This window comes from Melozone crissalis, unplaced genomic scaffold (assembly GCF_028551555.1).
Source record: "Melozone crissalis strain CALT ecotype California unplaced genomic scaffold, PUWL_Pcris_2 ptg000004l_1, whole genome shotgun sequence".
Lineage (NCBI taxonomy): Eukaryota > Metazoa > Chordata > Aves > Passeriformes > Passerellidae > Melozone > Melozone crissalis.
Window position 1 is genome coordinate 26,952,992 of NW_026535782.1, and position 144,179 is coordinate 27,097,170.

The 144,179-nt window shown below is 39.4% G+C and overlaps 2 protein-coding genes across 4 annotated transcripts; both read left to right on the plus strand.

Moving 5' to 3' along the window:
- Window positions 1-6,240: 6,240 nt before the first annotated feature.
- Window positions 6,241-39,064, plus strand: RAB3IP (RAB3A interacting protein). Of its 3 annotated transcripts, none has more exons than XM_054277138.1 (11): window positions 6,241-6,293; window positions 14,449-14,721; window positions 14,923-15,184; window positions 21,954-22,049; window positions 24,517-24,594; window positions 24,967-25,170; window positions 29,931-30,059; window positions 32,250-32,362; window positions 35,745-35,844; window positions 35,949-36,018; window positions 38,697-39,064. In XM_054277138.1, exons 2-11 carry the CDS (start codon window positions 14,474-14,476, stop codon window positions 38,777-38,779), a joined length of 1,383 nt encoding a protein of 460 aa, XP_054133113.1. In that variant the 5' UTR covers window positions 6,241-6,293; window positions 14,449-14,473; the 3' UTR covers window positions 38,780-39,064. The 3 variants fall into 3 exon arrangements, with proteins under 3 accessions (XP_054133113.1, XP_054133129.1, XP_054133121.1); XM_054277146.1 differs by lacking the exon at window positions 6,241-6,293 and adding an exon at window positions 12,430-12,493; XM_054277154.1 differs by lacking the exon at window positions 21,954-22,049.
- Window positions 39,065-41,349: 2,285 nt separating this feature from the next.
- MYRFL (myelin regulatory factor like) lies at window positions 41,350-80,525 on the plus strand. The gene is made up of 25 exons (XM_054276420.1): window positions 41,350-41,616; window positions 48,203-48,293; window positions 51,259-51,326; window positions 51,417-51,675; window positions 52,490-52,581; window positions 54,422-54,569; window positions 57,718-57,913; window positions 58,380-58,456; window positions 58,966-59,076; window positions 59,647-59,737; window positions 62,531-62,731; window positions 63,717-63,825; window positions 64,280-64,389; window positions 67,786-67,949; window positions 68,551-68,614; window positions 69,337-69,422; window positions 70,207-70,278; window positions 70,401-70,447; window positions 70,565-70,729; window positions 75,032-75,106; window positions 76,634-76,721; window positions 76,985-77,059; window positions 78,020-78,128; window positions 80,168-80,242; window positions 80,336-80,525. The coding sequence occupies exons 1-25, from the start codon at window positions 41,571-41,573 to the stop codon at window positions 80,420-80,422; spliced, it is 2,706 nt and encodes a 901-aa protein (XP_054132395.1). The 5' UTR covers window positions 41,350-41,570; the 3' UTR covers window positions 80,423-80,525.
- Window positions 80,526-144,179: the final 63,654 nt, after the last annotated feature.

The window sequence follows — 144,179 nt, forward strand, 5'->3', positions numbered from 1 at the left end:
GCTCTCTGCACCTTTTCACTTAGAAAAACTGCCTGAACAGCACCTAAAGCCTCGTTGTTTCCCCAGACATGAGGTTCAATCAGTTTGCTAAGAGCAGATGAAACAAACCCTCTGCTTGCTGTGCTGCTGCTGAGCCAGTGCCTGGCCCAGAACATGCACAGGCATGGAATGGTGCTAGCTGGGGAATTTATCCTTCACTCTCCTCTGGGTAAATCCATGCTTTGACTATTTTAATGAGGTGACAGAAAATGTTTCCTACCACGGTGAGTGTGAGAGAACATTTCCAATCAAGGTAACAGAGATGTATATGATACTGGAGACTAAACTCCCGGGAGGCCTAGCACTTTTAAGGTCACTTTGGGAAGTGTAACAGTAATCCCTTTATTTTGTGCAACTGAAACTGCTCTAGTTTCAATACTACTTAAGCATTTTTTACCATCTACTGAGTAAAGAACTCAGATTACTTTTCAGAAATGCCTCTCTCCTGCACTGAACTTGCAGAGCCTTGGCATCATGAGTGTGATGTTCTTGAGAAGAGAGAAGACAAGGAGAAGAAAAGGCCACTCTAAGCTGGGACACATTCCTATGCCCAGTGGAGCGATGCCCATACCAACTAGGTAACTCTAAACAGAAGGTGAATAAAATGGTACTTCTATCACACAGGTAAATGGTTGGTACCTGTAGAAACTTCTCCATAAGATCAGCTTCACCTCATAGCGCTCATAGAGCACAACTCAGCAATAACTGTCAGGCTTGACTGAAGCCTGATTTTGAATCTCTGTGTTGTTGAGCAAAATAAAGAAAAACCAGCTCATTAAAGCCACATATTCCATTTTCACAGTAACTTCAGTATGAAAGAATGAAGACCTTTGAAAAAGTATTTAAAATTTATCACGTACGTGTTATGGGGAAGGAGGAAGAAGTTTCATGAATTTCATTTGAAGATGGAAAAAATAAAGCACAGGGAAGGTACCAAGGTCCAAAGCAGGCTTGTGAAGAAAACACAGGATTCCTGAGTTCTTCCCTGGTGCCTTTCACTGCTTCTATTTTCAGTATTTGTGGAGCTGTTTTTGGAGTCTCATCAAGTAAAAGAATTCTTGAGTTTTAACAACAGGTTTGTTGGGGCTAAAAGTTTGTTTGGATTTTTGGAAAGGTAACTTTCATGTGAAAATCTATTTTGTATTTTTATTTTCTGATTTCTGAGTTCAGGTTTGGTATCTCTGCTGTCTTCCAGCTAGGGATGAACACGTTGTACTATTTTTAATCACACTTTGAATCCGTCCCTGGCTTGCTTCTAAAGATAAACGAAGCCACATGTCAGTTCTTACATAAGATGGTAAGCCCATTTCAGTTGTTATGTTTCTTCTATTTAGTATTGCTAAGTTTATAAGCATCTTCAAAAAAATGTAGAGGCATTATTATTTCATATTCAACAGTAGAATCTGTCTAGTTTGGCAGCTTGTTTGCAGAATCAGTCTTACAGTCAAAGTGGGCAATTGTAATCTAACGTGCCTGAAGGAGAAATTTCTTTTTAATCCTTGCCATTTTAATAGTTAATGAAGAATGAATATTTTTATTAATTTCTACATTCCTTGGTTAGGCTGTTTTCTGTGTATTCCCTTAACATTGTTTGTTTTTTTTTTTTTAATCAGTAAAGAATGTGCCATTGTTTTATTATTCTGCCAGTTGTGTATAGATATATGGTGTGTATAAAAGAATTTATTTGCCAAGTTAATATTTTTTAGTATTCAAGCCTTGACTTTCAATTAATGAATACAGAGCTTTAATGAGTATTTCCTTTTTATGTGTAATTTTAAGTTCTTGTTTCTACATTAATTTAGTGCATGGACAACAGAGGTGATAACATTGGTAACAGGGGTGAAGACTATAAACAGTTTGAGGTTTTGATGCTGCAACATATTTCTTGCATGATTTGAGCACATCATTTGAAGACAAATAGGAAAGAATCAATATATGTGATACAGACAGAGTTTGCTAAGGCTTTTGAAATTCCCTCCTGTGACATCTCATAAGAAAGGGAGAGGCATGCTGTCCAGCATAAACTACTGTAAAAAAATTACAAGATGGGTATGAAAACCCTGCTCAAACCATGTTTTTAGAAGGTCAATTTTTCAAGAGGAGCATCTCAGCTCAGAGGATCATTCTGGAGCTGATAACATGCAGTATTTTATTTAATGACTTGGCTGATGGAATAGACAGTGCACTTATCATCAAATCTGCAAGACGTGAAAGATCTTAAACTTTTTTCAGAACAAGATTAGAATTCAGTAAGAATCAATGGACATAGAAGAAAATTCACTAGTGAGGTTATACACAAGCTGGAGAAGACCTGGTTAAGCAGTGTTCTCCTGCCAGAAGAGAAAAAACAAAGGATCTTTGGTGGGATGTATAAGCAGATGTGTGATATCTTGAAGTCAGTGCTCATCAGACCCCAGCGGGAGTGCTGTGCCTGGAATTGAGCACTGTTCTGATAAAGACCCACAGGAAGATACCCAGCAAGAACAATAAAAATAATTGGAGGTCTAAAAAACATCACCTTCGAGGAAAGATTAAAATAATTGTTTATTCTTTGGTGAAACTGAGGATATAAGTGATACTATCAAATGCCCTGAATTCTGCTTCCTGTATTCACTGAGATAAGCTCGTTACATCCTCTATACTGCAGCACAGGAGATGAGGTTAGACTTTGGAAGATACTTGTAACTCCAAGGTTAGTTGTGCACTGGAATGTACTGCTTAGGGAGGCTGTTCTGTCTTTCACCATTGGAAGTTTTGGGAAAGAGCTTCAGGAGCAGTTAATATCAATCCTGCTTGTTTTCTGTTATTCTGGGCCTTTTTTTAGTGGGTAGATTTGTAAAATAACACAGATCTCACCAGTTTTAACGTTTTGTTAGTTGGACAGGAAGGGCAGCATAAAGAGAAGTTTTAGAGCTCCAATAAGCTGAAACCTTATTTATGCTAATGTACCATTTGGATTTGCTTTCAAAATGGTTAGCTAAACACTGAAGAAGTATGCCTGAGTGGGGAACTACAGTTTCCAGCACGGCTAGCACTGGTTCAGCTGAGCTAGTAGAAATGGGGGGAGAATTTCTAAAATAGGTTAGACTTACAGTCTCTGTACCTTTTTTTGTATATAGTGGACCATTCTTTGGGTTTTTTTTTCATTGTACTATGGGGTTTCAATGCATGTGTGACTGCTATTAATACATTTATCCTTTGCCTTTCTTGAGTTTATTGTTTTGTAACATCTTGACAAAAAATAAGTACAGTTAATAAGTACAGTTCATTCAATATTAAAAAAGTAATAAAATAAACAAGTAAGAAGTACTATAGGCAAGTAGAAAGTGAAATTTCAAATTTTATTTGTTTTATTTATCCATGACATTGCTGGGACATCCTCCCCTACTAAACACTTAAACATCTTCTACAAAGAGAACAACTATCTCTTTCTTTAACTCATCCCAACTTGTAGGGGGAAAAATTACATTAGCTGGCATTTGTGCTTCTGTGTGGAGATGAGAAACTTTAACTAAATTCAGATCAAAGAAAAACTACACACTTGTTTTTTCTGAACTCCTGCAGCAATCCTGGCCTTCAACAGAGAGCCCTGTCTCTTCTGTTTTCTCCTCCCTGAAACAGATTTCTTAGGATGAGTGGACTGTAACTATTAGTAAAGGAAACAACCACATTTGAAGATAGAGTCTCCCAGATGGTTCAAATGTGACAGAAGACATTGACAGACAGAGCTGCAGCTCAGGAGGACTCTGTGCAGTGCAGGAACTGTTTGCAGTGATTTTTATCACACCTTCCATTAGTACGACTGGAGAGAATCTACACAAGACTCAGTCAAGACTCAGTTTTTAGTATATACATTGCTCCAGCCGTTCTATCTAGCTGGAGAATGGGAATTTCTGATCTGGGGCATTTGACCACAATATGGAGCTCAAAACAAACAGCCAAACCATACTGTCTTGTGTGAGTCTTAGATGATTCTTCCTTGGATGAGCCTCGGACCTACACTACAGGTGGAGGTCTGCACACAGGTCACACATGTCTGCAGTACTGCCTCCTGCTTTTCCTGACAAGACTTCCTGAATGCGTCCTGGGCTTGATTTGACATCTCACCTTGGGTGATGGTCACTGGCGTATGGCAAAGCCACCTGGCTCTGCCCTTGGCTGTGCCCTCATTGGTGACCTTGGCTCTCAGTTCATGATGCCTGGAGGAGCAGCTCTGCCCTGACACTGATGTGCAGCTCAGGAAGGAGCAAAGGGCTGCATAAAAATACTCTTTTAAAATATCTTTTTCTCTTCCCCCAGCCCCACACAAAAGACTCCTTCTCTTATTTATGACTCTGGATTTAATTCAATTTATTTATTCAATTTATTTTAGCTTTTAATTTTAACCATGTAAATTATGTTTTCTGTGGTTTGTTGCTGCCTGACTCTTTAAAGTATTACAGCAAAATTCAGGAGTACTTTGACAAAATAAATGTGTTGGTGATTAATTTTAGCAGTTAAATGTCTTTGGAACTGTATTGCTTTTATTTCTTGAAATGCAAGATGTCTAATCTGGTTAAGACAGCAGACTGTCATGCCAAGCACAGTCATTGTACAGGATTAAGAACTATAGGATTACAGATCCTAATTATAGACTCTTGTTGGTTTATTATGTCTTAATATGTTGTTTTCAACTTATGATTCCACTTGTCTCTCTTTTGCAATAGTGTTTTTAATAAATTTCTGATGAGTCTTCTAATTTGTCAAACCTGTATTCTGACAGCACTGCCTGGATTCTACCTCATGTCAATATTTGCAAATTAAATAATTTAAAGTTCAAGGTCCTTATACTGAACAGCTCTGCTCTTCTGGGGTTTTATAACAAACTTTAAGTTATACTGCTGTTTGAATATTCCACTTCTGGCACTTTGGTTTCTTGGTTTTCAGATTACTTCCAGAAAAGGTATAGATGAAGACTTTCTGTAGCCATTTTTGTGCCTGAGCCCCATTGTAGTCCATGTAGATTTACATACTGGAAAATAATTTAGAAGATATGAGTATTTATAGGTGCTGTATTTTTACTTTATGAGGAATGGCATTGATACATTTGCCTTTGGACATCACCTTTGTCATAATCTTTTGTTCTCAATGAACTTTTTTCTTGGTGGATGCCATGAGGAATGTGCCACAGAGAACATTATTTGTCTGTGGCTATATCCTGCAGGACTGGTCAAGCAGGATTCTTTCACATTCAGTGGAAAGCTGTCAAGATAATTAAAGTTTCAATTATTGACCGGAATGCGGCCTAGATTCCTTAACTGAAGAATGGGACAAGGTCTTGTTTACCTTAGTTTTTGCTCAAGTTCCTCACCATGCAGCGCACAATTCAGTTCAGCTGCACTAAAAGCAAGGAAAGTACATGGTCCAGCTAATACTGCTGTCATTTTTGGCACTGTAATCAGACAGTGAAATGGAGTCTTATTTATAGCAGCTTTATAACATTTGTCTATCACCTCTAAGACACAGGACAAACAGAACAGTACAGACCAGGACTTTAAGTGCGCTAAGTACCATGCTTGTGTCAGGGTGGCAATGGGGACAGCTTGAGGCGAGCCCAGGTGAGGCATAGCAGTAATTGCTCTTAATCAAACTGCTGGGGCTGGAAAAACACCTCTCCCTAGCAAGTGAGGCCTTTTATAGCTCTATACATGGCCTAATTTCAGAAATTTTGTGTGTACAGTTCAGTCTTTAATTATGGAATTATAAATACATTAGAGAGGCTTGGAAACGGATTTGGAGCAGAGCATGCCCCATGAATGAAAATTGCTGGATAACCACCTGGCATATTTTTCATTTTCTCATTTTCAGTTGTGTAATCCCGTGCCTTTGTTGCTGCATACCATCAAACACAGAATTATTAACTTCCTTGTGTTTTTCGGGGCAACAGAACACTCAGAGTCTGACAGTCGTGTGCTCGCCTGTCCCTGAGGAGCAGCGATGTTCCAGTGTTTAACTCTGGGGCGCGGTGAGGAGCGGAGGCCCCGCGGCCCGGGCCCTTCGCTCTCTGCCCCCGCCCCGCTCCCCTCACGGAGCTCACCCCCGTTCCGTCACCCCCGCCCCGCCGCTAGGGGGCGGCAGCGGGGCCGCGCACACCTGCCCCCCCCCCCGCCCCGCTGCGGGCGCTGCGCCGCGCCGCGCATGCGCGGCCCGGCCCCGCAGGTCGGCTGGGGGGACGCGGCGGCGGCGGCGGTCGCTCCTCTCTCGAGGCTCGGCAGGTACGTGCGGCGGGGGCTGCGCGGCCCCGGCCCCAGCCCCGGCTCCGGCTCCGCCAGTGGGAGCGTGGGGTGGCTGCCCGGGCTGTGGCTCCCCGCTCGTAGTGCTGCACCTGCCCGCCGACGCGTCTCCGGGAGCCTGTGGCCAGGCGGGCGGAGCAGGCGCCGCCGGGAGCGCTGCTCCTAGCCGGGGCGCCGTGCCCGGGCGCGGGCTGGCTGTGGCGGCTGTGGGACTCTGCCCGGAAGAACGTGGGGACGGGTGACGGCCCGGGCCATGCCGCTGCGCCCGTCTGCGGCGGGAGGGCGTCCCCGGATCCGTCGGGGCTTGCGTGGGCGCGGAAGGGGCTGTCGGTGGCAGGGATGCGCTTGTCCCCGAGTCCAGCCGCGGTCGAAGGCAAAACTGGGCAAAAGTACTTCCCAGGGATCTCCCCGGGAAGTGCCGGGAGCACCTGCTCCTGGGGTGGCAGCGGCGGCGGACAAAGAGCCGTGGCGTACCCGGGGCCGGCGGGTCGGAGCAGCTGCCGGGCTCCCCGGGTCGCGCCTGTGCGGGGCCCGAGGGGAAGGGCGGCCCGGCGGCGGTGACCGAGGCGAGCGCAGGAGGGATGCGGGGAGAAGCTGAGCTGGTGCCGAACGCTGAACGCTTCGCCTCCGCCGCCACAGCTCTCGGCCGGCGGGGCGGCAGGTGCGGATCGGGGAGAGCGCCGAAAGGGGCAGAGAGAGAAGCGGGGCAGGGCCGGGCAGGGCCCCTTTTGCGGTTCGCAGGTTTCGCCCCCCTCGAGGGGTGCCAGAGCAGCCTGGGCAGGGAGCGGAGCGGCGTTCTGCGCTGTGGGGCAGGGGGGCTGCGCTCGCCTGTAGCTTTTGTTGTTTTCTTTATGGTTTGTCGAGCGATTTTGAGGGCCGTACTTAAGTCGCCGATAACTGGTCTTGTAAGCTGAAGTAGTTAGGTAGCATGTTTGACTTTGCCTTAATTTCTAATGTAGTTGAGTTGGATAGTAAGGCTCAGAAAGTAAATTTTGGTCCAAGTTGACTTCAAGCGATGAGCTGTGCAGAAATTTGTGCTGCCAGAGTGCTGATGCTCCAGTAATTCCCCGAGGGTCGCAGGGCTTTGGAAGTAAGAGAACACAGTGACCAAGCTTTAGTGATACTGTCAGAGTTTGTCTTGCTGACAAAAAGCTACAGTGTTTTCATGAGTTTGAAAGTGTGGTCTGTTTTGTTTGCAGATAATATACTAAGTGTTATGTTGGTTGCTTTGTTTGCTGCATTCCTTTTTAAGCATGTTCTTAGGAAGTCTCAAAAATAGTTGTCTAAATAGATAAAATAATTATTCTTGTATAGACTTGCTATAACTGAAATTATCAGCTTCTCTTTTGAAGCAGATGTAAGGTTATTCAGACTAGAAGTCTGTATTGGCAGCTACCATCTGTTCAAATATTTGTATTCCTCACTGTAGGGCAAAACCTGAAATCTAGTTGCTTTAATATTTTTATTGTTGTTTCTATTATAGATCTGTTAAATGAGTTTTTGGAAGGGTTAAAGTTTGGCCTTCTGTATTTGTCTCTTGGCAGTCATTCATCCGTTGTGCTTGGTTAGTGTTACCTAGTGAGCAAAGAAGGATAAATAATTTACTGTTCTCATTATGCTTTTAATAAATAACAAATGGGAGTGCACCTCACAGCTGCGACTGGAATATCCATTTTGTTATGCTATATTTAAAAGGACAATTTTTTTTCCATAGGAGAACAGAACAGTCACAAGAAGCATTTTGATTATAGACTGCAGCTTTCTTCATAGCTGTTATTGATTTGGTTTAAAAATTCATGTAAAATACCAAATGAGATGGTCACTCACTGTTCCACTTAGGTTTATGGATTTTCTCAGAAAGGAGATGTGTACTTTGGATTTTTATTTTTAAGACCCTTTTTAATATGCCATGTAAAATATTGTCTTACTGTAACCTGTCAAGACTTGTATTAGAGACTTTATTAGCACTAATCCACTAAACATTTTTTAATAAATTAAGAAAATATTTCTTTAAATGCATTTGCAGGTACAATGTCAGGAAATTCATGGTAATTTTGCTGAAGTTCAAGTTTACTTACTGAATATTTTCAGTGTTAACTGAAAACGAGAGGATCTTTAGGTCCAAGTCTTGGCAAGAATGACACTACAGTCATTGTGATCAGGTTTAAACCTGAGATGGGCTTGTGAAATTGTTTCCAAGATAAGGCAGAACAAGGCTCAGCTTTAAAAAGAACAGGAACTGCAAAGAGAATGATATTTTCATTTTAATTAACTTGGTTTGAGACTCTCTGTTAACAGAACAACATTCTTTGAATGTTTGTTTACAATGAAAGTTCGTGGTATTCTTTGCCTTTGCAAAGCACTGGCTTTTCACTCTAGTAAGAGGTGTACTATCTCCCAGCCTCTCAACCATGTTTATTTATAAGTTTCACAAGCACTTCATAAATATAGGTCATTGAATCTTGTGTGCTGCTGGTTTCTGTAAGAGAGACACTTGCTGTCTGTACCTCTAATTTTCTAGTTGAAGATACACCTAAAAAAAAGTTTTTGAATGAGATTTTTTTAATCATCAGTTCATCACAACAAAAATCCTTGTAACTTCATAAAATCCTGCTATCAAGTAGAGTGTGTTTCTTTTAAAACAGTGCAAAATAGTGTTTTCAATGCATAAAGTGAGACCCACATAGTATTCTATGGCAACAGTAGAGGGAATGCAGTAGAAAAATATTCTCACATTAAACCAAGTGTGTTTCTGCTAGCTGTTACATTCTGTAAACTTGCTGAACTTACACCTTACCTTCCATTTACTGTCTTGCCTATTTTATCATTTGTTGGTAAATGCATAGTGTGGGGTCACTTGAAAATAAAATAAAAGTAGAATATGTAAAGACTGGAATAGTCCAGTGCTTTCTTTTCTCTCATATCTTACCAGCTCAAAAAAACCAAATAAAAGAAAAAGCTTTGTTTTGGGTTCCTGGAGAAGAAATTTCTGTCACAATTGCAAGATTTTAGGACTGGGAATTTATTTTTTGCAAACCTTAAAGGAATTCCTATGCCAAATCTTGAATTGTGTTCATGCAACCAACTGGCATTGATAATGGTATTTAAACTTACTTGAAATCTCTGGCTAAGCTTAAATACAAAACAGTTTAGGAAGAAAATCTCCCACACTTTTTCCTGTGTCCAACTCTCTGGAATTTCTTATACCGGATAGATGTAATTGAATTAGTTTTGAACTTGAAATTATTGCCCGTAGATGTCTTACAGCAATTTAAATTTGAAACCACCTATTTGCATCTGATAGATTTGAAGTAGCAGTACTTAACTGAACTGTTTCTTTAAAAGGTGTTCATTAATCCACTGTTTTTAATTCCCTACTGAGTTCTTTAGAGTTTAAAACATATTACATTCCAGGCTTGGTAATGCTACATATTTCAAAATTTTTCCCCCTAAACTGACTGAGAAGAATGCAGGCTCAGTGGTGGGCTAATGGCAGTTGTTTTGAGGAAAAATCCACTTTCCAGACCCCTCTCAGATCAGCTGAAGCAGGTGTTGGAGTGTAATAAATGAAGTCTTTGAGACTCAGTTCCATACTAAAGGCCTGCTGCGGGGAGGTTAAACCACACTGGCTAATGGGCACATTCTTTTGATGAATACTAACTAGAATTTGCTCTTGGTGTAAATGTTTAGAGGTGTTAACTTTTTCCTTTAGGGTTTTTTTTTTTCTTCCTACTCGAGCAGGTAGCCATTCTGTTATGATTGTACTCTTTTACTGTTAAAGCTGAAAATGAGATTACTGATGTGTGAAATGTTTGGTGTTGGCATTGCTTTTAAATGCACTATAGCGGTCAGGAGATTGTTCAGAGTTGTTATCTTCGAAGTGTCTGGTATTCAAAAGCAATCTATGAAAGACAAACTCCAGAGTTTGTGGTAGGTGATTTTCAACAATTTTTTTTCAAAAGGAAACAAACCTTAATAAATTACTGCCTTTCAGGAGGCTTTTTAGTATTTAGTTATTGAGTGCTTTGGTTCAGACAAGAAGTTAAACCTCTCTTAGAGTTAAAACAGAAAAAATTAAGTATTATGATTTGACTGCTGTTAAAAATGTTTGTGTTTCTCAATTTCTGTTAGAAGCTTTAGGAAGTGTTAAACCAACTGTTGTTGAACTGGTTTCTTTGTAGTACATTTTAGTTACTATTAGACAAACTAACAGATATGAGCATAGTTTCCTCATGAAGCTGTGGTTCGTCAGCAGTGCAGGTGTGGCAGTGAAGAGGTAATAAAAAGTGACATTTGTCAGCTCCCTCCAAATTTGCATTATTTCCAGATGAAAGCATAAGGAAATGAATTATTTTGTTGTTTCATCCTGATTTATTACAGTACTTGACATTTTTATGTGATGCTAATTGCATAGTATCACCTTAGAAAAAAATAATCATATTTGGTAGGCACTAATGTGATTCCAAGCCTTCACCTTATATTAATGTAGTAGAAGAATTACTAAGAAAATTAATTATTTTATTTAACATGTGTCCTGCCCTGAAATGTCAGAATATCAGCTTTTGTTCACAGTAGCAGAATTACTACTAAGGAGTGCTGTGTCAACAGTGTGTGGTTTTTTTGCACACAGTCAGCTTGGCTCCTAGTGAAGCTCTCAGCTTACCATTTGCTTCGTGTTCCTTCACAGCAAGGCTGTAGTCAATAACATGAATCCTTCCTGCAAGCCTCTAGGAAGCCTCTGATCTTTAATGACACTGAAATTTAATGTACATTTTTAATTCTTCTCCTTTTGGTTACCACTGCTTTGAAAAGTTCTTTCCCAAGAGAGAGCTTTTAGTTTTACAACCACATTCAAAGAATGCTGTTCTGTTAACAAAGACTCTCAAACCAAGTTAATTAAAATGAAAATATGATTCTTTTTGCATCTATGTTTGGTTTCATGAATGTGTAACGTGTCTTCATTATGGCGTTGGTGAGTCTTGAAACTGAGATACTTAATTGGGGCTCCTTTCTCTTGTCTGGGTGGTGTACCCAGCTTCTGCCTAGTGAGAAGTAATCATAGGAAAGAAAAAAGTTGTGACTGGAAAGTGTTTTACACAGATGGTTTGCTTATGAATGCCCATTTGACAGGCTATGGGAAAAATATAGCTGAAGGACTTTATTTTCAGCTCTTCCAGGAATAACTTATATAACTTTTAAAACTTCCTGTATCAGAAAGAGCTTGTTTTTGGATGGCTGAGAAGTTATGCATGGATTTATTTACTGCTTAGGCTGAGGTCAATATTTAATGTATAAGCTAAGTGATAGTCTTGTAAATATCCTAATCTTTTAGGTTTGGGCTCTTTTTTTTTTTTTTTTACTGTTAAAAATACTGCAGGATACAGACAGATGAGGTGGAAAAGCCGTAAAAAAAGAACTGAGTGGAACATTTCTCAGAGGAGTGGGACCATGTAGGTAGGATAGATTCCTCCCATCCATCCCCTGAGTTTATTTTGTCAGGGTAAATTGATGTGATGGTCCAGAGGGACAGTTAGAAGTGCATTTGAATATTTGAAAGATAATAAGTAGGCTTTCAATTGTTTTTTTCTTTATGTGAGCCAGCATGTCCTTCTGTGCTTCAGAATACAGACAAATTTGTGTCAGTTATCCCAGGTATATGGAATGGTGCGTCTTTTAACCTGTTGCTTATTCTGTGTAAAGTATTTGCTCCAAACAGACAGCCTTAATATTTGTACAGAAACAGTAAAATAAATGAAAAAACAATAAATAAGCTTTTCTTGAGCCTTTTTTTATTCTTTGAAAAGGCTAAGTGGTATTTTTAAAAAAAAAGGTTTTTGAAAAAAGCCTTGCATAGCAAAGTTCAGCCAGTGGTGATATGAAGTTCCATGATATCTCTACTGAATATCAAGGCAGACTGTGAGTTTTAAGAATAACTAGCAATGACTAACATCTTTCAAACTTGAAATAGAAACTAGTCAACAGCAGGGAGTATGTGGCAAAAGTGTGTTGCTGTTTTAGTCTCAGGTGGGTCTCAGTTTCTGCTTCTGTTTTGTGGATTTGGGTGCACTTTCCTAGGTGCTGTGGAAAAGACAAGGCATCCAGACAGCCCTTCCACATCCATGTTCAGAGCCTGTGTCTTTTGTGAAGACTGGAATCAAAAAATTGAGAATTTTAAGTGGCAGGTTGGTATTGTTGCCAGTATAGTGGTGCTGGGTGTGGCTGGCTTGGTTAAAGAAGAGGACAGTGGTGGGAACATCTCAAAGTCAGGGTCGCATCTGCTGATGTTTGTGTAGATGTGACCCTGACTTTGAGATCTGCGACTTGGATATTTTTCAGCTGGTGTGATGAACTATAAAGTATTTTAGTTTATTAAATGTAAACAATTATGTAATAATTGCATTGTAGAGCTGAAAACATTCTTGAAATTAAACTTTGAAGAAATGTCCTGTAGCTGTGTCAGTTGCTTCATTTTAATTTGTCTTCTTAACAGGCTTTATCATCATATAGAGCATAGCTTCTAATAGTTAAGAACTGTAGGGGAAACAAACAGCAATATTTGCCAAAGTTACTCAAAAATATGCTTTTAATGTCTGTTATAGGAAAGCTTCAAAGCACAAAGTGTTTTTCTGCGTAAATCATATTTGTGCAACTGCTCTTGATAGTTCAAAATAAAAAAAATTTCTGCATAAAGTTTTCTGCAGAAAAGGAGCCCGAAACAAAACCATTCCTTTTTGTTCATGTAGGGTCCTTTTTGTCTCTTAAGTTTCTTAGAGGGGGGTGAATTTTTTCTTTTATTTTTTACCTTTCCTTTTTTTTGAGCAATTAACATATTCTTGCTGTCTGAATGGTTGAATTTCTCCCACATGTACCTGCTGATGTGGCAAAGCTCTGTGTTTCACACTGGTGTATACACACCACAATCCTTGAGATGCAGAACAGTTTTGAGTGGTGTTCTTTGTGTTTATGGTGACCAGAAAGTCTTAATTTAACTAAAACTTTACTTCATATGTAATTTTGGGGTTCTGTTCTTGATGTCTTCCTGTGTGTGTTGTGAAGTAGCTAAGGAAGTGGATGTACATGTAAGGTGACGGCATCCTCTCTTCATGGTTATGACCATTGTCTTTCTTCTTCCAGCCTTGTCTTTTCAAGTGTAGGATCCAGGCAACTTTCTCTGTAAAATATGTATTATTTTGTTTAGATTTTTTTTGCACATTAGATAACTTTTTGAGCACTTTCTGTCTTCTGTATTTATGCAACGTGGAAAGGGTGGAGTTTTTTTGCAGTGAATAATCAGTGCTAAGTAATTCCTTCACAAATTTCTTCATACTCCTTCCAACATACAGTTTTGAATTATGCAAAGATTTTTGTAATCTCTGAGAAATTTCTGGGAAGAAGGACTTGTAAAAATCATGTGTTGTACATGTTTTATGTTGATTTTATGAAAACCATAGTAATTAAAAAATAAATTGAAAGATTGTCAGTGGAATTGCCAATTCATAGTACTTTTAACCTATAATATATTTTTGGTATACTTGTTCACAATTGTCTGTTCACTTAATCATGGGATGTATGAAATATATACCATCATACTTCATGAGAAATCTTATCAGCAAAGTCTGTCATTTCAGTTAACTGTTCAAAGATCAGATGTGTAATTGAGCCAAAACCACTATGGACTGTAATTTATTTAAAGGTTCACTGATTTCTGTCCTAGATTATTTGCTTCATTGAGATGAAAATTGGAAGTTTTACATTTAAAATTTTTTCTTTTCTTCACTGATTCCCAGATCTGCCCCTCTTTCATGAACGAAATATATTTGTTTTGATATGAAACAGCTCTAGATTATATTAAGAATGACATTGTTTTATGATGTAGAGTATGTTCTTGATTTCATCATCCCATTTAGATGGGATAACAGAGTCTGCTGTTAGATCTTATGGACTTAGCAGTACAATGGGTGGGAAAAAACATTTTTGGTGGTTGAGGTTTGTACTTTTGCTGGAGTAGTTCACAGTTTCTATTCTATCACAAAGCATTCTGAACCTATTTGAGTGAACGTATTTAAAATTCAAATAGCTGTCAGATATATTTAAGTATTTCCTGTTTGCTTTCTGATAATGTGATTATTTCATTTAGGGATTCATATAATGAGGCTTTTATTATGGCCAGTGATCCCTTGGAAGGCTTTCATGAAGTGAACCTCGCTTCGCCTACTACACCAGATCTTCTTGGCGTAAATGAGCCAGGGACTCAGGAACAAACTACCTCACCCAGTGTAATCTACCGACCACATCCTTCTGTTGTGTCCACACCAATCCAGCCCAATGCATTGAATGTTTCTGACCTTCCTACACAACCTGTTTATTCATCTCCCAGACAACTGAATTGTGGAGAAGTATCAGGTGTCAGGTAAATGCCAAGTGTCCTTTTCTTTAAATTGTTGATGTCTGTTGCATATAAACTATTTGCATCATTAAAGATAGTTTTAATATTATTTACAATGTTGCAATATTGTGTCCATAATTATATATTCAACAGCACTACTGCCACTTCTAAAATACTTACTCTTAATGTATTATATAAATAAAAATGATATTGCTCTCTTTACAGCATCAATGTTCCCGACGCAGTACTTTGTTCTACCTCTGGACCCCAGAGTGGGTCATTCAATCACAGTAATGCCAGGAAGGAGAGCAATAACGTGGAGAGAGAGCTATTGCAGGGTACTACAGTAGCAGATGTTGCTGAAGGAAATGAAGATATTTTTGGGTTGAGTACAGACAGTTTATCTCACTTACGGAGCCCATCTGTACTGGAAGTAAGAGAAAAGGGCTATGAGCGATTGAAAGAAGAACTTGCAAAAGCTCAGAGGGTAAGGTTCGTTGTCTTGTTTCCTCCCTCTTTTTCTCTCTTCAAAGTGGTTCTAATATTGCAGAACGATAGATAGGCCAGAAGGTGCATTTGAAGTCTGCTTATTTCTTCTAGATTTATTGTGATGTAGTTATTTTATGTAAAATTTTCTAACTACTTTTCTAAGACAGTACTGATGTCTTAGAATTATTCTTTGATAATGTTTTTTTTTCTAGTGCTGCTGCTGCTACTTAACCACGGAAGCTTTTGCTGCAATATCTGGTTAAACACACCCTCTTTTTGAAATGTAGGCTTTCCTTCATTCTGACATTTGAGAATAGGAGTGGTTTTCTGTCATTCTGTTGTTACTGAATAAGTGTTTATAGACACTGATTATATACCTTTTGAGTCTTCTTTCCTCTAGAGTTTAAAAGTGTAGCATGTGTCATGGAATTTATAAATGCTTTAGAAACAGAAGTGTTTCATAGGGGAATGCTTGCATAGGAAAGAAGCAGTAAAAATGCCTCTGATGTTCTTTAGAGTTCTGTTACACTACACTTCAAATTGAATATGGATGCCTTTGAAGACACTGTGTCTCAATTCATTAATATTTGTAAAGCGCTTTGTCTTGTTTGGATGGATGGTGCTATATAAATGCAAAACCATTATTTATCATTTTAACATTTCTCTGTGCTTAAGTTTTTGAGTAGATGTTGTGCTATTTGTATCTGTGCCCTTTCTCCTTCTCCAGGTGACTCCATTCTTGTTTAGGTTTAAGCTCATCTTGTGTTTGAACTTGCTACCCTCTGTTTGTTACCTTATCTTGTTGGATGCAGTCATCATTACTGTCATAGCGAACCTTAACTATGGATTCAGACATTGCCTTTTCTGTTGTTGTATTGCTGAGTAGTGGCTTCCTTTGCTAATGTGTGTGTTTGCTTAGCTTTTGGCCACTGAAAGAAAACATTTACCTGAGCTAAACTTGAGGATCTTGCATGTGAATATATAATCCTAGCAGTTAAACTTGGAACCCTCGAAAATAAGAACAAATTAACATCCAGACTTTAGAAAAGCTCTTCTTTACAGTGCATGAAATTACAGCTCATGTACTTGAGAACCACAACTTGGATCTGCTGCTGATAGCTTGGAATGATCTAAAAATCTTATTCCAATGTATACCACTTTGTCTCTTAAAGATGGAAATGTTTCCTATTTCACTGTAAGATTTGTTAAGGCTGTTCTTAAGGAAGTGGCATGAAGGCTGCTAGGACATACTTAACTGCATGTTATATGTTTTCAAGCTCTTTGTGTGGTCTTAACAGAAGCAATTCAGCACTAACTTGCGACTGTTGATGTCAGAGTTCTTGCTAATTCTCAATTCTTCATGTGATTCTTACCAGTGTTATACTGGAGAGGTAACTTGCTTTGCTTGTCTTTCTAAACTTGCACTGTTTCAGAATTGCTTAGTCGTGGCAGGGGTCTGTACAGACTCTACAACCATAAACCTCTTCCTTCCATTATACCCACTTTCTTCCTCTTCCTGCATGAGGACTACTTTTTCCCATCCCTAACTCATCTCTGGTATCTTTCCTCCAAAACTCATGGCTGTTCACATAGTGCTGTATCCTCTCTGTGATATTCATGTGTCATGCAATCTTTAAACTTCTGTTTCCAAGCACACTCACTTCTGTTGATGAGAGCTCAGTTCAAGCCCTCTAGGGATGTAATGAATAGGTAGTATCTTTGTATAACTGGTTGTCTTTTGTGTAATGGCTTTAAATTCTCTGTAATTCTCTGAGCTGTTTACTAGTGAGAAAAAAGAGAATTACAATTTGCACTTGAAGCTTGTTGAGCCTGGAAGCTTTACAGGCTACAGAGAACAAAGTAAATGCAAATTTGCTGTTTTGCATTTTTCATTTGTTCCAAATTTCCTGCTCAAACTGTGTGCTATTGTACTGGACATTAAAGATTGTTTTGAATTTGTTGCAGTTGTGATCAGAAAGGGAACTAGAAAGGAAAATGAAACTTTAAAGTTTAGGGATCCACTAATTTTTTCCCTTTGCTTGGAATGCAACTTCTTTCTTAAAGTGCTGTCAGTTTTTTTAATATTAGATAATGCATGTATGCTATGTATTTGTTAGGCATTTCAATATGGTTCCTGAATAAATTATTCAGTAATAGTAATACAATAAGTATTATTTTTTTCCTGCTTTGTGTGTGCCTTGGATTTCTTAAGACTATAGACTTCTTAAAATGAAAGATGTTGCTGGCAAGATTGTTAAAAAAAGTCTTTCAAAAGTTTGTGTCTTGATGAGAGAAAAATATACTTTCTACTTCAATCTAGATTAGTTGCAGCATCAGATCATGTCATAAGATTGGGAGCGAAGGCTGGGTCAGAGGTTAACAGCAGTGCTGAATTCTGTACTAATGGGGCATTTATGATTTTATGTTTGCTTTAAAATGCTCTCTTAATTAAAATGACAGATTTTTTTCAATCTCTAAAACTATTCAGATAATTTTTTGCTTATTTTTTCATGAAGTGGTAATTTCTGGCTATGTTCTAAAAGTGGAGATGAATGTTTGCTTTAGATCATCTGAACCCTTCTTGTTTCACTAATCTTCTAAAGCAGCATCAGGGAATGGAGAAGGTGTTAAGAGACTCAGTGATTGTAATGCCTGGGACCTTATGTCCTCATGTCTCTATGCATCTGTATTTTCCATATATTTTCCATGTTGCATTGAGCTCTGTCACTGTGGTTATGGACTGTAGGTCAAGCACATGCAGATAGTCTCCAGAGAGTAGGGATGGTATTTTGATACATCACTGTATACATTTCATACATGGTATTTGTTGGGAACACAAATTTAGTGGAGTCTTGCAAGGGAATACCTTTTGCTTTTCCTCCGAGTTAACCAGCATACTGCATGTGTTTTAGGTAGCTTACCTGTAGTTTCTGAGCTTTAGCATTTCATGGTCATCATTTTCTTGAATTTTTGTGTGATCTGACCCAAAATTATTTCCATGTCAAAGAAACTGATGTTTTAGCCCTCTTTGATGAGGAAAGAGCAGTCTGCCAGAGGTGATGGTAACATGTTTGGTTTCCATGATTCCCATGATCTTTTAGAGTAAGAACTGTATAATTAGTAACAAGTAAAACCATATTTGACTTTCTGTAGTAAAATGTGAATGAATAATATTTTCCTAGTAGAGTAAAATTGATTTGTTTTCCCATAATACAGTAATTCTTGTGAAAGCGGTGATAGTACAGAATGTACTGTAAATCTCAATATAGTTTGAGAGCCTGATTCTCAAATTTAGAATTTTCTTTCAAAGGCTTCAATTTCTGTATGCATTTTTCATCTCAGAAACAAACAGTGTTACAACAAATCTCATGTCTTCAGATCTGCTGTAAAACATGATGTTTTAAAATCTGCATGGATTAATAATAAACAGTTTCACAATAACTACCCAGGAATTCCAGTAGTACTATACAGTACTATTCAGCGTTTTAAAATTTCTGCTGTTTTCTTATAAGTTAACAATAAAAATGAGGGTGTGTTAGAACTGTACTGAAACATATGCTTTCAATCTTTTCTAAAATCAATTTCCAGTTGAATTGTAAGGCCACAGGCTTGTGATGGTTAAAGGTGTCTTGGTTCTCTGAAGGTGTTCTAGCAGTTTCTGGCTGTCTTTGATGAAAGTTTCCACACCTCTTGTGCCATTGCAGTGCATTGTAGGCAGTGAAATTTTCTCAGGCGAGTAGAAAGAAGACTACATGAAAGCAAAATGGAAACATCTTTACCCACACCATAAGATAATTCAGTAGCTTGTGAAATTATGCTAAGTTTGAAAGGAGATTCTGGATCTTCTGTCACATCAGATCACTCCCTTGTGAATCTGGTTGCAAAGGACTGATTTTTATGTAGCTTTTTTAACTTGTGTGCTGAGTCAAGACCAGTCAAATAGGAGTGCGTTTAATATAAATACTTCTTTGACAACTTCACAGTTCAGCAATATCCCACAGTTCAGAATTGAGGTGATATCTATAGAAAATGTTCTTTCCTTGGTATTATGCGTCTAGTTCTGACTTGGTTAAATTGCTGAGTTACATGTAGGATGATTTTCTTCCTAGGATGTAAAGTGTGAATTGTTTTGAAGCAGTAATTTGCAATTCTTATCTCACAGTTGTTTTTAAATACCCACTCCATAATCTGAGAAGATCAAAGAGAAATAAGCAACAATATGACCCTTTGATAGAGACTTTTTTTTAACTGTAAGGTTTTTTCTCTTGAAGTTAAATTTTTCTTGCCTTCTGTAAGTGTGTTTGTAGTGTGCTTTATAATAGTTCCTCATCATGTAGTTACTTTTTCAGAACAGTAATGTGTAAAGGACTGCAGCATGAATGGTTAGTCTAGCACACAGAGCTGTCTTTTCTGCTTCTTTATTGGGTATGGCTGGGAAGTCTCCAGTAATGCCTTTAAGTCACAGGCAGTAGTAATGTTTCTGATAACTGCTAAGCTTTTTGCTTTGGACACTCTTCATTTCTGCCTTGCCTAAAAACCCTGAACCTAAATTTGCTTGACAAAAATGTCTTTCATTATGCTGCTCTTGAATCGTGTCATGGAAACTTGTGTAGTGTTTGATAAATCCAGCTAAGCAGCCATGAGGAGTAGACTGCCTGATGTTGTCTTTTTGTTGAGAAACTTTACTCATCTGCCTAAATTTTAATCTAATCTCTCCTGATCTTTCCAGTTGCAGGCAAAATGTAACTGTTTAAAGTAAGTAGTGTATCAGTAGTGGTAGGTGAACCTGGGGTTGTTTTACTTGAATTGCTAGTTTGACAACCCTTTACCTGAATATTGATACAAACTGCTTCTAAGAGATATATAGCATTGTTCTTATAAATCAGGGAAGTAAGCCAAAAGAAATGTTGATGTTTCCTCTGCATTTATAGGAAAAGTTTCAACTCTTTTTTGAGCTTCAAGCATTTTGCATCAGAATCTTTTTTCCTGATTAAGAACCGTACTTTATATGGAAAATACTTTAAACCAACACAAAATAATTAAATTTTGCCCCCGTGTTTTTTTTTAGAGTCTTTCTTTTTTCTTTTTTTTTTGTTTAGTTTTTTGTATTCATTTCTCCTTCTCATGCCTCATCTGTAGCTATTTTCCTGCTGCCTTTTGGGTTTTTTTTTTTGAGAAAGAGATAGGTCACTGTGTGCAGAGTAGTAGCTAGCAAGTAATATTTGCATAGAATTTGAGAAATACCAAGTTTGGGAAAATCCCCATCATTTAAGTGGTACCTCTCAAAATAGTTGCAAATTGAAGCAAAAAATCCAAATGACAAAAAAACTAGACTAAAAATCAATCAAAATGTCCAAAGTTAAAATCAAATAAAAGAAGGATAGAATAATGCCTTTGATACTAAATAATTCTAGAAGAGTCCCTAAACTCTTGTCCAGTCTAAGACCTGAAGTCAAACAGGAACCTTCACCTTACATAAAAGTCTATTGCCAATTTCGCTGCCGAAATTGAGTGCAAGACCTAATACCAGCATGCTACAAAGCAAAATGCAGTTTCCCACATAGTTGTATGCGACATTACTTCAATCATGAAGACTTTGAAGGAAATACTAACCACCTTCCAAAAACACAAAAGAAGCTGCAATTTGGGCCTTTTTTTATGACTCTCTCATGACTGACCTCCCATAGTTTTCTGAAGGCAGCTATTTTTTACTGGCTTGTGGAGGTTTTAGGAGCAAATCATTGCTAGATTGTATTTGAAATCTTTAACCTACTAGTGACAGTCTTTGGTCTTGCATTTCAGGAACGGTGGCAGTGTAATACCTTTCTTGGCAGGGAGAAGTGGAAAAAGAGGAGATGGATGGGGATGAGAAGGGAGCTAGGGCCAAAAAGAGTTTGAAAGGTCAGAATTGGCTACTTTTCTTTCTTTTACTTTATCTCTGCATCTTTCTCTTTCTGCAAGATCCCAGGGTTTAATGGATACAGAAGGGGAGAAGAACTTTCTTTCAAATTTCTTGTCAGCCTTTTTCTACTTCTCCGCAAAGTACCCCACTTTATCCTCAGTATGGATGAGATTGGGCATATGTCACTATTTTAGTGCCAAATCTGTGTTAAAATATTACTGTAAGAATGGGTATGGTCAGATATTCACTCAGATTTTAGTGGGGTGGACACTAACATTTTGAATTTCATAAAGTTGCTTTAATTTTATTTCTAAATCTGCATAAACAAGGGCAAGGATATAATTAAAGAACAATTTTAGAAGTATTGTAAAGAGATATTTGGAAGACAGTATTTATAGTAAAATATGTTTTAAGATTTGTGTAGAATTGCAGACTGTTCTGAGCCAGTGCTTTTTAATTTTTTTAATTTTTTTTAAAAGGCTTACTTTAAACATATTTTAGGAATGGGTAGATGAACTGGTGTTCTGTCTGTCCCAATAATTAATTTGATCTATATTTTATGTGAATACAGCCTTTTATACTTCCAGGGGAAAAAAAAGTGGAAGTGTTGGTGTTTAGCTTAGGTATACATTAGATTGCCCTGGTATAATTCTGTACAGCAGGAAGAAACAGATATAAATGCATAGCATTAATTTAATTGCTTTTAGTGTTATGATGACTATTTTGAAAGGCTTTGTGTAGCAAAGGTTTTATGCTCCTCTGATTATTTGCTTTAATTTTTTTGTCCCCCCTCTCTTGTGGTATTAGCTTTAAAAGGCCAAATTACTACTCTAAGTCAGAATAAATAACTTTCAATTTTCCATAGGAGCTGAAGTTAAAAGATGAAGAATGTGAAAGGCTTTCTAAAGTGCGAGATCAACTTGGACAGGAATTGGAAGAACTTACAGCTAGTCTGTTTGAGGTTTGTTGGAGTCTTCCATGTGATATACTTAAGGGAAGCTGAGCCAGATGTTTTATGTAGAACCAGTGTATTGTATGCTGAATTTTTCTGCAATAAGTGCATAAAAGGATTTGTGTCCTGAAGACTTGGGTGTGTGGAAGTAGAGGCTTAAGAGAAAGCAGCAGACTTTTCAGTTAGATTCGAGACACCGTATTGAGCTTGTCAATCTGCCTAGACACAAAATGAAGAAAATAAGGGAAATAAATCAGCTTATTTTTTGGCATAACTATTTTGAGACAGCTTCTCTGTCTGACAATAAGGCTATCTAGATAAGAGCTAAATTTGGGGTTGCCATGGTGACTAAACAAAAAAATAACCTCGTTCCAGATGAATGGAGGTAGCAAGTACATAACTTAACCATGCATTCAGCTTCTGAATTTTGGCTCTGGCAGCATGCTACACCCACAGGCTTCAAAAGAAGCATTACTGCTGAGTGATGCACCAGGATGAAACCTGGTTACCAAGTGAGAAGCCAGAACTTTCAGTGGGACCTTGCATTTGAGGAAAAGGCAGTAGTACCAGCAAAGATTGTGAGATTGTATTACACAGAAATAAAATGCTAAATCCATAACTTGAAGTAGGATCAGTTCTCATTTTATCTTAAGAATATATATAGGAATGCTTTGGGCCTAAATTGTGGTATCTTTAGCTGTCAGAATACATTTCATAATCCATGGATGATTTATACATTTACTGAATTGTAAGTATTGGCATCTTTCAGCATATGCATAAAGATACAACATTAGTTATGTTTTAGAAGCAGTGTTTAAGCCTACGATGTTGCATAAAAGTGCTATTAAACATTCACAAATCAAATTACAAAGTACATCCTGGTAGAGCAAAGTTACTTATAATATTAAGCAGTTCCTTTGTGTAAAAAAAGAAATAGAAGAGTGGAAGGGTATTTTATAGTAGAAATACTTGTGTGTGCTGGGGGGAGGAAACTGTTGGGCAGGTATTTTAACTGTGGAGGAATAAAAGGAAAATTATTGGCGACATTTTTTATTTATGACATTGCATTGCTTAGAACAGTGTGTCACTTTGTTAAAAATATATTTGAAATACAGTTTATTAGTAATAATAGTTTGAGTTTGAATTGTCCAGACTGTTATAGGCATGTTTCCCTAAGTTTTCTTTTGTGATTTCATTTCACTTAGAGGCTCTAACAAGACACAGTGGTGAGGTTTATTGATTTTTTGGCATTGGGCTCTGTAGTCCTTGAATTCATGTTTAATTTTGAGTCCCACTAATTTCAGCAGCCATATAAATGGATATGCTAGGGCTTAAATTGTTGCATCCCAGTGGAGGATTGAGACTTGTTTTGCACAGCTGGGTGCATATATTACATTATTACTCTGTAATAGCACAGTGACATGCTTTGCTTTCAAAGATCCATCACTGAGCAGAAACTGCATGGTCAATGTTAAATGTATTTGTACACATTGTATAAATGTGTATGTTCCCATTCTTGCATGTGTCTTGTTACATATGAGAATTTGACAAACCCATACTATACAACTGTGTTGTATGCTAGTGGGAGCCAGATCTTTTGGTATGACAATGTATGAACTTTTTTGTTTTATTTATATAGTGTCCAGATGTGCTAGGCGCTTTACAGATATGAAAAGGATCCTATCCCAAGTAATTTGGTTGCTGGCTCTGATATTTCCATTTTTGTGGCCTTCAGTAAGTACCACGTGAGAACAGTAATTTGATCATAGGCACAAATTGCTGGATCAGAGCCTAAACAAATACATTATACAGACAAAAGGCTTAGAGTTATGAGGTAAAAGGACATTGGAAAAACCCTCAGTCCTTTTATGCTTTATTGGCTTAGCCTTGTTTCTTTACTTGGATTGTTTTATTAGCGCTTTTTCCATTCTACTTAAAAAATGTTTATTAAATAATGAAGTGTTTTTATGCTGTTGTTTTGTCTTTTTGATTGATGGCAAGAATTTAGACTTCATAGTTGTTTGACTGGTTCCTTCATGCCAAAATTTACAGTTGTCTGAAACTGGTTATTGTGGCTACAACAAGGGAGAAGTTCTTTTGAATGTGCTACTGTGCCTATGTTGCTTTTGTTGCTACTGGTTGAGTCTTTCTCTTGGGGGTCAAGGAACTTGTCAGCCACCGGAGCGTGACTGGAGCCTGGTGTTCATGACAGGTATTGTTCCTGCTGGAGTGGGGTAGGTGGAGTTGTTGAATTTCTGAATTTGGGCTCTTGACCAAGGAGAACCTTAGTTGGCCAATGATGAATCAAAAATCACAGATTTGTAGGGATTTTTTTTTAAACGTAGCTATTTGGTTTCAGACTATTGCACATCTTAATAGTCACAAGTAGTCTTCATGAAGCAAAAGTATGTTATTAGTTGTTGGATTTTTCATAAATTTGTGTGAAGCATTTACACTAGCTAAACATCTTTTATAGGAAGCACACAAAATGGTTAAAGAAGCAAATGTCAAACAAGCTGCAGCAGAAAAACAGTTAAAAGAAGCACAAGGAAAGGTGAGTTTTTTCCCAGCTTGTTTGCTTTGTGTGTTCACATGGTTTTAAATCTGAAGTGTGAATCATAAAGCTATAGGTAGAGGATTACCTGTATGCATTTTTAGAATGTATACTCAATTGTTTTGTGTTGCTTGACATACTGTTAGCGAACACCCACGGACACGGTGTTTCAGTGTCATGTCAGCCAGCAAGGTGCATAGGAAGCCAGTGCTACTACAGTGTGCAATTGCCTGGGTATCTGTTAGTACTGTTGGAAGATGAAGTTTTGATTTGCAACGAGATAGTGGGGGGTGTTTTTAATTGATTTAACATATTTATAAACTAATCTATTTTTTGTTTGTTAATGACTTTATTGCCCCTTGCCCTGTGAAGATTGATGTCCTCCAGGCTGAAGTAGCAGCATTGAAAACACTAGTACTGTCTACTTCACCAACATCTCCAACTAAGGAATTCCAGTCTGGTGGAAGAACTGCTTTTAAGAAAGGCCATGCAAGGAACAAGAGTACAAGCAGTGCTATGGGTGGCAGTCATCAGGACCTTACCATGATGCAGCCAATTGTAAAAGACTGTAAAGAGGTAATGTACAAGGATCTTTCTCTTTTTGCTGATAAACTGGCTTTATTGTTTTGTTTTACTCACAATAAATAGAGTATATCTTAAATCTTCATTTAATGCTTATTATCTTAGAGATATTTTTCATTAATGAAAGAACTTTCCTTACATACCAATAGGAGGTGATTTTTCCAAGTCTGATTTACCTTTAAATCATTAAGGGAAGATGAGATAAGATTTCAAATACTGAAATTGCATTAAAAATTTTAACTGGTGATTTAAAACCCCTAAACAATAAACCAAACAATATAACTAAATGATAGGTCCTGGTGAACTTCATGAAATCCATCACTGAAAGTTCATAAACTTTCATAAAGGTTGTATAAACTGTCATAGAAAAGAGGAAGAGTTATTTTATAGATCAGTAGTGGGTGAAAGAGGCCAGGGAAAAGATGAAATCAGTCATTTATTAGAGAACAGGTGCTACGTCACTGGAATGCTGAGTCCTATCCGTTTTTGGGGTTTTTTGTGTGGATTGGAGTTTTTTTTGTTTGGTTGGTTTTTTTTGGCTGGTTTGTTTGCTTGTTTTTTAAATCTACTCACGTCACTGAAATTAGGGAAATAATGTGGCAGGGGGTTGGTACTTGGAATGGTAGTAGCAAAAATTGACCAAAGTGTGGAGAAGGAGCTTCTTTTATTGGATGGTTAGTAAAACAGCAGATGAAATCCTAAAATCAATAAATGAGAAATGAGGCATTTAGGAAAAAAATGCAAATAGCAAGCTTGCTCTTGGAAAAGAAAGCTCTTGGAAAGAGCTACATTGTGCTGGAAAAAAACCTAGTGTCCTTGTTGATCATTGTCTGAAAACCCCACCTCAGTGTTCAGTGATGATCAAAGGCGTACAGAGAGTTAAGAGTTTTTAGGAAAGGAATAAATAACAAAATATAGTATTGTACTGCTCTATAAACATGTAGTAAGACTGTTTCTGTACATGCAGCTATGATATATTCATCCCAGAAGGGACACTGAAAATAGCTCAAAGTGTAACATAGATGGCCAACCTGATGGAAAGATTTCTGTGTAGAGATACTTGAGGTAGAAGAAAAATCTCTGCAATCTCAGGTGACATGGAGAAGATGAATGATGAACACTTATTAATGAATTAATGAAAACTCTGGAACCTAAAAAGAAAATAATTTAGTCAGTACTTAATGAAATATTTTCATGAGGAAATAAGATTAAAAATACGTTCAAAAGTGTCATGGAAAGTGACAAAAAAAAGCCTCTCAAGATATATAGAAGATAGGTATGACATTTGGCTTGGAAAGCTTCTTTAGCTGCAGACTGCTAGAAGTTTTGAGACTGTCATAGAGTACACATCACTATCCTTCCCCTCAGATGTCTCTTCAGCCAGCTCTGTGGCTGCTGGCTATTGTCAGACAGGTGATATGCTGACTGGATCCTTACACTTCATTTTGCCATTAATTGCATTTGTATTGGGCACCATTTTACTATAGAAAAATTTTACTAGAAAGTTACTATGGAAATATTTTACTAGAAAATTAAGGCATCTTCTAGTTGATGTTTCATACTCAAAAAAAATCAGATTATTTACAACCTACTTGCCCACTTTCAGTGGTATCAAGGATTTTTCCTTACTAAAACTGAATCCTTGTTGCCCTTCAGAAAAGGGGAGAACTGGAATGGAATCTAATTACTTTGTAAGCATCACACTGAGGTCATGACTCAATGAAATTTTTTAGTGTTGGGCAAGAGCAAGAGACCAGAAAAATCTGTTTTGCCACAGTTTCTCATGGAGAGAAGGTGGTGATTGTGGAGCACATGCTGCAGAAGAACCAGCCTGCCTGATGCTTTTCTTTAGTTAATTCACCTTTTTGTTGGCTGCATAAGGAGACACTTCAAGGCTGCCTAAGGCTGCTCAAATTGGTGACTTTTTCTACCACTGACAGCCCAGGGAATCACTAAAAAGCACATTGGCTTTCCACCCACTGGGACTTGAGTATTTTTATTTCTCTTCTGAGTGAGAGTATTTAATGGAATGTAGAATGGGGTGAAAAAAGGCAAGAATACCTTTGGCATGATAGCTAGGACATTGTTCCAAGCAGGGGATACATGCCTTCCCAGCCTTTCCTGTTATCTGGTGCTTTGGCATTTTGTTTACTGGCTTTATTTGTGGCTGCTCTAAGGTAAATTTTTTGCATTTCTTGGAGTTTGGGTCTGGAACCCTAGTTCAGTCCCCTTCTTGCTTGTTCATGCCACTGAGTTGTTACTTTTTGGATCTTATTCTTCTGATTCTGAGCGACTTGACTTCTAAGGGGGTCAAGGGTACCCTTGCTCAGGGCTGTGTATTGGCCCTGAGCCAATAGATTTGGACCCTTCTGCAGAGTCTACCACCTAGAGCTTTGAGTTGTGGGATGGAGCTGGGTGTAAATATGGTCAGCTCTCAGATTTCTTTGTGGAATGTAGACAGAGCCACGAGAGTCACTGTCCACCCTTAATTGCAGTGGGGCTAGAAAGCTGCCAACATCCCAGAGAAATATTTCCTAGTATGTGGTAGTAAGCTCTAGATAAATAAACATGTCTGATAAATTTCAGTATTAAAAAGATTGAAATGAGCTGCACAGATCTCAAGCAGACAGGTATCTGCCTCACCAGAAATGTTGATAAATGCATCACAGTTTTTCAAAGAGCTGAGATATTTTGCTGATGTCATTTTTACTGTAATGAAAGCATAAAAAAAATTAACTGGAATTGTTATTACATTTGATTGTATATTTAATTTCAGATAATCAAAACTGGGATCTAGTGAAAGCATATATAAAGGCAGGGAGGAGATACACACATATCACACATTGTAGATTGAAAATTAAGATCATCAGGCTGTGGTCACTGAACAATTCTTCTCAAGGCAGCTTCTTATAAACTGTTGGTTTAGGTAAAATTGAGTAAATATAGAAAATAAGCAAGTTGATAAGAAATGCATCTTAATTTTTAGAATTCTAGAGTACAAGTAAAAAAGGGATATTTTTCTGCTGGTATCTCTTGATTGTATTAATTTTAAAGCCAGACCTGAGATGGGTTTAAGTTATGGGAAATGTTCCTTTGGGGAGCAAGTTACACCTATTGAATTGCACTTGTACCACGAAGTTGGTGGCTTAGCAACCAGAACAATTATGGATTAGCTTAATTAAGATAGTTGTTCCTGATTGTACCTGAGCATAATGCAAGTGGCTCTAATGAAAAACAAAATTTCCAGTTTAATTTTTGTAAGCTATTTTTCAAGGAAATAAAAGAAAAAAGTTTAACCAAAAACCCCTGCAAATGATGAAAAGAACTCCCCAAAGCATATATGTAAGAGAATGGCAAAGTACTGAGAGCTCTGGAGGGGTGATGCAGGGGGAATGAAAAAGAGACTGAGGTTGGTTCAAAGCACCATACTGTTCTTTTAAATAGGATTAAAAATCAACTTTTAGTATGTGCTATTTCCCCATTTCGCTATCTTATCTGTCTTTTCTTTAATTGTACAAAATTTTAGATTCACATCCTGGCTTGTCTTTCTCCTGCAGTGTACATCCATTCAATAGTTTTAGTTTTAGGAGTATAGCCTGCTGTAGTTGAGCAGACTGAAGGTGCTGAAGCAGAATGTCCAAACCAGTCTGGGGCTGGTGCTGCACATCCCTTTGGGACTGGAGTTGGTTTCATATGTTGGATTAGGAGCACGTGTCAGAAGCACTCACCCCCACTCTGCTTGGAGCCCATGAAAGGTCTTTTCCCAAGTAACCCTAAAGCAGATGATGTGCTCTGGGAGCACCTCAGTGTGCTCGAGCTGTTAGTGGATAGCAAACCTGTGGGACAGACTGCCCCATAATGCAAACAGATTTTTAAGAACAACTTAGTACCCATCTCTGGAGCACCACACTGGGTAGGTGCCATCCCGCAGCTAGCTGATCTCAGCCTCGAGATGACAAAACAGGGTGTTTTCAAAGAAGATACAATTATCTTTTCCTAGCACAGAATACAGTTCTTCTGAGCATGATTTAATAGGTAATTTTAGCATTTCCTCTTTGCCTAGAGGAGCTGTTGGGGGAGCGGGCTCAGAAATCATTCCCAGCAACCATCATTGCCTTTCTGTTGTAGGGAGGTGTAGGAGAGAGTTTTAGCATAAAGAGGACAAGTGAAGAATAACAATGTACTTTTAACTGAGTTGAACTTTGACTTCCTCTTTTCTTAGGATATTCAGTGTGTTAGTCTGTTTTCTTTTAGTGTTTGGATAGCAGCAAATTGGAGTCAGAAGCAGCATGAACATGTAAGATTGCAGTTGTTTTCTTTGAATTTCTCTGCTTTTCTTAACTTACATAAATGGAGGTGAACTAAAGTACTTAAGGAAAATGTATGAAGATGGAAACTGCTTTCTGGCTTTTCCTAAGTATTTCAAAGCTGTCTGTAAGCTTAGGAAATGGGGGAAAGGTCATTAGCTTGTAGTGGTAGTGTGCAGTGGTAACCAGTTAATGCATTATCTCTGCGTATTGAAAATCATATGTTTTGATTTACTTGAATTTACAGGCCTAGGAAAGTGGATTGAAGAAGGTACTCGTAGCTGAACCATGATAGCATTCTTTCAATTTACACATCACATTCTTTCAATTTTTCCATTACAATAGAAAGCATTTTGATGCTTATTATTTACCTGTGGATGTTTGCAAATGATCAACACTAGTGTGATAATTACGTTACTAAAATATGTGAATTTTTGTGTGTTCTAGGCTGACCTGTCTCTGTACAATGACTTCAGGTCTTGGAAGGATGAGCCTACTATGGACAGAACATGTCCTTTCTTGGACAAAATTTATCGGGAAGATATTTTTCCATGTTTAACTTTCTCCAAAAGTGAGGTAATGGAAATGGTCAAAATGTGCTCACTGATATCTTCCCCTTAAATATGTTACATGGAACCAAAAGACTATTATATTGTTTTCAATTTGAAGTTTAACCATTTTTGTTTCATTAGTCTGTGACAATTTACAGTGAAGTCCTAAAGTTTGACCATTTTTTTTTCTTCACTATTCTATTCCATTTGTGCTCTTCCAGATATAGCCTTTTTATGTCTACTTCTTCAAATGTTATGCCTGTCTGTTGGAATCTGATCTTTGTTGGAATGGATGGAAGTTTGCTTCCTGATACTTCAAATAGAGTGTAAAAATTGTATTCTATGTCTTGTTTATATAGGAGGCAGTAGACACAAAGATACTTAATTTTGTGGACTGATCTTCTCTCATATCAGTCAAAGCAGACTGCAAGCGTAGTCTGGGCCTTTTCTTGAAGAGAGGTTTGAGTTACAAGAATTAGGCTTAGGGATTTAAAATTCAACAGGGGAAGTTGGTGAATATGGTTTTAAAGGAATCAAATTAGGAGGCTTTTTTCCTTGTGTTATTCCCACACACTCACCCATACAGAGGAAATACTGGAGTTTCACCTATCCTGGGAATAACATGGAACTGATTGCAGATCCAACTGCTTTACTGAGTTTTTGTCCTTAAGCACCATTTATAGGCTGTGCTTGTAGTACCTGTCAGTAGGAAAAGGGAGCATATTCGTAGGTCTTTATTAAAATCAGAACAAGACATTTTAAAGTCCTAAGTATTGATATTCTTTCCCAATAAAATTAAACACCTCACATAGAAAACCCTACATTTTCTTCATAATGTTCATGTGTTGTTTTCAGGGGATGTTATGTTCTTTTCCCATGCTTTTCATCTACTGTTTCTTGCTGGTGTAAGCACATGCAGTCTTTTAGTCAATTGTATACCAGTTTGTTATGGTTGGTGTACAGCATCATATGAACCTCTCCCACTAAAAATTTACTTGGTTACTATGGGAATTAAATTGCTTCTGCAGTATATGTAAGTAGGCCATCCTGTTGTCTTTTGCAGCAACTTAATTTTGGAATGTGTTCTTCATTGGTAATATAAGTACTGTAGATTTGTATTGCCTTTTAAGGGAAGAATGAGGCTTCTAGCACTTGTCAGTTACACCATTTATTGTTTCCAAAAGCTGTGTGTAGTGACCAACTTCTGTTTTACTTGGCTATTGATGCTAGTGTGCAGTTAAACCAAGCAGTAAATTACACATGTATTGTGTTTTTGAATAATTGAAAGTGCAGCTGTGTGAATGGTTGAAGTATTACATTAACTCTCAGTAGCCTCTTGTGTGTACGTGTAGTGTTCTGCTTTTGGCAGAAAGAGTATTTCATATGAACTACTTTAATAGTAACATTCTGGTCTTAAAATAATTAAAGTGCACTAGAAAAAAATACCTTAATTACTTAGTAGGAAAGAACCTTGGCACAAAATTATTTCATTAGTAATGTAAGTTGCAACTTTTTTTAAATCAAGTAATGGCTATTACTTGAAACAGTGGTCTTGGACAAATGTTCAGTCCAACCAAGCAAAATGGTCACATTTCCAGTGTCTTATGATTGCTTGTAAGGAGTGAACATAAAAAAACCTGAGCAAAGTTTAAGTAGGCTAGTGTTTGAAAGTTGCAACTGGCTTTTCTATATATTGTTCAGTCTTACTTCTTTGAACACCTTGCTAGACCTATCTTCAGCTGAAAACAGTGACATAACATTTCCTTGTTTTATTTAAGATAAAGATGTATGGAGCATAATTTTGTATTTTTCATAGAGCACAATAAAATCAGACCATTTTTTAAAAATAAAATTTGTGTGATATTCAGTCTCTGACAAGAGCACAGCATATATAAATATGTGTGCTATTTGGGTGTATGAGGAAAGGCTGAAATACAGTTAGTGTTTTACTACATTCCTGGCTGCAAAGGAAGTTAGGTTGCCTCAGGGAAGGCAGGGTTATTTGTAGGGCAGAATTTAAACATGAGCCTGGAAATGGGACCTCTTGCTCATGGTAAAAGCGAAATCTTATTTGTAATAGAATTTTTGTTTGGTGGGTTGATTTTTTTTTTTCTCCCCTGTGTTCTTAACTTTCCAGAATAAGAAATATGTCACTGCTTTGAGGCAATGGATGAAGCAGAGCTGTTTTTAACTGCTTTCTAAATTTCTCTTGCAGTTGGCCTCAGCTGTTCTGGAAGCTGTTGAAAACAACACTCTGAGCATTGAACCTGTTGGCTTGCAACCTGTTCGATTCGTGAAAGCTTCTGCAGTTGAATGTGGGGGACCAAAGTATGTTGAGCTGACACAGGGAGATACTCTTGACTCATTTGAGTTCTCTTGGCTTGAGAAAACTGCTATCAACTGATTACCTCAGTCAAATTTGTGTATCTTAAATTTAATTCCCTAAAAATCTAGGACTTCAAAATTGTTGTTACAAATTTTGGGGGAAAGTAAGCAACTAATAAATGAAACTTTAAAAAAATCCCCTAATATAGAACAAACCTTATCATCTGGGGAGAGCTTGACTTTTACTTGTTTTGATGCATTGACCCTGAAAGTAACATTCACCTCTTTGGAGAAGGGCATTCTGACACTTAAACCAGATGGCTTTGAGCTGGGGGCTCTCAGCTGGAAAGCATCATGAAAGGAATAGGTATTGAAATAGTACAGGCTGGGTTTATGACATCTGGAGTACTTGTGGCATAAAAAATTCAGGACATACGTAGGACACTAACAAAGGTAGCTGAAATATTTGAGAAATATAGAGAGAGTTGATCCTCTGAATTTGAGCAGGAGGAGTGTAAGTGGGAATGAAGATGGGTGAGAGCTGAAATCTAAAATACTTAGGAAGTATGCTTGAATGACAGGAAGGAAGGTTATTTTAGAAATTCTGGAATGGTCCTAGAGAAATGTGAAGCAAGACTTGTCAGGTGCTGATACAAACATTGAAATTGGGTAGGAGGGACTTGCCTGAGGCACTGAGGCTTTGATTATGTGGAGAAGGAAAGGGGTTGTAGGATGCCTTAGTGGATGTTTGGAGTAAGAAAGCAAGGTCAGTTTAGATATTAATCTGAAGCCTTCCAAATCTTGAGAAAGACTTGACCATTCTGTTGGAAGTATTTTGGACAAGTTGACAATTTACTGTGTAATATTTGATTTGAGAGAGCTCAATTTTATAATAGAAACCTTTCATAAGAATGTTTTCATCTGACTCTTAAGATTTCTTTCTTTCTTATTGCCATTGCTTTTTAATTGTTTTTCCTCTGACTGTAAGAGAAACTACAACTGACGCATCTCAAAATTATTTATTTTCTCTTTAAAGAAGCTGTATAAAATGAAAATTTGTTTTGTGTCTTTTATGACTTAGTCTTTGATCCCTTCTAGTCTGCAAAGTTCAACCATTCAAATTTTTTTCAACTTCCTCCTGTCACTAGAACACACTCATCAGAAGGGCCTACACCAGTAATGGAGCTAGTCAAGGAGTAGGGAATTCCTATCCAAGATCTGCCACTGTAATCTGTGTTCCATGAAAGCAGTAGAGAACCTGGAAACAGTCAGAAACCACTGAAACAAATCACGTGTCATCAGAAAACAACTGACAAATGGATTTGAAATCATTGTGGTTCAAGCAACTTTGCCACATCTTGATGTGATGAAATACTTAACCCAGATGGGAGACTCAACTGCATCATTCAGAAATTTCTGGAGATTTTTAACTTGTTTTCTCCAGTGTAGGATAACTTTTAAATCAGAACTTAGAAAATCCTTATATATTTGGCACGATAGAGATTCATGTTTTGGGATGACAATGCACAAGTTGTAATTTACTTATTTTACATATACCAAAAGGTCAGGCAAATTCTTCTCTCCCTTTTCCAACTCTTCTGTACCAACAAAAACTTCTGTGCTGCTGCTTGTAGATAAGTAATAGGTAAGGAATCTGTGGTATTTAAGTGTAATTTTACAGTAGTTGTGCTTTGCCTTATATGTTATTACTGGCACTGAACGGGAAACAGGAATCATCATAGCAGTTTCATGTTTTTATTTTTATATGGTGCAAAATGCTTTTTTAATTGAAACTATCAGCTTAAATGGGTGACTTAATATAGAAAAACTGAAAAAAATAACAAAAGCTAGAGTAATGTTTTTAAAGAAGTCATTTTGTTGCACCTTTGCATTTTGTTGTACATTTGTGTGGAGGTAAAAAGATGCATAAAATAGTGAGTAACAGCCCAAATAGCATAGTGAGGGGTGGAGGACAGAAAGCTGTGATAGTAGTACAGAAAGGTTCTGAATACACAGAAGTTAGTGAATGGTAACTGTGATGGTGTGTAGGGAGTGCTGCTGTAACAAAAGGCAGCTGGGTTTCCCCAGAAGATTCACATCATTGTGCCCAAGGGGAACAAAGTGCTGAGCTGTGTGTGCTGTACAGCACAGAACTGAGTCACCAGCAGGAGCCCTCAGCTTTCACTGCTGTCATGGAAGACAACACAGAGAAGGCAATTATGTAACCAGGAGAAAAAAGGAGTTTTATTTTCCTAGCACTGAAAGTTTGTCTTCTGACAAAAGCTAGACTGAAATTGTGATCCAGCTTGCTTCAGCTACTTTAGGATTTCTTGTATCAATGAACTGATGTTAGTCCTCATAAATTGCTATGAAAAATTGTATACACACTTCCATTTTCTCCTGTTTTACATGGTTTTGTGGACCAGTTGCACCAGTTGCAGGCAATTTAAAAAAGCCTATGAGCCACTATTCAGAACCACAGAAGCTTAGTAATTTTTGTTTCACTTTTGAAAGGCAGCTTGTTCTTAGACTCCCCAGTTTCATGAGGTAGAAATGGGAGAAAGAAGAGCCAGCAGCTTTTAAAATTAATGAAACAGTGGTTGCCATGACAACCCAATTCATCTGAGAGGCTGTAATACAGACATTCAGAATAAATCAAATTCTTCTCATCTTTAAAAATTCATTGGTTTCCTAACTTGTTTCTTTTTGGGGAAGAGTTTGTGGTGACTAATGACCTTTTCTGAATACTGCATAGTTGCAATACACCAGAAGCAAATTTAATTATTTTACTCTCACTTTTTGTAATGGTAACAGAAAGAATTACTACCAGACAGCCCATTTTCCTTTGTCCCAGAAGATTTTATACTCTGAATGTAAAATATGATTTCAGTTTGGGCATAAATGCAAAACTGGATTTAAAATGCATCTCAGAGAATTGTCTGCTCTTCTTTGAGGCTGATTTTTTTTTTTTAGGATGAAATACAATATCAAGCATAACTTTGAAAAAATCTGTTCAACTGTTGGCATCAACTGATACTTTTAAAAATGTTTATTTGACATATCAAGAGTTAATTAAAGAAATCCCACTGTGCCAGAGTTGTCAAGCCAATTTAAATTAGTGAATATGGAAGTGCTTTCCCAGAGCTGAAGAAAGTTTTAGAATTCAAGAAAAGCATCATAATGCACCAATATTGAAATGAAATTAGACCTTGTGGGACTGAAATAATTGACAACATAATGTAATAATTGCAGCTTGTAAAATGAAGTAGACACTCATCTATCTGTGCCAATATGAAGCAGTTACATTGGCACCATAAACACATGCATGTGTTTAGACATTAATGTCAGATTGGTTTATTTAATCATGTGACCTTTATATTTGTAGGAAATGTGCTCTCAGTGGACAAAGTAAGTCATGCAAGCATAGAATCAAATTAGGAGATTCAAGCAGTTATTACTACATTTCTCCTTTCTGTCGTTACAGGGTAAGTAGATTTACAATTTTTTAATTTTATATAGTAGTTATTTAACTATTTTTCCATGCCTCTATACAAAATTACATTAACCACCATTATTTTTATGAGTTTAGATCACTTCTGTGTGTAACTTCTTTACATATATTCGATACATCCAGCAAGGACTGTTGAAGCAGCAAGATGGTGAGTATAAAAAATTATATTTGACCTATATGAAGAGACATTTATATAATGCCTGTTCCTAAAAGTTGCTCTCTGTGTAACAGAGTTGCAATCTATGACATTACAGGTTATCAGTTAGTCACAGTTGTAATTTTCAGTTAGTCACAGTTGTAATTTTGAGAATATGTTGATATTTCACTCTCCAATAAAGTTCTTTTTTAAAACAGCAAATTATAATACATTGATTTTTGGTTCATTTAAAAACCCCTTATGCAGTAAGCAATGTTAAAATAAAATCTAACTAGGGGAGTTAGTCACAGTTTTTCCACACAGTGGTCAAAAATCAAATTCCTGTCACAAAATGTGGAGGTATTTTCAGTGCAAAAAACTTCAGTTTGGTTTGATCTGGACCATTTTTTCTTTAGCTTGGTGTCTTAGTATGTCTTCTGGTATTGTGCAGTGGCAGTTAAGGCAGCTGTTCTTGTCAGACTGTTTTTTCAGGGGGAACTGGCAAGAAAGGCAATATTTTGGGTGAAATTGCAAAATGTAAACAGGTAACCTTTTATATATACAGAAAACCTGTAATCATTCATCTGAGTGCAGGTGAGAATTGAGGTCATTGCAGTGGCATGGCCAAATCCTGATTAGGTCTCTGGTTATAAATGTAAGGCTTGATCACCCTCCGCCCCAAAAGAGAAATGTGATTTTTGCTGCCATTGCCTCAGGCTGTGGCTTGGGGGGGTTCCCTACCTCTGTTACCCAGTTGCTTTGGTCGTGTCAGAACATCATATCCAACAACTGCTTATTTAAACTGTTTCTGCACAGTAATTCAGAAATTTGCTTAGCTGGGCTATGTGGTTCTGATCTGTCCATATGAAGAAAGACGTTTGTGAAAACATACTCAGTACACCTAGTTACTTGATTCTGGAATTCAGAAATATATTGCATGTTGGAGGCAGAACTTTGCCTTCATTTTCAAGACCATTTTACCTGTGTTTAAACTGCACACAGTTGATTCAATTGTATTTCCTGTCCAGGTCAAAGAATATTGCTGAACAGCTTTCAGTCCAAATTTTTTTGAAACGGGTCATATCACTCAGGCTTCCAGAAGCACTGAGCACAGATAGTGGAAAAAGTGTCATTAGCCCCATGTCAATAGTAAATGAAAATATTTGCTTTCACTGTGAAAATGTAAATTTTTTTTTAGCTCAGTTGCATTTTTGGAAGTAAAGTAAACCAGTTAACATTGTAATATTTATGGATGTCTGTGCATTTCATTATTCCAGTTTTCAAGTGTCTGTGGATTTCCTCCATCAAGAATTTGGCTAGAATTAGCCCTGCTTTCCTACCTCACCTATAGTCATCTCTTCCTGATGTTTCCAAATTTCAAGAGCTCAGGATTTTAGCTACACCCAAATATTTCTAACCTGAAGTACTCCTGAGGTGATAGATAGACTTAATTACAAAAAATAATGCTGTTAATTTTCGATGTTAAAGGGTCATGGAATTCACCAGAAATTCAGCTATTTACTATACTTAATTATGTTTAATAAAACCTTCAGATGGTGATAATTTTTACTAATTTACTAGCATCACTGAACATCTTGAAAATGTGTTATTTAAGTTTTAATATGGTTTGTAGTCAAAAGGCTGTTACTTTGACCAAAAGGACTTGTGAAGTTTCAACTAAAAAATATTTACTTTGCTATTGAGATTAAAAAACCCTAAATTAATGGGTTTTTTACATCATATAAGGAAATATTTTCAACATTATCAGACTGATTTATTCTTCCCAAGAAGATTCTAAACAAAACCCCAAAGTTTGTTGTTTCAGCTCAGTTATCATCTTTACCACTAGAACATAGCATTTGCATTTCTAACTTTATGTAAGGATTTCAACAATACATTCGCAAGAATGTAGGCACTCATCATAATTGTCTGTATAATGTGCTGCATACATTTCTACTAATGCACTATATAATTTTTAAGACAGAAGTCACTTATGCAAAAGTGTTTTTGAACTATTGTAGGGAAGACCTTGTGCTTGTTGTTCAGGTTTATGATATTTGTAGACATTCTACATCACGCTCTTGACTGCATGGAAATTTTGTCTTGAATAATTATTTACCCCATGATTTTGATTTGTATTGCTGTGACAACTAGAAGCTTAGGCTATGAATTAGGCTTATCACATTTAGAAAGATACAGATGAGATAAGAAAAAAGCGTTTTTCCTACCCAATTTATTGTTGCTAGTAGATTACTATAGGAAAAAAGGGAGCAAGAAGGATTATAAAAGGTAAAATTGCAGATTCTTTGAAACAATTCTTATTCAGTGAGCTCTACTTTTTTCTTTTTGTAGTCATTTAGTTTCACAGAAAATGAGTCAAGGGGCAGGGAAGCTTAAATAAGAAGCTGCAATTAATTGAAGCTGACAAGATATAGTTCTGTTCTCCATTTTAAAGATAACTAAAATGTGAGGAATTTTTCATAGGACTCTCATTTACAATGTTTAGAATATGTGCTTGAACAAATTTTGTCATAACCGAATACAATTTGCCTTTACACATACTAATGTTGGTTTTACCAGATGTTTGTTATGAAGTTCCCTGTAATTTATGTAGAGTAAGGCAGCCTGAATACATCAGTTGAAATAAAACGTGAATTTGGTATATTTAATAATATTTCTGTCTTTTTTAGTGGATCAGATGTTCTGGGAAGTTATGCAGCTGAGACGAGAGATGTCACTAGCAAAACTTGGCTATTACAAGGAAGAGCTCTAAAACTTTTTACTCTTGCGCGTGCATGAACTTCATTGAATATACATAACTAAAATTGCTGAACCTCTTTTTGTCACTTGATATTTATTTCCACAAAGTGGGTCCAAGATCTTTTTCCATTTGCAGATGGCACTAAGAAGTACTGTGATTGTTTTAAACTGACCTATGCTGTATATGCGTACATATAATACTTAGTTGAACAAATGTGGTAAGCACTTGCAGGTGTATTAGTGATTGTAATTTACATTTAAAAACAAATCTTCTGATTAAAGTGTTAATCTGAAACAATCTCTGTCTTCTGTTCTTTGTGATGTAGAATGTGAACCTCCCCAGTAGGACACTCCAAAATATTTGCTCTTCATAAAATCACCTTTATAAATGCCTGGTATTTTCTTCATTGTAGTGTTTAGTAGCTCTCTATGCATGTATGCCATTACAGTTAACAGACAGCTGGGAGAACATGGAATTGTTTGAAGTGCTGCTTTCCTATACTTGCAATTTTTAAAAATATGTATGTAGGAAGAGAAACATAGTGAAGAGTCACAGCACAATAAACCTGAGTATCTTCTCTTTAGGGAAGGGTGCTTCTCAAATATGAAGGAACAATAAAATAATCTTGTTTGCTTTTTGGTTAGAAATCTATTTTTACCCATATGTGACTGCTAAAAACTTTTTATTTCCTTCTAATTTTCTTTCACTAGAATTTTTTCATTCCTTTAAGTTAGCTTTTTTCCCCCCAGTCTTCTGGGATTTCCAGTTTTCAATGTCTTATACATAATTTCCCCCATAGTTGTTCTTGAAACTCAGAAATTTCCATTATGTGGTTTCTTTAGCATGCTGATGATAATTTCCATATAATGTTACAATTTGTGTGTGGGAAAAAAATGGTGTCAGAGAACCCCCAAAAAGGATCCTGCCTTCTTAAGAGATGCTTTTTCTGTTGGAAGTGTTTCTTTGGCACTTGAAGTGGTCATTTGGTCATTTTTTTCCTGGCCATTGTCTCAGCTGAAAGCAGACAGTTATGATGTTACAAGGAACATGGTTGTGGGTATGAACGGGACTTGCCTTTTTGGAAAAACATTGGATCTCAGTCCTGGCAACTATTTATCAGTTGCACACAAGATTAAAACTTTGACAGGTAAACTGACTAGAAGGTGAGCTTTATACAGTTTTTTTCTCTAACAAGAATCGTCTCAGTGGATCTCTTTGGTGTTGAACAAAACCAACACTGTTTGTCATTGTCTTGCTGCAATGTTCTCTGCTTTAATAAGAGTCAATAGAATGGGCAGTGAAATTTAATACAATGCTTGTGTTGCTTGTATATACATGAAAACACTTTGCAAGTGTTGGCTTTGACCAGACATTTCAATGCTAAGATAAAAACAAACAACTGAACCTAGATATTATTAGTAATGGAGTATGTAGGTCCAACCTGGGCAATTTTAGTACTGAGGGAATACTCGCATCACTGCCTACTACTTGCTGTTGTAGAAACCTGGAATAATTCTACCAGCAGTTGTTAAAGGATTGTTTATCCATTCAATAATGCTAAGGAAGTCTGGCTTTACTCAGTCTTAGAAAGCAAGCTTTGTTTATTGGTATTAATTTTTTATGTTAGGCTCATAAATGCTTCCTAAATGCTTGTTAATCCTTAGTTTAGATAATGAGATAGAATGGGTTCCATCATTAGCGAACAGTAGGCAAATGGTAGCCAGTAGCTACCATTTGGACTTACTATAAAACAAAATCCTGTTGCATAGTTAAGCAGAGAGAAGGGGCCTTTTTATACATGTTGGTATCTAAAATGTACTATGCTGAGGTGGTTTTCTTGTACAAAGGTGTACCCCATGTAGTGCATCTCAGTAGTAATGACTGACTCAATTACATCAACATCTTGTAAATGCTGACTGACTTCTGTCTTCATGTCCTAATCCAAAATTATTTTCTATATTTTTCACATGAGCAGTTTATCATGAGAAGCCTGTGTCACTGTGAGTGCCTGGGGCTTGTAAAAATTGGACAACTATTTGTGTAATGAATATAATTACTTCCAAAAATGTCATAATGTCAGACTTCATTGGAACAACTGTTCATAAACAAATGCCTTTTTTTGATGTCTGCTCAAAACACTTGAGTATTTCACTCCTGTTTGCTTAATGGTGACAGAATGGGCAGTTTTCAGTGTTTAAAGATGAACTAAGAGAAAGTGTAGTAGAGTTTGCTGCTAGCCTTAAAAGAGCTTTGTTCCGTGTTCTGCTTTCCCATATGTTTTCCAGTGTTACCTTAGACAAACAGGCTAATGTGTGATTTAGTTTTTTTTATAATAGTAACTGCATAGAAGTTCTACTTCCCTACCAGTGATGGCTTTGCTCTTGCATTTTTGATTACTATCGCTTCTATTGGCAGTACTAATTACATGACCTATGTGAAAGTACAAAGACAAGATAAGTAATTTTTATTGCTGCATTTTTTGCGCATGTGTAATTAGTACTGGGACCAAAGGTCCTTAAAACGAGAACATTAGACTTACTGACAGGCTAGAACCCATATCATCTTGCCTCAAAAGCCTTGTTAGATTCTCCTTTTTTGTAGTTTAAGTCCTTTACATAAAGCCTAAGTATAACCCTGAATCTAGTTACAGGGGAATGAAATCAGCTGAGACAGAGTCATTGAAATCCCTGACAAAATCATGACGTATTCCTTGGCATATTCATAATCATCTGGAGGAGACTACATTTGTCCCAGTGGGAGCTCTTCAAGTAGTAGGAAAGCAAAACACTTCTACTGGCTTTTCATGGATGTGGTGGGAGAAAATGAGGCCTTGCAGCAGTTCTTTGAAGGTAAGACTAGTTTCAAGAGAAGCCTTAACAATTTTTAGTGTCAGCAAAACCAGTAATTGTTTGGGGGTAACTGAGGAAGAAAGGAGGAAGAAAAAGTGCTCTGAAACCCAAAGCTGTGTTTACACTAAGTTATTGTGGAAGACAGTACCAGAATGATTACAAATAGTACAGATGTGCTGCAGTGCCTTTTTCTTTGTGCTCTGGCCAGAATACCAAAGGAAAGGCACACCCAGCAAAATCTGCAGTATGGCTCATTGCAGTGTGTAACACTTCTGAAATCTTAGTGATTTTCATGTGGTTAGAGATCTCACTTTCTCCTCAGTTTTGGCATGTCAGGTAAAGAGGGTTTTCTTTCCACCAACTGAAATGGCCTGATTGTAACTGGTAAAATGTTAATTGTGTCAGTATCCTCAGGACCCTTCTGAGGAGTTAAACCTGGATATTTTTGTCTTTTGGCTGGGATCATCTGTCCTGCCTTTTTCTCCAAGACATTTTCAATTCAAGCTGGTCCAATTAGTTTCATAATTTTCTCTTACTACACAATTCACTTCCTAATAGATTCCATAATAAAACTGCATTTTTATTATTATTTATTATATTTATTTTATTTTATTATTTATTATTATTATCTCTGATAATGTGTTCAAAGGCTTTTTACTTTTGTTTTGTTTACTATTTTTTTCTCTCTCTCCAGCTTGCTTTTTGTTTTTAATATGTCGACTGTCCTATTCCAAGCTGTATTTGTTTTCAAATGCAGGTATTCACTGATCTCAAAGTACCTTGGGAAACTACCAAGTTAATTACTTGGGAAAATCACTCTTGTGATTTGCTTTCTGTGTTATTCTTTTCCCTGCCCCTCTGTTGGCCTGGGTGAGAGGTGGCAACTGTAACTTTAAAATTTTAATTTCAAGCTAAGATATTAAAAAATTGATCAAAGAAACATATTTAAGCCAAGAAATTTAAATGGGTGAGCTACAATGTAGAGCTGCTAGCAAGCAAATGTGTTGTTTTTAGGTGGTAGGAAATTCATACCATGTTCCTTAAGTTTAGTTTACGTCATGGAGTTGAAAGGCTAACAAACATTTTTGGCTTTGCTTTCAGCAGTATAATACTTGTTTTTATAATGAATTTTTTTTTCCATTTTTTTTTTCCAACTGTTTCATTGCATACCAGTTAAATATCTAAATAGTGTTGAATACAAATTATATTACAAAAAAGCACATTTTTAAGGAATTCTTTTGGAAAACATGACTTTCTAGGGAAGTATAGGTTAGATTCTGTTTTCTGACTTTTGTGACAATGATACTTTGATGGTAGAAGGTGTGGCAAGGATTTTAGCTGTATAAGTTCTTTAATGAGAATTACAATTTTAAATTATGTAATTATTACTTCAACTCTTTTTTAGAAGGTCTTTTGGTAGTGTGTGCCAGGGGGAGAAGCCCTGTTGATTCCTTTTAATTACAGGAAAAACAAAACATCTTGGGATGTGATGGCCCTTCCATAATATGTGGTTGTGCTGTGTTCCATTAGAATGGGACAGAGGTCTGCTGAGGCCATAGAGCACACAGTGATGTTGTTAGATGGCTGAATTTCATTATCTGGACACGGATATGTGTCAAGGCTGCAATAGCCAATCATTCATTCAGTATGGAGTAGGCTCTCTTGCTTTTGTAAACCATAGGTAAGTCTGAAAAGGGAGCAAGCTGAAGTAGAGAGGTGGTTAGCCCTCTTTTGAAGCAGAGGTTGTGTTTTCTGAGCACAAAGTCAGTTTCAAGTAGTGGCATCTCTGCAGCTTAGCACTACAACTTGTGGGCTGGCTTTGTAACACCTCAATGAGGCAAAACCTCATGAAGCAAGAGTCCTAAATTGCTAGTGTTGATTTGGTGGTCTCAGTGATTAGTCATAGCAATGTTAGAACATGTTTTTCATGGCTAAGAAAAACTGGATCTTGTGATATCAAGTGGAGAATGGTGCTAGGGTTCCTCAGTTGTTCAGTTTTGGCATACAAACACATCAGCTGGCAGTTAAAGAATCTGTAGATCTGCTTGGTAAAATTATTTGAAATTCATGAACGAAAAGAGTCCCCTCTGCCTTGTGCTTTAGCTCCTTACGCTCCATATTGGTTTAGACACTCACTAGTAAGACAAAATTGCATCTGCTGTTTTGTGAGGGGACAGCCTGAAACAGGATTTTTTTCTCAAGGAAAGTGAGATAATGTTTGTTTTCCTGGCAATCACTTCTTTGTATAGTTGACAGAACTTTTAGATTAGATATGACTCTGGGATTTGACCATGGCTTTTTCTCATTCAAGTAAATGGCTTTTGTCTAGTGTTGCTGGGAAGTTTTCACTTTTTTTCTGTTTCATTTCACTTGCACATTAGAGATCTCATCTTTGATGCAAGTTTTTTTCCTATTACTCTTGTTGAAATGAATATTTATAATTAAAACATTCTGCATTTTAGAGTCTGTAAGTTCCTATTTGTCAAGGGAAGGTCAGAGCTCCTGATTAGCTCTTCCACCTGTGTGTGGCAGAACAATCTGTTCTTGCTGATGTTATCAATGAGAGAGATCTGGTAGAAGGTCAACCTAGTTATGGTTGAACTTGGTCTTTTCTGTTGTAAGGTACTCTGAGGTGTCTGAAATGCATGTGTTTTGTCTGTGATCCAAAGAAATCTCTTCCTTAGTAGAATCATCAGCTCTCTCTCTATACTCATACTTCTGCATGGGTAACATGGAACATGGGTTAGAGTTTGTGGTAAATAATGAAGCCACTGAAGAAACATGCCCTTAAAATACAAAACACTAAAACCTCAGGGATGCCACATATAATTTTAAGGATGAGAGTTTGGAACAGGAATAAAAGATGAAATGAAATATATAAAATATTGATGGTAAGATTTTTTTTCTATAGAAAATGTTACTTTGGGGAAAAAAAGTGTATCTTAAGACAAACTCGCTCCTTACAATTTGGAGTAACATGTCCTCCTGAAGTTGTATAACCTAGGCTGTGATACTTCCTGGGTGGCTGCAGCTGGTTTATACTTATAACCTGTAGCTCTGCAGCTTGTGTCAATGACAGCAGGTCTGTTCCAGTCATATTGAGCTGGACTTTTGTACACAATTTTAATGCCAACAAATCTTGGAGTCCATTACCATGAAAGAAGGGCCTATAAGCCCTATAAGTAATACTTACCTCAGTGTCAGTCAGTGAGGTTCAGCTGGGCCGTTAAGCCTGGACAGTGGAACTCATAAAGTGCTGAAACCTCTTTTTGTAAAAAAATACTTATTTCATGGTAAAGTGTCTTAAGCTGGAAATCAGTTATTATTTCTCAAGCAGAAACATATCCCTCAAGTTGCAAGGCTTTGTAGCAAGCTTGAATTTTTCTGTTCAACAAGCATTGCTGAACACTGACCATGTTCTCTGTGCTGTTTTTACCCCTTAAGCTGGTATATAAAGATTGTTTCATGTGTAAAGTAGGTGATATTTTAACACTGATCTTACTATGGATAGCTGGACTTGGCCAGGAGCTTCCTGGCATCCTCTTCTAATGTCACAAAATTATTAATTTAGTATTGATTTTTAGTCAAGACTATTTCTCTGTCCCCCATCCTTCACTTTCCATTTAGATACCAGTGAAAAGGAGGTAGCTGATTTAAATGCAGATATACATCAGGCTACATGAAAGTATTCAGAGAATTGATCAAGGTAGGTTTTTCAGGGATTGAGACTTGGTCACAGGGCCATAGAGTCAAGCTGAGGAGCCAGGTGATGAGAGCCTCATGTCTGGAGGAAAGAAGGGGATGTCTGCCAAAGAGTAACTGCCAAATTAATAGGCTGAAATTCATATTTCTCCTTGGGAGCCTGTGGCTGGGTATTAGGGACAGGCTAGGTGAGAATGGACAGGAAACAGAAGACAGTGGTACTACTGGCAGGTTTTAGACTTGGGGACAAAACAACAGAAGTATCAAGCTTATGAAGAAATGAGAAAAATATATAATCATATGCATGCTGTGACTGCAGTGTGTGTTCTGCAAACATCTGTGTGTGAACCCCCTGCCATGGCACTGCTTTGTCCTTTCATCTTCATCTGTTGGTTGGGTAGCTGGTAGTCCTCTGCACAGTGACACCAAAGTTGAATGTGTCACTCAGTGCAGACTCTTCCAGAGACTTCTGGGCATATTGCAGCATAAACTAAACTGCAAGCAGAGCCAAGCTGATGATTGAGGCTGCTGACTCCACATATCCTCCAGCAGCTCTTAGTCAGGCACATGGTTGTGTTTCCCAGAGGCCTCACCGCAGGGCTTGTCCTGCCACATACACACAGTTAGTTCCCTGCTTTCACAAGCATGTAACAGGCGAGTGACTGTCTTGCATGGTGCCCATATCTGTAAGTTCTTACTGTGATCAAATGCCTGTGAAATGGATGCCACCATTTAAAATAAATTTGCATATGATCCAAGAGGTCCTCCTCTGCTGAAACAGATGCTAGTACGTGATGCCGCTGACCTGGAAAGTACATTAACAGAGTTCTACAGGGCAGCAAAATGTCCCCACTCTTCCGTGTACTTGCGTCACAAACATTCATTAGTGGTGGCCTGTCTTCCTGGTGTGTACTTCCTTCCTCTCCCAGCACTGCTTATTCTTTCATTCTCTTCCTCACCATTTAGCTGTTCATGCAAAGTGGGGAGATTAAGCAGAAATTATAGATATTTCTGTTATCATCACTTAGCAACAGAGCTACTCTCTGAACTGTGGGATGTCCACTTGAAAAGCCTTGTCCATATTTGATTTAGAGCTGTATTCTTTGATTCAAAAGAACCTGTCTCTGATCTTGGTCAAAATAAAGGATTCTTAGTTGTATGGTACAGGAAAAACATTTTGTATTTGACTTCTGGCCTCAAGTTAGTAATCAAAGTATATCATTCTTCATGAGGGTTTGGTGGTTTGAACAGGAAAAATAGGTGGGGTAAAAGAAGGAGAAGAGAATCATTTTCCTGTGGACTATGTTAGTAAAAGGAAAAGGTTTATAATTCTAGGTAGGGGGACCCTACATTCAGACATGAAGAATGAAAGGATGAGAATCCAACAGGTTTGAGGAAGGCTGCTAAGGAAGCCCAATCTCTTTTGCACTCTCTAGCTGGTTTTGCAAAGCGATCTGCTGCTGCTTCCAGAATTTGTATGTTCCAGGTTTGCTGAGATAAGCTGCACCTATTGAATCTGTTCTCTGGTGTGCGTGGGACAGTTTTGTTTACATCATCAATAAATTGAGATGCAAGGATCTATCAGTAGTGCACCTCCAGGTTGCTATCCCCCAGTGAAAGGCAGACAAAATTAAGGCTACAACACCAACAAGCAAACAATATCTAGATTAATCTACAACCACAAAGCAATTTGGGAAATGTTTAGTAGCAATGTGGATTTATGTATTGAGGGAATCCTGTGCAAGGTGGTGGATTTTTAGATTCTGCTTGCATGAATGTCCTTTCTAAACACTGGATCAAGAAGGAACAGTATCAGACAAAGACACCAGAGAAGGAACTGAAGATATATTAGGGTAAGTGTCCTTTGCAAGGTAGTACAGTGAGAAGACACCAAATGCACCAAAGGCAGTGACTACTCCTTGGCTCAGAGGCAGAGATTAACCTTTTGTGTTTTCACATGCTGCTGCCGAGCTGGGGGGACATGGTTGGTGTCAGACTCCAGGCTGAGCCTCGCATCTGTGACTGTGTGGGCTGGTCCATTTTGTCGTGTGTGAGTTGGGACAGAAGCACTTGCAGCTCAAGCAGGAATGTCAAGGCCCTTATCTTGTTTGCATTCTGACTGGCCACACCTGTATTTATGGAAGGCTTGCTGCAGAGGTGGGGAGCCTGCAGAGTAGGGCTGCATGGCTGGGTTTTTTAATGAGTGCCCGTTGACTTTCTACAAAAGTTGTCATGAATTCCGGAAACTTTATAATCATAAAATCTGTTTATAGCCTGCAGTTACTAAGCAACACAGGACAAAGTACTGAACTTTTCTATTCGCTAATACATTTAACATGTTAGTGGGCTGATATTTTTACAATAAAAGGAAGCTACCAATCCAACATTTTAAAAGCTTTATTTGGGCTTTATTAAAACTCAGATGGTGGATTTTCAAATGGGATTTTAGATCAGAAATTCATTGCAGTACCTGCGAGTACTAATGCACCAAGTGGATCTGTGTAATATCTGAGCTTCAATCCAAAAAACTGTTTAGACCTCAATGTAAAGAAGTTGGAAACTATCTTCAAAACCCTTTTTCTCAGTTGTAGACTGGGGTTGTTCATCCTCCTACTGTAGTAATTCCCTGAAGCCTTAATGCCATGCATTCCGTGGTGTTTGCCTGGTGCTGCACTGTCATCTGCAGTGCCCCTGCACATTGTTAATTACTCTGCATTTCTCATCATCCTTTTTCCCAGAGTAACTAAACCAGAAGAATAACACTTTTGTTACATGAGACAGGACAGATTTTGTTTTCCTTTGTGTAGGACCATTGGTAGCATCACTTATTCTAAAACACTGACAATGCCTTCTGAATTTCTGCCTTTTTTACTTTTAACCTTAGGGCAAGATGTCCATGGAGCCTTGGAAAATCCCATGGTGGATACAAGCCTGTTGGAAGAATTCATTAGTAGTGACGTAGAGTTTGGAACTTTGTAAGTATTATAGCAAAATGTACTTCCTCTCCTTAGCCACAGCTCTTGAATTGTTTTATTAGTAGATAAAAACAATTTATCTATGCCATGATGCAATCTGAGTTTCAAGAGGATTGTGCCTATCTTGGCATAGGTTCTTGAAGCTGCATAGGAGGACTTAGAATAAATGAACTACCGCCAGTAATGGAAATATGGTAGTCTTCTTGTTCAATGGAATGAGTGATAATAAAGTCTGAGTTGATTCACAACTGTCAAGCTAATTGTGACATTAAATGCAGAGCTGTTACTTTAACGTACTTTAAGTGCTAATTTACTGTTTATGTACAGAATAAGTGATAAAAGTGAGACTACTCTATAGTAAATTGAGAGAATAACAGAAGTCCCCCAGTTTGAAGGAAGCAGAGCTACTGTTTTCACCCTAATTCTTAGTTAGAACAGAAACTGTCCATCAGTCACTTTTGAGACTAAAACTATCAAAGGATACATAGTGTGAAGGCTTATGGTCTGGGGTGGAAAATTATGTAGTATACATCTATCAAAGACTTAAACACCAAATCTTTCATCTAGACAACTGTCAGATGATTGTTGTTCAAGGCAAAATACTATTAATAGGGTGACACTCGCACTTGCCAAGAAGCAGAGCAAGAAGGGATGTTTTAAAAATAATTGAACATTGAAGTTTTCATTCTAGACAGATTCAGCAGCAGGTTTACTTAAAGTGAGCCAAATAGGCTCCTACCTGCTCTAAATAATGAATAATGAATTGATTCTCTTTGCCCACAGTATTAAAGTAAAGAAGAATGAAGAGAAGATTGTATGTAAATATCCATAACTTTTATTTTTAGAGTGACTAAATGTGTTTTAGGTTAACAAGATTATTGAACTCCTGTATGACAATTTAAAAGTGCTATTATTTTGTTTTTATACATAAAGTATATCCAAAATGTAAATGTGTATATATATATGCTATTAAGTTAGATATTATAGTTAGAGTGCTACAAAGTACTTACATGCAAGAAAACCATCTGTAAAACTATTATGTTTTCAAGGCTGAACAAGATTTTACACTTACACTAGAGTTCTATTTTGTTACTTATGGGATTAAGAACATTTACTGAATCATTAGATCTGTACAGGTCAAATTTTTAAGCATTTGTCTGTAGTGCAGAATATTTGTGCATAAACAGAATAAAATATCATAAAGGGACATGTCAAAATACTTCAAAGGAGAAAAATATTAAAAGCCTCCATGTATACATACAAAATGCAAAACTCCATAATGCCATGTGCAATGAAAAGGGTGGTGTTACCACCAAGGTCTTGGATGTACCTTGAAATTTCCATTAAAGATCATCTTGCATCAGAAAGGGCCTCAGCATTACATTTATTCTTCTCTTACATTACATGTGAAGCACCATGTGATTTCCTCATCTTTTGCCACAGTGATACCTTCCACATTATCGGTGAAAGGAGAAAAAGGGTTGCCATGTCCTTTGCTGAGTGGGCATTTCATTGATATACTATGTTTGTAATGTAGAATCATTTAAACTACAGATTATTTTCTTTTCCTTCAAAAAGCACAGTATCAGTTTCAGTAAAATTCTAACTTGGAGATATATCCCTACTACCTCTTTACTTCATAAGTACTTTCTCCTAGAAGCATCTCTCTCTATTTTACTGAAATAATGTACCTTAAAGCAGAAATCAAGTACCAAGGCAACATTTGAAGCCAGAATATGAACTGAATGTGCAGAAGGGAAGTTTTAGACTTTTATGTATATATCTTTTAAAATTTTACAAAGCAAATTGGAATTCAGTATATATGGATCTAATATCGCGCAGGGAAAAGAAAAAAGAAACATTTACTAACTATTCAAAGTTGAAAACAAGGTTTAGAGTGTTGTAGTCATGATATTTAAAAGCATCAGAGAATCTATTTTGAAGGAATTTAAAGAATATTCTAATGTGGAATTTTAAAATTGATTTTTAAAGAGGAGCCATGTGGTTGAAGCTAACCCAAAATGCAGGGTTGTGGACATAACATGTTAGAAGACCAGTAGCAATACCATTAAGAAATACTCAAGCGGATGTCAAAAGTAATAGGCAATAGCCAAAAATGAAACTGCTCTCTTTAATTCTATCCAAACTGAGAAATATAAAACCTGCAGTAGAAACAATAGAGTGAAAATTTTCCATTGATGCTTGAAGATATTTGCTCTGTGTGTGTGATCATGCCTTTTATACATATGAGGGTGTCTCTTCAAGGAATTTTATTTTATTCAGCTTCTGAGAGAACACTCAGCTTTGGTACAGGAGCTGTTTCTCATTAGATTTTTGTTATCCTTCCTCTGCTGCTGCAATTTTAGCCTAACAAGCACCTTAAGACTTGTGTTTCAGATCAGGCTTCAGAGCAGTGTTTGAGCTGACAATTCATAGGAAAGGATTGAGAATTCATTTCTTGAACCTCCATCTACTCCTAATTGTAACAGAGGAAGCCTCTGTAGTTCCTCTGAATGGCAGCAAGATGGCATAGGATTTTCTCTTCCTTAAGAGACATGAAGATGCCACAGATTTTTAACCATTAGTTTAGAGAGAATGGGGCTTAAATCCCTTGTGAGGGCCATATGTTGAGAGTCACTGACATGCCTGGAGTCACCTGGAGTCACTGACATGCCTGAAGAACCACTCATGGGAAGGAGGATTGAAATGAGCAGGTTGTGAAGGGGGGATTTGGGTGAGAAGGGATGGGGATTGGGTCTTCCTTCACGGCAGAGAGCCACAGGAGATGGTCTGATGAAGGGTAGGTGACATTTCTCCTGTAAGGGGCAGCAAACATGGTGAGCAATGCTTCCTGATGACCCTTGTCAGTAGCCTGGTGGTCCCCCTCCACTTGCTTTCAGCATTTGTTGTTGTTGTTTTCTGTGTCTTGTTCCAGAAGAAATTAAAATTTCTTTTTCATCCCCAGGCAAAGCCAGTTGCCAGACTCCCCACCGGACTCTGGCTCAGAACCGTGTTCCCCACCACAGCTACAAAGTAGGTGAATGAATTTGGCCTCTCCCAAGCCTGTAGGAAGATCTCCAGCTCCTTTTCCTTGTTCTTATGTTGTCTGTTTATTTCTCTCAGCCCCATGGTGTGATGCTGTGTGGCCCAGTGGGCTGCAGCCTCCTCTCCCATGCCCATCTGTCAGGGCACCCAGCAAGCTTCCCTGCAGGTTCATGGAGACCTACCCTGACCCCAGTGCCACGGGGTATCCTTGCATCATCTCCCAAGGCTGCTGCCTGAAGACAGAAAATGCTGTGCCTCCATGGAATCATTCCACATCCTCCAGCTGTTCGGGTTTTAATTATTCATACTTCCAGCCTAATGCATCTCAGATTTCTGGGTAAATGATAGAGCTTTTATGCAAGGGGTGAGACATGCAAAAACCAGTATAACTGCTTTAAGACTGGTTTTAAGTCCCTGTGGGTGCAGGATTTTCCACAGGATGGCAGTGTTTAGACATTTTTGAGACACTTGTTGTTGGGGGTTCTTTAAAATACCTTGATTGAGGTTTAGATTGTAAGTAGTAGTGCATTTCAATTTTTAAAACAATAGAAAGCTAATGAGAAATCAATGGGTTTTTCATAACTGGATTATAAAAATATTGAAAATATTATAAAATTATTATAAAAATATTTTCAATACTTGTTGTAGAGATTTGTGCATGAGGATCTTGTAAGTCTTCTAAGAAATAACATAAGAGAAAGGAGTTTTCATATCTATGTAAGCAAGTGAAGCAGCAATTGTATACTATGTGCCATATTAACCCACCAATGTGTTCTGCATGCTCAATTATTTTAAATGTTCTGGTACTTTAACATTAACTAGAAAAAAGGAAAATTATTCAAGATAAAATCTGTAATTTTAATGCAAATGTCACAAAACTAAAACCCTGCCACCGATGCACTGTATAAATTTTAAAATTGAATCAACTTCTTTATTCATGTGAAATAAAAAAAGAAGATATTTTGGAAGGAAAAAATTGGATAATTCTGTTTTAAAAACCCACCAACAGTCTCCTCCCTCAGCAAATCAGAATTTGCATGACAGTGCAGTTATAATGAGACAAGAGGTACCTGGGTGTTCTTTTGTTATGATTCTGTAATATCTATGTTTAAACTTATAAAGGAGTAATGGAACATGTGTTTTCACAAAAGTATTTCTGCAGCATCAAGCAAAAAAAGGAAGCTTTCCCAATTACTAGCAGATGGGATTGATTCTCTAGTGCAGTCTCAGGATTCCAGACAAGGTGAGCAAGTGTGTGAAGAGGAAATTTAGTGTTTTATGCCATAGACGAGTGAATACTTGAGGAGCCCAGCTCCTGCTGGCTCAGAAAATGTAATGGTATTATTGGTCTGTACTCCACTACCCAGTTTGGAGGAATTTACCTTTTTGGAGAACCAGGATTTATTTCTATTTGGCCAAGAGAAAAGAGCATTAGAGGTTCATGTTTCCTGAGGCTTTTCTTGATAGAACATTCTGCCTGTTTCCATATGCGAACCTCCACTACAGAGATGGTAATATATTTGGCTTACTTTGCTTGGCGCTAACTTGACTGGCCAAATAAACAATTTTGGGTCAGCTGAACAGGGAATTAGTGGGGTGGATGAGCAAAGAAATTGCCATTTCCCATTATCTCCTTCACTCCATGTTTTGTTTTCTACAAAGTGTGTGCATAAGCAAGCTTGGTAAAAGCAGCCTGCTCTTTCCCACCTTGCCCATATTGCTTTCGTTCATTGTTTTATCAAGATAAAAACATAAGCTCATACTGATTGATACAAAAAACCTTATTAGGTATGTACAGAAAGGAATGAGCTTCTGTGAAGTGTGAGGCTCTCTCTGAATGAACAGTTTGTAATGACCAATTTACCTGAGGAATTTTACCCATGTCTGTTAGTGAAAAATCTGAGTGGCTTGTTATTTCTTCAGAGTAAGTTATTTGTCAGGATTAAATCAATCTTTTGGAACACGTTTAATAAGTATCAACTGGATTTAGTAAGTTGCTTTTTCTTTGATATTTTTGTTTAAAGATTTTTGATTCTGTTTAATCAGTGTTTCGTGATTGTGGCTAGTCCTCTAAGTGAACTGCTGAAAATAGAAGACAAGCAGACACTTCTATATCTGAAATTGCTCTTGCTATTTTTAATACTGAAATATATAGCTTTGAAACAAGCTTTCTTTGGGTGTCGTTCTTAATAAAATCTCACTGACACATGCATTGGAAAAAGAACAGAGATATGGGTGAAAATGGCATGGGGATAATTTAGAAGTGAGGTGAGAATTTCTTTACTGTGGTGTTTTTCTATCTATCTGTCTGTCTGTCTATCTATCTATCTGTCTTTGCTGTATGTCAGAAGCAGGGACTTGCAAATGAAGCTTGGGCCTGAAGTGATTCTGAAGACTCTTTTACTGTGCTGTCGCTGGCTGTGGATGGATCTTAGTTATATGCTCAATGGCAGATTTTCTTCTATCCTTACTGCACTCTATTTATCTGTCTCTCTTATCACATTCTCCTCTGTCTTCATAAAATGTATAATATCTCAGAGAATTGGGTTTGACCCTGTCTATCAAAGAATTCTCTGATGTCTAGGCAGAAAGCAGTCAGGAGATTGACCAGACGTAGTGGTGAATGTGCTTGCTATTGGAAAACTGTTCCTCCTGTAGTATATTCTTCAATTCAAACTTGTGGTAGAGGGAATGGGAAACAAATTATTTTACTTTATTGCTTCTTGCAGTGTTGCAGGTGTACAGTAGAATTCTAAGCTTTCGTTCTCTTCCTGCTCTCCCCTTCCCCTGAAGGAAACTATTCATCCTTTTGGAGAGAATAAAAAATAGAAAGTACTACTTGTCATGTCAATCAAACATTTGTTTTGCAAATCAGGAAGGCTGAAAAATTTATTTCCTAAAGCAAGAGAATATAACACAATTTTGTGGAATAACTGCAAAGGTTAATCACATTTAAATATATATGCAATGCATTTGTGATTTATATATATGTGCATTTATGTAAATATATTTGTAAAAATGTCTGTGCAGGATTTTTTGCTAGTCCCAAAAGAAATAACTGAATTATCGCTATCTCTCTACAGCAACTGTAAAGGACTATGCTGCTGAAGTGCAAGAATATGACAGTGATGGACAGAATACAGCTTTGGAAAAATGCTGTCAAGCTCTTACATGGCAACCATATCAAACTACTCAGTGGAGCACCTTATTTGACTCTAATTATGAAAAACTGTAAGCACTGATGTTTGCACTTGAAAAAAAAATAGTTTCCTCTGCCTTTTCCCCCCCCTTTTTTATCTGTTGTAGTTTTGTAGGAATAAATGATACATTTGGCATCCCTTGTTCTTATTGGAAATAAGAACAGAGAAAGAAGTATAACAGGTATGATGAAATATGAACTTGCAGTTATATCAGACAAATTGAACTTGAAACACTGGTTGAAATTAATGCCAGTTTTTCTGATTTCCCTTTAGGGATTTAGAGGCAAATGAAAAGTGAGTTAAGATGCCTGGTAACTTTTGTTTATTTTGTCAAATGCATTGGGGCAAGTAATTACAAAGCATATGGCACTTTTCCCTCTAGTGGCCTAAAATATTAAAGGAAAACATTAGAAGTTATCAGTACTACTTCTGGGCTCATACAACTTAAGTCTTAATAATTATAGATATGTGGGTGACATGCAACTGTTCAGTCAAAGATTTAGATTTTTGCTGTGTTAATCAAACTGTAAATAATTTTTTTCTTGGCACATGATCTGGAAAAGGTAATTCCAAATTCACTTTACATCCCTGATTTTTTCCATTCTAATATTTAGCATATGAACCCTTTTAACAAATTAACCCTCTTCTACAACATCTGGTTAGTTGTTCAGGATTGGTGCAAAATATTTGTCACTGTCTACATAGGACTTACATAGCACAGTAAATTTTAATGCTCCTCTCGCCTAACCTGCCAAAATGTCTCATGGGATCTGGGCGTGTATCAGTGTCATTGCTGGACACTGATGTTCCCTGTTCGCACAGGGATATAGGGGCATTGCACATCTTACTATGCCCCACCCAACCCTTCTCCTCAGGTTGTGATTGACACGACAGGAGAGCAGACCTTTACACTCCTTGGGAGCTGGATGGACCCAGAAACCTCCAGTGGAATTTGTGATATAAGCATTCACTCTAAATGAAGGCTTCCAACTCCTGGTTGCACTTTCAGTCAATGACTGCATGAGGGCTGTGTGCTGATGGTGGGGGATTGCTGTTCTGCCACTACCCAGTTACTTGTTGCTTCCCATACACCTAAAATTAAGGTTCCAGACACATTTCTTTGTGAACAAAGATTTTGTGATGCTTAGCAATAGAATATCCCAATACACACTCTGTTGTCATTATTGTGAGAGGGGACTAAGGTGTTATTTGCAGAGGAAGTCAGTATTTCTTCTAAGCGAGGTCAATGGCAGTGCTGTTGTTCCAAGATGCACTGTAAATACAGCACATTGCACAGATTTTCTGAGTAGGGATCCTGTATTCTGTTGGCCTCAAAACACTCACATGCTTCTCATTCCTTAGTGTAGATGAATTGATTCCATGCCTTCAAATTGCTGTACCCATTTGAAGGGTATTTCTCAGGTTAATTCTTATTTTCCATTTTATTCATGCAGTACTTGAACATTTTAGTTATTTCATTTTCACAACAAAAATGCTGTTAGCTGAGGTGGATTAATTAGGAAAGGTTACTCTACCATTAATTCTGCCATTCATTTTGTCTGCTTGGCACATTCTTGGCCCCTGATATTGGTAGTGCTCTGTCCCAAAGGTGTCTGAAGACTTAAATTCTGAATAGAAAGAGGAATTTGAAGCATATTTCTAGTAGGGATGCTTGTGTGACAGGAATATCTATTACAACATAAAAATTATTCCAAATTTCGATGTCCTGCTTGGTTTGACTCATCATTCTTTGTGGACTAGGAATAAAATATATGTTTGTTCTTATTTACTATAAATGACACGCTCAGAAAGTTATAATATGAAATTGCTCTTTGGGAGCCATTGGTCCAAACATTGCAACTTGTGGAGATGTGGGCATTTGTAATTTTGCTTCTCAAGCTGTTTGCCTGTGTGTAGGAAAATAGTCTGAAATTGCATAAAGAATATCAGCTAATGACCTTGCTGACACCTAAATGTGAAAAACTACTTCTTCCCTACTATTTCCTATATAAATAAATTAAAAAATACCCATTGTAGGAAAAACTCAGTAAGTTTTACTTCTTTAATAGTGATGATTTGAGGAGATGGTAGGAATCTTCATTATAATTTTAAATATGAAGTAACACATAACTTAGTAGTTTTGAGGTAGTTGCAAGGTAATTCCAAAGTAGTCTTCTCTTTATTCCCTATCCCAGGTAATCAATAGTTGTTTGAAAGGGGACTTCTGTTCATAATTTATAAAACAATAATAAGGTCTGTATATATCCTATGAAGTCTGTACATTTTGACTTTTTCAAATAATAATAGAAGAGTAATGAAAATCCATCTTCAGTAGTTGTGTTAATGAGAGGTTCTCAGTAGCATCACACAAGATTATCATAATCAAACTTTCATTAACAAAAAAAGCCAATGTCTATATAAGAGAACCTTGCCATGTAGTTATTTCAGAATTATCCATCACTTAAGTCAGAGGACTAGAAGCATTGTTGGGATGGTGAGTTCGCTGTCTCTAATAGAAAGATCTTTTGATACCTTTCCTTTACTGTGAATCACAGACACACAATTCTCTTTCTCTTTGGGTGAAAAATTGCCCTTTGAAGAAATAAAATAGAGTTGCTTTAGCCAGAGTAGGATGGACAACTTGAAGTCAGACTGTAGGGTTGGTACTGATGGCTTTTCTTTTAGCTTAAGTAAAGCCTCATTGGAATCCCAGAAGCTTCTACAGAAGCACTTGCTGTGGGAATTTGTAAACAGCAAATTCCCACAGCAAAAATTCCCACTCCCCAAACAAAAAGTGGGGAGTCTTGCTGGCTCATTAGCTCATTGTTGTCTGGAGCACTAGCTGCAGACTGTGGTTTGTAGCACTGTTGTAATGAATGATTGAATACACTAAAGGTTGGTTTGTGCTCTTAGGTGCACAGAGTTCCTTTATATCAGGTTTGTAATTGAGGATTATGCAAACCTCTCAACCTCTAGTTTCCAAACATTTGGATTTCAGACTAGAATTAGGAGACATTTTATACCTTTGACAGTCTAAGAAGAAAATACTGTAGAACTGGTGATTGTAACATTGTATTTTTAGTCCAGGTTTGTCACTAAAAATCCGATGGAAAGGAGCTCAAGATATCATTTAAGTATGTCAGTACTTAAAGTTGCCATTCTTCTCCTTGTTTTTGTAGACCTGCTGTAGGATATCACATTGTCACAGATAAAGGATTTAATTTTTCAACAACAGATGATGCCTTTGTGTGCCAAAAGAAAAATCATTTCCAAATCACAGTTCATATTAGAATCACTGGACATCCAAAATATGTCAAAACTCAGCAGGGGAGGAAACCAATAGAAAAGTATTACTTGAAAGCTTATGGAATTAAGGCAAGTGTGTCTTCTCTTTGAGATTATTACTTTTAATTATCCATGTAATGAGGTAAATAATTGAAGTGAACTCTTTTCTTGGTAATTTTTTGACCAAGAACATCTAACAACCTTATGTAGGTTCTATTCTCACATAGAATATCTGCACTTATGCTTGAGCATGGAATGAGCTAATAACAGTCTGGATTCAGAAAGCATTTTTTTCTTTTGTAAATTAATGCACTTTCCTTTCATTTTTTTTTCCTCTTTCAAACTACATCTGCAGAAAGACTTGGGCCTTCAGATTAGATGTCAATTATCAATTGATCAGCAGTCAGTTCCTCTATTGATTTCTATGTCATTCCATTAGAAATGAATGCATTTTCACTGTTTTAGGCACAATTTGCCTATTAATGTCTATTTCAATTTTTATGTGTTTAAAAAATTTATATTCTTGTCATTTTTGAAAATCATGTTTGTTTTATAGGTGGAAGCTCCAAATGAAACAATTGCTATTGAACAGTCTCAATCAGATCGAAGCAAAAAAACTTTTCCTCCTGTAAAGTAAGATTTTTGAGAAAATTATTCCATTTTGTTTCAATGTGAATGATTGGTTTGAAATATGAAGTAGTTGTTTCTTGAAATCTTACAGTAGCTCTAAGCCAGTTTTCTGATTTTTATCCAGATTTCATTGTGGTTGCACACATAAAATCACAGTAGTAATATATAGCTGGTCACAATTCATTAAGAGAAATTTTCAATAGCTTTACAGGTGTGTTAAGTATGGCTATCCAAAATATTTATATTCATCTAGAAACACTCTTTTACACTGCTTAGAGCTGTATGACAGATGAATTTTCAGTATTAAAAAAATGGCAGAATGTTCCTGCCCTATATGAGCATGAGATACATTTGCAGTGCTTTTTAAGGGGGAGTACCTCTCAGAAACACTCATGCAGCATCTCTCTGGAGCTCTGCCATTCTTGAGCTTTTAACTCACTGGCAGAATCAATGTTTGTTCTTCTGATCTCCAAATATTAACTTCCTTGATCTTGTTTTCTTTTCTGTTTTAGAGTTGATCTGCCAGGGGACCAGATAACTAAAGTAACTCTGGGACGGCTGCATTTCAGTGAAACAACAGCAAATAATATGAGAAAAAAGGGGAAACCTAATCCTGATCAGAGGTATTGCTATAGCTAGCTGTGTGTTAGAAGTAGAAAAGAGAAGGTCTGCTTTAGAAAGGAGCCAATGTTTGTGAAAAATCTCTGCTATCAGATCTGTGGTTTTTTCCCAATTCTGTAATACTTTTGTAACACTTGGTATGTTCTTAAAAGCCTCTTTCTCTGTAGTCACAGAATGATATGCCAATAAAATACTCCTAATTTTATCCTCATGGTTAGAGATAGTTTCAGGAAATCATAGCTAGAATAATGGCTTACAAAATCAGGAAGCAAAAAATCCCAAATAATGACCATTTTCTTCTGAGGCAGGAAAGGCTTTCATCTTTGAAGCTTCATTACTTAAATTTGTTAATTTAAATTATTGTATTCTTTGCTAATTTGTAGTGATTGTGGGGTTTGTAAGAACATATTTCTTAAGAGTGAAGGAAATATTTTTTATTTTATATTGAAAGAAACACATTTAAAAAACATTGTCTTTTTCTGTATCAATAATAACAGCTGTATTTAAAACATTTTTTTCTGTGAGAAAGATTTACTTCAATTATTGTCTTGATTAAATCAATTTTAAATTAGATACTTCATGCTGGTGGTTGGACTGTATGCTGTATCTCAGGACCAGTTTTACTTACTATCTGCAAATGTCTCTGAAAAAATCATTGTGAGGGTAGGTATAAATTTCTATTGCTTTCATGTAAAAGTATTTACTGTTTTGATATTCCCCGGAGATTGAGGGGTCATGATTCTTGGGGATAAAATTACCACTGAGTAAAAAAGATTGAGGAAAAAAATCTACAATGGCATATTGTATGAGTATGTTATAATTTAATTATCAGAAATGAAAAATATTATAAGTAGTGCTATAGAATGATTTTAAAATAAAGCTTGTTACAAGCTCCAATACAAAATATCTTGATTTTTCCAGACTTTTTTTTATTTGCAGTGAAACAATTTACTTCACTTCCCAGGAATTTTGTAAAAGCTTTCATTAGCTAGAGTCTTCAGTTTCCAAGGAAGATGAGAAGGAAAAAGAAATGAAGGAAAGAAGGTCAAGCAGCTCTAGGAAGTTTAAGACCCAAGGCTTCACTTTTGCACTGTGTTTCCACAGTGTCCCACCTCTCAATTTGATGGTAGTAATATAGGATTCAAATTAGCAAAAGAAAGAATAATATCTTTTCCTCTTAACTGTTATTTTTCACTTGCCTGGTTCACAGAAATTTTTTCTTTTAGTGCTCAGCTTTAGCCTACAGTTAGACTCAGAAAAGAGAAAAACCCCAGATCTGTAGTGTAACAAGAGCTATGGAGAATTGGAATTAGGAGAGAAAACACAGACTCCCAAAATAAGTGGGATTGCAAGGTGACTGCCAAGTGAAGGTGGGGGCTTCTGAAAGCTTTCAGTCCTGGCCCCTTTTTCTTGTCATCAGTGGGTGGTGGCTAACGTTTGAACTGGGCATAGTCTGGAGTGATAGTTATTTCTAGAGTGAGTATTAAGTTTACTGCTTAGAAAGATGGGAAATATGTAAGGTGCCATGTGGTGGGGCTGCAAAAGATGGAGAGGGCCTCTGGAAGATTGCAGTCCACTGAACTTTTTCATGTGGGTCTGTTTAAGAGCTGCTTCTTGTTTGCATGGACTCTTTCTAGCCCTTGGCCTATGGAGAGGAACAGGCTTAGCATTTTGGCTTGGAGTCAAGCAAGACCAAAAGCTCTGGTGTATTAAGTGGAGCTGGGAAGATGCTTCTAAAGAAATTTGAGGGCTGTCAAAAGCTCTTAGTCCTGGCATTGTTTTGTGCAGGCCTTGCTTGCATCCTTTTTGGCAGCCCATCATCTGCCTAGGCTTACAACTATGGTCTGATTAAGCATTTGGGTCTGGGGAGAGCAAAAAGGCAAATTTCCAGCATGTGGGGTGTTGCTCAGGGGTTTCCAAAGGAGGATGGGCACTTTCAGATGGTTTCAGTCCTGGCTCCTTCATCTGAGCCTCCTCTTGTGCCATAAACTCTCTTTCTGTAGTTATAGCTAGGTTTTGGGGGGTGTTATGGCCTGGAGCTCCTTTCTGGGTGGAGCTGTGAAGAGACCTTGAAAACAGTGTGGAGTTCAGCAGTTTTCTGCATGGCTGAGAAGTTTTATCATCCTGGCTGCTGCTGTGGTGTTTTTGCTTCAGCTGGATGCTGAAGCAGTGTGTTTGCATCATTCCTGCATATATAGTTATTTTCCTTTATTTGTCTATTAATTTCCACAATCCTGTTTTCATCTGATTTTCTTTTTCCAGATCTGACAGTGTTACAGATATCACATCATTAATAATTTGGGGACACTGTTGAATTCTCACAATGGTCTCATTCTTGTTACTTTACAAGACATATATTTTTATGTAAGATTTAGAAATTTACGTTTTCCCACAATTTCTAATATTAGATTATTTTGAAATTTCAATGAAGAGGTTTCCTTCAATGCATGTGAAACATGTTTTGAACAGGAATTCATGGAATGAAATTTTTCAAACCTGGCCACTATTTCAAACAGAGGAAAAAGAAGGCAGTAAGTCAGAAAGATCAAGAGGGACAGGTCTGAAATGGTGAAAATACCGACAGGAAGGAGAGAAGGGAAAAAAAGAAATTTTCTAGCTGTCTAACAGGACTTCAGTGGCAGGGTAGAGTAAATGAGCCACTGGCTACCTTAAAGTGGCAAAGCCATGCAAGTGCACTGTGAGGAAAAGCAGCTCATCTTCTGGCCCTTTATACACTCCAACACAACAAAGCTACCAGCTGAGTGGTGCTTGTCAGGCTTATCAGATCATGCTCTAATTGTGACAAACAGTGGTGAGTACACAGTGCCAGGCCTTGTAGCTGGCAAAGCCTTGTGAAAGCCTGGCTTCTTTTTATCATGATTGTTGGCCTGAATTCAAATTAAAAAAAAAAAACAAACCCAGAACAACAAACAACCCAAAATGAACTATTGGAATAAAATGCCTTTTCTTGTTATACTCATTCTATTGTTTTATTGGTGTTCTTTAAAAGTTTCGTTGACATGAAATTTTCAGTATGACATGAAATTTTCAATAATTTAAAACATTACAGAGGATTTTATTAATCATATGTGTTTAATCTCTGCCTTTCTTTCTCTTTTTCTGATTTCCAGTCTCAGCTAAAATTTAGTGGTAGATAAAGAATGGTTATGTGGTATAATGTTAAAATTAAAATTTGGAAAGCTTTGGACATTGCCAATTTAGCTGAAGGTGCTAATAAATTAGAATTCAAGGGAAAAAAGCACGAGGCTGGTGCATTGTGAGCAGAAACTCTTAGCAATAACTCCACTCTGTTTTTTTCTGTTAGTGTATTAAAAACTTCTTGAATACAATTTCAATTTTTAAGATTTGACCTTTCATTTTCCCTGTATTTCTAATAGAATGAACACTAGTGCATCTATGCTATACTGTATCTTTAATTAAAACATTTCCTTGCAGGCATCCAACCCAGGGCAGTTTGAGCACGACAGCGATGTGCAGTGGCAGCGAGGAGCCGCTCCAGAGACCATAGCGTATCACGGCCGCGTGGGGATTAACACAGACATGCCGGACGAAGCGCTGGTGGTCTGCGGGAACGCCAAAGTGATGGGCAGAGTCATGCACCCCTCTGACAGCCGAGCCAAGCAGAACATCCGCGAGGTGAGGCAGGGCAGCCTTTAGGGCACCTCTGTGCGCTCTGCAGCACCGGGGATGGATCCCTGTTCCCACACGCGGAGCTGTCGGGATCTCTCGCTGGTCAGAGTGACCCTGAGAAAAGTTGGAAAGTCTCTTTTCCCAGCCCAGGGCTTGAAGAAAGAGTCAGGGCTCTTCATTTCTTGGCCTCAAGATTGTTTATTGTATCTTATCTATAAAATTCTTTCTCCTGTCCTGCCAAGGTTCACTCAGCACAACAGTCAGAGGCATTCTGCCTGCCCCTGGGGCAGTGTTATCTTTTTATACTAAAAACTATGTATACAATGTTTACAATTATTTTCCAATATGTATCACCTATGTTAGACAGTGAGCTTCTACTCTAAACCAATCTAAAAGTGCCAACATCACAGCAGAAGATGGAGGCCAAGAAGAAGGAGAAAGGCTGGACGCACCCAGATCCCTCCATCTTGCCCCCTGAACCTCCATTCTAGAAAACCCCAAAATCTACTTTTTCACCTTATGATAAATTCACTATCATTCTACTTAATTTTTTGTGGCCTGCAGATCTTCATCTAAGGCTGGTAACTTGCTCCACGGGTCGTAATCAAAACCACAGGCATTTTGGGCTGACAGGAGTCTTGGCTGCTCAGGACAGCCAGAAGGATGTCCCGGGTCCTGACAGAGCAGCTCTTGTATCCTGGCTGTGCTGAAATGCTGACCTAAAGAGGGTAGATGTGCCGTTGTGCTCTGAGAGCCATCACCTACAGACTTTGGAGAAGGCTCTCTGTGGAAGCTGGGAGTTGTCAAACAGAGGTGTAACTGGCAGTACAAATGCAAATGGCGCTCTGGTAGAGGGGAATGGGAAGATTGTCTGTATTTTTCTATGTGATGATTGGCCAAATGACTGTGTCAGGCCAGTTGCTCTCTCAGTGGTGTCCTAGATGCCATGCTTAATGTTTCAACACTCAAATCTTGGTATTTTTCCAACTAGGTCGACACAAATGAGCAGTTGAAAAGAATAACACAAATGAGGCTGGTGGAATATGACTACAAGCCTGAATTTGCATCTGTTATGGGAATAAAAGATACCCATGAAACAGGTATAAAATCAACTCTCTTCCCATTTTTCATTAACACCTACTGATATTTATTGGGCCATAGTGTCTTTTAATATCCTGCTATTTCATCCTCATTTTTTAGTTTACTGCAATTTCCCACTGTTGTGTATCTCTTGTGGCGTAAAAATGCCAAAATTAGGTATTGCTTGTAATTTTATAATGTCTCTTTCAATTCTTAAAGATGGGAAGTTTATTTTCCAGAAGTTTAATGAGAATGAAGTATGTGCTTACAAACTATTTCATTCTTTCTGCAGAAAAATGAGAATTCTAAAGGCTCCTGGGGTTTTTTTTGTGGAATGGAGAAAAAAACCAGAAACCCTGGATTTTCTTACCACAGAGAAATTCTAGTTTTTTTTGCTTTGCCTGTAGTTTTTAGAATGGTCAGCAGGTATGCCAGTGTGTTTCCTGACATTAGGTTTTCTGACATCCTGAACAGGAATAATAGCCCAGGAAGTGAAGAGTCTTTTACCTGAAGCTGTTAGAGAAGTTGGAGATGTTGCTTGTGATGATGGTGAAAAAATAGAAAACTTCCTCATGGTTGACAAGGTATCGTCTTGAGGGAGAAAGTGGGGATGTGTATTTGGACTGTTCTTTCCTATGGGGAGCTGTGAACACTTGCTGTGCCCCACAAAAAGCTGTAGCCCCCCACATGTGTTACAGAAATGGTGTTCAGTGAATCATTGAGAAAAAACTGAACCACCAGCTGTTAGTAAGGGCTGAATCTTTTAATAACAAGAAGTATCTATATTAAAAACTGATTACAATACTATATACACATACAGTTAAAAAGCAAAAGCCCTAACTTTTCTGAATCGAAGTGGATAGTGATTTCATAGCATTGGTTCAACAAGTGGTACTCCAAAACATTATTTTGTGCTTAAGCATTTCAGTTAATTAAGCATTCCACAAGTGAATAAGCAATGATGGCATTCAATTTGTTAAATAAAAACTTCCTGACTCTAATCCTGGTATAACCTCTACATACCAAATCCAAGTGCTAGCTCTGTGTGTGGGTTTTTTTTTGGCAATCTGAAATGCTTTTTATAGGTTCAAAATCATATGCTATGAAATGGTACACAAAATAGTTACCATGCTCATAGGCTGGAAACACTGCTGAGGTATTGTCCTGTGCTCTCTTCTCCTCCTTTTCCTGTGGAAATACAACTGCAAGGGACTGTCAGTCACAGAGTCCAGTCACACAAGGCTGCAGACAGCACTTATCTGAAGGCAGCCCCTCTGCTGAGTGCTGGTTCATGCCAAAGACCATTTCCCAGCTTTTTCCCACTTGCAGCTGATGGTGAGAAGAGAGAGGTTTTAGAGAAAGGTGACCTTGTCTTGTCTGGATGATACCATGAACACAATCCTGCATTCATTATCATAATGCATTCTTTCATTTTTCTATAGAAAACACAGGTGTACACCACCAAACTTGGAGAAAATATCTACAAAAAAATTGCATGTCACTTGTCATCTTTTGATAGGCTATAAATAATTTAAATTAAACCTTCTAGGTTGTATTCCATATAAAAGAAGTATGAATTAGATACCTTGAATAAAGCTGTGGAAGGAGTACTTCTGGAGATACTGTGGAAAAGGAGACTTTTAGAAAATTTGCTCTATTTGGTCAGGGTTCCAGCCTGTAGTTGATTTCTATGCTAGTAGAAGGGCAATGTTGGTAGGTGACTCCAAGTTAATTTTGCCCTTTAGGCCTTCCAATTATATGGTATGACACCTGTAGCATCATTTGCATTTTTGAATGCCTCCAAAATTTCTTTGGGGTAGCCTGGTTTTTCACCTGGCAGAAGTTTAGGTTGGAGAATTGAGCTTTTGATTCATATCTCTTCCTAGCTGAAATATCACACAAAACACCAACTCGAGCAGTGCCTCACAGCACTGCCATTTGCGCCCATCATGTTCCCTTTCTTCTCTGCACCTTGGGTCTCTGGAGGGTGCTTGCCAGTGCTTCCAGGAATGTGATCTACAAATGGAGAATGTCTACTTTCTATTCATGCCTGTAGGGTGTGATTCTGCTGTGTATGTGGCCCAAGCAGGAGTGGATTGTTACAGCAATGGCTTACTTGCTGCTTATCATTTTCTTGACTACCTGTCTAGATCTGGGTCTGAGATTACTTCACAGGCACTTTGGTGTTTTAATATGGTCAGGTGAATCTGTTCTTTCTCCTCTTTCTCCTAACAGTTGTGGTAGAGCATATGAAGGTCAATTCCATTACCTTTGGGGTGACAGGATCAAGAGAGATCTGTGTCTAACAGTTTAAGATGTATATTGAATGCAGGGATTTGTAACATTTCTTGTTCAGGTGGAACATCTGATTTAAATTTCTGAAGCTCCCAGCTCCAGAATAGCTCAGCAGCTTGAATAGAAAATGGACAGTGCTTCATTTTCTTTTTTTTTTCAGTTTGGCAGGTGATGAGACCTTGAACTTTGTTATCTCATATTCCAAGTTTATATACGATAAGTAGGGTGTTGGCTGGTGTTGTGTCTCTTTGTCAGGTTGTAGCTGTTGATCTCTGTAAAACTAATTGATTACATTACATTTGAACCAGGGTCTGCTGCTTTCTAGAGAAATGTCTCAACTATATGCAATTTGTTTTTTTTGAGACAGAATCTTTTCTTCTCAGTCACACTGTGCTCAGTACTTTGTCACTAGAGGGGCAGTAAAACTCTGATCAGGTTTTTTCCTTCAAATAGAGTGTTCCTTCACTTTGTGAGAAGAGCAATTTTCTCAGCTAGTTGGAGCAATTCATGCTTGATTTGAAGACATTGGAAAGGGTAGCTGCTGTGTATCATTGATACAAGCATCCATATAAGTGATTTCACAGTTCTAGGTACAAGAGATTATTTTGAAGTCACTTTTTATTTAAATGGGCTCTTGGTATTCTGGCAATAGGGAAGCTTGTGATTTGCCACTGATAGTGTTCTCTGACTCTGATTGCATGAAATGCTGTCTGATTTTGTGGAACACAGTCACCTTTAAAAGAAAGGTGTGCATGGCTTTTACAATGTGAAAGGCAAAACTACTTTCATCTTCTGCATAACTTGACTTGACTGGAACACAGCAACATTAACTGCAGTAATAGCTTCATCCAATGGCACCAGTCTGGTTGGACTTTAGAATGAGAAAGCCATTCTTTCACACACAGCAAACAAAGTACTCTTATACTATTCTCCTGCAGTGGATCAGTAACCATTTTTGACTCAGAAATGGATAAAATGCTATCTGGATGATTATACTGAGGGCATTTCCAGCAGCAGATTGATACCTAGATGATAAGAAGGGGTAGGAGAATAAGAAGCTTTTCCTGGGTAAAATTTCCAGAATAAGTAAATGGAGGGTGTCTAAACTGTTTTAATTGCAGAGATGATCATAGTATTAGAACCTACAAGATTCCTGTAAGAGACTGGAGAGGCTGAAGGGGAGAGCAAAATTTTACACAATCACAGCTTGATATCTGGTTTGGTTTTTAATCTGTGTCACTTATCTCTGTGTGATTAATATTATGTGTAAAACATGGATAGAAACTCTGATTTGTCTGAGCCTACCTAATGCGGTAGGAAGATGGTTGGGTTGGATGTACATTTTGCTAAGGGATTCTAAAATCTATGTTCAGCTAAAGCACTGACAATCAAGTAGTAGATGTCTGTTGGAACAGTTTTAAGGTTCCAACATGGTATGAAGGTAAAATACAGTTTAAATTCTTGGTACAAAAAGCCCTTTAGCTTCAAATTTTTCTGCAAGTTCTCATTTTCAATTTACTGCAAATTAAATGTCTAGCAAAAGGGTTTTCTGGTCATACATGCATCCCATCTACAGTGAGATAACTTGTGTTTATATAGGTGAATTCTGCACTAATTTCTGCTTGTTACACCTGATAGATGAATATACTATGTATCTACTAATTTTGTCATTGTATTCTTCTCAGGATCAGATCTTTATGGAGAATGTTGGTGCTGTAAAGCAGCTTTGTAAACTAACAAACAATCTTGAAGTCAGAATAGAAGAATTGGAACAGTGGAATAGGAAACTGGCCAGGCAGAAACGGATCAACAGTTTAAAGTCAACAGTCAGTGAAGAGAGCAAAGTCAGGTACCTCTGCCTGGGATGTTCTCTAATCATTGTCACACAAGTTGTTAAAGTGATCTCTAAAGTGATAGAAGTGAAAACCAATTTACCTTGACAGTAGGGTTCAGCTATTTTCCAATATTTAAGTCGTGCAAAAGATCCCAAATGTCTCAAATTGTTTTTAGTCACTCATGAAATTAATCTTTGAAATGGCTGTTAAATTGCAGTAATTTTTGTAATAGCTTTACTTGCATAAAGTAAAGGGTAGATTATGTCCAGTTACAGCTCTGAGACTTGGAAATTGCTTCTAAAGAAAATCTGCAGAGCTTCTTCTGCAAGAAAGAATCTTCACTGATGCTTCAGTGGAAGTGATGAGTTTTTCCTGTTTCTAAGCAATTTCCCAAGTTTTCTTTCTTCCCAAATCAAATGTAGCATTTAAGAGCATTCACCTGAATGAGTTAACTGGAACCTTTATCCTTGAAAATGAATCTGCTGACACTTCTGCCTTTCCCTTTATAAATGTTAAAATTGCAAAAGCAAGTGACATGAACACATTAAAAATGTCTTTTCTTCATTAATTACTTGCTGAAGCATTTGAATGTTAAAGAGATCTTGTCTCTTGTAGCAGGTATAGTCGAGCTAATAGTCTGTTGCCATCAATAAAATCAGTCCCAGTAAAATCCAGGAAGGTGAGTGAAATGAAATCCTTGTCTGAGTCATTCACTGTGATTTGCTTTCACTTTCCTTGCCTGTATCGTGGTATGGGAAGTGGATGCCCCTTTTCAAAGGAATCATATGAGTGAATACATATATTGACCTTTTTCAAGACAGACGTCCTAGGGTGCCAAGCCCTGTACTTTAATATGAACCAATGCTCATTTGCCTACTTTGCTTTTGCCAATGCTAAAGAGCAAGAGAAAATAATAGGTCAAATGTGCTTTATACCATAATGACAGTCAAATGCTCCATCACCTAAGTTTGTCCTACTTGTTTGGAAAGTGCCTTTCTTCTGTATTTGTACCAGTCCTGCTTTAACGTGGTCTGAGCACATACTGAAAGCTGCTGAGCTATTAGTTCTGGACACTTACTGAGCTATTTATTTGATTTTGAAATATTTCAAAAGTATGAAAAATTGCAGGAACAAAGGACAAGGAGCTGTTATTTTTTATCTATCCTTTCTTCTTCTACAATGTTTGTGCCCCCAAACTATCAACAATGCACAGTGCACTGAAAGTCTTAGGGACATTTTAATTGCTGAAGTTTTTCTCTGTAGATGTTGCCCCCTATATAAGGGGGATCAGAAAAGAAACAAGGGTGATGCAAAGTCAACAGAGTGTACTATTTCTTAATCTACTAGTAGTTCCTTAGATATGTGCCACTTGAATTAACCAAACTCTTTTTTTTACCATAGGTTTGTTTATCAAAGACCAAAGAATCTTGCTCCATGAAGATTTTCCGGGTGACTATAATAGCTTTGATTGCTATTATGGCACTATGGTAAAAATTAATTAGCAAGAATTTGACTTGTTTCTCCTTTCCCCTTTCTACCTATCTGAAAGGATATAGCACTTTTTCATCTTCTTTTCCCTTCCTACTTGAAGAACACAATGTATTAAAATTAACAATTAATATCCTTGGTAGCATTGTAAAGTTGAAACCATTGTATAAAAGTAAGGTACTCAAGGGATGGACACACAACTGATCTCTCTCCATGTCACAATGTATGGTGCACCTTGAGTCTACCTCAGTGACTTGTACTACAGGTGCTAAACTGGACTCTGCATGTTTTATACAATCATTCTGTGCCTAAGTACAATTTCTGATGTACAGAGTGATTCTGTTGTGTGAAATGAAGTTGAAACTGTTCCCACTGTGGTGGGCAGTTATGTGACTGGAAGTTCAGCTTGTGACATTGGACTTATGGAAAGGAAAGTATGCTCTGGACTCCTGAGATTGCCATTTTCTGTCTCCAGTCCAAAAACTTGTGGCTTACAATCAATCTCTTTGTGACCTGAGTACTTTGAACTGGTGGTGTAATTCTATTTAGGTTGGAAAGTGGCTGTATTTTGTGTTGAATACAAGTATAATGAACACAATACTGTATAAAAGTATCTGATCTAAACCCCATTAAATTCAGCTGAAATTTTTCCCTCTGAAGGGAAAGTGATCAGATAGTTAATACTTGCATGACTGCATTTCCCCACAATGCTGTCAAGGTGTTATTCCTATTGTGTTGCATAAAAGATGGATGTAAATCTACAGAACAATTCTCTTTCTACAGTGCTTTGACAATATGGAGCCTCTATTTACTTAGCGTTCATGACAGACGTTTTGAAAAACATCCAGTTTACAGGCAAGTAGTTAAATTACCATTAGTGAATTCAAATTAGTGGAATCAGTAATAGACTGTGGATCAATTTGTTTTGGTCCTCAGCTCTAATGTCCATTTCTTAATGAATTGTTTTTCTTCCTCAGCAGCACCTCAAGTCCTGTTCCAGTCTCTCCCTCTACTACCACAGCAGGTACTGTCTCTCTGCTGGTCTGCATACACATAATTGGCTATTATAAAATGCCAGTATGCAGCCTTTGTGGGAATTATATTTTGGTTTTTTTGTTGTTGTTGTTTGCTTTTTTTTTAGCATTACAGAGTGAGAGCACAGCTTCTCAGACCACACAGCCCATCAGCAGGATCCCTGAAGTGAATTTCTGTGGCATTTTACCTTGTGACAAGGTCTATTGTTGTCCAATTCACCAACCAAAAGTCAAATCTCTAAGCTATGAAAAGAATAATGCAAAGGAAAAACGTAAGTTGAAAATATAATTCTATATAATTTGAGCAGAGACTTTATGGAAAGTGTGGGGAAAGGGGCAAGAATCTTTAAAGGTAGTTAGCTTTCTACAAAAGAGCTTATTCCAGAGGATTTAAAAAATCTTGATATAACTAATCATCACTGCAGTCAATATGTTTTTGAAAAATCCAGTCTGGTTACCCTTAAGAATTCGGGGCCCTAAGATGTCTTGTCTGCTGTCACTGTTTTTCCTGGCCATTCTTGGTAAATGATTTGATGTGAACTGGAAAATCACTCATCCATTTAATTGACCTTTGGCTATGGGTGGATGTGAGTTGATTAGGGGTAGTAGAGAATTGATTGACAGATGCGAAACCCCCCAAAAAATGGAATTGTGTCACAATGTGGTGGTACTACATCTTTTCCATGGGCAGAGACAGAATGCCAGCTTCCTGGAAACATAAAACTTACAGTTAAAACTCTGATTATTATAGTGTCTGAGAAGACGCATTGTTTACAACTTTTACAATATTTATAAGAAAGGGTTAATGCATAAAGGTATTAATAACTTGTGGGAATCTATATTCCTCTCTCCCAGTCCTTAACACATCCAGTGTCTGGAAGCAAGTGTTAATGCTACTAAACCAGCTTTCACACCCTTCCTATCTTGGCCTTGGGAGCAATTCTTGCACAGTTGACAAAGTGAAGTGAAACTGGGGCTGGATGCAGTTCAGCCTCTGAAGTACAAATGTCTGCCAGGGCAGGCTTTAGCAATTGCTGTGACACTGTGAGCATGAACTGTTTCAGTGGGACTCGCCCACTGGCCATTCTGTACTCTGCAGACAAGCTGTATTGAGTGGCCCTTGTGATTCTTGTGATCAGTGCTGCAGTAAGCCCTGTGGTAGATAAAACCCAGCACGGCTTTCAAGAGGTCATACCTGAGTGATTTGTATTGCTCTGAAGCCTGAAAGAGTGTTGATTAATTAAGAAGACATTAATCTCATTTATAAATGAGGGAATTGTAGATGGATGAAAATGAAATATGAAAACCTTCTGTCCTCAGCTGGCTGCTTCTGATATTAGGTGGAAAGAGAAGATAAGAATAAACACAAAGCATTACCTTCTCAAGGTTTTGTGCTCCAAATAGCATTAAGAGGGGATCCAAGAGTGAAAAATCAGCACAGTACACATGCTACTGAAAGATTTCAGTTCTGCACAAGTTTAATGAACCTGAATATATTCCCAGAAGGAAGGTAACAATGTCAATATGAAATCCAAACAGAAGGAAAACCAACAAGCTGTTTAATGTAGCTGTAGCCAAGACAAATGAAAAGGAAAATGTTTTCAGAAAAAAGGCTAAGCATTAAATATGGAGAATAATCATGATAAAAAGTGGATGCTTTAGAATCAGCTGATTAGTCTGATTCATGGAAAGGTAGAGCTGTTTGAAATTGCAATTAAATTAAATACTAATTTAGGATTTACTACAGACCTTTTCCTGCTCCACATGCAGTACTTGAATCCTGTGGGTGCAGACTACTGCATTCATTGTAGCTCCTAATCCTTTGCATCCCAGAGCTGTTGATGAAAAGGCTGTTTGGAAAGCTCAAGTAGAAGCAAAAGCATTCATAAGCAAGAGAAAAATTATTAAACAAAAACTCAGCACATCTTTATGTCACCTAGCTTAATGTGACCTTTTTTCCTCATATTTTCTTTTAACTGATTTCTCTGGAGGATTTAGGCTGCAGAAATTCCATTGTTTTCAGTGGAATTGAGGAATGTGAATACCCTTCAGTGTTTGGGCCTTTTCTGCTCTCTGCTGCCATGCCATTAGTGCTCACTGCTCTCCCCTTAATGTTAAGTGCCACCAATAACCAGGAGCCGTCCTTACTTGTTGTTTCTCCCCAGTGTCCCTCCCTGCACCATAAAAGGTTGGTGGGAGCTCCTGCTGGACTTTGGTCAGCCTCAGGCATTCCCATTTATTGCCTTCAGAGGGCAGTTAACAGATTCATAGTAAAGTACCACCACCATGAGAAACCATCAGTAGATTTTTCCCACGCTGCTTATGGAATATTAACACTCACTTGAATTAAAACCATAGAGTATTTGAGGGGAAAAAAAAAGATACTGCATTTATTGGATGAGTTTTTCTTAATCTTATCTGAAGATGATGGTTTTTCTCATTATATTCTTGCCATGCTTGTAGTTCTATATTTGTTATCGAATTGGATCTTCACAGCCCACATGGGCCTTTGAGAAAGCCCTCAGTGTTATTATATGTGAAAGAGTGGAATTTTATTTACAATTTATTGAAGGTTGCTGTGGTGCTTTGTGGTAGTTCTTGGTGTTCTCAATTGGCACCTTGTATTCAAAATTTAGATTGCAATATCTGAAAGAACAAAGAAATGGTAATTCTATGATGAGTAAAAACCCAAGTGAAAATAAAGTTCTATGCTGGTTACCGACTTGGTCTAAAATCTTAGTGAAGTAAATCTGTCTTTGGCCTGGTTTTTGTACAAAATTCTGATACTGCTTAATGCCTTCTTCCAACACCTGCAAAAGAATCACAATTTTAAGTGTTTACAAATTTCAAGTTTTAATAAATATTCCTAACAACACTTGCATGGGCTGAACTATTTTGTCTACATAGAGCAATCTTTTACCTCCACTAGGGGATATAAGTTTTCTACAGAATAGCTCTTTGTTAATGAAAATACAAAATTACAGTGTTTAATGCATTGCTAGCATAACTGCACTATTAAGAGAAGTCAGGAGAAAATGAATGTGTGACTATTAGTTTGTGAATTAAAGGGAGGAATGAGAGAATGAACAGGCTTTCATTAGATCTGCCCCAAGATGACTGTACTGTATAAGTGATTGCATGTGTTCAGTAGCCATTTTACTACGTGTGTGGAACTGTACAATGAAATGGGACAGCAGATGACTGCTAAATGCAGCAGTTACCACCACATCTGGCAGAACCTGTAGATCTGTATGATGAGTTAGTAAATAGGAAATGAATTCAAGGAATAGCTGGCAGCAGTATGAGAGTTTTATAAAAAACACAAGACAGATTAAAGTCCCAAAGATGATTTTGTATTACATTGCTTCTGGGCCCTTGGATTCCATTTCTTAATGTTGCTCTATGCTCTTGGTAACCTACTAGCATGAGAAAAGTCTGTATTCTCTTATTTCCCAGTACTGAAATGAAATCCAAATCTGGAGTGAATAAGAAAAAAAAAAGGTCAATCCAGCTGTCTCGCTTCAATCTCAGTAATAATGCATTTTGATCCCTGCTTCCTATCATGAGACAGTCATTCTGAAATCAGAAAATTTCCTTTGGAAAACATAGTAATGGAATATTTTGGTATTCTAGAAATGACATTCGATGGAGCATGTTAGTTTAGGCAATATCAGGATTTCCCAGTGCCAGTTTCCTGGTAACATGTCTGAACAGATTCTTAGCTGGCAAGCTGTGTAGAGGCACAGGAATAGCATTAAACCATTTCCCAAGGGCCTGAAGGGCCATTTGCCTTCCCCAGGTTGTACTATATGATGGTTTTTCAAAAGATCTTCTAAATTCACTTTTCTAGGCAAGTGTTGAGCAAATTAATAGAATAACAATTAAAACCAGAAGTCATCAGCTTATATTACACAGCCTAGTTCCATGTTTGGAGTTACAGAGGTGATATCAGTGAACATGGTGATCATGCTGTTAGAGACATGTATTAGCTTTTAAAGTTTGGTTATGCATCCTCTCTCTGAAGTACTGGCTCAGTCCTCAGTATCTTTACAACACACATTCAAAAATCTAAGTTGTTCCCTCAGCCTGTATTTAGGCATACCAGATGCCTAAATACAGCCTGTATTTAGGAATTATAGGCATACCAGATGCCTATAATTCCTAACACGATTTTCTCACTAATAAGAAAGATGTGGCTTTATGTTCAGATTTGTCCTGAAGTGCCTGGCTGCATATTGACTTTCAGCTTGGCTCTCTGTTATAGAAATTGGTGATGTTCTCTGTGTGTGATGAAGTCTTTTCTATTAGGCTATGGTTTGGAAATGTTTTTGATATTCTGTAGATTTCAAAAACTTGTTTCTTGTTATCTGCAAACTTATTTTAACTGTGTATATCTTCTTCTGAATGGAGGTGCTTTGTACTTTAAAGATCTCTCTCATGGTTATGCATATCTATTCAAGAGATAATTAACAAAATTATCTTCTGGTTATGTATGGTATACTTTGGAATATACTTTGCTGTTACAATTGTGCAAGGCTGATTTTGGTGATGTTTGTATGTTCACCCTTTCACAGAAAACAAAAGTGACATGTTACCCAAACGAGATTCCATCAATAAACTTCATGGAAGACCTGATCTTGGAAATGACTGTAAGTTCTATATTTAAATGAAAAAATAAAAGTTTACTTGTATAGCTTTCAAGATCTACTTTTAGGCTTTGAATTGTGCTTCTGGAATTTAGGGAAGTTTCAGTTGTAATTCATCATTATAGAGAATTACCACTTGTGAGTCTAGTTCCTGTGATCAACAGGAAACCTGTGATTCACTATAATTTTCAGTTTATTCTTACATCTTCATTAGATTTTTATAGACATTCTGACTGCCCTCTCTAGAGAGTTCTTAGGCTTGTCTTCAGATACAATAAAATGACAAGTGGCATTTTCCTTGACAGGAGCTAAAATCTTGTGCTTAAGGATATGAATGTGATATTCATGTGCAGAAAACTCATGATACAGTGTGAAGGAAGTGCTTGGGGTTTGCCTCATCTCACCTAAGGGATTAAAATGTCAGCTGCTCAAAGGGGCCATACCTACCTTCAGATCCTAACACTGCCTTCAGAGGACATGAAATTAAGTTCCTTGACACAGAAAGTTTGGCTTGATTTCAGGTTCCCCTTTTAGTGACTGTGCACTGCTGTCAGACCCAGTCTGGGCTGAAAATATTGATTCTTTTATGTAAAGATGAGTATCTGCTGACTACATATGTTATAACAGCATGCTCTGGCATTCATTCAGTATGAGCAGGATTATGCCTTGTGTCTTTTCGGTTTATGTGGATCCTCTGTTTTAAGGCTTGGTTGTTTTTGGTTTTGGGTTTTTTAAATAAATGTTTGATTAAAGAATAGGCAATATTTGGATGATAAAACATCTAGACTTAGACATCTAGACCATGCACTTAAAGCAGGTGAGGAATAGAACACAGATTCTGCTTGTTGCCGGGATGTGCCCCAGTGGGATGATCTGGGAAAAAATCATTCCCCTTCTGATTTTTTGCATGTGTACACACACCTCAGATGAGTTCAGCAAGGATTTGGACAGCACTCTCAGACACATGGTGTCTACCTAAGGGAAAAACCATGGCTATATTCATCATCTATCTGCAGTATATTACAAATCTCTTGCAAAAAACAAAGTTCTTGCAAGTTCAAGGCAACATTATATGAAGAAATTATGATTTTCATTTAAGTTGGGTAATTTTCTTCCACAGGGAATTAGAAAAAAGTTTTGTTTTATTCCATATTATTCCTCTCAACAAAGATGAGGTTTTTCAACTTTATGGTAACTTGAATGGGTATGACTTCTAGTACATGAAAATGAATATTGACACATTTGAGTTTTACTTGGGTTGCCATCAAAGTAGCCTTCAACATCTGTGCAAAAGAAAGTGATGCAATGTTAGGTTCCCAGGATATTCATCCTTGCAAACTGAACAAGGTTCTTATCTGCAATGGCAGAATGATGGTAATCAACCAGAGGCTTTTAAGCAAGTGCTAATTTGGACCTGGAGCAAGTCCTGTAGCGGCAATCAAGGCAGTAGACTAACTGCAGTTTTACTATGCTCTTCTCCATTATTTCAGAAATAATCAAGAAAAAAATTATTATTCTTAATATTTTTAGGGATTGATACAACAATCAGTTCCATACAGATTTTGCAAACTCAGCAAAGCATTGACAACCGCTATTGTAGTAAAAATCTGCAGTGCAGGTAGGAGAATTTTTAATAATTATTATTTTATTATTTAATAAAATAATAAAAATAATTGGTTTATTTTGCTATAGTAGGATAAAAGACCATTATTGTGGCTGGCTGCCTGGCTGGCTTCTGCTCACAGTTATTTCCTCTCGGATGCAGTAGTCTTTGACACCTTTTAATGTTTTTTTCTGTTTAAATTTAAATGTAATTTCCATGTTTTGGGGAAGATATTGTGTATATCAAAATCCCATGTGTATTAATACATCCTTTTTCAGCTCTGGAAACTACAGCTATGTTATTCCTATTAACAAATACACGCCCATGGATGTAGAAATCTCACTGGAAATAAAGTAAGTACAATTAAAAGGAATACATGCAAAAGACAATGGTGGTTCTTCATTTGATAGAAATTCTTGCCTGATGCTTATTGCTACACAAATCCATCCTGTTCAGAGGAGTGGGAAAAATGTAGTGCACAACTAAATTGTTAATGTAGACCTTTTGGGTAGATTCCTTGCTGTTGCATAGGTCCAATACCACTCTCAGCTCAAGGAAGACTTCACGTGATGTTGCAGGTATTGAAATCCAGAAGTCTTGAGCTTCACTCCTAATAAGCATTTGGACAGACACATATGTCTGTGTTGGCAGGATTGTGGTCTCTGGCCTAGGGATCAGAGTTTTCTTTTGTTGTAGAGAAACATTATTAGGAACATAACATGAGTAACTCCAGAGAGTGCCTTCTTTGGGCCTGTTGTGCCAACACTGTGAAAGGGGGGTTCTTGTGCAGGAACTTCTGGTGCTGCATAAAATTGCGACTTACAGCAGGGAAAAGCAGCAGACTTATTCCTTTCAGCAGCTTTTTCTCCTCAAAAGCCCACCTCCACCATGTCCTCCCAGAGGGAACAAGTAATTTAATTTGGAGTTTTATTCTGAGAAAGGCCAGCACTAACCAGAACAGCTGCCAAACAATCTGCTTCACAACAGCTCATGACTTCCATGTCTGCAACAAAGGACTTGTCCAGTCTTTTGATCTTCAATGTTATCCCTGTAAACATCTGCATTTTTCAAATAAGATGAAATATAACAGTACCCCTGAAGTGTCTACTTGTTTTGTACAGCCACTGAAAATTTGTCTTTTAAATGCATGCCATTATAATTCAATAGTATAGCACTCTCATGTAGGGATTAATACATCATATTCAGAGTTTCACCGAGTATGACTGTATTTTGAATATTGGTTTGTGGTTTGGGAGCAACTGATTTTATTTTTAATAAAGTCATTTATCCTTATTTTTCTCTGTTTCTTGAAGCACCACAGAACCATTAATTATATTTCTCTGCAAAGTCACATTTGGAAATTATTGCTCCCATTATTCTTCCAGCCAAAACAGTAGGAAGAATTTCCAAGAAACCACACAGGTAAGACTTGTATAGCAATACTCTGGGGTTTGGGAAAAATTGTTATGAAATTAATGGCTGCAAAATTCTGATCTTTGTTGAAGTACTAGAAATCCAAACGCTGGTACTTTGAGTCTGTCAGTCATGGCTGGCTTTGGCATGACCATAATGAGATGCAGTCTTTTTGTTGGAGTCAGCTTTCTGCTGACTTTTATAAAAACCTGTCCAATAATTCTCTGAAAGGACAGTTTTGATTCTACTTCAGCCAAAGCCACCACTACAACTCATTATAACTCCAGAAAAATGGGAATAATTTATCACTCAGAGCTTTAGGAGAGTCCTCCAACCTCTCATCTACTTTATGGCTTCTATTATTATTTTATGCGTAATTAATTCCAGTTTTAAAGTCTAGAATTTGCTGGTAACAATGGTAGTGTTCTGCTTTATTTCTGTGTGAACAGGAGCTTAAAGGTAAATCCCTTAGGGAAAATTCTTCATTTTAAAAGCAAAATTGTTTATGTGTCATTCTCTGGATTCCCTCCCTGGTGAAACAGGTTGGCTTTTCCCAATAAAAAATATTTAGTGACGAGGTCTTGCAAATCTTGAAGCACCTCCAATAAATTGATGAAGGCTTTAAACTTTCTTCAGGTTCCCTGAACATACAGGCCTCCTTCAAGGCCCCCATTTGTCAATGTTTGTTTCGAAATGTCTATTCTGGCTAAAACAGTAGGAAAGGCAGAAGCAATGATAATAGCATTTCTGAACACATTGTAGCAGAAGCATCTCTGAATTTGGAAGTAATTTCCAAGTTCTTCTGGAGAAGCGTCTTCAGAATTCTGATCTTTGGTCCCATACATAACATGTTTTTAATTGTTTTTGTTTGTTTGTTTTTTGGTTTTTTGTGCTTAGTCAGATTACAGCACTTGAGATACCTCCAGCTGACTTTTTGCTCAACTTTTCAAATGTCTTTGCATAAAGTTTCAGGCTTCTTTGTAACAGTAGCATAGTCATCCGAAAGCTCAGATTTTCCAAGTTTTCACCTGTCTGCTGTAATTTCAACAGAATTGAAATTAAGTCAGACTTAGAGAGTTTAACAATGCAGAAATGTCCTTGAAGCTTACTGACAAAACTGGTCAAAGAGATTTCCTGTGTCAACCTGAAATCCACGTCAAAAGACTAAAGCTAACTAGCCTCCAGCAGCAGCGAGCTTTCAGATTTGATGTGACTCAGAATAGAAATGCTTCCTAGTTGGAGAGGTTTCTTTTAAGAGGATTTTTCTAGGGATGGGAAGGCTTATTCCCTTACCAAAAGGCAGAACAGCAATCATTTGGACTCACCAGTCCCGCATAAGTTTTGTCATGTGAACATATTGTCTCCAGCAGAGAGGATGTGTCAGAAAGTGAAGTGAGGAGAGAAAGATGAAGGAGTTGAGACACTAGAAATATAAATTACCATGGATCATTAGGTGAAAGAGAGGTGAGGACTGAATTTTGTTTCATTCAATTTAGCATAAACATTTCAGGTACAAAATATGTTGTTTCACTTTTGCATGGCAGAACACTGTAATAAAAAATAGCATGAAACCTTGCAGGTATCTGCTTTTGAAATAGTGACTGAAGACTCTACCCATATCTTTAGAATATATGGAGGAAATTCTGTCTTCTGAGCACTGCTAAAGTTCCTGTCCCAAAATCAGCAGAACTGCCATTTGCTAGTATTACAAATTAAAGCTCTTGGGCCACCTGTCAGGAACAATCCCTATTTTTGGGAGATTTGCTTAGAAAATGAGTGAGGGAATCCATTATTTCACAGCCAGCTGAGTGTCGCTGGGAGTCAGATGCCTGCCAGTTCTCCTCCATGTGGAGCTGATCAGAGTAAACCACATTTGCAGGGTTTAAAGTCAGCACTTGATCTTTAAATACATTTGCCTGTAGTTATCACGTCTCGATATCATAATTACCTTGCGCTGCATTTGTCAATGAAACATTTCCAGAGTCTGACCTTCTCTCCAGTTTCCCCTGGAATGAGGTTATCTGATCTGTGTCTCATTTGTCCCCTAGGGACGGCAGCACATTTGGGCTCTCCCCGTAGCTAAGCTGTATGACAGCGCGTACTCTTTCCGCGTGGCCGTGCCGGTAAGCCTTTGCAAATTGCAACGTCGCAAAAGACAAATAGCACTTGAACTGAAAGAAGTTCCTCTATCAACCTCCTTTATTTTTCTTTTGCAGGGTTTTGCTAGCTGCTCAACAGACCGTTACTTTGCTGGAATGTTTTTTACTGATTATTACTTCTACTTTTATCGGCAGTGTAATTAAAATGTTGCCAAATATTCTGTTCTTTGTGGAAAAGATGAGGAAATGCTTAATATGAAAAAGAGATGTGAAAATAATCCTGGATATTTTTTAAATCTCTTTCTGGGTTGTATGGGACTTTCTTGGGTTTTTTCACTTTTAAATTAAAAAAAAAAAGTAGAAAAATAAAGTGTTAACAACAACCATAGCTCTGCAGTTCCAGAAACTGTTTCTAAAAAGACACGAGGTAATGGAGTATATGATGTTGTTGTGGGTGGAGTGGGAGCTTCAAAGCTTATTAGAGAAGCCTTCCCATTGACTCACAGGGTACAGAATGACCTCTGGTTTTCTAAACTCCTCAGAGAGGAGTCTGGATGTGGTTGGATCCAATCTTAGCCCCAGACTTGTTTAATGGTTTAAGTCTAAGGAATTATACATGTGTGATTGAACCTTTGTACAATTTTGTCATGCAGAATTAAGGATAGCAAGCCAGATGCATCAAAATGAATGATTTATTACAATAAATGATTAGACAAAAAGATCTTAATCAGAATTACTACATGGTATGAAAGCTAACACTGCTAGTATAGTATATGATAATATATTATATTAAAGCAACAGTATTAAAGTCATCAAAAAAGAAACAATTATTGAGTAGAGATCAATGTTACTCACCCATACCAATGATTGTGGGCAAACATCTTTAGCTCACCTTAAGAGGCATCCCACCCAAAGGAGGAATCTCCACACACGCTCCAAGAAGGAGTGTGCTAGAAATCCTTGTCATTTGGCACTTTTATAGTATATATAAGTGGTACTCTTATAGTATAAAGTGGCTCACTGTCAGCCATATGTCTCCATATGATTATGGTGAAGTCAGCTGTGTCAGCTCAGCATCTTTAGATAAGGATACTTTACATATCTGCCACACCTTCACCTCGCTATCAGGATGTTTAACTTTGGAATTGATGAGTCAGATTTGGTTTTGTGTAATTTAGCAGCAAAAGCAGCATGACACCTCCTCTCAGTTCACCAGTGATAGCTTTGAAATGTTGCATTGCTCAAATCTTCACTGCATCCCAGACAGAGCATCCTGCTACAGGTGTGTAAATAAAATTATTGTATGGATCATAGAGAAGTTATATGATATTGTATGTACAGCAGACAAGAGAAAATGGGTAGGAACAGCTGAGCTGAAATGCCCTTAAGTTTTCAGAAAATGGGAAGATGATTAAATTACTTTTTAAAAAAATATTATTCCTTTGTAATAAGGAAACCTGCTTCTGTCCTATAGGCATGCACCTTCTTTTATTATCTGCTGCCCTTTTTTAGATATAAATCCATTTCTTTTTTTGCTAACAGAACCAAAACCAACCAAAACTCTAAAAGAGAAATGTAGCACTCTGCAAATGCCCTCTAAAATAAGTGTAAGTTAGGGAACAACAGGACAGTTCAGTTGTCTAATGTTTCCATTTCAGAAAGCAGTCCCATCATTACCACCACAGCTGTGTGATTTAACAATGCTACTGCTATTTCAATGAGTTTTTTTCCCCCCTCTCAAACAGGAATGAACTATTTACTACTAAATTCAGGTCATATTTTTTCTTGGTGTTTGTGATTTGTGTTAGATTGATAAAAGAATAGAAATATTGAAAAGAAGAATGTCTTGCCTTCATGGCTTTCTACGTTGCATATGTATACACACCTGCATGGGAAAATTCTTTCTATTTATATTTTGGAAATACATTTTTAAGGAAGAGCTATTCTAATGAAATTTTACATTAGTTGCTCAGAAAGAAATGAGATATAATAATCAGCTAAAGTGTAAATAGTGTTGTAGGGTATGTTTAGATCAATCCTTTTTTGTGTAGAGAAGAGAAAGTAAATATACTAGACTGACTGTAGGCTTTTAAAGATTTATGATGTGAAAGCTACATTTGAAAAAGTGTCCTCTGAATGAAATTATTTAGCAGTGAAAGGGAAACATTAGGAAGAAAAATTAATGTCTAAAAAAGACCTTGCCACAGTCTTTGTAAACACCAGTGTGCCTTAATTATATATTTATTGCCTGACAATGTGATGGGAGAGTTTAATTTGTTTCTCTGCCTTGATTTGGCATTTCTTTTGTCGCTCTTTTGGGATTTCCTTTAAGAATCTCCTTCTCAGTGAATTTTTTTTTAGATGCATGTGCTTAGTTGGGGTCAATTGCAATGTCTGGCTTCTTTTCCTTAAATAACTCATTTGTTTGACCATGTAGGTGTAAGGGTTTTTCTGTGGTGTGGACCTTTTTTTTTCCTGGAAAGAATTTGTGGTGCTAACCAGTGTTCTATAATATTCCAGAGACTAACTGGTGTTGGGACCCTAGATACAAAATAATCAGAAATTTGTGCCTTTAATTTTTTGTAGTCCATACTTGAGGGTAGAGTCAACTTGTCACAGATGATAACATGTGCATTTTGAACAGAAACTCTACATTTTAGGCCCACCTGGTTTTCATCACACTATTCTGGATTGTAATCCCCTTCCCAGTGGCTCAGAGCACTGCAGGAGAATATAAACTCTTAAGTGTTTCCTGTCTTTAAAAGGCTTTCTGTAATTAGTCTAGGGTGAGGTGCATGTGGGATAGCAACTATTTTCTTTCTTAAAAAGCTTGTGGTGATTTAATTACACATCAGTTTGCCCATTTAAGAATTTCCAACTTGTTCTCTAGTCCTGTCATTTGTTTGTAGCAAAGTACTGTTGAAGATTTCATTCAGGTTTAAGGTGTGGCTGTATGAAGGCTGTGTTCTATCACATCTGAGATAAAAAATATCAATCTTGGCAAAAGCTAGGGAAGACCTAGCAGAAATTAAATACTTGGTGTTTAAAGAACCGTGACTGGGTGATGTTTAGCTGCTTACTGGGGTTAGGCTGTGACACAGCCCCACCAGAAACCCAGGGAGTGACTGACCTTCATGACCAGATTTTGATCCATTTTGGACTGGAAATATAGAAACTCTAGAAATTATTCTCACTCACCTAACTGCCAAGCCTTCACTTAACTGTGTTTGGGGAAGTGAAACTCATCTTGACAGCACTGGACTGGTGACAACTAGAACTACCAGAGAAAAGAATACCACAGGGAAAATATGACCAGCAGCATTTTCCATCCTCTACCAACAAAGGAAGTATAGATTGACCTTTCCAAATAAATAGGTCTGTTGCTTTTTTGGTTTGGTTTTTTTTTTTTTTTTTTCCATTTCTGTGTCCTCAGTAACAAAATTACAACATTTTTTAATAGTGGTCATTCTAAGTTGAAAGAATTTTTGTGAATGCTGAATAATGAATTATTAATGATTTATGTAAATTTTACTTGGAACAGGAAATTCTCTTTCCCTTATCTATTTTTACCACAATGTGGTTGTAAGAGACCTTCAGATATCCATCACTGGAACATGTCTGCCTAATTTAAGAGGGAGCTGAGGCAAGGCAAATTGCCAGGCTGGGTGAAAGTCACAGCTGTAAGTTGCAGAAGTCAAATGCAGGGCTAGAATGGGGTGATCTTGTGCCATCTGATCTGGCTTTCAAACCATGCTGTGCATACCAAGAACATGATGTGGCACTTCATGTTTTTACTTGACTCTAACACAGATTACTTCACTGTGCTTTTTCTGAGTTTGATCTAGCAGTGGCAGCAGCATTTGAAGTAAGAGCCAGAGATCACTTCAAAGCCCAGTGCATTGAGCCAAGAAAAGGCAGAAAATCCTGCATGGCCACTTCATGGAAATCAAGGACAAGGCAGAGGAGCAGAATGAGCGTTTCTGAGGTGTGAGTTTGCAGCTGGAATTGCTGGTGGCCTTTGGCACATCTGTGGACAGCTGTGAGCAAAGAGGCATTTTGGTCTCTTACCGCAGCTCAGTTCGAGTGACTCTTTTGTTCAGAAGATGCCTGGTAGGTAGTGAGGAGGCTGCCTGGGGAGAGGATGTGAGCCCAACCTGAGAAGTTAGCAATCCCAAAACTGGGTTTGCAGTCCTGCACAGCACAGGTCTGAAAGAGAACCTGGGTGTGAGCTTTTTATTAAGTCCTGGTTGTCTACATTTTTCTAGGATTTTAGATTGCTTTATAAAATCGGAAAAATACTTTCATTAAGATTTGCTGTTGGGTTAAATTCTGCTCACAGTACAAGAAGTCCCTCACTCAGGAGTCACTGACTTCTTGAACTACAAATCTGTTGCACAGAACCTGGGCCAATGTATCTGCAAAATGCAAACTTGATTTTGAGTGCTACAGTATGTTTTAAATAAGCCAGTTCATTTTAAGTATAGAAACTACTTTCAAAATACACAAAAAATTAATAATTATTTTTCAGTTGCAGTGCTGTAAGACTTTTATATGATATGTAGCTTTATCTGAAGACATGGCTTTTATATGTGACATTATAGTATACTTGGAAGTTTGAACAACTGATGGAAACTCATGGTAAGGAATCATTTACTGATCTTGCTTTCATCTTGGAGTAATTCCATTAATGTCCCAGATAAATTGTGCTACAGAGAAATAATGTGTTTCAGATTTGTGTCCTGTATCACTGATAGTCTGTCACTGCTAAAATCCCAGCTGCTCTGCTGGCTTTTGTAGATTGCTCCTCCTCAAGATGTTTGCTTCCTCCCATGTTCCCTACATGTTGGACAAGGCAAAAGGAAGGATTGGCTTTGATTTGAGCTTTTCTCACACTGATGGTGTATAACTGGATGCTCCCTCACACAGGGATTTCTTACTTGCCTTTGGAAATATTCAATTGTTCCTGTTTCTTTCTGTGGGCACAAGTTTTGTATTTTTCAGCTTCCTGGCTTCAGATTTTCTTGCATCCTAAAGAAACATAATTTGGCTGAGCCTTTGTCAAATTTGATTGTAATTGGTCAACACCTTAAAATTATTAGTAAGCAGAATAGTGAAGCCGATCATATCAGCTTGTGAATTTGATGTTGGGTTAAAAGCCAGGATTTAGTTCATTCCAGACAAAAGAATCTTGAGTAATGTCTCCCAGGTTTCTCAAGGGAGATGCTTCTTTTTGAAACAGGATATCTGGGAAGTTTTAGTTCATATCTCCAAAGCTTTGGATAACATCTGTGGCACAAGGAGGCTGGGATGCAGTCCTGCTCTTCTGTAGACTTGGGACCACTGATGAAGCCTTCATGCCTCCATTGCTCACTAATAAAACTTTGCTAATTGTGTTTTTACTTCATGAAGGGGGAGAGGATTTGGAAGTGAGTCAGTGTTGTACGGGTAAATGAATCAGTCACACTGAGATGCTCAGATGTGTCAGGATTATGTATGCCTTGTACTAATCAAACAGGTCCTGTTTTGTTAAAACCATGTGATCTGCACTTCAGAAAAATCAGGCCCAGTGAGGAGTGCGCTAGGTCTAGATTTAGCTTTTCAGCTTGAATGCTTGGATTCTGCCATGTTAATTCAATATCTTTCTTAAGCTACAGAAATATTTCTCCAGAAAAAGTATGAAATGTTTTTTTCTGTATGGTGGAGATCAAGTAATTGAAAGAATATGTTTTCACTGTTACACTTCCACACCATATACTTATGCATGCATAGTACTTGTGAAATTCTTCTAATATGGACATATTAGAATAATTTTAATTAACATCTGCAAACCATCACATAATACCTGGAGTGGCAGTTGCTGGCTATGAGTCATGCATTTAGCAGAAAACTGTGCTTTCTGAGGAAAGGCCAAAGCATAAGTATGTCCCAGTCCTAGATCACATATATTTGTCCAGTGACTTGCTTCCCCTCCTGCTTTTTTTCTGGGCCATGCTGGCAGGTGGTCAGGAGCAGCCTGGCTGATGCACCCAGGGCACTGTGGGTATTGCCTGGAACCTCAGTGAAATTCAAGATGTGTAATGGCACTTCAGTTAGTCCTAGTGTGTCTTGTCCAGGTATAGTGCCAGTAAAAAAAGTCATGCACTCACAGCACTTTGGACACTGATTTCCTCATAAGCAGTTTCCTCTCCCCTCTTCAGCTTCACAAACAGCATGTTTTCTGTCAAAACAGCACATGAGCGAACATTTTCAGTGCCAAGCCTATATTCAAATAGCAGCTTTTGCACTGGCAGTCCTGACCCAATTTTAGCTCTGGTTGCTATGGTGCTCTGCGGGCTGGGTGGCCAGCGGGGCAGGACGATGTGGGGATGGCACACAAGCCTTTTGTTGTTCCTTGGCCAGGGTCCAGCCAGCTTGTTTCCCCCCTTCTCCCTCCACCCCACAGCAGCTGGCAGCAGCCTGCATCTGCTGATGAGGAGCAGTGGTCAGGCTGCAGCCTCTGATGCCTCTCTTGGTCTGTGTCCTGGAGGAGGCACCTTCTCCCAGGCACCCAGAGCTGCTCCTCTGCAGACCAGAAATCCCATCCTTTGGCTGCATGCCCCTCTATTGATTAAGCCTTCATCTTCCTGCTCCTGGCTTTTAAGCAGGCTCCCTCTCCTCATCCCTCATTTGCTGCTTTCCAGACATCCTGTGTCCTGCTTTACCCCCTCCAGAAAAGGAACTCATCTCAATACTTTTAAAGGATGAGATCTAAAATAGGTCATATTCTTAGTAACTGGTGGAAACTGACTTCTATGAACAGAATTTGAAACAAAACTCATTATTTTAAAGGCAGATTTAAAAATTTCTGGTTGATGTTAAATGTATCACAATTGCCTACATGCAGTAATATAAGCACAGGATTTGCAAATATGAGTTTAATGTTAATTTAGCTGGTAGGTAGTCTGCAGGGTAATCAGTGCTTTGCATTTTTCATTTGATCTTAATGTTACACTTTGCCTTCTACAACATAATCCAAACCACAGACCAGCTGGCTGTGTTGATTAAAATCCTTTTTCTGCTTTTTATTAATCTTCATGGTTTTGCCCTGGAATTATGATAGACCAGGTCATGGTCTATCAAGAAGGAAATCTGCTGGGCCAGAATGCAATATTTGCAAGTTGAGATTTCTGCCTAAAGCATATTGCTGATTCCTAAAATAAGTTGTGTCCTGACTACTTTGTTATATCTGCAGAGCTTGACATGAATTTGGAACAAAGCTCTTTGGTAAATGACTTACAAATAATTTGTTACGCATTTGGATGACACATTTTCTCACTGAAAACCTAGATTAAGAGAATATCATTGGGGGGGTGAAGGTGACAGAGACTTTTGTTGTCAGTCGGCCTAATCCTGCATTTTGGAGGGACAGAGTCGTGTAAGCTTTTCCTGTGGACCCTCACGACCTTTTCCTTGATGACAGAGGGAGGATGGTTAGGGTCAGGGTTGTGCTGCAAGGGGGACTATGAGAGGTTCTTCCGGATGCACAGCAAAGGGACATGAGCAATTCTCAAACTGGAAGTGATGGAGCAGCAGGAAGGATACGCCCAAAATTAGCCCAAAAGCTGCTGGGACATTGTTTTGATCTTCCTTCCTCTGTAAAAGTCATTGCACAAAGGATGCTAGTTGAGACTTGGTGAGATAGGCCCCAAACAAGTAATGTGCTCTGTGTGTTGTTGCTTTTTTGTAAAAAACTATTTGATCACAGCAAATTGAATTTTTAACAAATTTGATGTGGTGATTAGGCAATCACTTTAGCACATATTTTTTCAATTATCTCTTGTTAACAAAATGAGGCAGTAGCTAAACATGATCTATATTTTCTGAATTCTCACAGTGTTAATTAGAGACTGAATATTCTTGCTGATGTGTTTGGATATCTTTACATCTAGTGGTGGTTATAAAGGTTATATGGTTAATAGTTAAGTGTAGGGTCTTGGTCCACCCATGCATGGACCAAGACCCTACACTTAAGGGTGTTACTCTGAGAATGTTGCACAGGGAGACAGATGTGCTTTCAGGGCTTTGCTGCACTCTTCCCTTCCCTGCTCTCTTGCTGCTGGGGACTGTGTCAGTGCATACCTTTGGGGCAGAAAGAACACATTGTGATGATGCTCATAAACAGTGCCTACTAATACTAATACTTCAGGGTTTTGCTGCAGGTGGTTCAGTTTTGTGTTAGGCTTTACTCTTTTATTCCTCTAGTTGCATTTAACTGCAAACACCCATTTTTACTACTCAGAGTAAATTTCCTTTTGGATTTTGTACCATTGCTATCTGCTTTGAGCTTTAGCAAGGGGATGTGAGATGTGCAGGTTGAAGAGTCTAGGTCCCAGATTTTTCTAGAAGGTTTTCTTTCACTCTGAGGAATGATATGCTTCAGCTCAGCATGTCTCTCACCAGTGCAGGGGTATCTACCCTACAGAAGAGTAGGACAGAGATGGGCCAGGAAGACATGAAATAGCTGCAGCCATGGCCTGCCAGATACCAGGGTGAATGAAGTTTCCTCTGAACCAGATCTGCTGTGACTTGGGCAGCTGAGCACCAGCTCTATCTGTGAATGGAATTGTTCTCTACATTATTGCAGGTGTTGTAAGCCTTTATTGGGCACCCTTTCTGCAAACTCATGATTCTCAGTTTCTAGGCTGCTTGGGAGTCTGCTGCAACCTTATGATTTTGCAATTTTAAACTTTAAGAAACAATTTCTTTTTCTTCCTTTGGATGGTCTTGGCTGCTGCAAAAAGTGACTGTCTTCCCAATTTACTTTGGTCAATATTTTTAGGAAGTGATAATAGTTTTCTGATTTATCCAGGCAAAAAAACTTGCACTAACAACATGTTGAGGTAACCTCACTGCTAGTCGGGTGCTGGTGAGCATTGCTTGGCTGGCCTCTGAAGCCTCATGGGCACTACTTAAAAAACAAACTATGAAAGCTATTGCATGGAACAGGTTAATAGCCTTGTTTTTACCCTCATGACTGCACAGCACTTAGTTTCACTGGACTTTTGCCATCTCAGATATTCTCTTTACTAAAGTGCACATAACAGCTGGGCTCTGGCTTCAGAAGTGACTGTAGTGGTATTCAGTTCCTTCTCTCCCCCTGTAGCCTCTTGTGTTCCTATCTAGCTCTCCCCTACAGTACCATGGCTGAAGCAGTACCAATTATCCTCTTGCCAGTTGTTTTTTCACTTTCCTGTGTGATCTACTTCCTTTAAGGATCTGACTACTGACTTGTCTCTTGGTAACTATAATCCCAAAATTGAAATTCTTACCTTTATCTTCCCGAAATGTTCAATGGGCTTGGGATCTCTCTGCTGGCTTTTATGTTTCTCCATCACTTTTGTCCCTACACTTTCTCATGTAAATCCCTCTTTCAGGTCATTATTTCCTACAAATACTAACCTGTACTTTACTATAATACTATACCAGCCATGCTACCAAATATGTACTTTGTGAACTTTCATACCACAGTTTTGTTTTTCTGACATTTTCTGTGCTTGTGATGATCTTATTGACTTCAGCCTGTGCTCCGGGCAGCACTGATGGGCCTCTGGGAACATATAGCAGAACTCCAGGTGCTTTGTCTGCACCTGCTCCTGGGCACAGGGCACAAGCTGGACACTTCACAAGCAGAAAATACAAAAAAAAAAAAAAAAAAAAAAAAAAAAAAAAAAAAAAAAGAAGTGCTTAACAAAGAGAATGGAAACTGTGTTTCTGATTCACTTTACTGTCCCTTATGGATTTATTTTTGCATTAAATTTTGTGGTTATATGTGTTTTTCAAGACAACAAAGAGTGACATGGGGGATCTCATTTAATCCATCTGTCTTGGCAAGGTTTAGTTTCCTTGCTTCTGTTCAGACAGCTATCAAGAACCATATCCCCTGTGTTTACTTATTTAAACTGAATTAGGTATGATGGTTATACAAATCTAAACAAAAATGGTCTGGGTATACAAGAAGCAAAAATGCTCTGTTTCTGGAATAAGATATATGTAGAATTTTTTTTTCAAAGTAGAAATAATTTAAAAAATTGGAATCTGTCAAAGTCAAGCATTCTAAAGCAGATGGCTGAAAGAAGACCCATATGCTGTACATGGCATACGATTTTCTTTCTCTTCCGCGTCTGCCCTCTGAGAGATGAAAAACTACAAGGGCTGATACTGAAAGCATCATTAAATGTTAATCTGCTGGGGCTTCCTTAGTGCTAGCGAGGTCAAGCTCTGCAGCAGAGCGCGGTGACAGATGGAGCATCCTCTGTGAAATCCCTGCGTGCTGCCAAACGCGGCGCAGAGCCGCGCCCTCCGTCCCTGTGTCCGCGCTCCCCGGCAGCTCCCGGGGCTGGAGGCGCTCCCAGGGCCCTTGTCCCCGGACACGGCGGCACGGGCGGGTCGTGCCGACACCGAGCCAGGCAGGATGGCCTCTAGATTGGGGCCGGTAATGAGCTTTCTGCCTCCGTGAGCATATTGTAACCTGCAGGCAGGAAAATGCGGTGCTTGGAAGTGGTTTGCCCTGGCGTAGTGCTGAGCTGGGGATCTCTAAATCCCTCTGAAGGGCAATGTCCCTGCTGAGCCTGGTTCCTGTGTTTTTCATCGCCTTGTATTAGAAAGGCTCAAGTCTTGGAGACTTATCATGTTTGCAAAATTAAGCTGAAAGCTGTGTGACAGCCTTAAGGGATTTTCACATAAACACATAAAGCTACGTGCAGCTTTGGCACAAGAATAGGGTTTTGCTTGGTCTCCAGATACACCTGCTCGTGACCAGGCTCCCTGCGTTGCTGCACTTTTGGCATCACCACTTTGTAACTCACTAGCTAATTTAGTCATGAAGCTGCTGACAGGAAAACTAACCAGCTGAGTTCCTCCCTGAAGCTTTGGCTCAGCAAAAATGGAAACAATACCCAAATCAATGCCTGCCCCATCTGCTTTTTGCCAAAGTCCTTTGCAGTGGAGGAGCTGAGACTGCTCCCCGGGGCTGCCATGGCAGACACAGTGCATTAGGTTCTGTCTGCTCTCGTTCAGCAGGGAGATAACATGAGCACCAGTTCAATATGACCTCCCCCAGTGGCACTGCACACAGCTGTCTGCAAGCCTCATCCTCTGTTAAACTCTGCTGCAGTGTAAACCTGTGCCATAAGATTGAGTGTTCAGCTCCGTGGTGCTTTCCAGGGAGAAGTAGACACGCCGGCTAGAAGCCCCCTCCAAAATTTTAGTGAGGTCTCTACAAATATTGCTGATGAGCAGTGTAACTAGTGAGCCCTCAGAACTTGTAAAAACTCTCCTAACATTTCCATCAAGGATTAGGGAAAGAAGAACAGCCCTCTTGACTCCTTAGGAGAGGTCTTCTGACCTCCACTGCAGGTTAATGGTGGTCCTTATCACAGTTTCTCTAAGTATGAGTTTCACTTTTGGGAATCTGGGCAGGACAGCTTATGTCAGCCCGAGTATTGAATGCAATCACGTATCATTTTCCAAGCTAAACGTCAGTTTACACACCATTAAGTGGTTCATTGGAGTTTTTCTTCTTGCTTGCATTGCTTGCATCTGAGCTCTGAGACAGAGAGCGCATCAAGGTGACTTCTGTGGGGCACAAGGGCCACTGGGAGCCACCTCAATCCTCCATGGGAAAAGCCATTCCCAATACTGACCCTCAGCCTTGCCTGTGAGGAACAGCAGCTCTTCTCTGTTTTCAATGTTGTTGGTGCTTTTTCCTTTGTTAATAAGAATTGTTGTTGTGTTATTTGACACGTTCTTTGTTGCTTTTCTTAATGAGTTCCTCTAAGGAACCTTGTTTGGGCAAACAAAATTTGAAGTGTAAACTTTAGAAATATCTAACACACGTGTATTTTTGGCAGGACTGAAGCCCAGAAAAGAGGGAACAGATAAACTGACAGATGGAAAGAGATGCATCTGAAGGAATTTATCTATGAAGGGGCCTCTTTAATGTATGAGGCTGCTTTGTACTCATTACCTTTGCTTTCATTTGGATTATAATGTCAAAATAACTAAAATACCTGAAGCACAGACAGTCATACTTAAAGGAAATGACACATTGATGACAAATTTACCATTTCCCTACTTGAGGGGAAAGTACCTTAGGCACAAGCTAGATGGTGCTAGAGCATATGGCTAAGATGCTCTTCACCTAACAGCTGCGTGAATTTAAAATATGATAATCAAAACAGACTTCACTAAGGGAGCCTCTGCAGTGTTAGAGGCTTTTTAACACCTGGTTTTGTCTGCTGCTTTTGTTCTGACTATACAAAAGTTGTTTCTGCATCCCTGAGCCTCTCAAAATGCCCTGTCAAATATATCAACTTACAGAAAACGCTCTTTGATATTCTTATTTTGAACTGATTAATACGGACAACCCTGCTCTGTGATTTGAAGTAAGGTTGGTTTTGTCTCTCTCTTTCACTTCTCTATTTGCATTACATCAGGAGGGCAGTCAGACATTCTGCCAAAGGGCAGTGCTGCTCGGCATGGAGCTTGCAAAGAAAGATGGGCATTGTGGCGTAAGTGTTCAAAAGCATTTGTGGGACTGAAGGGCATAATTCCCATTGAAAACCAGTGGGAGCTGTACTTAGGAGTTTCCCTGCTGCAGAGCTTTCCCCAGCATGCTTATGTCTGTACATCCCCTATGCAAACTTAGGGGAAAAAACACCCATGGCTGAGATTTAAATGATTACATGATTTTAGAAGTTTTGAGATGCTTAAAATATGAATTAGTTTGACCTGAGGAATGAAAGAATGTCACTATTTCAGCTGTAACTATAGTCAAAAATTTGTGACCATAAATGTAGTCAGAGGATCTAATAATGCCCCTGGAGCCTGTGTTGCTGTTGTGCATTTTGATAGCACTTCAGGGTGATTTACCCCATGCAACAGAGCCCAGAGTGCCATTGATTGGAAGCATGCATTTGCTTCAGAGCAGAAAGGAAAGGGAAAAAGTACCATGCAAGTTGAACAATTACATTTTTAAAAATATTTTTTAATTTATAATTTTTTTTAAAAATTAAAAAATTCTTAAATTTATTTTTATTTTTCATTTATTTATTTATTTTAATTTTAAAATTTTTAAAAATTGTTTTAAATTTGTTTTATTTATTTATTTAGGGGTTTTCTATTTCTAAAATTTTTACTTTTATTTTTTTTATTTTTTGTTTTTACTTTTCAAATTTATTTTTTACTTTTTTGAATTTTTATTTTTATTTTTAATTTTTTTACTTTTTAATGTATTTTTAAATTATTTATTATAATTTATTTATTTTTATTTTTTTATTTATTTTAATTTTTAAATTTTTAATTTTTTCATTAATTTAAATTTTAATTTAATAATTTCTGTTTTTAAAATTTATTTATTTATATTTATTTTATTAGTTTTTAAATTTTATTTTTAATTTTAAAAATGTTTCTATTATTTTTAAATTTTTTAAATGTTATTTTTAAAAATTATTTTTATTTTATTTTTATTTTAAATTTTCTTTTAGTTTTTTATTTTAATTTTTTTATTTTTTAATCTATTTTATCTATTTTTTAATTTTTTTTTTTTTTACAGATTTTGAAATGCAAGATCTTCGCACTTTTTAAAGTGAGACTGATGAAGGGTTTAAGACGCATACTACTTCATCCATGTAAGAAGCTGAACAGAAAACCGAGACGATTTACTTAGGTAAAAATCCCACATGATTTAAGATTTCATACTTACCTACGTTTGTTTGTAGTTGTACAACTTTATGAGCATGTGTGAGACCCAGCAATGTCCCTACACTGTAACGTGATGTGATGGACAGAGCACTGTATGGTGAGTCAGGAGGCGTTTCTCCAGGCTCTTCCCTTGACTTGCCATAAGATATTCTGCAGGAGTTAGTGTCTGCTATTCTTCACTTACAAAACGTTATAAAAATGTTTTCCTAGCCACATAGAGTGCTGTGACATGTATGGGTCACTGAGTGTAGCAAAAGGAGTAAAACTGGAAAAGCTGAGTATGTTCGATGCATGCAAATGCGCCCGGAGGTTAATAATTTAATTGGCAGAGTGCCCTATTTTTCTGGCTAATGGGCCTGTTCAGTGAGCTCCTGCAGTGCCTGACATACTGGCCCGCTGCTGTTCAGACACAGCTGCATCTGGTGAACTGTGCTGTGCAGCTTCATCTCTCCAACCCCTTTGGGGAGTGTGTCAGAGCTGTGGTGATGCCTAAATTCTCAGCCAAAGAGCTGTGCTTTTGTCAGAGACCTGAGGTCGTGCTGGAAGTGGTCCTTTTTGCTGTGTTCAAGGTGATGGGTGGGCACAGTGGGAAGCTGCTGTGATGTGGGGAAGAAATGGTGCTTGCAGAGCACTGGTGCTGCTCTGTGAGGAGTACATGTGGGAATATAGGTCAGTGAAACATCCAGAGGGGCTGCACAGCTGCAAAGGGCATATTTACACACACAGGGTGCAGATGGCAGGCTTGAGCTAGACAAGCTGCTGCTGAGCAGCCTGGTGTGTCCCTGGGGAGGGAATGTCAACACTCCCTGTCCAAGCCTGGTCCTCACAAATAGCTATGGTGCTTTGGTCCAGAGCAGCCCTCAGGCTGGCAGGACTATTTTGTCTCTGGAGTGGGGTGTCATCTGTGACACAGGGGCATTAGAATTGCCCAGGTCCCATGGCTGCCCTGCAAGTCCTGGCAGGCCCATGTGCCTGGTTCTTGGAACCTCACTGAGCTTCGCCACAGTGAATGTGAGCAAGGTGAGGCTTGGGGGTCAGGGCAGCTATTGTGTCTGTGTTTTCCAGCTGTATCAACTGATCTGACAGACATGGGCTTGGATCCACAAGCAATATTTCATGCCTGAAGCAGTGGCAGCCAGTTTTGCTCTTATGCAAGCCAAAACAGCTTCACTTGCTGGTGAAGTATTTACAAGTTTGTATTATGAGGTGTCCCAAGTTTCATGATCCTTTCCTGCTTACATGTGTGTGCAGCTTCTTATAAAACTTCTTTACTCTTTGCTGCTTGTGTTTATTTGACTGCCATGATTACCCTGGTACCAATAGAAGCAGATGGATGAAGGGATTGAGAGCAGCCCTGTGGAGAAGGGCTTGTGGGGGGCTGGTGGATGAGAGGTGGGATATGGGCAAACAATGTGTGCCCAAAGCCCCAAAAGCCAAATCTATCCTGGACTGCATCCAAAGAAGCATAGCCAGCAGGGCCAGGGAAGGCATTCTGCCCCTGTTCTGCTCTGTATGGTGAGATCCCACCTGCAACACTGGGGTCCTGTTAGAGGAAGTTGAGACTACAGCCATGAAAATGATCAGATGACTGGAGCTGCTCTGCTATGAGGAACAGCTGAGAGAGCTGGAGTTGTTCATCTGGGACAAAAGAAGCCTCCAAAGTCCAGGGAGACCTAATTGCAGCTCTGCAATACCTATAGAGGGCTAATAAGGAAGATGGGGACAAACTGACAGGACAAGGTGTAATGGTTTTAAACTAAAGAGGGGAGGAAGAGGGTCTTTATGAAGAGGTGATGAAACACTAGAACAGAGTCCCTGTTGCCCAAGTTTGGAAGGCACATGCAGCTCGATAGGGAGTCCCTCTGTCTCTTAAGACTGTTGAAAGATTTTGGTTTGAATGTTATGTGACATCAGCCAAGCAGACAAACGTGCCTTACTCTGTTGTTCTGTCCTCAGCAAAAACATGGAAAACACAGTACCTTACATCTTTCTGGAGGAGAAATTGAGGCTGTGGGGAAAAGAATTTGCTGGTCATGGAAGCCAGATGTTCTCACTTGTCATTCAATGTGTCTCCCTGTCCATCTCAGAGTGAAGCTGCAAGGTTGTGTTCAGTGGCAGCCCTTCTGAGTTTGTTGCCTGTTCTGGTTTATCAAATAAGTTCAATAAAACCTATTCCATGTTTATTTTACCAGAAAACTTATTTGTTTGTAATACCACAACTGAGCATGTTCATGGTTATTTAATCCTGTCCAGGATAAGGCAAAGATTTGCTCTACAGGGAATTTGAAGTCTAATGTTAGTTCTGCCTTAGCCTGGATTATGCAAGTGCTGACAAAAATTAATTTGGTGGTTTATTCCTGCTGAACAACTCAGGGTTTTCCTTTAGGGATTCTAAGATTGTTCTTACCTAGTAATTAATTAAATCTTAATTATGTTTTTGCCAAAAGCAGCATATTTGGCTTGCAAGGGAGGAGATCCCTCTGTATCTGTTTGTCCCCCTTCCTCCTCCCAGTCATGTTTGCCTTCTCAGTTTTTCAGTCTCTGACTCTGCAAACTGATACCTGGATCCGCTGTGCTTGAACAATCCCTGTGCCGCATCCTGCCAGGAGTGATTCTCTTTTGTTCCCCTGGCATGCAGAGGAGGTTTTCCTGCCTGGGAATGACAGCTTTCCCTGCCAGGAGCCACAGATGCACAGTGGGACTGGCACAGGGCCATTGTGTGCAGTACCTGCCTGCTGCCCAGCAGGGACATGTGGCTGACATCAAAGGGCTCCAGGCAGGAGGCCCTGCAGAGAGAGCTCCTGCTTTTCATCCTTCCCAAGGGATTTCCTGGCATAGTTACCTAAATGTCTTCTGTCCTTGTAATAACAAGTCTGGAAAATTGTATGCGTATGAGAGAGCAGGGAAACTTGCTTCATTTAGAAAAAGATAGTATGTAATGCAGTGTGCAGATGTATTTCTGTATATTGTCCTGTTGTGTAATTAATCCCATATGGATCCTACTTGAGTCCTTTCTTTGTTCTCCCCAAACCCACAGAATCACAGAATCAATGAGGTTAGAAAAGATCTTTGAGATCATCAAGTCCAACCTATGACCTCACACGACCTGTCAACAAGACCATGGCACTGAGTGCCATATCCAGTCTTTCCTTAAACACCTCCAGGGATGATGACTCCACCACCTCCCTGGACAGCACATTCCAGTCACCCTTTCTGTGAAGAATTTCTTCCTGATCTTCAACGTAAACCTCCCGTGGTGCGGCTTAAGACTCTGTCCTCTTGTCCTGTTGTCTTGCTGGTTGCCTGGGAGAAGAGACCAACTCCCACCTGGATACAACCTCCTGTCAGGTGGGTGTAGAGAGTGGTAAGATATCCCCTGACCCTCCTCTTCTTCAGGCTAAACAACCCCAGCTCCCTCAGAGGCTCCTCACAGGACATGCGCTCCAGCCTTGGAGCCTCAAGGCTTGTTTCACTAGCCTTGTCCTTCTCTGGACATGCTCCAGCATCTCAACATGCTTTAAGTGTCCTTTAGTGTTATTCTGAAAGAATTCTGCATTCTTCTCAAATGCCATATTACTGTTATTATTTTGTTTCTAGAAATGCTCATAAAAGCTGTGTGTTCTTTCAGGAAGGGAAATGGTTATCTTACTGATTTTCAACATCACTGCCATCATCAAAACAATGCTCTGTGTTACTGGCTCTGTCACGATAATCTTCAAGAGCATGAAATCAGTAAGTTCTACAAAACCTTTTGTACAAAGAGTTAAGTTTGTAGATGGATTAACTACCAAGAAAAAAGCAACACCAGAAAAAGTAACAAAACCTGATCACCTTTCCTGTCTGTTGCTCAGACTACTACATATACATGTCCTAATGACAAATCTTTAAAATTAAACATGGATTTGCTTTCAGCTAAGGACAAACTTCAACAATACAGTCTATTGGAGTGCAGTTTTCTTTTAATTGTTTTCATACTGGAACCATATTCTGGACTATGGGGCTTTCCAATTTAATGTACAAATATTTTTTTTTCCCAGGCATGAGTCAAACAGACATGTATATGTATCATAATGCTCATTTTACTTTTGGGAGTATGCATAAATGTTGCTAGATGTTAAATATTTAGAGCATGTAGAGCTGAAAAATTGGGTTGTATCACCTAGCTTTATCACAGTTCAGTCCTTTGCATGGCTCAAGGACTTACTCTGCTGTGAAAATTACATGCATGTTCTTGGACAAACCTTTTCCTTTTTTTGTTTTGCTTATTTTCACAGACATAGTCTCCATGATGGTGATAAAAACTAAGCCTCTGTAGAGTTTTCCCAGGAAGAATATTGGGATACTTTCCCATTCTTCTCTTGTTCGTCTTAGAGGACTCAAAGAGGGTTTGGTTTGGTTCTGGTTGCCAGTGACATGTGCATTGCAGATGCCAGGAAGACCTTCAGGAGACACAGACACTGTCATGCAGGAGCTACCAGTAGTGACAACTGCATGTGATTTAGAGAAGATATTCAGTAATTCTTCCTGTTCTTCTCATGTGAGTTTGTGAAAATGGACCAAAATGGTGGTTTCCACTGCTCAAACCAGTGACCAGTGTAAAGGAGTAAAGCTTTTTTTCTGTGAGTCAAATTGTCTGCAGCACATGCCAGTGTTTAGAGTCATGGCACCACAGCCAGATCATTTCAGTATGGAACGTGTTGCAAAGAGAAGTTTCTGTCACCCATTCTAAAAGATCAAAAGACTTCAAGATGTGCATGTGTTTCACAGTCAGCAGTAAATGGTTTAATGTCAAGCCTTGGTATGAGATTGGGTTTGGATTTTGTCTATCTGAAGTAACACAGCAGATTTACCTGGCTTATAGTGTTAAGAATTGCATTCAGAGTAATTTACTGAATGACTAGTACCAGAATTAGTTTCCTTCAGGCACTCTTGTTGGGCAACTGCAATTAAAAAGGAGGTGCTGCCTTCACTTTACCAGTGGTAGGATCCATACCCTATTGTCTAGTTTGGATAAACTTCCTTATACTATGTAGGGCATTCAACTTTCAGTGCCTTTAAAAATGGAAGTATTGTGACAATATAATGTGACGCCCCTAGGTGTGTCAGAGTTTCCTCTGGATTTTTACTCTTAGCAACCTGTTTTCTTCCTCTCCCACCCGCAGACCATTAGAGCATTCTTCAGTCCTCCTCTTCCCACATTTCTCTATCTTCCTCTGGCTGCCAGGTGCCATCTTCAGCTGCTGTCCTCCCAGTGCCTTGCCAGTAGCAGAAGCCAAGTAAGCTGCAGCTGGTTTGACTCCATGGTTTTGCTCCCATTTTGTGTTCTCCAGGTTGCACTCAGACTCTGCCCCTAATGCAGCACTGCACTGCCTTGCACTCTGTTCAGCAGGAGAATTAGTGCCATTTAAGAGAGTATGGCCCTTTTCTTGGTGATTAAAGAGACAGAAGTTGAAGGGTAGCCAGTAAGATCCCCACTGGTCAGTGCCAATACCCCAGTGAGAACCCTGGCAATGCCATTACATCCCTAGTGGATTCTCTTTGAGTCAGCCATGAATGCACAAGGATAAAGCCAGGATTCAGTTCTCCATTCAGTCCAGCTCTGGAAATCCAGCTGAAGGCTTTTTATGGGGGTGGGGGTGAGTGTTGGATTCAAGCACCAGCAGGTCTTGAAACCACAAAAGGCACTCAGTCTTGCAAGTCATTCTGTGCATTTGTGAAAGTCAGGCTCCTCTGGTGGAATGTGGAAGGCATTTTGAGGGATAATGTAAGGAGTATGTGAGCTGCCTGAGGAGAATATTGCCTGCTTATGCACGTGTCCTGTTTTCACTGCCTCCAGTTTTCATCTGTGCTGTTCTTAGGCGAGGATGAGGAGAAGACAAAGTCAAGGCTCTTCATGTTGATTACGCTTAGGCAGTGGATTGCTCCAGTATTACTGATGCGATGGGGCAGTGGCAGCAGGACGGATGGGAGTTAACTGCTCCTGCCTGGTTTCCTGCCTCTGAGGATAAATCTACAGCTTAGGTTTTTTTCTGCAGCCTTCATCATGCTGACATTGATGTCAGCCTGTGCTGACTTGTTTTTTCACTGCGAACACAAACAGCATTTGATGTGCATATTGTAATTTTCACAGTCCATAAGATCTTCTCAGGTTCGTCAGGTGCTTGGGAGAAAGGGGTTATACAGCAGCAGCTTTAATTCATGGCACCTTGGGGAGTCAGAGATGCTCCTCAGCAAGGGCAAGCAGCCTCTGTCTAGGATGGTCTGGTTGGCAGTGTGGAGCAGGGGAGCATTGGCAATGTGGAGCATGGGAATAATTTAAGAATAAAATGAATGTCCCTGAGAAAGGACCAGTTCCTGAAGTTACTGTCAAACTGCATGTCTACAAGGGAGCCCAGCTGGGTCTTTGGGGCTGTAGACTTTTACCTCCACATGAAGGTGGAACTGGTTGTCCAGAGGAAAAGGCAATGAAGTGCAAAAGTTTCAAAGGCTTCAGCTATTGTTTTTTTTTCTACCTGCGGTCAACTCCCTTAGAAGTGAGACTTTCTGGATAAATGAGCCTTGGAGACACGGGAATTTCTGCCAGTACAGAGAGGCTGGGTAATCAGTCACATTAATTTGGGCTAAGCGAAGCATGAATGAGGCCTTTACTATTCATTCAATGTTAATCATATTGTTAGCTAGAATAACAAAACTGACTCTGTAGAAATCCTGTCTAATTTCCTTTTGTTGTAAAGTTAATCCAACCATGTTGTTATTGCATAGAAGTTCCGTCTTCCTGAAAGATCTTTGACATTGCCTTAACATCTCCTTCACAAGCTCAATTCTCCCAATTGAATATTGTTTTGGTATTTAGCAGAGAAAACCACTCCACACACTTTGTGAAAATAAACTTTTAATCATTTGCATATCCTTGAAATGGTGGACTACCAAACATGCATCCAGGCAGGGTATGATAACTCTGAAATAATATGGAATAATCAGGTGAAAAATCATAATATAAATAGGGACATAGACATTTTCCGAATGAGAAATATTAAGTAAATCTCCCTCCAGAGATGAGACAGACAGCTATGTGTTTATACTTATTTCAGGGGTGAGAGAAAACAAGGCTTGGAAAAGATGTCTTAATCAATGTTATTTAATCTGTATTTTGACTCAATTAATAATTAGATCATATATATTGCCAAAAGTTTGACTAATGATAGTTGTTCCTTAATATGTCCTTAAAATACACACAGAAGAAAAGGTTTAGGTCAGTTAATCGAAACAATCCCAACCTTGATTTTTTTGATGATGACATAATCAAATAAGTTAAAAAATACAATTAAATCCTATTTTCAAGTCTGACTTTTGAATGTGCCTTGTGCCCTCTGCTTAAAATATTGCCTCCAGATATCCTTGCATACTTTATAAACAAAAGCATAATAAGTATGCGTACACAGACACAAACTAAAATTCACTGGCAGCCAATGCACCTAACTTTCAGCCAAGTGCACTTGTGTGGTGCTTGTTCTTAGTGATTTAGTGCTTTTGTTTCAAATTCATAAAATGTTAAGTTTTCATCACAGAAACAATGAGGTCATATTTAACTGGTTACTCAGATCAGTGTAGAGAATGCTACTGAGACACGCCAAGTGGCAGTACAACCACCTTCTCCAATAACCATCTTCACAAATCTACCTTGATGTGCTTAAGCTGAGTTTAGAGTGCAGGGTATGGCTGGGTCTGCCCTTTCCACCTAGCACTCCCCTCTGTGGGTGTCAGTAGCTGCACTAGGGTGCCACTGAGGGGTACATTGGTGCAGGTTGAGAACACACTGAGACCTGATACATCAAATGAGTGGGCTGAGGTTAATGCCTGGTCAGACCCATGAGCTGATCTGACCCCCTGTGTGGCAGCAGCACCCCCAGCCCTGCCTGAGTGACTATGGGAACACGACATGGGCATGACTGAGGTGCCAAGCCCACGCTGAAAGGAGGTGGTGTTTTCCTTAGGCAGAAAGGAACACCAAGAAAGGACACCCCAAATTCCACCACCCTTGGAAACTGGGGAGGATGTACTACATTTAACTCATGGCAGTCCTGAAGATTCATTACCTGGAGGTTCTGGTTGTTATCAGTGCAATGTGGTTGTCTCTGCCTGCAGGGTGGGGCCATAAACTGCCACTGGGGAAGCACTTTCCCTGGTATGTGTTCTCTCTTGGCTTTGTGTGTCATAAAATAATTAACAGATGTCTGTGAGAGATTCTCAGTAATGGGCGGTTGTCACTGTTTTGTGGATGTAGGAGCTGCCTTCCAGGATAATCCCAGGCCCACACCTAGGTCAGCATCCTATGTTCCGTACTGGTCAATGTTGCTGGGAAAAATGCCCATAAATGCTGTAATAACATGTTGCCCATATGTTCCCCTTGGCCTATGTGTGATGCCTGAGTATCAATAGAGCTTTTATCTTTTTCCCCAGTGTGTAGAGGAAAATGAAAACATTTTTGTAGGTTTCATTTTAGGGAAAGTGTCCTGAGGACTGTCTAATGCTCCCAAGGTTTCTGAGTGCTACAAAAATATGACATATTTATAAGCACATTTCAGTTGTAATGCTAAGCAACTAAGGCTGACATCCTGCATTTTTTAGGGAAGACTTTCAATCCTACAGTGCTTTTTAAAGTTGTTTTCCTGCATGCATCTATTACTAGGCTTGTTGCCTGCTACATGGTCCCCAGTACTCCCAGTACTGGGATTTTACTGTATGGGTGAGGGGCAATTTCTGACTGGGTGGGCAGGGGGTCTCTGCATCCTCATCTTCAGGTGCTCCTGGTGAGACTGCAGCTCCAGCCCTGTGAATGGGAAGTATGTGAGGTGACCATGGAGTTCTTCAGCCCAGCAGCAGAGCCATGAGCCCCCCCAGACACTTCTAATTGTCCATCAGGTGCTTCAGCAGGCAAAGGTAAGTACGAGGACAGATGGTTTCCAGATGTTGACTGTTGGAATTACTGCTCAGATGTTGCAAATTTTATTGTTAGCTGGTATTACATTTGCCTGCTTGTGTTCCAGAAGTATTTTAATTTGCTATTTCAAAGTCCCCTAAGTGACAGTTTTAGTTGATGTATCCTTTTACTGGCCATGACATCTTATTTCTCCTCTTCTCTTTGACTTCAGATTTATTATTTTTAATGGAGCTTTTTGGCTTTGAACCTCAGTGCACAGAGTATAATGGCCTACTGGGAATTATTTTTCTGCAGCAGAGGCTGGGAGATCATTGTTCACCTCTGGAGAGGTTGAGGCTGGGTGAAGGCCCGTAGACATGACCAGCATCTTATCACAATATCCTGGAGCATTCTCATGTGACAGAGGTGACCTCCTTTGTCCCTCAGGAGAAATCTGGCTTCTTCTAACTCATTCTCATTTTGCAAGGAGCTGGGGACAGAAACTGTCCTCAAGAAGTTTTGTTACAGAAATGTAGTTGGGGCTTTGGCTATTTTGTTTAATAGAGTTGTTAACAGATAGAATCAAATGTCCAAAGCTCTTTTAGTTTTGACTGAATGGTATAAGGTTACTTAATTGCCATTGACTTTTGCAAACAATATTGGAGAACAGGAATTATGAAACATAAAATTAGTTGCAAAGTTATTAATCTTCAAAATGATTAATCGTGTGCCTTTTAATTAATCTACAATTGTTGCTTTGTATTTAAACTTGTGATTACTAAATTCTTTTAATAACAATGTATTATTTAAAATAGAAGAAGGGAAGACAGTCTGCTCTGATAATGTCTTAGTTCAAGCATAGATTTCTGCACCCCTGCCAGTGCTAGCCACATCTGATATCAGTAATATTTTCTGTCAGGAGGAAGATGCTTCTCCCTGAGATGCAATTAAGCAGTAAATTAGTGTTGGTCACACGAATGATGAAAACCGTGGAGCTCTTGGCTGGTGTGAGCAGTGACACCGCCCCAGGCTGAGGGCAGAGGATGTGCAGGGCTCCACCAGCCCTGCCCAGGGCAGATCCTTGGGGTGTGAGTGTGAGATGGGAGCCCTCCTGTGCCCACCCTGCTCTCCTTCCAGGGCTGGATGAGGATGTGCTCCAGCACTGAGGAGCATGGCAAACCCCTGGCTGATCTGATGTGGATGCAAAGGCAGTGGAATTGGATGCTGTAGCTCACTGGCTCTTGGTATGCGTCCTTTGACAAGTCTTCTAAGGCAAGCTAACTTTTATGTTTTCATTGGTCAAGATGAATATGAAAGGGATATAGTGGCTGATACAAAGGAACAGAGAAATTAGTTGTATCATTAAGGAAGGTTTCAGGTGATACAGGGATGCCTAACAAGCAGGATTTTGGAGAGGCAGAGCATGAAAGTGCAGTGAATGAACCATCCTCTGCGCAGGTTAGGAGAAAAGGTTGCTGCCTCTTAGTTTTCCCCAACAGCTGTCACAGAGGGACATGATATCATGGATGTTATTCTGTGCGTTATTCAACCACACTTAAGGAAGCTGCTTGCAAAAACTGGTATTGTAGAAGCACTCTGCTGCTCCCCATTTTGGTAGAGAGATCAGGGATGAGCAAAGAGATTTTTTCATGCTCTGAAAGCCACAGCCTTTCCACAGATATGGAAACACGAAGATGAGTTGGTTTGCAGGAGCTGATATTGCACTTGTGTCTCTGTAAGGCATCTCTGAATAAAGGAGCACAGCTTCCAGCACTGTCATTTCAGCACTTTGCCTACTTCAAACACAATGACAGGTGTTGTTTTGAATTAGTGGCAAAGTACTCATCATCAAAATTACACTCACAGTATGATAAGCTTTAGCATTTACCAAGAGCTATGTATCTTTAGTACGTTTATCAGTATTTAATCTGCAAGATTGAATTGTCTCAGCAGAAAAGTTGACATTGAACTGCTTCCTGGATTCTCTCAAGCACTGTAAAACACAATTATTTCTACTCAAGCACTCTGTGGATAAACTAGAAAATTAATTATTCTCAAATACTATCCTTACAATCTTGTAAAAGCACTGAAATAGCTCCTGTAACCTAAAAATCCCAGTGAGAACAATTTTTCTTATTCTACATAGTTACTTGAGGCCAACCCTATATGTTGTTCAGTTGAGCTTCACCTCAGTGGTATTCAGATTAAAACCAAAAAATGGACAATAGTATTTTTTCTGTCAGTTTTGCACTCAGCCAGCCAGGCAGGATTACTTTTCCCATAAGGCTGCTGAGGGTCTGTCACACAGAGCCAATGCTTTGAGGCTTGAAGTGAGTCCAATCTCTCAGTGGTCACCATGTCTCCACACTTCCAAGGGGAAGAGCTCCTCAGGAGCTGAGGCTGTGTCCTTTCTGTGAGCTCAGAGGGAAGGGTTTCCATTAAACTGACTAGCTCTGATGCCTTGAATGGATCGTGGAAATAACTTGGCTCAAAGAGAGGAGGTAGGCAATAGGCAAAGCAAACAGATTTTGCCACCTTTTTCTTCTAATCAAAAGAGAAAGGAAATAATTGGTTTTGAAATTGGCACTGTTCAGCAGGCCAGCACTCCCACCTTCTGTAGGTGAGCCATGGAGTTCTTTGCTCAGAGTATAAATCATCTCAAAAAGGGCTGATAAGACAACATATCTATAGTTGGTGAATGACACCAAATATTTAACTTAGAAAAGAAAAAAAAAAGAAAATATGCAAATACTCAATTTATAATTCATTGGCACCAGCTATTTCCCCTTAGAGCAGGCAGAAATTAACTAAGGGTTTTTTTTTTTGGTGTGTGTTAGGGGGAAGCACAACCCTTTCAGGTTACAGCATGCAGTGGAGTAAAAAAGTATTTCTGTCCCTCTTGGATGATGAATGAGAGCAAGCCCTAACCCTACCTCTTGCTGAGAGACAAAATTTGCTGTCTGTTTGTGCCATGGGTGGCCTGCCATGGGACAGGACTCAGCCTGGCATGGCACTGAGCAGCTGTGTCCCAGCTGAGGTGACAAAGTCTGGGATCAGTGTTTGCACTGGTGAGCCAGCCAAGACCTTCACAAGCTGCTGACAGGAATGATTTGAACAATGAATTTACCCCAGGGGATGCTGGATTAATTTGCAGATGGGATAGAGGGAAAAAGCTAGATGTGTCTGATGACAGAACACAGAAACCCCCCCAGCTGATGTAGTTAGTGATTTAAAAAAAAACAACACAAGTGCCGGACTGTGTAAGGGACAGAGTGGAAAAAAAATTACATGAGGTTATTATTTTTCCTTTCGAGGAATTTGCTGTCCACTTTACTAGGAACATGATTTCTGTTCTGTTTGCCTGTTGTTTAGCAGAGCAGAGAGTGGTCTGGACCAGGCAATAAAAATTAATGAGAGCAGGAAAAGATCTCCGGGAAATACAACAGAAAAAATAGATTTTTTCAGCTAGAGTGGAGATGAATGCAGGGACATGTGGAAGGATGTGCATTAACAAACAGTACGCAGAAAGCAAATTGGCCCAACTGACTTTCCTTCTAGTACTAGCATAAGAGGGGATTTTGTAAAATGAATTCATTAATGTAAAATGAAAGACTTGAAAGAAAGTGTTAGCAATCTTAGTAAAAGGAACAAGCCCAATGTATTTCAAAAGTTCTGCATATCCTAAACCATCCAATTATACAGCCTTTGCAGTAATCATATCACTATCACAGTATTACCATTTAACAAAATATCCCATTGAAATACAGCTTTTTTTTTTTTTTGTGATGGCAGGTTTCAGTAATGAGTAGGGTGGTTTTATAATTAGAGTAGCCTTAATGTTCCCCATCTCCACTTCAAATATGTAATTGTGCATTTGTTTGACAGCTAGCTAGGGACTAACACTGCTGTATTTTTTGTTCTGCCTTGTAAGAGAAAAGAAATGAAACATGTAGAGAGATTTTGGGCTGAGATGCTGGTGAAATCCAATACTCAGCCCTCAAGAAACAAAGGGGCTTTTGGTGAGGGGCCATGGGGTACGTGACTGATCTGCCAAGGCAGGGCAGGGTTACAGCCCTCATGTGTCTGTGGCCAATAAGCTCCTTCTTCTTGATGTTCACTGGAGAAATCACTTGGGCCTTTGCAGTGATCTGGAAAGGCTGAATCTTGTTTCAGACCCGAGGAGCACTTACTTTGGCATCATCAGAAGAATGCATCAAGTCAGAGGTCCCTCACTCCTTGGTTTTAGTCTCAAGCATTGCACTGTGCCCCCCCTCGGTTACTTAGGGGTTTCCAGTGCCTTTTGGTGCCATCCAGGAAAGTCCATCTTCAAACTTTTTTTCTCTAGATGACTGATGAATATGTGGGAGTGCACACAGTGTGACACAGGTCCCCCCTCCTGCTAAATGGAGAGGTCTGCAGAGCTAAGCCTCCCCCTGTTCCCAACCAAACCTGTCCAGTGAGGTTTTTGCATAAAAGTAAGGAAATCCATCCACTTGTTTTTCTGTTCAGGACTTTCAAAGGTATTTCTCTAGAATTGCTCCACTGGTCAACTAAAAAATGTTTTTACTGTTGTCATAGTGTAATGAGATTTCCTTTTGAGATGTTTTTATATACCTTTCAAAATAGAACCAAACCAACTATAGTTAGTTTCTTATGAGATTGAAACTGTACAGGCTGCAGAGATAATTCCCCCCTCCCTTTCATTTTAAATTGGTTTCTCATCTTCCATTTTATATAAAACTGCTTACCTGGGACAGGAATTTTTGAAGTGCCACGCATTCTACTATTTCTATTTTTGTTTTGTTCGGTTTTTCCCCCTGAAATGTGGGAGTAATTCCTAGTAATTAGTGCAACAGCTTGTGCCAAAGCTAGTAAATTAAAGGCTTGATCTAAAGCATGAGGTCATCTCTCTATTTTTATTCATCTATTAGCAAGTACAGATGTCAAAAGCACTCTTCTATTTCCTGCTCCATGCTCAGAGCAGGCAGAGAGGCACCCACAGAAGGCTATTTGACCTGCAAATCTGAAACCCTTAAGGAGATGGTCTGCCATTTGGAGATGCTCTCTTTCCCCTTTGCCAGAGGAGGAAGCCTCCATGATCAGATCAGACTAATCTGGCCTACACCTTGGTAAAACAAGTGCCATCCCAATTTACCAGCTTACAAAGGTCTTTAGGCCACAAGGTTGTGCAGTGTCCCACTGGCCAGAGTGTTCATTGAGAATGCTTAGAATAATTCTGGTTTGATACCTGGACTGGAATGCAAAATTTATTTAAGGGAAAAACCATCTCATAGTAACGTTAAACAAAAAGTGCTGGCTTACTTAAATAATACAAAGTACCATGATGTTTAAATTTAATTAAAATGTCCCATTTTCATAAGCAACTGTTTCATTTTTTCCCTGCCTTCATCCCTATTATATATGCCATTTATACAAAGAACAAATTAAGGAGATTCAAAAAATATTCTTCAGTGGGAATTGAATTTAGCCAAGAATAGAAATGACAGATCCAAAGGCTAAATCTCTGTTGTTTAAACCCCAGTCTCTCTTGTAAGGTAAAGATATACAACATCCAAGGATGAAGCTCTATTTAGTATATAAAGAAGGTTTTGAAAATTGGAGATTTTTTTTTTCTCTTCTGCCTTGTCCTCTGGTATTTTCTGTAGGCTTCCCTTCACCTTCTCTTTTTTGGAGAAACACCCTGAGATTAAGAAACTCTGGGGTTTCATAGCATAAGAAAGCCATTTTTCAGCCAGACTTAATCTCGACCACAGTACCCTTGGGGGAATTGATAAGGTGAGGTGAGCTTTATTTAAAAAATAAAAACATATTAATTTTATTACTATTTTGTCTATATAAACATTTATAGGTCACAGCAAGATACCCCAGCAAGAGCCATTAGAAATACACTAGAAAGTTTTAATCCTTCTTCTCTTTTATACCTCTTCTTATTGCTGTTTAGCAGCTGCTTTAGGTCAGAGTCTCCAGGTGAAATGTCCCCTGGTTTTCTCCTCATTTGCAATCCTCACCATATGAAATACACAGCCATGGCTGGCTCCAGTGGGTCACAGCTAAACCTCTTCTCTCAAATAGCAGTGCAAGGTTTACTTTTCTTTTTTTTTTTTGGCAAGAAGTGATTTATTCACAGTTTGACAATACATTACAAATCCAAGAGTGGGGTCATTGCAAAGGGGACCTCAGTTTTTCTCATTAATTTTGTACCTCAGTTTCTTAGTTTTAGATGTGTTTGTCTGGAGTGCTTTTAATTAAAGTATTAATCAAAACTACCTCAGTCCTTATTTGGGCTCAGAAATCCCTGGATGAAGGACTACCCTGATGGTCAGGCAGCAGGGACCTGTTCTCTCAGCCCCTTTTTCTGTGATTTCTGATGCTGCACAGGGAAACTGCCTGTGTCCTGATCTGATTTAGATTATTATCAGGTCTAGAGAATGACATTCAGATCAAATATATTTTTTAAAAAATCCAATATGCCATGAATTTCAAACAAAGCTGAAGTTTGCCTGGGATGTAATGACACCAGCCTGTTGTGCTCTTCCACAGCAGCCTGTAATTATATCTCTCCTCAAACTGTGCATACATCATTGAGGAGGCTGATATATAAATAAAAAGGCTGCATTAATTTCAAGCTACAGTAAGAATGCAGGAGTAAAAATAACCTGACAGAAGAAAGGGCAAAATTAGAATAAACTTGACTGTGAGGTTTCTAGGGAAATATAGAGCAAGGAGGAAAAAATGTCAGAAAGCAAAAAAGTTTGATATTGTTTCAGGATTACATACAGCATGTGGGCTCTGCAGCCTCTTGCAGGTGTTACTCTTGCAGAATCATAGAATTATTTAGGCTGGAAAAGGCCTTTAAAATCATTGCCAACAATAAACCCTCCACTAGACAATGTCACCAAGTGCCACATCCACACAGGTTTAAATACCTCCAGGAATGGGGAGTCAACCACTTCCCTGGGCAGCCTGTTCCAATGCTTGACAACCCTTTCAGTAGATTTTTGCTAATATCCAATCTAAAACTTCCCTGGTTTGATCATTACAGGCTGGGCAAAGGCAGGGCTGCAAAGGCATAGTAAAAGCCCTGGTTTTTCATCCTGTCTTCTTCAAGGTCATGAGGGAAATGTGAGCACATGAAGCCTAGTGTGATTTTCTAAATTGCACTAGATGTGCAAGGTGAACATTTTTTATAAAAATGGGTAGATGGAGCTGGCAGAGGCTATCAGGGAGGTGATGGATACTCTTGCTTTCCCTCTGCTATTTTGGAGTCTTCAGTTCAAAAGCTTTTGTGTGCCTGAGTACCAGCTATTCATAATAGAGGACTATATTGGGACTGAAATTCCACATGAAGCTTGGGTTTGACATAATAAATCAAGGTCTCTTCCCATCCTCCCTGTCTTACAGCTGGTCAGTTTATCTCTTGCATCTAAACACAGGTATTCTCCATGTGCTCCCAGGAGATGCTGGTTTGGCTTTCGAAACAAGTTCTTTCAGGTTAAGGGACATTTTAAAATAATTTTTATTTTTCCATGTCTGCTGTGTACAATCAGGAAGGAGGTGACTGTATTTTTCAAACCAGCATGTTACAAGTCAAGCTTTTAAAGCCATGATTAGGTACACAAATAAGAGTGATTCAGTTCCTGGAAGGGCTGAGTGATTTCAGCACATATTCTGCTGAAATCCCACGGGTGACCATTTTGGCTAGGAGGGAATGTATGCTACAGAGGTTTTCAAAACAAATTAAATCAATTCCAACCTTACATGTTTAACAATCAAGGCCCTTGTTAGAAGAAAGGAGCACCAGGATGAGTTTGCTGCCTGGTGTGCAGCCAGGTCCTTCTCAGGGAGCATGCTGACACCCGTCCCAGAGGTGGCCAGCAGTTGGTCTTGCTGCTTTATTTTTATTGAGCTCATAGACCAGATCTAACTCTTGTGGCTAGGAACCAAACGGGGACTCTCATCAGCATCACACTCTTGGAAATCTCCCTCCAGGTCTCTGGCAGGGGCTTTTCCTGGAGCCTGATGCTTCTGGCCCTAGAGAGGGAGCTGGTGCCTGGAGCCAGGAGGAAGGACAGGGCTCAGGTGGGTCCCACACAGCACTGCTTTGAGTGGAGGGTGCAGCAGGGGAGCCAGGAAGGGCTGACAGTGCTGGGGCAGTGAATGCCACAGATGAGCAGGAGAGGTGACACCTGGCCTTGAATGCCCATCCTGCCTCATGCAGGGGAGCACTCTGTGGGGCAACAGTTCTCTGACCACCCCAGAGTCCCAGGAAAGTGTGACCTGGTGGCTCTCCAGAGTTTGGGGGCTTTCCTGTGTCTTTTCTGAATGTGCAAGGCCTGCTGTGTAATGACTGGAATTCAGGATTTTATTTTCTCTCTTACATACTTTGTTATTTGGGAAAGAGAAGTGAACTAAACAGAAACAAAATTCTGTTGAGTTTTTAAAGGACTGTGGCTTCAGTCAGTTTTCTGTGTGATGCAGTAAAGTTTAATGAGTTACCAAGGGCAGGCAATGAGCAACCAGGTTTTTTATGCAAGGTGTTTTACAGAAATCCATTAAACTCTGACTGTTAATAGATCATACTTTCCACCAGAGTTTAAGATTACATTGCTGCTGTTTCTGCCATGACTAGTGTTGTAGCCTATATTCAATTATGGGTATTCTCTGGCAGGTTTTACTAGACTGTCTACCCAAGTTAACTTCTGTAGCTTGATTGAATGGCACCAGTGAGAAACCTGACTCATGCTACACAAGCCAACCACTTGCTCCCCTATAAATACTCGAGAATTGGCTTTTTCTTGAGCGCCTGCAGGAGCCAATCCAAATAAATTATTCTTCTGGCAGAGGCTGCTGAAGGACATGGAAAGTTTTCCCTAGGAGCAACTGCATTTGACTGCAGAAATACTGAAGTAACAAGTGATTGTTTGGGAAAATGTGTCAATTTTTTCCTCCTTTATTTTCTCATCATTTTCTGTTGCTTGCTCTTTGCCACATCAGTCTCTTTAAAGAGGGAGCTGTTCCAGCTGCATCAAAATAATTTTCTTTTAAGGGTGCATGTTTTTCATTTGTTGATCAAAAGCAATTAGAGCGAGAAGAGCTGACAGTTTCAGTGAACTGTCAATGAAAATACCATAATGAACAGTTCATTTTGAAATAACCAATTCTCCCATTAAATTATCTGTAGCCCTGGAGGGAGAAGAACTGCGTGAGAACAAGAAGTATTGTTTGTTGCAGCCATTTATGTGTTGATCTTTTGATATTTTCTGGGAACACAGTGGTATCAGTATTTTGAAAGGAACATTGGGAAGACTGAAAGAGGCTGCACTGTACCAGGATCTGACCTCACGCTGGTGACCACAAGAAGTTTCCTTCTCATGTCAGGAACATTTGGGTGTTTTGCCTCTGTCAGAGCTTTGCTAGAAAGACAGACCTCTGTGAACCTCTATTAAAAAATGGGAGAAGTATGCCAAACCTAGCTTACTGGTCTTAAATAATGTTATCTGTGGATTGCTTCATAATCCCAACTATGTGGGTGATTAATTAACCTTTTATTTTTAATGTGAACATGAATGGTTTGCAGCACAGTCCTCTCAGCCTGGGAAGGGTTTGTAGGACACCATGTCTTGATGTGGGCTGTTAGGTATGCATGTATACAGATCTTTACCTCATTTCATAGGCAATTCCATCCAAAGATCATCAGCAGGGGTTAATGCAGCCCATCTGTGCACCAGGCACAGCCCACCTGGGAGACCCCAGTGGCTCTTGGTGCTCACGGTCTCATGTGAGCTTTGCCTGCCCTGCCCAGAAGAGAACTGAGCAGACCAAGGAACAGCTCACAAGGAGACACAGGCACAAAACCAGATGCTAGAAAGATGTTACATCCTTGGTGGAGCATCAGAGGAGTTTGCTCACCTCAGGCAATATGCTCAACATGCTTTAGATATACCTTGCTTAACCTAAAATCCATTAAAGAAAATGTACATGTTTGTAATACACTGTACTAGGAATAGAACTTGTTTTGTGCTCGTAAATGCTCCGTCTCCCTGGACTTCCCCAGGACCACCCATGCCCAGGCTTTTCCTGCTTTGTGCTCTCCTTTTCATGACCTTCCACATTTTATATATTTATGGCTTTTTCCCCATTCCTAGAAAAGTTCATCTCTGGCCCGCTCAGCCCCATCCTCCTTCTCCTGTTATTCTTTCCCCAGACAGCCTCTCCCTAGGCTGAGACTGACCCTTGGGTTTACGAAAGCATGAAGGAGAAGAGTCTCCTCTGCTCTTTGCTGTCTGATCCTCTGTCGTGCTTGACCTATTTGCAGGCCAGGAGCCACCACAGCTGAGCAGCTGCTACCCCTCTCTGCAGCTCACAGACACAACCTGTACTGCCTTGTTTTACAGCCACAGCAAAGGAGACAGACCAACCACTTCACTTTGATCTGCTGACATCTTGTTTACCTCCCTAACAAAGCAGGGAGAGGATCTTGTGCCTGGCATTGCAACTCCTTTGAGAAAGGGAAATTTCTGGAAACATACCTGAAGCTAGCCTGTCTCAGAAATGGTAGAGCTCACAGTTTTCCCTAAGTGTTCTCTCCTTAGCCTGGAATTTGAAAGACTTCTCCACTTTGTTCCCAGGCCAGGGCCAGGGTGTGCTCACCACGACCTTCCTGCAGCATATCAAATGTCAAAGGGCTTCTCCTTGGTACAGCCTACTGAAGCACTTGGTCTCTGTGGCACCCTCTGGATGGCACCATTTATTTGGGACTCATTTTCTTGCACAGAGTCACACAAGTGGTACCACAGTGCAGTTTTGCACACCTGGTGTGACCACCCACTCTCCCCACCTTGTGTCTCTGAAGCCAAGGTAGGTGTGCTGAAAAGCCCAGAGGAACACATGGTCTGCAGCAGGTATGTTCAGAGCTCAGACAGCTGCCATGAGTGAAAAGCTTGGCAGTCTGAAGCTTTTCCCTGGAAAGTCTCATTTCCACATTTGTTTGTTACTCATTAGACCAAATTTATGTCTTGTAGCACAAATATCAGAAATGGCCTGCACACAGGAATGACTGACTGGCATCCATCACACAGGAGGTCAGGCCAAACAGTCAGTAATCCCATTATGACCCTCTTTCCCTCTTGCTGGCCTCCTGGCACTGCTTTTATAAATATGTGTCATGGCTGCAGCTCAGTCACTGACAATCTAATTCAGTTAGGCATCTGCTTGAACTACAAGAAGTTCCAAAATTATGGAACAAAAACTGCCTTCCTCAAGTATCTTGTGATGTAGTGTGTGACAGCCAGTGCTTAGACACCTGGCTGCATCTCACAATGGGCTTCTTTAAGGGTGTAACAACTAGCCAATGTAATTAGCAAGAGTTCAGAAATAGCACTGAATGCAATAAAAAATGGATGATCAAATTGGTGTCTTGTCTCCCAAGGATCTGGAAAAGGGAAAATTTTCTTTCCTACCAGAACAGCCAAATTCCCCAGATGTTACAGCAACCCTCAGACTGCTGCTTCATATTCCCACTCCAGTGTGTTCATCTGAGAATTCAGAATTTATTACCTATTTTTCTGGTTATGCCCATTTTCTTAGCACAATTTATTTTGCATACCCTTCAGGACATGGGTTTTATATTAATTCCTGTAGTAATAAGAATCTGTGAAAAGCCTTCTCAGGAGGGCAAAATGGGTCCCAAATTATTATCTCAGCTTAGTTATTGCTTCTTTTCCCAATTATTGTTTCCAAGTAAAACTTGTTAGTTTATGCCTTCTGACCCAGATGTAATTATAGCTTGGCTGTCTAATAGGAGATGGTTTAGTGCCAGAGCTGGGAAGCCTCCTGTGTAGAGACATAAGGAGGCTGCCATGGATGGATGCTGGGCCATGACAGATGCATCCAGGGAAGAATGCATCAAGGAAAGGATGCACCCAGGGCTGACCTCGGACTGCAGCCACCTGGTCAAGTAGCTTTGCTAAGCTGAGGCTGGGAGCTGGGCTGTGCTGCAAAGCTCACAGCAATGCACTGGCAGTGTTATACAAAATACCACAGCCTACAACAGTTCAGCACAGTCAAGTAATTAGCAGCTCATAAAGGACGTTGTAAACCCATAAAATTGTTGGACTAATAATGCAGACATTTGTGGCCTAAAGGAACCAAGTGAAAGTAAATGAGGTAAGGTGTTATGCTCCAGTCTATTGTTACCCTAGTTTGTAAACTTGCAGGCACCAAGCCTGATATGGGTGAAAACAGAGTTGCCTTTATTTGAGAGGCTGGACTTTCATTTTCAGCAGGGGTACAAAACCCATAAATGCAGCAAAACCCATCAGCAATTAAGAACATTTTCCTGAACATCTAGATTTACTCACAGCAGTAGAAAATTAAGTGCCCATCACTGTGATTTTGGCACTCACTTTGGATCAGTGCCTGATGGTAAGGAGCAAGGATACTTTACAGCACCACAGTTCCATCTTCTACATCAGGTTAGTGAGACTCCTCCAAACTAGAAAAGGTGCCTTTGCAAAGAAGGAGGTTGAAAGAAGGAGGCTGAGAGCACTGCAGGAGCCTCTGCTTGCAAAGCCATAGAACGTGTGTGACTGAAGATCATGCCTATTCCATATGTAATCTCATTATGTGAATAATAGAATAACGAAAATATTAGTCCTCAGGTTATGGTTTTCTTGATAAATTAAGCTTGCTAAAACTGCCCATTTCCTGGATACTGTCTGATGGCAAATATTCACGTGCCAGAGATTCAGTTGCCATTAATTTAATCGTTTTGAGTTTCATTTCACAGCACGTATATCTACCTTGACATCACAGGGACCTGATTGTGTGGACTTCAAGTGCTTCAAGTGCTGAATTTAATGTCAATACATTTGTTATCATTAGCTGTCATACGTGTTAATGTGATTTCTTTTTTCTGCTGTGATGACAAACCCCAGATCTTGCCCTGAGTGTGCAAGTGATGCTGGATGGGAGGTGCTCAGCACACAAGCCTAGCCCACTGTGTCACCTGGTTTTTTTCTCTTGCCTGGTAATGGGATGTCTCTGCATGAGCCACCCTTTGCAGCCATTCCCCTGGATTGCATTAAGAGGATCACCTCTGAATGACTCTTCTGAGTCTGCTCGTAGGCAGTCCCCTGTGTTAGGTATCTTCTTGTGCTCCTGCACCTGATGTCTGGAGAAACTCCTTGCACATGGGATTCTGATGACCTGCTAAGAAAGGTGCTATTAACCCCTGCCATTCTTCTGCTGTTTCTTCTGGACTATCCCATCCATTCTTCATTCAGACTTAGCATTTCTGTCAAATGGGAATAAATTGCAATTATGGCATCTCTGCAAAGATGTCTGCAGATATTTAAGAACTGGCCAAACCAACATCTGGCAGAAGTGATTTATGGAGCACAGAATCCAGCCATCAGAGCCAAGGATCAGCTACATGATCCTCCACATGTCTTTCAGCCTAGCTCTATGGGCCATGTTTATATTACTGTATCTAGATTTCTTCCTTGATAGCACAAAAAGCCCTAAAAGCCTGAGTTGAGATTAACTAAAATCTTCAAACTATAATGTAAACAATTAATTTTGTCAATAATGTAATTAATTCTAACAGACTGTCCTGGTGTTTTTATGCCTAGGGTGATTTTCTAAATTCTTAAAATTTTAAGAATTTAATTCTTAAATTTTAAGTATTGATATGGCATATAGGGTTCCACAGTAACAGTAAATAAATATAGGCCTGCATTTGCATCTAGAGTCCCCTTTATGTGCTAATCATGTTCATTCCACACCTGCACCCCTAAGGGCATGAAGGCAGTTCCCCTTTATTGCTTCTTTTCTTAATATTTAACAGCAACCAAAGCTAATGCAGGTAAAAATTACAGTGGGATCTGAAGCCATATCTGAGGTTTTGTGTTATTGCACCCTTTGGTGAGGAATCCTTTGATAGACTGGTCTCAACAAACCCAGCAAGCCTTCCTGCAGTGATGCTCTCCTCCCTGAAGAAACGAGTGTCAAAAGCTTAAGCTGGTGGTTGTTCTGGCCTGAATACAGCAGTCAGGTCCACACAAGCAGCTCCACACTGCAGTTGTGGTAGATGAGTAGATTCCATGCAAATCCAAGCACAGCTTGTCCACATTGGTACCCTTGACTGAAGTCACACTTTTGCCCACCAGTTCACTGAATAGCCTGTGTATTGCAGAGGAAATTGAAGTAATCTATCTTAACTTTGCACTATGGGCTCCTTTGTTGTAAATGAAGAGAAAGGGGCCCAAGGAAATGCAAGGAGAGGTGCTATGTCTTAGGGCCATTCAGTCTTCCTCCTCCTTGGGCCAGCAATTACTGGCCTGTAATGCCAAGTGCTTCCAATATCTGTTCCCCAGTGGTATTTTAAGGCTTAACCTTTCATAGCAAAAGGTGTTTTTTAATGCAGAAGGTCCAGGAAGTTTCCTGAAGTTACTCTGGGAATTCATCCAAGAACAAGACAAACCCTGGCAAAAGGCCAGCCCTCCCTTTGAGCCACCTGGGCTGGGCTGCTCTCAGGAAAGTGCTCTGAGGAAAGGTTTTCTCCTCAAGTGGTGCTTTGCCTGCATGTGGCTATTTTGGGCTATGGTCAAAGCTAAATTAGAAAGTTATGCTCTGAGAAGCTTGGCTCCACTCTAATTACACATTTAGTTACACTATTATTGGCATATTAGAAATATGTTTAAAAGCAGAACAACAGCCTGTACTTTATGTCCAGTTTGGTAGCTCCTACCTTGGACACTGTTTACCTCTATGAGCACATTAAATACTTCTGAAGCCCAGAGGAAGCCTCTCCCAGACAAACCCAGCAAGAAGTGAGGTCCTTTACCCTAAATTCTTGCTAAAGAAGTTCAGCAATGTGGCTGCCAGCAGGCATAAGGATTTAGGTCACTGCAACACAGGTGACTGAGCAACCTGTTTATGGTGACCTTTCCTGTGAATATGCCAGAAGGTTTGAAAATGGATAGAGAAATGTCCCTGTGAACTGGAGGATGGCATAATGAGTTTCTCTGTGTACAACAGTAAACCTGCCTGAGCTTTGCACAGTATTTATCTTGATGACTACAGCTGGCTGGAAATTGAAAACAAAAGAAGATTCAGTCTTTTTGTCCTGAAAGTGGATATTTTTAGTAGACTCTATTCCAGCTACCATGATGCTATGGTTACTGGTTTTCTGTAAAATAGATGTGAACTCTCTGTTACAGGCTAATAGGAAACAGATGTTGGCCAGAAAAAAATTCCAGGTGCACACAGCCTGCAACACTGGGCTTCCTGCTGCTGTGCCAGGGCTGCCACATGTGCATGGAGCAGGGCACCCTCAGTGGCAGGGCAGGAAAGAAAAGGGTTCTATGTTACCTTATCTTTTACTGATTTGGGAATTTTTGAGACCAGGCACTTGCACACCTTGATCAAAGATATTTTACTTCACATACATGAGAGCATTTTCAGAGCAGACAGCAGGGTCACAGCTGGGAGCATCACACACTGGCTCAGATTCTGACCTTGAAATTGCAGGTCTCCAGGGCCCTCCATTCCCTCCATCTACCTCCACAGCTGAATGGGAGGGAAATCAAAAGGCTTTACTTGCATTAAATACAACTGTGACTTTATGGGCAACAAACATTTTGGTTTAAAACAAAAATTAAGAGATTTTATCACATTCTTTGGCTACAGGTCCCTACTGGATGGAAGCTACTGTGAGCAGGGTAAGGAAATGCTGGGGTTTTCTTCTCTCTCGCAAAATATAGTCAGACTCCTTGCAGTTCACCAGGTGTAGCTGTCTCCTCATAAGGACAGGGTAGAGGCTACACCAAACACTCAAAACATTTGTTTACTGGTGAAGCCAGATCAGTATTTATTGGGGCAAGAATTTTTTATTAGGAAAATATATGTTTCTTTTCTATGCACCTATCCATCTGCTGATGGTAGACTAAAAATGCCTCAGTGTGTTTAGGTGTATTGTCCCTTACTGAGACATCCTGCCCAGCATGTGCTGTTGCTGTGTGCTCTGTACTGAGAGCACATGCTCTTTTGCAGCACCCTTTGACAGCTGGCACACAGGAACCCTGAGAAAGGTGGGAGGTTCTCTTCATGAGACTACCTCTGGTGCAGAATAAAACCATAGCAATGTATGTCTATTCCTTTTCTTACTTTTGTAATAAGTAGAGGGACGTCTGCACAGCAGAACCTTGCTTTATTTCTGTAACTCAATGGGGTCTCCATAGATTGGCACTGAAATTGATTAGCCACTGTAATCTGGCATCATAATGGCATCACCAGGAGGTCCTTCTGTGCATGTGCAAGGTCCATTACCCAAACACCCACCTCCTTCTGCTATGGCAGTTCTACCTAATAATGACTTTTTAATGAGTTTTTTCAGAGCTATTTTCTTTTTCTTTTAAATCCAACATTTTAATGACCTTTTTCAGACAGTCTGTTCTGATTGACTGTTTGTAGTATTACAGCGCCTAATTGTGAATCTCAGTAGCAGAGAATAAGTGCTTTACCTTACCTAGCTGCAGAGCTGAGAAACCCCACAGAAGACAAAGGCAGGGGAGTGCAAGGGAGAGCTCAAAAAATAAGGCAACACAAATAAGCTTCACCTCTGTGCAGAGAGAAGCCTGGCAGATGGAGGGCAGGCAGGCAGCAAAGGTCTCTGAGTGCAGCAGCAAGGCCAGGGTGCCTGGACAGACATCTCCATTTCACCGGAGGATTTTGGGCGGATGAGCTGCCAGACTGTCCTAAGCTGCCACCAGCTGCCACTATCTTGTTTTATAACTTAATTAATTTTCTTTTTTTCCCTTCAGAATTGCTTTCCCTCCCTTTTAGAGTGAGGATTAGCAAGTTGCCCATTTTTTAATTTATGAATGTGATTTTAATCACAACCCTTTTTATGTGAATGAGAAATGCTTCTGCAGAGAGGGAGAACTGGTTTTAAATCCATGTTTTCTACAACATTCTGTGCAAAATTAATCTTTGCCAGTTTTTCTTCATCTGTCCCACCCAAATCCCTCTGCTCAGAGGGAGGCCTCAGGTCCCATTTTTGGTGCTGTTCCTAGACATTTCAGGCTATTGGTGCCTTGCTGTGCTAGCCCAGATTTGCAGGGGAATGCTTTGAGAGGCTGAGCAGCCAGGCTGAAGCTCTGGCTGTTGGTGGGGCAGACAAATGCTTAGAAGCAACATCTTCCCCTGCCCTGCTGAGAGGGAAAAGGGGCTCTCTCAGCCCTACCCTGGCCATTTGGCCAGGGCAGCCCTGTCTGTGCTGCTGGGTGCAGGGCACCTGCTGACAGCACTCCTGTTCCTCTCCACCTCTCAGGCCCATTGAGAGGTGCCCAGGTGAACGTGCAGCAAACCTCTCAGTTCCAGTCCCTGGCTTTCCTTTATGTATCAGCAGCACTGCTTTTCTGGGTTTAATTTTTTTGTCTTTCCTAGGTCTGATTTGTTTCTTTAATACAAGGCTTTGTGGCTGGCTCAGTGCAGAAAACATTCAGGGTGAATTTGCTGGTCCAGTTATTTTATCTGCTGTTGAATCTGCATCTGCTGCTTCCTCTGCTCAGTAGCCCCCCTCGGCTGCTCTCTGCCCAGGTTAAACAGGAGCCCTGCCACCTCCAGCCCTGTGCAACAGCATCTGAAACCCTCTCTGAGCAGAGATTAACATTCATTTGCTTGATGTGATGGTTCATAGCTCTGACAGGCTCTTTGCACAGCCGCGGCACTCTGGCCTGGGGCGTGTACGACACAACCTTTCCAGAGACTTTCTCCCCCGGACAGCCATGCAGAGGATGTGCAGCACAGCACTCTGTTCATACATTCCTACCCCCTGGATCAGCCTGAGCAGCCCCAGCACTGGGGATTTGCAGCACAGGGTGGCTCTGTGCTGGTGTCTTTGCAGTGGCTGCTCCCTCCCGCTGGGGTGGCTCCTCTTTGCACACAGGGATGGCTCTGCTTCTTTCTTTCTGGTCTTTATTTACCCTCGTGACACACTGCTCTGGTCATGCTCCCAAAAGGGACTGGTTCTGTGTCTCTCTGCCAGCTTCCCCCAGGCACTGTGGGCACTGGGCTGTGGGGGGGACAGGGATGTCTGCTGGGACACTGGAAGGCTGACCTGGAGAAGGCATCCAGAGATGCCTTTTTTGTCCATGGGCTGTGCCATTGGGCATGAACTCCTAAATTTTATTTTTTTTCACTGAAGGAAGAAGCTTCAATGGGTTAAATGGTGGGAGCAGGAGAGCTTTCTAGTAGCAGATAAGGTGCCTAGAAGTTCAGCTGAGATCAGGTTTGGGGTTAAGGTGCCACATTCCCCTTTAGGCACCAGGATCTCCTTTAGTATCTGTCCCAACATCCCAGCATGGGTTTGGCCCTTCACATTTGTGATGTAAGTGCAGCTTTCCCTGGTGTTTCAGTACTGGTCTTATTTTCTTTCCTATGGTCAAATTGAACCACTCTTCATAATCTAAATTCCCATTCTTGATAAATACACAAAGATAAGGTATTTTCTTTGGCCATTGTGTCTGAAAGCTCTCATAGTTCAGCTCAGTAAAATGTGGATGGTTTGGGCTAGAACTGCCCAAAACGTGCTTTTCCAGCTCTACTGAAGAAAATATTCCTAATAAAGCCTTTCTTTTGTCTTGACATCTGCTCAGCTCCCAGCTTTAATCATAAGTGAGAACAGGAGTTCTCATGAAAGAAAAGTACAAAAAAAAAAAAGAGCAGACCTTTATTTTTAAACCGATCTTCAGAGGGGTTTTGGCAATGAGGAGCTAGCTGGTCCCCTTGGAAGGGAGGACAGTTTGAATGCAGTGAGGCCATCAGGTGATGGTGGCTTTTCAGGCTGAGTCAACTGTCTGTCATCTGGGGGTTGTCCTCCCTGCAGGAACAGGATCACAGGCTATACACAGCTGGTAATCCCTGTCTTTTCACATCCCTCTGATCCTGCTCCTTGTCTCTTTTCTCCTTCCAGCTGTGTCCAAAAGGGTGTTTTCTGTGCCTTACCCCCTGCCCAAAAGCTCTTTCCTCCCATTTGCCCCCCTGTCCTCCAGTCACAGGCTGCCAGTGCCTTCACCCACTTGTCTCCTTCCCACACCCCACTGTCCCTCCTGGCTCCCCTGCAGCCCCTGTGCTCCCTGGGGAACATGGCTGAGTATGCCATGGGTTTGAAGAGAACCATTTCAGGACAGGAATGTATGGGAATGGATCTGCACTGGAATCATCTGCAGCAATGACAGCACCTTTTGTTTCTCCCATGTGCACCTTAACTTTATCAGCCATTAGACCTTGAAATTACATTCTACCCTTAAATATACTGCTGGGAAATGAATTCAGCTGAGTAAACTGCAGCTCTCTTCTAATGTGTGTAGGCTCGGGCCAGCTGGTGTTTAAATTTCTTTTCAGCGTACACATTCTTATGGGCCACAAAGCGTGTGTGTGCAGTTCAGAAAGAAAAAGAAAAAAGGGAAAGGACTCTGCTGCAAGGAGATCATTTGCAAATATTGAGCGAGTGCATATGAATTTTGCAGGGTAATTAGGAGGATGAAGTTGGTGTTTACTCAAGGAAGTTCGTTTGGCAAATGTGTGTTTGAGAGATGCATCCACAGGAATTGTATTGAAAGACCTGGGTTATGTCTGTCTCCTGAAATGAATCCTCTGCTCCATCCATCCTGATGAACAGCCCTGAGGTGCAGAACTCCTTACAGTACAAAGTAATTTATTTTTTAATATTAGCTTCCTGGTGCATATATTCAAACCCTATAACCCTTGCCACAAGTGTGTGGTAAAATGCACCAAGGCCATCCTCAAAGAAGATAAATCTGAAGCACTTGGCATAAATGTCACACATAAAAAGCACAAAAGAAATAAAGGGACACAGCTTAAACAGCAGAAAGAGAGGACAGCATCTTTTTCCCAAAAGTGCATGGTTTTCCTTCTCACACGTCCTTCCATTTAAAACACTGATGTAAATCAGCATTAGAGAATTAGAAATATGGTTGCACATTGGCCTTCATGACCATAGAGATAATAACTTATGGTCCCATGCTGAGCAGATCTTAGATCCACACTCTCCTGCTGTGCCTGTTACATGAAGGGAGGAACTTCAATTCCAAATAATTTGATTAGTAAAAATCAGGGCAAATTTTAAAAAACTCATTAAAAGAATTTAAACACATTTTTATATTAGGTAATATGTATGTAACTGAAGCACCATGGGAACACTCTCCCTTCCAAAAATGGATGCAGAAATAAGCTAAGAGGAGAGAAAACCAACCTGGAATGGCCTTCGAGGCCTGTCATGTCTGTGGCATAAGAGATTGAAAAACAGAAATGTAAATACATTCCACGATGGGAGGCCAGAGGAAATATTGTGGTCATAGAACCAGATTTGCTAAATCCTAAAACTTAATTCCTCCTCTCCACATCCACACAGAATTTAGTCATGATGCCTTTCATTTGAAACCATTGGAGTCAATAACAGTTCTAGCTATATCATACACACAGAAGTTTAAGATTACTGAAAATGCATGAGGTACACACTGATTATTATGTCCATGTGTATTCATAGTCTACTTGTCATTAAGATGCCTTCCTTTCACATACAGCCTCTGCTCACCTTCAGTATCTATTTCTTTGTTTACACTGCCACTAACTTAATAGAATATTTGTGACATAATTACTCTAATTAATGACCTCAGGAGACAGTCAAAACTTTTTCCCAAAGTTAATTTTATAATTTTGGTTTTGAGTAGTTGTGTTGTTGTTATTGTAGCAAATTTCTTAATTATCAGACAACATGCTAATTTAAACCAGACTCTGCTTGTCCCTGAGAATAAGATTCTTAATATATAATTAACTACAACAACACTTTAGTTAGCTGTGGTTTTCAGACACATATTGTATTTTTAAATATGCCTTCAGCAGCTGGGGAAGATACCAATATTGCATCTGATGTTCTAGCTCTAGGCTAATTAATTCTCTACCAAAAAAAAAGCTTGTGGAAAGCAGAGATTCACATTAGACCTATGGACAAAAATCAAGATATTTAGCAATCTCTTTATCCTCAACTAATCCTTATCTCAGGTCTAGGAGCACTTTGACAGCTGTAATGGTATTCTCTGAAGGTAAGGAAGACAACTGTGTGGGCTGAATGGCTTGTTCCACAAAGTCTCTCTGTCAGGAGGCAATTAGTTAAGCTATTTAGATGTCTAGCTCTTAGATATCTTATTCCTTTTGAGATTGATGCAATCTGAGAGCTTAAGTAGCTTGTTATGTCAATTGTTTTCAACAGGTTTGAGGAAAAGTAATAAAAAAATATACCCCCCCCTATATTTTTTTCTGAAACCTGCCCAAATTCCACTTGTTAATAAAAACATTTAATTTCCAAGTGATAGAAACCAGAAAAACTTCCAAAAGGGAAAATTATCTGCAAAAACGGGCTTGTGCTCTTTTTTTCTAAGATAATTCCAGTGCCCCCTCCCCCCTGAAAGTATGATCTTTTCTGTGCTAATTTCTGAAATAGAAGAAATCCTAAACTAAGAATCCAATGCATAGTGATTTGACAAAGGGAGAAGGGATATGCTAATGCAAAATAAATAGATGTAATTAAATTTATGCATGTCTTTGCAGTGCCAAGGAAAGAAAGGAGAAAGTTCTTATACTGGAACATTGCTGGGATAAGTTTTGTAAAATCTTGTCTCTCTAGTATTTATCCTTTTGGAGCAATAAACCTCAAAAGAAAGTGCAGAATTTGAAAAAGTGGAACAAACCCGCAAGGATGTGAGCAGGCAGTCTGATAAACCCAGTGGGATTGATTCTGCAGGAGCTCCCTTTGCCTCCTACAAACGCTGTGCGCAGAGATGTCCTCTCTGTGCTCACTGCACTTTCTCCAGCCTCACCTGCTCACGATCCTGCATCGCCTCTGGGCTCTCCATGTTCTCCGTGGAACCCAAGCTCTGCACAGGCAGGGCAGGAGCCCCAGGGTGCCCTCCAGCCCCAAGGCAAGCACTCAGCACTGGAGGCACCTCAGGATCCCCAGGTATCTCCCTGGCCCTGGACAGCAGCTCCAGCGAGTCCCTTGTCTCCCATGCTCCAGCTGCCTACCTGGAAATCATACCTAAGTGTGCGGGAGACTGAGAAGGACAGAGAATTGGGCTGAGGTCCAGGATACCCATTTGTGGAGCTGGTGCCACATTAACCTCCCTCCAAAGCCAGGAGTTTGCTTCCTTTTGCTGTACCCAAAATAATTAATGAGGCTCTTAAAATGTATCCTGCATGTACTAAACAGGGAAGCCCATAGAGCACACCTAAAAGATGGCATGAGAAAATAGGATATCTGAGGAGGTGCTAACAGTTTTATTGGGTCTTAATGACAGGGAAAATTTTAAATCTGCTGGAAGACAGAGATTTCTTTTTCCCCAAGTGTAACAAGATGCTCCTCCCAGGCACAGTATGGAGGTATGCAGCCCTTGGCTGGTCTGCACACAAAAATGATGCTGAAAACCCTCCAGTGGGCCCTGCAGTAGGAGCTCAGGCAGCAGTTTGGGGTGCTCCTCCTGTGCCACGTGCAGCAGCCCGTGTGACACCACCCATGCCTGATGGGCTGCACCCAGCCTCAGTGAAAGTGGAGCCCCCAGCAGAGGTACTGGTATCCCCCCAATTGCCTGCAGACTGGCTGCCTCCTGGGAATTCTTGTTTTACAAGTTTCAGAAAAACCAAACCCTCCACCAAACCAGCTCTCCGGAGAGTCTGGCATGCTGTCAATCCTGAAATGTCTGCAGGCTTTTAGTCCTGTCTGAGACTGTGTGTGTAGATGATTATTCTGTATTTCAAGTTTACAGGCATGCACATGCCTCTGTGTTGACATATAAGTTAGTTACGTCAGGTCTCCTCCCATGCAGAAGCACAAGTACTCAGAGTCGACAGCTCTATCTGCAAAACCAGGTTTTATAGTATTGCACAAAATATACAGGCTCAGGTAGGCATACACTCACATACAGTGGACAATCTAGTGCATTTCATCATTCATAACTAACCCATATTTTCCTAGAGAGACATCTGACCTGCACATGATATAATCCTCAATCCTTGGTGCAGCAAGCCCAACAGATAGAGTTATTTTGAGGCTCAGTAGTGAAAGGCTTGAAGTACAACAAAAATGCCATTGCCTTAGCAAGTGAAACATGCTCTATGTAGCATTTGCCTGCTTATGCCATGCCCTTGGTCAGGCACAGATGCAGCTGTCACTGATTCTGCACCTTGTGCATTAACAAATTGAACACCGACCTTCCAGCTGCTAAGGAGAATGAAATATTACACTGTGAGGGAAACTCAGAGGCTTCTGAGGGCAGGACATATGAAGGCAAATAGTTCCAAGGACAGTACAAAGAATTTCTTTTTCCCCCTTCTGGTTACAGTAGCTCCAGTAAACTTGCTTGTAAAAAAGATTAGTTCTTCTAATATGCAGTTAATGGTCCCCTGCCTGGCATGCTCTTGCACTGCCTTGTGATTTATGAACCATTTCCATTTTAGGCAATGAAATTTTGACATGTGACATGGGATGTATGGAACTGCTCTCAACTGCCCTTGAGGCTAATTTTAAGCAAATCATGGACTCTGGACTCTGGCTGTTGCCAAAACTTCAAATGGGTGCATCTTTTCCTTGGCAACCCCTTTTATGCTATGTGATCTCTTTATGAGCATTAGCTGCTTGGGATGCATAAGCTTCCATTTATTATTTTCAGTAGCAACTGATATTTTCAAAGAAGGAGATCACTAGGTCTGAAGTAGTGGTATGAGTGACTGACATGCAAATCAGCCCTTAATGCGGTTCATCTTCCTCTTTGAAGATATCTCCTGCATCAGGAAGCCCCCAGGGGACACATGGCTACTGCATTTGCCCCCCCTGCCTGGGGGCTGGCATTTTGGCATTCACTCCAAGGTGGCAGCCCTCAGCACTGCTGGAACAGCCCCCAGGGTTGGCAGTGTCATTTATGGCAACCATCAATTTTCTTCATTTGCAGCTAAGATATGGCCAGCACTGCTCTGCAGCAGCAAGGAGGGGCACAGGGAGCCATGTACCTCCTGTGGCTCACCATCTGTGCCCCTGGGGTCTGTCATGCTGCCCACAGGATCAGGAAAGGATGTAGGCAGTGTAAAACTTCAGAAATACCCTAATATGCTCTGACAAATGAGAGAATGGTACAACTTTACCTCATCCACTAAGCCATCTCCATCCTTCTAAAAGGCAGCTAGTTTTACTTTTGAAGGCTGGTGAGCTTCTTGAACATAAGTGATGACCCTGGATGCACTGATCATGAAGGATTTACACAGCTGACTTGATTTTCCAAATTAGTGAAAATTAACAGTAGTATCCACAGCAGTGGCAGCTTATGGATGTGAGATCACTTGTTTACCCACAGAGATGCAGAAATCACTCTTCTGCCTTTGACCAGAGGTTTCTCTGGGCACCTGGAACTTATTTAGTACCTGATAAATGATTTGCAAACTGTTTGTTAAATTCAGTTAGTGCCAGTAGAGAGCTCTCCTTCAAACACATATTATGCCTCTCTCAAAGTACAATCCAGATTTGGGGCCATGTGTGAAATAGTCTGAGCTGTTGATGAATTTAATAAATATAAGATTTTCTCATTGCATATCTTAAAGCAAATATTTCATGATTTGTGGTGTTATTACAGATATTCCAACAGTTCTGCATTTCAGTAGGGAGCGCATTAAAACCGAAGAACTCACAGGAAATCATATTGTCCTGGGCTCCTGGTACTTGAAGACTTTGGGAAGTCATGCGAAAGGAAGATGCCTTAGAAAGTGTGCAGATAAAGATTTTGCATGGGAATACCAGCATAGAACAGATGATGGGTGAAAATTTCTTTCTGATGGTAAGGCTCCTTGTTCACAGGGTTTGTTCCATATAATTAGAGGCTTGTGTTTTTTTAATTTCAAAGAAATTTATAAGCAAGGGAGGGGCTTAGGAGACCTGGAAACTTTCATATACGTTAATTTCATGATCTATAGTCCTATGTATCTGCTTCATATGAGAAGCTAGCAATTCTGTGAGTAAACCAAAATGAGTTTTGAACAATAAATCAGCTCTTTAATAGTCACTGGGTGTGACACTTTGTAAAGCATTTCAAAGGCTAATTCAAAGAGATGTGGAGATAGTTCTCCATTTTAGTGAGTTTTCCTACTTTTGGTGCCATTTAAAACCTAGACTCTGCCCCAAGACCCTCTGAGAAAGGGCAGAGGAAGAGTCAGTGGGTGCAGCTGCAGCACTGCTGGACATCAGCTCTGCTGGGACTCACTGGACCCCGTGCATCAGAGGCAAGACACTCTCAGGGGGACTTGGTGAACAAGAGGCCTCAAAGTGGGCTTGTCTTACCATGGCAGCATTTGCATAGCCTCTGTCTTGGAGAGCTTGGGCTGTCATTTAAAAAATCTTTCTGTGCTCATTTTCTTGTTTGGGGTCTGTTGCTGAGCAAACTCGGCAAGGAAAATGAGGTGAATAAATTAAGCTTCATTAATAACAGATGATCCCCATTATCTGTAGAAAATAAGACCCAGTTGTTTAGCTGATGCAGTAGGTGTTGTTTAAATCACTCCTATAAGCAGTAGGGTTCAGAAAAGTGCAAGTAGTGCAAGTTATTCTATGTTTTAATAGTGTATCTTTTTGTGTAATTGGAAACTGGCAGGCAAGGAACACAGCAGAAACCAAATTTTTGCAGAGTGAGCAGTAATGAAACAAAAACCATTTCTTCTCTGTTCACAATAAAAAAATTGCCAAAATGAGATTTCCCAGTCTACCAGAAATAGTAAGAAATGAAAAAGTGGGAGAAGGAAATTATCTAACTTTGAAAGAAAAAGAAACAAACAGAGAAATAGCCTCATGCTGTGGTAGAACCTGGTTCTGCATTGAGAAAGAGGCAAATTTCCTTTTGACTTTCACAAGAGCCAAACCTCAGCTCTTGTCAGAGCTGCCTGTGCTGAGCCCATGACAATGTATCTTAACCACGTAGCTGTAGCTCATGCCCAGATGAATATCCTGTTTGGGAGCAGCCAGATTTGGAATTTCTTTTAACAGGGGGGGGGGGGGGGGGAGCATATGTAGCCTAACCCATGTCCCATCATTACATAAGAAGGCTCCAAATTCCAAGAAAGCAGTAAAACCTTCATCCTGGACCTTCAGAGAGCCTCAGACCTCAGCCACCACCCCTCATATGTGGAGTATAGATGGCAGCCGTGACAATCTAGACTTCCAAACCACATTGGATTTATATTTAACAGGCAGTAAATTCATAATTGTATCATGAGCACATGGTGCTAGGAAAAGCTGCGGCTCAGAGAAAGATGCAGCTCAGTCTGAGAGAGCCAGTCTGTGTGACAAGGGTGATGTGTGTCGCTGACACAGGTGTTGGCTCTGGAGAATGAACCTACCCTCTGGATAAGGACTGACTGAGAAGTTGGAGATTCTTCCCCCATACATTGCTCATGAGGATGGATTCATGGGAAATGCTGCACCATTGGAAAGCAAGGGTAAGATAACCTGTGAGAAGGGAATAGTTGAAAGGGCAGTGTCTGGAGGGGAAAGGACTTGGGAAGAGTGAAAAAGGGGAAAATAGGGGGCAAAATTGATGCAGTAGAGTTGTCATAGTGAAGTGGTTTTAAGTTTCTGAAATATTAATAGACCATTTTCATAAATTTTTTTAATGTTTTATCAAATAGATGAATAAAAGAAGTGACCAACAAACATGCCAACAAACATTGATAAAGTAAATGGTTAAGGAGGGCATTTAAAAATATACTTTTCTGTATATTCACTTGAATAACTAGAGATATAGCAGCCAAAATTAGGGACAAGGCACAGAGATAACATCAAGTGATTATATTCTCTCTCTATATAATTAGACAAACACTAGCATCCTAAGCCTAGCTTGGTTTTCTGAAAACTGCACTGTTATTTTCACTACATGATGTGATACTTGGCTGTTACCAAAGTGCCTTTTCCCTCTGGAAGGATTATACCAATGAGATACAATTCTTTTGCCTCTACAATCAACAGGTTTGAATTTCACAGGGTGTGATTTCTAAATCCCTGATTCTACAAAATGAGTTAGACTAATGTAACCAAATAATAACCCAATAGCTATGAATACAGAAACATTGTGTATTTCTTACCACTTCTTAACTAATGTCTTTTTTTCATTGCTTATGACTAATTGTTGTTGTGTCAAAAGCAGTAGACAGGAAAATTGGTGTTTCTTCCAAACATATCATTACAGTCACTAAAGTAATGAGGAACACATCAGATATTTTTAGATCATAATTTTTTTGTCAGGGAAAATAGCAACCTTTTTGAATAAACTGAAAATCATTATTGCTTCCACTGGGATTCACACTGAATGCAATAATTATGGTGAATTCATTTGGTACTGACAAAGTTACAACAAAGTAATTTCCTCCATGAGATATTGCAGGGGGCCAAATTGTTCCTGGGCCAGGAATTTTTCTTTTGTCTCTGCCAAGCAGTCTGTCCCCTGATAGGGTGCCAGAGGGAGAACAAAGTGGGTGGAGAGGGTGCAAATCCTAATCCCCACACATCCTCTGGGATTGCCCTTCTCTCCTGCACCCATGGACCCCATGTAGGAGAAGAATGGACACCCAGGGGCTGGGGGAGAGGCTGGGAGCAGCCCATGCCCTGCTGCAGGGCTTTGGGACATCTCTGGGAGCAGGAGATTTGCATTACATGGTTGGACTGCACACACGGGAATGCTCAGGGGTTCCCTTTGCAAAGTAACCTCATGTATAGGTACCTCCTCAGGAAATTATTCTGCATTAACTAGAGGTAAATGTGTAAAATACCTCATTAAATCACAGCAAGCTGAGGCACACAAATGTTCACTAGACTTCCAACAAAGCAAAGTAAAGCCATCTTGCTTTCAGCCAGGAGAGTCTCAGTGCAGCCTGAAAAATGTGGATATCATGTACAGTTGATTCCTCCTTCCCATTCCTCAGTCTCAATGTCAGCTTCAGGCCCTCCTTCCCTGACTGTCCTGGTGACAAGCTGCCACCTCTGTTTGTGGGGCTGAGCAAGGAGTGCGACCAGGGAACTGCTCCAGGTGGAAAAAAAAGCCCTCCCTCTTCTCATGCAGGCTTGCTTCTATTGTGAATCCACCATCTGATATCATTTTACCCGTGGCTCTGAAACCTGCTGGAGAGGCACAACTGAGAAGGTGATGGGGAGCAGGAGTGGGAGGCCGGAGTCTGAGGGAAATGTTTGAGCTACTGTTAGCATAGGAATAAAACTGTGGACATGGATTTCACTTGCCTATCAGCATCTTCTCCCTCAGAGTGTCCTTGTGATCCTCTGTGCTTCAAAGATGCCAAAATGGTCAGGTACTGTCCTAGAACAGACACCAGACCTACCTTAGGGAGTGAGAAATGTCCACAGAAGCAAAATCTTGGATGCCTTTTCATAACTAGGGCTCACAGAAGCACCAGAAAATACTTCCTTTTGTTTTTTAAACCTTGAAATTCAAGGGAAGGGGAGGGCAGGTCTCTTCTTAACACCGCCTCCACTTTCCTTGTTGTTAAGAGGATCCTCTGCACAAACACAGCTGACTTGCCCCAGAGAGCAAAACCACTGCAATCACTTCCCTACCTGAGCTCCCCCATCACTATTTTTTGATCTGTGCTGAAATCTGTTTGTTTTGTACAGTTTTCCATAAAGGCAATTCTGCTCCTCACAGCACTCCAAAGTGACTACTGTGTGAAATATTCCAGGTGGGAGTGAGCACTGTTGGCAGTCAAACACAGCTGAATGTTCAAAACTAGGAATATTTAATTTTATATATAATTTCTAAAGACAGTCATAGGAGAACCAACATTTTCTGTTATTCTCCATTAATGATTTTTTTTTAGCTTTTTATTGATTATTTTTATATTCTAAACTAGAAACTACTTGTCTGAACTAGAGCAATAGGGAGGTGTGGTTTTTTTTCTGTTTGGCTTTTTTAAAGTAGAAAGAATAAAAAATATAAATCAATTTAGTTCATCATATATTTAGAATAAATATCTTGGCATTGACTGCAAACAATCCTCAGATGTTTTTAAATTCATAACACAACGTTATATTTTATTACTTTCAAAGCTTAGTGGGCTGAAGTGAGGTTAACAAGTGTTGTTAAACTTTGTTCATTAACTAATAGGCAATTCTGGAACAAAAGCAAACCTGGAGGACACGTTGAAAAAATCCTGCAAGGTTTCTGCTAAAAAAAAAAAGAAATAAAGAAAAAAAGACACAAAAAAGAACCAATTGAGATGTAATAAAGAGGAAAATGTCTCCACAGTCAACTTAACTAAAAGATACAAGGCTCTGACGGTAGTACTTACCTTGTACCAAAAATCAACATGCCTAAGTCATTCAATAGATACAAGCCACTAGGATGAATATTTCATCCTCTTCCTCAAATATATCACGGATCAAAACACTGTTATTGTTCTGAAGGCACTGAGTTTCTAAATGAGATGGTTATAACCAAAGTATTTATGCCTACTTACTATTTTTTGAGATCAAAGTTTCACCTCACCAGAGTGGCTCCCTTTGCAGGGTAGGAGAGTGATCAGAAAATGGAATTTTACTACGGTAGGCAGATTTAAACAGAGCCACTGATGCAGCTTAATTTAGCAGGAAGGTAATTGATGTTTTAAATAATGGAATGTATTGCAAATTAATTAATTAATTAAACTTCCATGAAGCCCTTTCTCTTTTATCTCAGTTCAGTTCTCAGTTTGGAAGCTCAGGGCTCAGTTTTTCTTTCTCTTCCATCAAAGGTCCATATTAAAAATTTCCTTTTGTGGCCACCTGATGGTTGTTTTGCGAACTTGCCTCCCCTGCTACATGAGCTATGACACCTCCATGAGCACTGGGGACCAGAGGAGCTTTCCCAGCACCAGACCCATCACCAGACCCAGCACAGACCTCGACATCCTTCAGTCAGCATTGAGCCCTGGGAGCCCTGCTGACTTGTTTCTGTGGGCAGACTGGGCTGCACAGGGGATTCTACAGTACCTGGATATGGCAGAAGACTTTGAAAGGCAACCTTGCAACTTTTTGATTTGGTTTTATACAGAACCATCTGTGTTTTCATATATACAGGTCAGAAAAGTAAGTCTGCATGAGCCAGCACTCAGATCCCAGAAGCATTGCTGAAGGATCAGCATTGGCCTATGAGAGGCAGATATCAGCTCAGATACCTTTTAATATGTGAATAATCTCTAATTCAGCATTCCTTTGATGCATTAAATTCTGGCAACTAATTGGGAAAAACCTCTGTGCAATACTTGGAGGTGTTTCAAGACTTCCAGGAGTGAAACCTAAGGAGACTTAGACTCTTAAATCATGTTGTGGTTTTTGAAGACATCACAGCCATGTCTCCAGGAGCCAGCACTAAAAAATTAGTGGGAAAGACAGCTTCATATCACTTTTTGTGGTGTACAAAGACTGAGCCTTGAGGCTGCACACCAGCAATTCCTGCCATTTGCTGAACCTGTCCTTCAGATATGGGTCTGTGCTGTTCCAGTGGGGATCAGGATTTTGGCCTTCTGTCCACAGGTACATATGGGTTAAAAGACAACCATGGAATACAAATCCATTGCCAACAGGCTGAAATCCACTGTGCAAGGATTGGCATCTCAGCTGGAGGTCATCAGCATGTACCTTGCTACCCATAATCAGTGCCTTCATAGACTCACAAAGGCATTGTATTAGAGAACATCTGCATGAAACCTTGGCACTGCTAAAGTCAACAAGAGCTTTGACTGTGATTTTCAAGGTCTTTGTCTGAAATACTGCTTCATTTTTTGAAGGTCAGCTGAAAGGGCTGGGTAGTTTTATGCTTACATGGTAACATGAAAAGAATGACAAGGCTGAAAAGCTTAATGATAGTTAATTTAGGGGCACTATTAAGGCTGAGTAAAAGTCAGTATTTAGAGATAAAAGTGCATTAATTAATTTCTTAAAAAAGGTAGAATTGCTGTAGTATCAGAATAAGTGTACTTTATAATAGTTTTTTAGAAAATGTCAGTTCTGGGACAGAAAGAAAATTCCTATGTTGTTTTTAAGCTTTCACATATATTATAAAACTGCTCTCCACATTAATTTTCTTGCAATTACATTTAGCAGCTTCTCTTTTTTTTATCATTCAAAATAAACCTCTTCATACTTTCCCTGGACATAAGGACACAGTTTTGCTGTCTGTGGCTGAGTAAATAGTTTTTTCAATGCCCCTTGCTTGGTGACTGGTGTCCCGTTTTACAAAAGGATTGCGAGCTAGGATTTATCATCCCAGGCATTTCCTTTGCAGAGCAAATGGAAATTACTGAGTTTTCTGGCATTCAGGAGGGACTGCAGAGATGTGTATGCATGTATGACCTACTTTTGTATGCACAACCTGCATTTAAGGAGAGGAGACACACAAGTTGCCAGCTCTGGTGAAGCTGTGAAAAGGGCACCGCCAGAGTCAGACTGTAAGTTCTGAGTCTTCTAACTTTATGTAACAACTAGAATATAACCAGCCCTTAGCCATGGACTGTATTTCTCTGGACAGATGTAACAATTTGAAATAATTACAGGAAGTGTCTAAAGACCATGTTCATGTCGGGTTAAACACAGACAAATGCAGACTCATTTTGTTGGGAGGACTCTGTGCTACTGGAGGATACTTCTCTCACAGCATTGCACCTTTTGCTGAGATACAGCCCCTGAATCGATTCAGCTGAGTGTTATATATAAAAAGACATGTGATTTTGGCTTAGCTTGCTAGCTGCAAGAACAGTGTTACCAACCATAATAAACAAACTGTCTCGCCCAGCTTAGAGATGCCATTGTATTCTGCTGTTGAGAGCAGAAGGAAAGAGGAAGGCCTGAAGTCTGGAAAGGCACAGAGGCAGCAAGAAGAATAAGTCTCTAGAGGTAAATGAGCAGTGTAAATTACACCTTTTCAGTTTATTAAGTACTAATTAAGGCTTGCAAGCCTGGCATTCTTTTACCAGACGTGTGGTGCCAGGAAAGCAGCCACCCGTGTGTTCGGAGGTCGACTGCTATCCTGTGATTATACAGAATCCAAGCGTGGCTTTTTCTTTTTTGGGCATTGCAGCCATTTGAATAATATATCCCCAGCATGCCTGGCTGGGGTGATCCATTATTCACAGGCAGTTATTGTCCAAGAGGGCTGTGACTGCTTCCCGGAGCTCATGTGATGCCCAGGCAGCCTGCCCATATGCTGGGAGCCTCCTGAAGGTCTGAGCGACCTCAGGAGATGGAAAAAAGATTCCCTGGCCATCCCTCAGAAGCAGTGAGAATGAGCTGATCCCTGGTATCTCTAGGCAGGGTATTCCTGACTCTGAAGGGAGCCATTGCTACTAAATATACTATAAATCTCCATGTCGCTCCAGGTAAAAAATACATGCTCCCTGAAGCCCTCCTCTGTGAGGAATGTTTCATTTGCAGAAAGTTTGTTCTGGTTTTTTTCTGCAGAGAGGCAACGAACCACAGAACATTTGCAACACGCCTGCCACCAAGTCTGCTGCTGCTGCTATCAAAGCCAGGCAGAGGGTGAAGGAAGGGACCATAAAAGGATGACAAGGTAGATCCAGGGGAGGTTATAGGGAACATCCTGCAAGCAGGAAAGTGCACACAAAGAGCCTGGTTTGAAAATTAGTGACAAAGGTTGAGAGGAAAAAGAGGATCCCCTCCTGATACCTAAAGGGAAAGGAAAATTTGTCAGGGAGTGAAGGAGCAGTAGAGCTAGGGAAGTGGAATAACCACTGGGAAGCTGCATCAGGAAGGACAAGCATCCTGTGCTGCAGGAGAGGGAGGAAAGGGAGGTGCTGCTGAGGAGAGCAGCAAGGAGAATGCTGTGTGCCGCCCTGCTCTGCCAAGGCCAAACAGGAGCCTTCCATGAAACCTCAGGGTCAGGGGACCGGTCATTGGTTTCGCCGGGTCTGCACTGAAGGCACTTGAGACGGTAGTTCATGTTCAGACTCAGGTGTTTATTTTTTCTTATCAGTAAAACAGTCTCACTAATGTGAATTCAGCAGCTTTTCAGTAGAAGGCACAAAATGGGTAACAATCTCTTGTTACAAGGTCTTTTAAAGCTAAACTATCCAATTAAGAACTGACACCTACATTATTTTCCCTTTTAACCCAATAACTGATCCCAAAGAGCTGCAATGTGGACTTTTCTGCCCAAATACAAAATGCCACCCAGACCCATGAAGAAGAAGGAAGAAGAAGCATGAAGAAGAAACCCAGAATGACACCCTGTGCCCTCCATTTTGCTTCCATCCACAACATACTAAAAATCCCAAACCCTAAATTTCTCACCAAGTGATATACCTACACTACTCTCAGTAATCTATTTCACACTTTTGTGGATTCCAGTCTGTCTTGAAGTCTAGGAAACTTTCTCCATGAATGAGGGTCAAAGTCAGTGCTCCTTTGGGGGTCAGGGCATCCCAGAGCAGACAGAAATATTCCCAGTGCTCTAGGTTTCTACACCTCAGCTTTGAGATGATGAGAACCCAAACAGGACCTTTGTCCAAGAGTCCAGCTTAGCTGTCTGGAGCTAGTTTAATCATGCACTAAAGTGTTTTTCTCCCACATTCCAGAAGCAAACAATAGTAACTCACCAAAGACTTTTAGAGGCAGTGAAGCCAATGTGAGATCAAGGGTGGCTAGTTTGCTCATGTACAACATGATCTGCAGGCTTCAAACAAGGAGCTGACTTACTCAGGGCTGTTCTCGCCGTGCCTTTCTTTGTGCAGCGGCTTTGTGTTGCTCTACAAAGGCAGCTCAGTCTAAGCTATATTTTGCCCATACTTTGTGAATGTTTACAGTGAGCTTCTCCCAGACAGGAAACGAAGCATGATGGATGTTCCTGCTAAATCCCATACCAGCTAAACCCCAGCTATCTGAACATATTCAGCATAATTCCAAATAATCCACTTGGTGAATACAGATAAATAGAAGAAGGGTTAGGCGAGATTAGGTTACTGGTTTTCTTTCAATGTTTTAGATGTTTTGCTTTCCTTCCCTTAAGTTGCACTGCTAAAATTATTTCTTCTTTCATGACTTAAGGCAACTGTGATATGACAGGTTTTTCAGTTTACTGACAAAACTATTCAAAAAAATACAGGAACTCCCCCAATCCTGTTCATTTTAAAGATGTTTTTAATACTGTTTTTCCTTTCTTACAAAGCTGAAAGCATTTGGAAAAAAACAGTTTGAGGACAGATGAGACTGGATTTTAGTTTAATGCTTGCATAGTAATAACAGAACAGTTAGGCTGAAAAGCTTAGCAACAGTTAATTTAGGATAATTATTTAGTCAAAATAGAAGATAGTATTTAGAGATAAAAGAAGATAGAAGTTTTCCAAAAAAGTATGTTCTGGGAAAAAAAACTAGGAAATGCAAAACCTCAGCATGCACTTCCCTTAACAGTTGAATGACAAAAATTCCTCTCAGGACATTGCAGACCCCAAGGCAGCACGTGCATGCCCCTATTTTGGCTTCATAATTAACCTAGTATTAGTAGTGGATATCAGCATAAAACTGTTATTTGGGTTGACTACATGTAAGCTGTTATGTGTAAAACTGTATTGTGAGGTAGAAACAGGAGAGTGCAAGCTCAGAGCAATCCCTCCCCAGGTGGCATTTCTTAATATTGCAACCACTTTGCTTAATTATGCAAATGCCACTGAGAGTATTAAAGGAAAAAGCTGGAATCTTTAATTGTGTGGACCTCCTTGTCTATATTTTGGATACATCCAACTGTTAAGCTGTAATACTTTTAGGACTGTTTGTAGAAATTACTTTGTGCTAACTGTATTCTGCACAGAGGAATTACTGAGATTTTTCTAATTTTGGAAGAGACTCCTCCATTTTTGGCAATCATACTTTGAATTATAAAGTAATTAGTTGATAGAAATGTTTTACTCTAATCAGACATTAGTTCTACAATGATTTCTGGTAAAATGTATCAAAACAAGACTTCAAATTTTGACTTAAAAATAGTAGAAATGAAATGAACACATGGACCAAATACATTTTTTTCATAGATTTCCACCTCAGTTTACAAAAAAGCAGCCAAATAAATAATGTCAAGGTAACAATTCCCAGTCTTACATTCTTGTTAGGATAGCTATAATTGTAAAGAACACCAAACATTGTAAAAGTTGTCTTTGCATCTCACACCTGTGGGGTAGATGATTACCTGGAATACAACAATACATAAGCAACATCAGTTTAAGTCTGGATTATTTTAAGCTGTTCAAGAGGAGAAGTTGATCCAAATCCACGTTCCATCATCACACATGATTGAATGTAAGAAAGATTTACTCATCTAAATGAAAACAGGGAGAAAGTCACTCCATAGGTTTTTTAACGGCTTTTCTTGTGATGTGTCTGCATTGTTCATATTTTTGTCTAATGTATCAACATACCATGAGATACAGAAACTAATTACATCCTCTCTAAACAAACTTTTTTCAACTGGATGATTATATATTTACCTTATTCAATAAGGGATTATTCTGGGATAGTATTTGAACCTCCACTCTCACTTTTGCATCTTGCATCAGGAGGAGAAAAAGACGAGTGTGATCAGGAGAAAGCCCCTGCAAAGCTGCTGAGGGCAGCAAAAGTGGCTGGAGAAATTTGAGTTAAATTGCAGTGAATCAGTTCCTCAGCAAGAAAGGGGATTAATTACTGTGCACATGTATGCAGTCAGTAATGGTGGATAATTTGGAATGAAGATTAATTGTTTCCTTAATATGTGATGTTTGCTGGCCAGACTCTGCTTGCCTGCTGCCACAGCCTTGTGGGAGCCCTGCCAAAGAGTCTCTTAGGAGCATATGAAAAGAAGGAGGGATTATCCCTTCATGTGCCCTTTATGGTGATTTCCAAATATTTCAGTTTAGACTGTGCTTATGTCACTGCATCAAGCTAAAATTGCCCCTGAGGCTGACTCATGCTGTGAAGCTCTCCATTTCCCCAGGCAGAAAGCCTTCAGATTGGAGAGGTCTGGGAAAATGGAAGAGCTGGCAAAAAAAAAAAAAAAAAAAAAAGTCTAGAGAAGACCAGTATTCATCCAGTATTCATTCTGTAAGGATCACTTCTCTTTAAGTAAACATGCCTTCACCTCAGCAGGGTCCTGACCTGAGCCTACTGGATGTGTGGCATCAGGGAGGCAACTTTCAGGCTCACATTTGTCACAATGAACACTAAAAATTACTCCTCTGCAGGGCCTTGGCTTCTGTGCTTACTTGCAGCTGTTCTGCACTTACAGCTTTCTTCTAACTCCAGAGAAGCTACCTGCCATCTGTATGGTGATCCTAGAGGAAAGGAGAATGAGGCCATGTGTCTATGCTATAAAAACATTGTTATCCTGCAGCCAGTGGCACCTGCTATGGTGGAAATTGCCATTACAGGACTAGGAGCTGACTTGTAGAAAAATGAAGAGTCTTCTCAAAGATGTATCAGAGCCTGAAGCATCCATGAGACAGATCACCAATGATAGTTTGTATTAAAAGTACAGCAGCAAGAAAATTGAAGTTCCACAAGATTAAGCACTTGGAAACTTTTCATTAATATATGAAGAGCGTTTCTCACAATCTGGATGTCTTGAGGATCTCAGATATTTACAGACTCATTCAGCTCTCTGCGGGCAGTAGACTGAAATTCACCCAGGTCTTTATTAATTGGTGCTTGCAAGTGACTCTGGTCCTGGCAGCATAATTCCCCAGGAACATTTGGATGCATCACAAAAATGACCAAGAACTACAACCTTGTCTGTAATCCCAGTTATAGGACTGAGTAGTAAATGGATGTGTAGCCTGAATTATCCCTCTCCTTTTGGAGGCAGTTCTTGCAGTTAAGGAACACCTTGGAGGAAGAGGGCTTGAGCTCTCTGTTCAGGTGTCAAATTTACATGCAATAAGCACTGCATTATTTTTCACAGCAGAAGAGTTGAAATCCTGCTCTTGCACTGAAAATGTAAATACCAAAGCAAAACAAAAAGTGGCAGTGAAGATGGCCTTAAAAGGATGGAGCTCCATAAACACTCATGTTGCTTTATAGGCCCTTGGTAATCCAGTATTTCTGTGTTTCACTGGACTACAGGAATGTATGAAGAATTACTGAATTAATGCATGATATCCATAAAAATAGGAATTTTTATGAATGCCACGTATTAATCCCTCTGATCTAGTAGCACGGTTGCAGCATATAATTAGCAGCTCTATCAGCAGGAGTCAACATTTGTCAAATTATCATTACATTAAAATGTGCTTTACATGCACCTCTTGTGCAATCACAGAAGCCAAGTTCTTGCATATTCTCAAACAAAAACCGCAGCCTTCCTGTAGAGTGGTCCCACTGACTCCATTAACATGCTCCAAGAGTTAAGGTGATATAGACCACCTGGTTGGGGTTACATAAGCATCTGGCCCTCAGCACTCTGTAGTGCTCTCAGTTGCCTAGATAAAATGGAAGAGAGTGAAAGCACATTGATGTAATGCTGATGTAAAGCCCTTCTTAGCCCAAATTGGGCTAAAGGTCTCCTCAGAAGATCTAGGAGAGAAAAAGGTAAGGGTAAGGGGGCTAGAATGAGAAAGGAGCCACATGGCACTGGAGGTAAGTCATCTATAGTTCTTAGAGCTTATTCAGGTACATAAAATATTATTTTAATTTTAAGCAAGGAATAGACAAATTGTGGATAAGGATTGGTTTTAATTATGACTTCCTGTGAATTAGGACTTGTAAACTGGAGCTTCTAACTGTGCTACTTGCAGAGCTGTTTGATCTGTATCCAAATGTACTGCTGCTGCAGCAGCAAGACATGGCCTTTCACTGCAGTGAGTGGTCTAATAGCTTCACTAAGTGCAATGTTGCAACAAAAACTCATTGCTTTTTAGTCTCATTTGTTACTCATGATTATTAATGAATCCTATTTTAGTAAGACTATCTATACTTAGCAGTCCTTGTACAACAATATCATAAACCTTTCCCTTGCAGTGGTAAAGATATTTGACTTCAACATGTAATTTAATTAGCATTTTAAGTACTGTGAGGTTTCCTGCTGGATGAATTTGGGTGCCTTTCTTATGGTTTGATACCATATCCATGCAGTGCCAAGCCCTGCTCTCGTGTGTATGACTGCAGGCTCACTGGTGCAAACTGCATCTTGTTGCAATGAGACATCTGCTGAAGTGAAGCATGTATTCACCTTGATTTCCTTAACAGCTGATGCAGAAATTTTCAGTGGACTAATAAGCCAACAGGAAGATGCCTATGTCCCTTTCTGACGATTGAACATGCCCAGACACTGAAATAGGTGAGATGAATCTGAGCCACTGAACTAACAGATCCTTAATATTTTGAATTGTTCACTGAAGAATATGCAGATAATCAACAAATTAGTTTACAGAATTGTCAAAAAACCAGTCTCTTTCTTGAGGAAAAAAGCCCCCAATGATCAGTCAAAGTTAGCATTTATTTTTTCTCGTGTTACTCTCCACACTGGTGGTGTATACAGATACATCTTTCTTCTTTTTACTTACTTCTTATGAATTTAAATTACAAATTAAAATAATTTGTGGAGTCTTAAGTTCATTTGGGGAGAATGGGAACTATTTTATCTCAGAAAGCAATGTCAGGAACTAGATCTTAATGTAGAAAATTTGAGTGTGGTCCTTCAAGGCCACACCACACCAAAGGTCACTTAATACTGCATCCAAAAGTAATATTTTGGACTTAAGTGTGATGGACAGGAAAATCAATAAACTCAGCTAGTGTTGAAATCTTCCATCAAAAGCAAGCACTACATAAAGGATGATATTGCAGGCAAAAATATTAGTCTTTAACCGATTGGCAAACAGGACTTAGACACTGCATGGATGTAGCACTGTGGTGCTCTCTGCTTCTTGTCCTCTCTTGTGACTGATAGGAGGTCAATTAATCCATCACGAGGTTTGTGTGTTCTGTGGTGAAGAGTCAGACTGAAGTTGCCAGCAGAAACTTCCAGTTACCATTTTCCAAGTGTCTTTTCTACATTTCATCTCTGGGAGGATGCTATGTTTGGTAGCCAGGAGTGAACAGACCTACAATAACCTAAAATCTCTAAATAAATTACTCTCAGGATTTGAGTGAAGTTGGCTCATATGGCTGAGCCTCTGTTAAGAATTTCCTAACTTGCAGTGATTCATTGCAAAGCCCTCAAAAGTTTCTGAGTATTGAATGCAGTATTTTTCTCACTTACTTCTTAAAGCATAGGTGAAATTAAAAAAATTTAACAGTGTCATTTGCAGAGGTCAGCTTCCTCTTCTCCTCACAAAAGAAATACATGCAAAAATCTCCAAATATGAAAATCAGTGAAAATAGCATCAATAAAACATATATCCCAAAACCTCTTGGTAAATTCAAACAAGAAAAGCAGAGTTTACTCTAAGCTAAATTTAAAAAGCCACTATTTGATTTTCAAATTTACACGAAAAAGAAGTCAATTTCTGTGGGTATACAGAAAGTACATTCACTAAATATTTATTTTCAAGAAGTCTCCTAACAGCCTTGAGTAACATGTGAGAAAAATCTTTAGCTTTGTTTTTAACTTTGTATTTTTGTTGTTATATATCCCTATCCCAAATAATTTCAAAGGTGTTTTACAAACAGGTAGAAAAAACAAGTGTTGGGAAAATGGTTTAAAAGTTGGAGGAAACATATATGTACAGATGAAAAACTAATATTTTTTCTTTCCATGGTACTTGTCTATCCAGCCACATTGCAAATACTGCCATGTGTATCTACTGTCACTAGAGAATGACAAGAATAAAAAAATTAAGATACTGGAGATGGCAGAAGGAAATAGCAATTGCCTCGTTAAAATACCAATTTACATCTGGACCACTCTCATGTTTTTGTATTTAACCAAAAGTATTGTCTTTCCTTCTGACTGTATTAATGATATATGTGGATCTGTTACATTTACAAAAAACCCCAAAACCATCTATATTTTTGCCAGCGTGCATACACATTTTCATGCATATTAATGGAACAGTCTGCTATATGGAAATGTATTGATTGCTGTCAACATGAGCTACATTTATAGATCCTACAAAATGTAACATCCTCACCTTCAGATACATAAAAGTAAGGCTCACTTCCTTTACCAAAATTGAGAGACCAGAGCATTCTCCTGGACAAATGAATCAGAACTCACAATGGACTGACTCATAAATGGATAAGCAAGCAAAAGTTTGTCCTAGCAGGAAGATGCATACACACAGCTGATGCAGAAGGACAGGGCAGTACTTCTCCTAATATGGACTTCCAGCATCTGGCAGCATCTGCATTTTTCTTGGATCTGCTCCTCAGCAGGACGTATCGGGTTACTTGCAACAGCTGGAATCAACTAGTGTACATGGCATGTTAACCAGCACTTAAAATGCCGTATATGTTGGCCAGTGTTATGAAAAAAAGTTTTACAGCAGGAATTGCTGCATTCTTTTCCCGTAGTATTAAATTTTTATTTCAGGCACTAGTGTGAAGGCGATCAGATAATGTCTTTGTACAGGCTGGACTTTGATCCTGGGAACTCCCTGCAACAACACAGCATTCCAAGAAGATAAATTGGTGTACAGGCATCACAACATAGAAACTATTATATTTATTAGTGGTGCCAGGAGAGTTTCAATTATAATAATAAACCTCTATACATAAACTTGAAAAATAATTCTGTATGCGAACTTTCTCTCCTTTTTAAAAGGGAGACTTGTGAAGGCAAACTCACAGGAGATGAGGTAGTTTCTTCCAGTAGGAAAAATCAACATAGAGCATGTCAGAGATTAAAACTCTGAAATGCAAAGCTTATATTTGTGTTTGGCTTATGACAATGATGCAAAGAAGTAGGTGTAAAGAAGCTGTTGGACATGTGTGACATGTGTGTATATTGCCTGGGCTAGTCTAGGATAGGCTTTGCCTTATCCATTTTAAAGTTTGCAAAAAGACGCTGGAAACCATACCTTTCTTTAGCCTCCAGCTGTTCCTGTAGCTCTGCTCCCTGACTTCCCCCTTGCACCCCCTTCACCCAGCTTCCTACCACTGCCTGCATCCACCCTGCTCCCTGGCAGGTCTCCCAATCCTTGTGCCACCATGTCTCCACTGCAGGCTCACCATGAAGTGCGTGGAAACTTCCACACCTCCTCCTT

Bases quoted from the DNA above. Each gene is read 5' to 3' on its own strand.
- RAB3IP (XM_054277138.1), top strand. From the start codon at position 14,474: ATGGCCAGTGATCCCTTGGAAGGCTTTCATGAAGTGAACCTCGCTTCG. The intron at 30,060-32,249 runs GTAATGGAAATG...TTTCTCTTGCAG, and splicing joins TAACTTTCTCCAAAAGTGAG to TTGGCCTCAGCTGTTCTGGA. The intron at 36,019-38,696 runs GTGAGTATAAAA...TGTCTTTTTTAG, and splicing joins ACTGTTGAAGCAGCAAGATG to TGGATCAGATGTTCTGGGAA.
- MYRFL (XM_054276420.1), top strand. From the start codon at position 41,571: ATGGATGTGGTGGGAGAAAATGAGGCCTTGCAGCAGTTCTTTGAAG. The intron at 59,738-62,530 runs GTAGGTATAAAT...ATTTCCTTGCAG, and splicing joins CTGAAAAAATCATTGTGAGG to GCATCCAACCCAGGGCAGTT. The intron at 70,448-70,564 runs GTACTGTCTCTC...CTTTTTTTTTAG, and splicing joins TCCCTCTACTACCACAGCAG to CATTACAGAGTGAGAGCACA.